This window comes from Schistocerca americana, chromosome 1 (genome assembly GCF_021461395.2).
Source record: "Schistocerca americana isolate TAMUIC-IGC-003095 chromosome 1, iqSchAmer2.1, whole genome shotgun sequence".
In the NCBI taxonomy this organism is placed as follows: Eukaryota; Metazoa; Arthropoda; class Insecta; order Orthoptera; family Acrididae; genus Schistocerca; species Schistocerca americana.
Window position 1 is genome coordinate 586,474,039 of NC_060119.1, and position 144,179 is coordinate 586,618,217.

Genomic DNA, 144,179 nt, shown 5'->3' on the forward strand with positions numbered 1-144,179 from the left:
GGGCTCTACCAAAGCGCCTCTCTTATTTGTTTCAAGAACTGCAACAAGGAAGAGCCTATGCAGCCGCACCATCTCTCGTTTACAACAGAAACTACCGGTACTCCAAATAAAAGAAAATACAGACTGTGAAATATACATTACATTACGATTTAATTAATACGAATGTATCATATCGAATATTTGTGACTTAATGACTCATGTACATTAATTAATAGATCGTGCAATGCGTGCACTGCATTCATAGAGAATTCTCCCCTAACTTACTGACATAATACAGCGCCACACAATGTTTGTTAGACTGCATATGTTGGCAGCGCTACGATTTGCACCCGCATGTCAGTAATTGTCAGTAAGAGTCGGAGGCAGCGGTCATGTTTTCGTGGCTGAATAATTGTGAGTGAAACGAGTGTCGTGACTGTGTCAACATTTTAATTTTCTGGTAGGTGCGAAAAACATTTTTATCTTTCAGTTCAGATTTTTTTCTAGTTACGTCTACTGATAGGTGAATTTCTTTATTTGTTATAGATCGAATATTGTGGTCGCGAAATAGAGCAGTGTCTAAGCAATAATTTGTCAAATTATTAAATCATGCCAGAAGAGAAGGAAATGATTAAAAAAAAGCTTTCTGGTTCAGAAAATCGGAAAAGAAAAGCTGAAAAAGAAAAAGTTCTTGAAGAAACTAAAAAGCACATGAATATTTATAAGTACCTTAAAGGAAATTCTAAGGCAAATACTTCAGATATTGAATCAAAAGTCCATGTATCACCAAATATTTCTTCAGACTGTGAACAATTATACACAAAAAATATACAATCACCTATTGAAGGTGATCAAATTGACCAGCGCAGTACATATTTGCATGAATCCTCTGATATTTCTCCAAGTCAAAATCAACACATGACATCTGTGGTCGATGAAAGTATCAACGTTCTTGCAATAAAAGAATACAATGTTTCTGATGTAGGTACGTGGCCAAAAGTACTTAATGCTAGAGATATAGATCGCATTATAATATGTGGACCCTCACAAGTATGTCTAAATAATTTTCCAAAAGATGAAAATGGGCGTCATTTCTCTTCAACTCATTACACAAGAAAACTATCAAACGAAGAAACTATCAGACGACGGTGGCTAGTTTATTCTGTATCAAACGACAGTGTCTTTTGCTTTTGTTGTCGACTGTTTGATTTAAAGTCAACTACTAATTTGACTACCACTGTGGGTTTCAGAAATTGGAAACATTTAAGTGAAGCTCTGAAACTGCATGAAAATAGTGCTAACCACAAAAAAGCATTTACTCAATGGACTGAAGCTGAAATCAGGTTTAAAGCTGGATTAACTATTGACAAGGAAGAACAAAAGCTAATTTCTAAAGAAAGTTTACGATGGAGCAATGTGCTTCAAAGATTGACGCACATTACTTTGTATTTGGCTGAAAATAATATGGCATTCAGAGGGTTATCAGATAAATTATTTACCCCAAATAATGGAAAATTCTTAGGTCTTGTACAGTTATTGGCAAAGTTTGATCCAATCATGGAAGAGCACGTCAGACTGGCATTGAATGGTGATTTGGCTGACCATTATTGCGGCAAAAATATACAAAATGAATTAATAGAACTCATGGCATCACACGTTATGTCTACAATCGTATCCCGCATAAAGGGTTCAAAGTATTATGCAATCATAGCTGACTGTACTCCAGATATAAGCCACAAAGAACAACTTTCGATAACTTTCCTAAGATGCGCCGACATAACAGAGGATGGCGTAAGTGTAAAAGAACATTTTATCTCATTTCTGCAAATAGATGATACAACCGGTGAAGGCCTCACAGAAAGCATTTTAAAAACATTGAGTGATCTTGACCTTAACATTAATGACTGAAGAGGACAGGGCTACAATAACGGCGCGAACATGAAGGGGAAAAATAAAGGCGTCCAGAACAGAATTAAGAAGTTAAATAAACTAGCTTTTTTTGTGCCATGTGGATGCCATAGTTATAATTTGGTATTGTGTGATGCGGCAAAATCATCAGTAAAATCCCTGACACTGTTCGGAATGTTACAAAAAATGTTTAATCTATTTGCTGGATCGGTAAATAGATGGAAAATTTTGACCGACCATTTGAAGATATACACCCTGAAAAATGTAAGTGACACACGCTGGGAAGCTCGAATTGATAGCGTCAAAGCGGTTCGTTATCAATTATGCGAAATGCATGACGCTTTGGTTTCGTTGGCCGATGCTACTGAACAAAGCGATGCTGCGGTGTCACACGAAGCGACAACACTAGGAGGACAATTAAAAGACTTCAGCTTCATTGTTTCTCTCGTGACATGGTATGATGTTCTGTTTCAAATTAACGTTGTGAGTAAAGCAAGTCACTCACCCACAATCAACTTTGTCGAGTTTATGGGAATCCTTGACAAATGTTGCTCTTATTTGGAAACATATAGACAAACAGGTTTCGATCAAGCTATTGTAACAGCAACTGAACTGGCTTTGGATCTTGATACGCAGCCATTATTTAAACCACAAATGCGATTAAGACGTATTAAACGCAGGCTGGGTGAAGAGACTGTTGATGATCAAATAACTGACCCAAAAAAGAAGTTTAAAGTAGAGTTTTTCAATGCACTGTTGGACACCGTGCACATATCCATGAAAGAAAGATTTGAACAGATGCAAGAGTTTTCTGCGACGTGGAGTTTCTTGTTTGACATTAAAAAAAATCAAAATAAAGAGGAACTAATACAATGCTGTTCTAAATTACAAGAAAAGTTAACTGTCACCATGAAGTCAGATATTGATGGAAATTTGCTGTGCGACGAAATTTTAGGCCTGCAACACTATCTCGAAGACAGCCAGGCAACGCCTATTGAAGCCTTAAACTTCATAAAAAAGCATAATCTTCTAGAGTTATATCCCAACATCTGGATAACGTTACGTATTTTGCTAACAATACCAGTGACTGTCCCAAGCGGCGAACGCAGTTTTTCCAAACTGAAGTTGATAAAAACGTACTTGCGGTCTACAATGTCTCAAACAAGACTAACCAGTTTGGCCTCACTGTCCATTGAAAATGAAGTTGCAGAAAACCTGGACTTTGCTAATCTGATCAGAGACTTTGCCGACAGAAAAGCGAGAAAAGTAAAATTTTAGTCGTTTATAATTGTTTTTCATTAGGCGTAATATGTTTTGTGTTCAGATGACTGACAGAAAATATAGGTTTATGGCTTACAGTTATATTAAATTCAATAAAAATATGGTACCCAATTCAAAATTAGTGTTTTTTCGTTATACATATTACCTCCTATATATAAAAATCAATTGTTGTGTGTTAGTCTCACCAAAACAAAGAAATGGCTTGACCAATTTGAATAATTTTTGTTTTGTTTTGTTCGCTTTAGTACAGGGGTGCTTCAGAAAAGAAAAGAAATATTTGGGATATACGAGCCTGTTTCAACCACATTTTACGCATCTTTTCTTTGTTTGGAACACGCAAAAACAATTTTCTGGAGTTGTAGATGTACAGTGCAGTACTACGCAATATTTTTAGACAATTTCCCAAAACGTGAATGCCCAAACAATATATCACTGCTATACTGACTGTTACGGCAGCGACAGCAGCATGGTGGACTGACGTCACAGGCTACACAAGACTCACATGGAGCGTCTTAGCGGGCTTTCAGATTATTTGGATTTCATTTCCATTAAAAAAAATAAAATACTCAAATTTACGATGGAAAAAACCATGTTATGATCATAAGATGACGCCATTAACCACTTAAGACGATTTCTAGAAAACAGTCAAATACCGTGTTGCAAAGCACTGCCAGGTTCGCTATTTATACAATAAAGGGCGCCAACTGGACGACTCGCCTGGGGCACCTGGATGGCTAAGGCCGGCCCTGAGTGTATCAAATACCGTATTTACTTGAATCTAAGCCGCACTCGAATCTAAGCCGCACCTGAAAAATGAGACTCGAAATCAAGGAAAAAATATTTTCCCGAATCTAAGCCGCACCTGAAATTTGAGACTCGAAATTCAAGGGGAGAGAAAAATTATAGCCGCATCTCCAAATCGAAACAAAGTTGGTCCATTGTAATATGAGACACAATTTAGGTCGAATGAATGACGATACAGCTACAGTAGTTTGGTTCGAGTCGTAAGTTAGCCGTTAAGCTTTACCAGGTAGCCATTGCTATGCGTCAGGCGCTCCGTCCGTATTTATACGGGTACCCTTCCTTTTCCACGTGCGTCTGGTTTGGATTGATAGCTTATTTTTCTTTGATCTGATAAGCGCAGTTTTCTTTGTTAAAGGTGTTTACGTCACTCTAAGCTGAAAATGCGTTACTGTACTGTGTCATGCATTGTTTGTCGCATTCTGATAGTGCGTGTTTACGGCCTGTCGCCGCTCGCGGCATGGCTTGCTTTTGTGCGCGCTACCGCCGCTTAAATAATAGACTGCGTATGATAGATGTTCTGAACGAGAGTTTAGCGAAAATTTTTCTCCGTTTGAAAATCTTTGCAGGCGCCTCTTTAGTACATTACATTCTACACAGAAATTAGAGTCATCTTAGATTTAAAAATCTAGTCAATTGCCGTGCTTCATTTCTGACTGTATCACTATTAAGCATAAGAATAATACGAATATAAACATGACATGATATGTATATTCTTCCGGGTTTGCTGTTGTCTCACTCTAGTTTCGTAGTTTATTAGGCAGACCGGATTTAAATGAGATAGCAGCAAACATGAAACAATACATGGCAAAATGTTTATTTGCGTATTATTCTTATGATGACGAGAATACTGCATGTGATTCACAATTTATAAAAGTTCCTATTATAGCAACCATCTCTTCTCACAGATAGGAAAAAATTCAGGACGAGTTGGCCATATTGACAAACATCCCAAACAGTCTTTCCAGTCGGATTTTCGTAGTACATTGCAATGCTGCTACGTTCGAAGATGAACCATGCGGAATTTGTATTTACTTCGTTGGATAATGTATGAAAATGCAGTGGCCGAAACTCGGGGCGGAGACAATAGCTCGTCTTCCACCTATTTTTTTTAATTTATTTACTGACGCAGAGGTTTTGGCGCCAGTATTCATCTTTGTGCCTACATAGCATGCCTGTGTAGCACTACATATATTCGACGGCAGAAGTAAGTTGTGGCGGCACCCACCAACTTTTTTCCGAATTTTCGCTGGCTTTGCACTCGATTCTAAGCCGCAGGTGGTTTTTTGGGTTACAAAAACCGGAAAAAAAGTGCGGCTTAGATTCGAGTAAATACGGTAGTGCAGTTTGACATAAGTTCATGGCTTGCAGAAAATAAATTGACACTAAATCACAATATGACTCAGTTTTTACAGTTCCTAACACACAATTCAACTGAAACTGATATTTGTATTATATAGGATGGGGATGTAATTAATGAATCTGAACAATCCAGATTCTTAGGTTTTCAGATATGTGGTAAGCTGTCATGGGAACCCCATGTACAGGATCTTGTTCAAAAACTGAATGCAGCCATACTTACCATTAGAACAGTATCTGCAATAATTGATAATCCAACATTAAAATTGGTCTCCTTTGCTTATTTTCATTCACTTGTGAAATACGGTAACTATATTCCGGGCCAAGTAGTGGTGTAAGTTCTAGTCGACCCCTGTTCAGGGGTCTGGGAATTCTGACACTGACCTTTCATTAGACATTTTCTTTGATGTTGTTTGTTGTTAACAACAGGAGCTTATTCTCAAGAATTAGCAGCGTTCACTCAGCTAATACTAAGCAGAAATCCAACCTGAATTTGGATTGCACTTCCTCAGCTCTTATGCAGAAAGGTGTGCAGTATTTTGCTATGTCCACTTTCAATGAGCTGCCATATGAAATAAAAAATCACAGCAAGTCATCCATGCATTTTCAAGTCTAAAGTGAACTGCCTTATGGCTCACCTCTTCTGTTCTGTTGGGGACTTTCTGGAAAAAGTTGAGCAAATTCCTCTATTACATTGTTGATTAGCTAGTATATATTTAGCAGCTTGTTGTTTGCATAGGATTCTTTAAAATTTTACTTTATCTGTTTTGATTTTTTCTGATGTTAACATTGCACTTTGCTTCCTCAAATGGCTACCATCATAGGTTTAAGTTATTAATCTGATGATGTAAATCTGCCACAAAGTGTAAAAAAATCCATTTGAAGAAATAAAGTGTTGCCTAGACAGACAATTTTGTGTATAAGTGCCATCATGGTAGCAGACCTGTGGAAAGATTTTGTCTTTCATGATAGTTTAGTGTTTGTAACAAATTTTTATGACACCACTGAGTTTTCACAGTGTAGGACATATAATGGTAAAAGAAAAGTCAAAAGCATGGAAAAACGTACCAGCTGAATTAGAAATAGAAAAAGATCTCCATTATTTTTCTTCAAAATTACAGAAAGAAGTGCTCACATTTACTGACTTATCCTTAGATGTTATTAACAAGTCATTATTTTTCGACTGAGATCTATTTAAAACGACAATCATTAACAAAGGAATGCACAATCATTGCTGAACACGTAAATCATATTTTTGGATTGCTCTTCTAACATTCTTAATGAGTGCTAATACTAATAACTTTGATGTGAAATGTGTCACTATAAATCACTGCAAACAAAAAATTCATTGTACAGACATACAACACTTTATATTAAAGACATTTAAAAAAGTAAAGGTAGAAAACCATTTGTCAAAAAGATCATTATAATTTAATAGTAATAACCTTAGAAAAGGCACAAGCTGATAAATAATTACAGCAGAAATTGTTTCATGTTAGCATGAACAGACAAGTCTAACCACTATGAGATCACAAGGACTGCTGCTGGCACAGACATTTTTATGTTTTTTTTTTTGCTTTTTACTATGACTTAATGCCAGTGTAAAAACATCACCAGTACTTCATTGAAAGCTTGGCAATGTGTGTGACATATCACTACTACAATATCATTTGCAACAACTATCCACTGGAAATTACTTTTCAGTAGTGATAACATTTGAGATCTGGACAAGCCTTGTTTCTTTTATCAGATCCTATATCACAAAGTGTTGCATTAGTTGTGAGTGGTGCTCAAATGATAAAACTGCAGGTACTAGTATTTTCAATTCGCCCCTCTTCACTCTGAACTCTTCAGTAAGCAGTTTCTCTGAAATCTTGCATTGAAGATTGGTGTTCATGAGAGCTTCACTTGATTCTGTAAAGATGAATGTGAGTTATTATTATAAAAGGCAGAAACAAACAATTTTGCAGGCATGAATAATTATAATAGCATATTATCTTACTTGGTGGCCTTGTGTTTTTCATCCTGAACAAACCAGTCTTGGTTTTCCACCAGTTCACTCTTCCAATACTCTGGAAAAGAGGAAAAGTGATTTTTTAAAATAAAGGCTAAATATGAGTGTTGGAACTGTTGTAGTTAGAAATATTTTTAAAATTTCACAACTTGTGTAGCCTAACATTGGTGTGAGACAGTTCTCAGTTCAAAGGAAGGTAAAGAGCATGCCATCTTCAATATGACAATGTCATTTACTACAGCACTGTGGTGTTCAAACAAATCTTCAAGTTGATGTTCACTCTAATATAAGCTATGATGAATAATTAATAAAATTTTGACAAGGACTACAGGTGTCTGTAAAACAACAAGTTTTCAGCTGAGAGAGAATATTATAATCTTAAATCAGACAACCCTGCAGGCAGAATAATTAGCCTCTTACTGCATTTTATGATATTGCTTCATTTGGTTTCAGTTATATTTGAGTTATGAACATTCATTGATTCATTTATGCAGAATGTAGAAGTTATTTTTCAAAACAATTTATACAAGCATCAGACACCATCCAATGAGAAATTTGTGGATAATGCTTTGTAAAACATTAATGTGGACTTTACTCACTAAACTCAGCTAATTATTATTGTTGTGTAGCCCACCAGTTATTAGAGGATCCCTCACTAAAGCAAACTAAGAAGGGTGAAATGTAAAAACTGAAAACATGATTTCAATTATGTAGTACCACTTTTACTTTTTATTGTCATTAGAAGTATTATTCCACCTCATGGTTCAAATGGCTCTGAGCACTATGGGACTTAACATCTGAGGTCATCAGTCCTCTAGAACTTAGAACTACTTAAACCTAACTAACCTAAGGACATCACACACATCCATGCCCGAGGCAGGATTCGAACCTGCGACCGTAGCGGTCGCGCAGTTCCAGACTGAAGCACCTAGAACCGCTTGGCCACACCGGCCGGCTTCCACCTCATGGCTTTTACCTTGTAGCAGTATTAGAAATGGAGATTTCGCTGGCACAGAGCATTTACAGTGCCTGTTTACAACTTACAATGGATAAATCAATGAACAACTAATATGACTGAAGAAGTGTCAACTTTTTTTCAAAGTAACAGCTTTCTTTCTGGTATCTTTCACTAGAGTAACGGGTACAAACAGGAATAGCAGGAAGCAATATAATGATGGTTCACTGTTAATACAGCATACAGATCGAAAAGAAGGAAACTTAAGGCTGAATGTCCAATCGATGTTAAGGTCATTAGACACAAGGCACAAACTCAGATTTGGGAAGCCATGTGCTTCCAAAGGAACTGTCTTGTTATTCACCTTAAACAAACTATGGAACTCACACAAAACCTAAATGAGGATGGCCAGAGGGGGATCTGGACAGCTGTCCTCCCAAATATAAGCCTACTGCTTTAAATATGTGCCACCTCATTTGATGGTGCAAATGAAGATTCTGTGATCTGTCTTTCATTAATGGATGCACTGACTCATCCCACACTACTGAAGTCTCTTCTCTTTGATACAATCTGCGAAACACGATCAATGAGTGAAACACAATAAAACAATGTTTGTAGCATATTATACAAGATAACTGTAATTAAAGTTCCATTTTCAAAGTGCTATTGAAAGAGAACTACTACTCAGAATGACATAAAATTTTAACAATACATAATTGATGCAGAGGGAAAGTCATGGGACAGTAAAATTACCAATAGATGGCACTGTAAGCATCTTAATGGAAATGTGTTTTTAACATAAATGGGGTGAACTACAAATAACCAATGGTTTCAGTTGCACGTATGCCATCCATACCGTTCAATATGCATGATTGCACAAATTCACCAGTCAACAGTTCTGGCATTGTTAGACAGGTAAGCCCATCCAACATGGCCAGATCATACAACATTGGATGGGAAAAATTTGTCTTTAATTGTCTTGAGGCCACGAACCACATACAAAATCAAAATGACATTAGTTTTTAATTGTCCTGGGGCAAAAATACACATAAAAAGCGAAACGACATTGGTTTATAGCTGTCGTAAGACTGGTGCAACACATGTTCAATATGCTGTCTACCATTTTCTGCCCAAAGTTGAAACCGAGAAACAGCATGTTCCACAACACATCGAAGTGTCTCAGGGGTCACATTCAGAATGTGTTGCACAATGCTTAACTTCAGTTCATCTACATTCATAATTGGGGCACTGAACACAATATCTTTCTGATAACCTTATGGCCCGAAGTCACACAAATTAAGATCAGGTGATCTGGGTGGCCAGGCTGTATGGAAATAACCACTGATAATTCTAGCATTTCTGAAATGCTTCTGCAGCAACTGAATCATTGGCTGCACAATGTACAGAGGAGCACCATCTACCATAAAAATAATCTTACCCACACGTCCACACTGCTGAATGGCTGGAATAATATTTGTGTGAAAAAGACTCGTAGCATTTACTAGTGACAGTGCAGGTAAAATGACTCGAGTCCTGTTCAATATGCATGATTGCACAAATTCACCAGTCAACAGTTCTGGCACTGTTAGACAGGTAAGCCCATCCAACATGGCCAGATCATACCACATTGGATGGGAAAAATTTGTCAACTCCTCCAAAAAATATGGCCCTATGAAAAACAATGCTGTCAACCTGCACCACACAATCACCTTTGCAGAATGAAGCAGGAAGCAACTCCAGATCAAGGGTGATTCTGCATGGATAGCAATGCAGGATGTTTCATAAGATTTTATTCACTGTGCTCACAGGCATGTCCAACATTCAGGCAGTTCCCCATGCTCTGCGGGTTTCTACATCTAAATCTATGTGGATACTCTGCATCAATAACATGCTATTCTAATTTGACATCATTCTGGGCAGTGCTCCTCTTTCTACAGCATTTTGAAACTAAAACTTTAACCACCGACACCCTAAACACACCAGAATCAGTATGAAAACAAAACTTTAAGTCATTAATGTGTGATGGCATAATACTTACAGCAACACTGATCTAAAAGCACATGCTATTTGTTCTGTAACAAAATTTTGTAGTACATGAAACACTTTGCCTATACAAATGTTATTTTACTTGATTAACATGTGCATGAGTTTCTCATTCACTACATCATTCACTAACACTTTGTGTTCCATATAACCTATCACAAAGAGACTTCTGGGAAGTGAAATGAGTCTCTCCTTCCCTCTTTCCTGATGAGGCAACAGTTTGTTGCGAAAGCTTGAATTTTGTGTGTATGTTTGTGTTTGTTTGTGTGTCTGTCGACCTGCCAGCACTTTCATTTGCTAAGTCACATCATCTTTGTTTTTAGATAATTATATAATTATATGAATATAATAGAGGGAAACATTCCACATGGGAAAAATATATCTAAAAACAAAGATGATGTGAATTAACAAACGAAAGTGCTGGCAGGTCGATAGACACACAAACAAACACAAACATACACACAAAATTCAAGCTTTCGCAACAAACGGTCGCTTCATCAGGAAAGAGGGAAGGAGAGATTCCAATCCCGGGAGCGGAAATACTTACCTTAGGGGGAAAAAAGGATAGGTATACACTCGCACACACACACATATCCATCCGCACATACACAGACACAAGCAGACATTTGTAAAGGCAAAGAGTTTCGGCCAATTACATATATTAATTATATAATTACTTCCACATCACTTAATATGTGCACTTAGAAGGAAAGAGCTACTTTGAAAGAAAGGCACTGTTTTTTCTCTTACATTACTTATATGCTGTTATATATATTAAGTCACCTTTCCTTTCTTTACCATGTGCCTGAAGTTATGTGATAACTTGTCTCCATATAGGTAAATCTGTTCAAATTCTGTGATTTCCAAATGATGTTCTATTACATGTAGCACACCTATAGATAACTCAGGACTTTTATACTTCCTCTACTGATCACAGAATCTTACCTTTACTATTTAATGCATTTTGATGGCAAATTCCAAATGTATGATTATTATCTATTGCGGTGTCCAAGTTGTTATGTTTGTTTCTCTAGTGATTAAGTGCTGCTACAGTTATTCAGGCTCTTTGTTTTTCATAACCATTTATCTGTATCCTTTTCAAAAAGATGCCCAGTGAGAATACTGGAAATCGAGTGACTGGGAAGATATTGCTTCTGGATGTGAGTCATATATGTAACAGGGTGTATACACTGACAAGGAAAAAAAAATTCCCGGATTTCCCTGTTAAAAATACATTTTCTCCCGGGTAAAAATACACTTTTTCTGTATAAAGTGACAGTACACTTTCCCTTGGAACTGTTAAAGTTATCAATCCATTGAATGACTATGGTTTTATATCAAATGCTTATTAGGCCTACTAGAAACAAAAAGCTTTATGTTACAAAATAGTTTCACATTTCATGCACAGACTTCAGCCTCTCAAGCATGAGTTTGAAAAGTAGTAGCACAAAATTTTTGTATAAATTGGAAGCATCATATTCTTCCAGAATTTGTGTGATGTCCCCGTTTCTTCTCCTTCCTCATTCTAACAAACACTCTTGTCATCACTGATTCTGTAACTATTCCTGCCAGTGTCAAAACTCATTCTCTGATTAACTTCACTAACCCTGCCACAATCATCGGTTCAGTTATCCCACGTCTATTCTCCGGTTAGACATTATTACGTGTTCGTACAATGCGTTTTCCGTACTACTCCAACTGAGCTTAAGCGGCTCTAGCTGGGGACAGTACAACTGGCCCTTACTAGTGTAGCAATATAACAGCCACACTTCTGTAGCCAGAAGTGGGAGAAGGTACTACTCATACGCGACTCAACTTTGCAACTGCTCGAACAAATCTAATGTAAACAGTTGTGACGTCATGCTCATAAGATGCAATTTGTTGTTATGAAGCAATGCATAGTCTTCCTAAAGCCTTTGATACATTTTGCTGTTGTCAGACACTTGCATGAGCACTGTGTTTTGTTGTTGTATGTGGCACATTTCCTTTGCAACTGAAGTTTTATTATCATTTTTTTTTTCTCGTTCATGTTTTAGTGCTACAGTATTTTTCTGCAGCAGCAGGATACAGTAATATCCTTTGTTAGAGTCTCGGGTCTTACCAGCCAAAATTACAAAAATTTAACTGAAAACTAAAACAATGAAAAATTCCAGGAATTCTAAAAAATTCTCAGGTTTTTCCCGATTTTCTCCTGGATAAAAAAATTCCTGGGTTTTTCCAGGATCTCCTGGTTGTCCCGTGTCGTATACAACCTGTGTAATCTTGGACCAGAAACTTTCAAATGTTTTTATGTACATTGTTTTATTTACTGGATAAAATATGGCAAAACAATATGTAGACCGTACATGCGTGATGCCACCTTGTGAGTGGCAATGCTTCCATAACACCCATATATGATCACCCAACCTAAAATGTAGCACAGAGGAATACCTTGACTCCCTTTAATCACTTTCCTATTATAAATACTATTTTTCTTTTCTGTTCCATACAAAATACATACACTATGCAGATATGAAATATTCAAACTCTTACCCACACTATTTTTCAAACCTTATAACATTATTATTCAGTGTAAAGCTTAAAAGTGGCTGACTAAAACAGTAGACATTTGTGCTACTTTGAGAATACTTAACCAACTGTTAATCAAAATAATTTTGCTGCTTGATTTGTACACTCCTGGAAATGGAAAAAAGAACACATTGACACCGGTGTGTCAGACCCACCATACTTGCTCCGGACACTGCGAGAGGGCTGTACAAGCAATGATCACACGCATGGCACAGCGGACACACCAGGAACCGCGGTGTTGGCCGTCGAATGGCGCTAGCTGCGCAGCATTTGTGCACCGCCGCCGTCAGTGTCAGCCAGTTTGCCGTGGCATACGGGGCTCCATCGCAGTCTTTAACACTGCTAGCATGCCGCGACAGCGTGGACGTGAACCGTATGTGCCGTTGATGGACTTTGAGCGAGGGCGTATAGTGGGCATGCGGGAGGCCAGGTGGACGTACCGCCGAATTGCTCAACACGTGGGGCGTGAGGTCTCCACAGTACATCGATGTTGTCGCCAGTGGTCGGCGGAAGGTGCACGTGCCCGTCGACGTGGGACCGGACCGCAGCGACGCACAGATGCACGCCAAACGTAGGATCCTACGCAGTGCATTAGGGGACCGCACCGCCACTTCCCAGCAAATTAGGGACACTGTTGCTCCTGGGGTATCGGTGAGGACCATTCGCAACCGTCTCCATGAAGCTGGGCTACGGTCCCGCACACCGTTCGGAAGTCTTCCGCTCACGCACCAACATCGTGCAGCCCGCCTCCAGTGGTGTCGCGACAGGCGTGAATGGAGGGACGAATGGAGACGTGTCGCCTTCAGCGATGAGAGTCGCTTCTGCCTTGGTGCCAATGATGGTCGTATGCGTGTTTGGCGCCGTGCAGGTGAGCGCCACAATCAGGACTGCATACGACCGAGGCACACAGGGCCAACACCCGGCATCATGGTGTGGGGAGCGATCTCCTACACTGGCCGTACACCACTGGTGATCGTCGAGGGGACACTGAATAGTGCACGGTACATCCAAACCGTCATCGAACCCATCGTTCTACCATTCCTAGACCGGCAAGGGAACTTGCTGTTCCAACAGGACAATGCACGTCCGCATGTATCCCGTGCCACCCAACGTGCTCTAGAAGGTGCAAGTCAACTACCCTGGCCAGCAAGATCTCCGGATCTGTCCCCCATTGAGCATGTATGGGACTGGATGAAGCGTCGTCTCTCGCGGTCTGCACGTCCAGCACGAACGCTGGTCCAACTGAGGCGCCAGGTGGAAATGGCATGGCAAGCCGTTCCACAGGACTACATCCAGCATCTCTACGATCGTCTCCATGGGAGAATAGCAGGCCTCATTGCTGCGAAAGGTGGATATACACTGTACTAGTGCCGACATTGTGCATGCTCTGTTGCCTGTGTCTATGTGCCTGTGGTTCTGTCAGTGTGATCATGTGATGTATCTGACCCCAGGAATGTGTCAATAAAGTTTCCCCTTCCTGGGACAATGAATTCATGGTGTTCTTATTTCAATTTCCAGGAGTGTATATGTATTCTCTGCCTGTCCCATCATTTATGTTACTATTGAAATTACTATAACTTTGATTCATAATGTGTAAAACCAATCTTATGTGGATCTTTAAATAGGTGTTGTGTACAATGCCACAGTAAGCGGCTGTCATACAGTCAGTCACCATTAGCCTCAGTCATACAAAATTCCATGTCAGTCTACAGCAAGATAAAGCACTGTGAAATTGCATGTATATAATCATTAGTATGTACAGAGTAACAGTGATGGGCAATCACTGGTGCAGAGTTTTATCTGGGTGTTTCATGAGTGTGGACCATACACTCCATTCACTTGTTGGTGTAATTTTGATATATCATAATCTTTCAGAGTTTAATGATCTGTACTACTACAATTGTGAAGTTTAGTGCATAAAAGCTGTTCATCATCAACAAGGAACATTGATAATAACTGCACATAAACTTTAAAATCTACTTTAGCGGTCTTGAAAAGGTATTTAAAAGATATTCATAGCACCAAGAAACCAGTAACTGGACACAGAGAAGAAAAGGACTAATGAGACACCCATCCAGTCAAGCTAGTAATCTTACACAGTCAATTAAGTGATGCCAGAAGTTCTGGATTCACACAACTGACAGAACACTTCATTAGGACTTGTCATATTGCTCTAAGAGTAACATAATCTTCACATTCGTGTGAAGACAATTATCTATGTTACTGTGCTCCAGGAGTAGCTGAGCAGTGGACTCTCTCCTTTGAGTGATCCAGATTTGTGATTTCAGTTTCCTCTTTTGTTTCACTTATGATGTATGTAGCTAGGAAAGTACCCAATGATTTTAACTGGACAAGGCATGTAATATCAATAACATCAAATATTTTGGAATAGTATTAGGAAGGAATCTTAAATTAAGATTTTTGACAATACAGTTTACTGAAAAGGGTTGCTGCTCAGATATTTTGGAATAATGCTGTGATGAATTAATTGCATGTATGCACAGTGCAAAACACATGCAGTCATACATGTAACAATGGAAGAAGTGTGAGCAAGAGCTCTTTTACAAGCTTGTTCAAATTAAAGAAAGAGATGAACTAAAATATGTATAAACATTGTATTCTGCAAGTTACTACACATATATCCTCTGACAGCAAGTTGTGAATCACCTATTTCTTCCTTGGTTAAGACTACTTTCCCCCTTACTTCTACTTATTAGTCTCACATGAAACTATCTAGGATTCTGCTAGCACTTTAGTATTACTCTTGGATGAGCCAGGATTTCTACACTTTGTGGATTCATTCTGACCAAATTTTCATATTAAACTTAATAACAAAAAATTCCCAGAAATTAACTTAATGTCTGTATTCAGGGACTGGAAATTCCTGTCAGCATCATCATAAGCATAAGTGTTCATTATGAACAAGCCACTGTTCTCACAAATACTTCTTCTTCTTCTTCTTCTTCTTCTTCTTCTATTTCTACAGTATTTACCAGCGTATTCAAACAAATAGCAGTAGCATATATATAACTTCTATATACATAACTTATTCTGAGACGGCACTAATGTCACCCAAAGTAGCAGTTTTTCAGCTAATTCTGTTATATTCATTTGTTGGCCAAGTAATCACAAGTAGAATATTGAATTTTAACAATAAAGTTTTGTTGATACAGCATGCAGAATTATTTTCTACCAAAAATGACGAATTTGGAAATTAGGATGGTGAAATATGTTAGATGTACAAAGATAGACTGTTGCTTGATGAGGACTGTGCAGATGAATACCAAATCATCACTGTGTGTGCTTATGCACTATCTGTCAACTGGCAGCAAATGGCTGGTGAAAGATCACCATTCCTCATTTTCTTTGTTGTTCACATATATATTCAGTACAGGCCTGCTCTTGAGAGCAGTACAAATTTAATAAAGTAAAATTTATACCTTTCAGTTCCTGCAAGGACCCATCAGTACCTCCATATTCATAAGGCAGGATAGTAGGGCTCACCTCTTCATACAGTGCATCCAAAGAGCCATAGTGGACATGGACCTGCAACATAATGAAAAAATAACTTCATTATTTTTATTGCATTTCCTGTACAACATTTCACTTTGCAAGCTCTTTTTTTCTGATGTCCATAACAAGAAAATAAGATGACAAAAATTATTCTATGATAAATATTAGTATGTCTATGTACACCTGGATTAGAGCAACAAAGTGATTGAGAGCTAGTTGTCAGCAAAATAGCTACCATAACAGACAACCACCCAGATAATAACCTTTGTCACACCATCTATTTTGTTCACTGCAGTCATACCTGTCAAGGACAATTATGACCACTGATATAATTGTTTTGATTAGTTTTTGCTATTTTTTTAAAAATTACATACAAAACGATCTCTGCAGCTAACAGTGATAGTGAGCAGCAGAGTGATAAGGCTTATGCACCTGCAGGGAAAACTCAGTTTTGCATGTTAATGAAAAACATGAAAACTCCTTCAGTGATGAAACAGAAACTGATGTTGAGGGTAGCAAACTAAAAGTTGAAATGCTAAACTCCAGTTTCAAATGTTCCCTTACAAAGGAAGTAGCAGAACAGAGAGAATGGCTATAGCTGTATCACTCTGGGTGATACACAGTAATACAATCTAGCTCCTATTTCCTAAGTATTACTCCAAAGAAGTGAATTGTACCTATATATTTTACTATGTAGATTATTGTTTACTAACTTATGCTTACATTTTTTTGTATAAATCTTAATGCATATCTGTGTGAGGCTTCTGCTGCCTGAAAGCTCATTTCATGTAACCCCATTTAAATCTTGTGTTAGTACACAATATACACTTTAGATCAGTGCTTCAGAGTTAGCGTATTTACTTCTTGCAGCAGCTTTTGTGTAAGCATATATATCCATTTTCGGTAGAGAAATTTGTTTCTGTTTTAAGAACTAGTGGATCTTATGCCATAGTAAGAATTTTACTGTTTCTTTATTCTCCTTGTTTATATTTTGCATATGTTCCAACCTCAGTAGTGCCACAATCGAGCAATTTTCCCTTTTTTGGGGGTCTGTTGGTGCTTCCACAGTTACTCCTCACTGCTTTGTCTGTATTTTTGAGAGCTTAATCAGATTTTTTTATGTAGTAAAGTTTTGAGTATAGCCTTTGCTTGTTGTGAACAGACACAAGTAGAATTGGATGCTGTCCATACTGAAGGCTGTGTTGGGCACAATTGACAGGTTTCTGGCTACTTTTAAGAATTTTTAACATCGTACAGCCCTGTCAGCAACTGTGATAATTAAACATATAACATGTCAGCCTCAGTTGCAAATCGAAACCAATCTGGTGTCTATTTGCATCTGAGGCTGACATGTTATATGTTTTCTGGCTACTGCTTGAAGTTGTGGTGGCATCAGATGCCAATGATAAGACTTGTGACACCCTTGGTGTCGCTGGAATTCCCTGGTGACTAGGTTGTTGCTGCATCTTCTGATACACAACATCTGACCAGTTTGTCTTCACTCAAGACTGAGTGGCACATGTCAATGAGCAGAAGGTGAAAGAGGAAACGGGCTGCAGAGGTGTTCAAGATGTCTTGGCAACAGGTTTGAGATGGCATGCCGTGTTGACAATATTTCTGAGCCAGCACGGGATGCCTCTTCTGCTGGGACACTGGCCATTTTTCCTGCCAAGTTTAGACAAGTGCAGAGGGCGAGTATGCTAGACATTGGGAGCTCCAATGTTTGGCAGGTAATGGAGCCCCTGAAGGGAATAGCATGCAGGGTGGGAAAGAATGCCAATGTGGCTTTGGTATGCTTACCGAGCTGCGCGTGAGAGGGGAGGGGAAGGGGGAGGGTGGGGGATTGTCCATGACAAGATGGTGGCTCTGCCAGTGGTTATTGAGTGCACAGGGTGCAAACACTTGGATATAATGACACATGTTGGCACAAATGATCCCTGTCATTTGGGTTCTGAGGCTGTCCTCAGTTCCTTTCAGCAGATGGCTAGTTTTGTGAAGATAGATAGTGTAGCATGAGGGTTGCAAGCTAAGCTGACTATTTGTAGCGTCATACCAAAGGTCAGTCATGGTCCTCTGGTTTGGAGCTGAGTGGAAGGTCTAAACCAGAGGCTCAGACAACTCTGCAATGGTATTGGATGCAAATTTCTTGACCCTCACTATCGGATGGAGTATTATTGGATTCCCCTTAACCTTTGTATGCATACTCTGGGTCCAACGGACTCAGAGAGAGTTTTAACCTTTATTGCTGTGTGAAAGACTTAAAACTGAGCCCCCACTCATCAGGTATGCTCTCTTATAATATTCAGTAACACATTGAAGGTACCATTAGGTATCTATGCCACTAAGTTTTCTTAACTTATATTTTCTTCTTTCTACCACACATGTACGTAACCTATGTCTGACAGAACCTGTGGTTTATGTTGCAGTGTCATTAAAGTAGACTGCATTGCAATCAATAATATTTTACAGTAATTCAGAGAAAACATTATTTGCACACATACACAATGTTGTGATTCTGGATAATATATTGCTATAACTTGCAAATCTGTTCAGCAGTCAGACTGCGTACTACTGTGTTGTGTAAGAGAGTGAAATAGGCAGAAGGTAGTCACAAATATGTGAAGCAGTACAGAAATGTTATAGCAGTTTGCTATATGGTAGCATTGTGTTTGACAGTCAGTAATCATTCAGAAGAAAGGTAAAGGTCATTTGTAACACTAAAAAATAACACGAAAAGTGGTTATATTCCTACAGTCCATGGAAGGAGAGAGTACTGAGGTTATTTGTTTGTATTATTCTTTTTCAGATAGAGGACAAGGAAAAGTTGAACAAAGCAAAACTGAGCATAAGGAGAGCAATGACAGAATGTTCAGTGACTCTGAAAGTAAAATTTTGTCAAATGATACGAGCAAAGACCTTAAAAGGTTTTGTTCTTATGTAAAATCAGTAATCAGTGCTAAATTGTCTATTGATTCACTCAAGTGACCATACTGGCACTGAAACAGAAGATAACAGAGGCCAAATTACTGAATTTGGCCTTCCAAAACTGTTTCACCTTTGAATATCATAACATGGACCCTTGTTTCAATCATCATATGAACATCGAAGAGGCAGATATTGAGGTAACTGACTGCACAACAGAAAAGCAGCTACAATCACTTAATAGTGCAGAGGCATCAGGACCAGATGAGATATCTATACTATTCTACAAATATTATGTGAAAGAGCTTGCTCCCCTTCTGTCAGCAATTTATAGTAGATCGCCGATGGAATGTAATGTATGTAAGAAATGGAACAAAGTGCTAGTCATTCCCGTTTTCAGGATGGGTCATAGAACAAATGATCATAATTATAGGTCTATATTGCTGACATCAATCTTTCGTAGAATTATGGAAAGTGTTTTATGCTCAAGATTTATGACATTTTAGGGAACAAAAGTCTCCTCTATGAAAATCAACATGGATTCTGTGAACAGCGACCTTGTGAAACTCAAATCCACCACACTGCAGACAATGGTGGACACTGTCCTGCAATGCCAAGTATCGGTCCAGATCTGTGACAGGATTCAAGACTTCCTTGCAGACAGAACTCAACATGTCATTCTCAACAGAAAAAATGGTTCAAATGGCTCTGAGCACTATGGGACTTAACTTCTAAGGTCATCAATCCCCTAGAACTTAGAACTACTTAAACCTAACTAACCTAAGGACATCACACACATCCTTGCCTGAGGCAGGATTCGAACCTGCGACTGTAGCGGTCGCACAGTTCCAGACTGTAGTGCCTAGAACCGCTCGGCCACCTCGGCCGGCCGTTCTCAACAGAAGAAAATTGACAGATGTACATGTAATTTCCGCAGTGTCAGAAGGTCTTTCAGACTGTATGCAGACGATACGGTTATTTATAAGAAATTAGCAATGGCAGAAGTTCATATCAATTTGCAGAATGACCTCTAGGGATTGATGATTGTGAAGGCTCTGGCAGTTGACCCTGAACATAAATAAAAGTAATACATTGTACATAGATAGGAAAAGAGAAATACAATGGTTTACAAGTACACCATTGATGACAAATTGCTAGTAACAGTATCTAGCATAAAAATCTAGGAGTTAACTACCCAGAGTGATCTTAAATGATATTACCACAAAAAACAAATAGTAGGAAAAGCAGATGCCACACAGATTCATAGGAAGAATCCTAAGGAAATGTAACTCATCTATAAAGCTTAGGAGGCATTTGGTCAAACAATTCTTGAGTATTGTTCATCAGTCTGGGATCCTCATCAGGTATAACTGACAGAAAAGATAGAGAAGATTCAACAAAGAGTGGCACATCACACCACAGGATCATTTAGTTGGTGTGGGAGTATTACACAGATTCTCAACAAACTACAGTTGCAGACATTAAAAGAGATGTGCTGTGCACCATGGAGAGGTTTGCTGTTGAAATTTTGAGAGAGTTCTTTCCAGCACAGCCACATAAGACATTACTTCCTCCCACTTACATCTCATGAAATGACCACAACAAGAAAGTTCAAGAAACTGGAGCTAATACTGAGGCTTCCTGGCTATCATTTTTCCCAAGTGCCCTTTGCAAGTAAAACAGGGAAGGAGGGATCAGTTAGCGACATTAGAAGTACCCTCCGATACGTACCATTTGGTGTGAAGTGTTTCTGAAAGCATCATTTGTGTCAAACTCAGCCTGCCCTTTTCTCACATAACATACTGCAATTGCTGGATGAAGAGCAACATGCAGATTCCATATTTTTAGATTTCCAAAAAGCATTTGACACAGTGCCCCACTTGCAGACTGTTAATGAAGGTACAAACATATTTAATAGGTTCCCAGATATGTGAGTGATTCGAAGGCTTCGTAAGTAGTAAACACCACAATATGCTGCGCTCAACTGTGAGTGTTCATCAGATACGAGGCTGCTGTCAGGAGTGCCCTAGGGAAGCGTGAGAGGACAACTTTTATTGTATATATTCCTAAATGATCTGGCAGAGAGGGGAGCAGCAATTCTCAACTGTTTCCTGGTGATGCTGTGATGTACAGGAAGATGTCATTGTTGAGTGACTGTAGGAGGATAAAAAATGAGTTAGACTATATTTCTATTTAGTGTGATGAATGGTAGCTAGTTCTAAATGTAGAAAAATGTAAGTTAATGCAGATGAGTAGGAAAAAAATCCCTAATGTTTGAATACAGCAGCACTAGAGTCCTGCTTGACACAGCCACATATTTTAAATGTGTGGGCGTAATGCTGCTAAGTTATATGAAATGGAACAAGCATGTTAGGATTGTGGTAGGGAAGGTGAATGGTTGACTTTGGTTTATGGGGAGACTTTTGGGAAAGTGTGAGCCATCGGTAAAGGAGACTACACATAGGACACTAGTGTGACCTAATCTTCAGTACTGCTAGTGTTTGGGATCTGTACAAGGTCAGATTAAAGGAAGATAGCAAAGCAATTAAGAGGCATGTTGCTAGAGTTCATACCGGTAGGTTTGAATAATACCCAAGTATTATGGAGTATTATGGATATGCTTCAGGAACTTGCATTTGAATCCCTAGAGGGAAGACGATGATCTTTTCGTGGAACACTGCTAAGAAAATTTAGTGAGCATTTGAAGCTGACTGCAGAATGATTCTAATGCTGCCAACATATATTGTATGTAAGGACCACAAAGATAAAGTATGAGAAATTTGGGATGTACATAGGCATATCTACAGGTCGTACTCCTCCCCCCTCCCCCCCCCCCCCCTCTCTCTCTCTCTCTCTCTCTCTCTCTCTCTCTCTCTCTCTCTCTCTCTCTCTCTCTCTGTGTGTGTGTGTGTGTGTGTGTGTGTGTGTGTGTGTGTGTGTGTGTGTGTGTGTGGTACAGGAAAGTAAATGACTAGTAGTGGTACATGGTAACCTCTGCCAAGCATCGTATGGTAGCTAGCAGAGTATGAACATAGATCCAGATGTAAAGGTAAAAAGAAAAACCCAGGAGTGAGTTAGTTACATGCTCTATAGATAATTTTAACAGTTCTTTTATCAAAATGACGTGGAACGATCCAATTTACAGGATATATATATAAAGTCATTGTCAACATTAATGAAGACCTTATTTCTGGTCTTACTCATGAACCTACACTATATATATATATATATATATATATATATATATATATATATATATATATAATAGAGGGAAACATTCCACGTAGGCAATATATATCTAAAAACAAAGATGATGTGACTTACCAAATGAAAGTGCTGGCAGGTCGACAGACACACAAACAAACACAAACATACACACAAAATTCAAGCTTTCGCAACAAACTGTTGCCTCATCAGGAAAGAGGGAAGGAGAGGGAGAGACGAAAGGAAGTGCCCACATCCTTTCGTCTCTCCCTCTCCTTCCCTCTTTCCTGATGAGGCAACAGTTTGTTGCGAAAGCTTGAATTTTGTGTGTCTGTCGACCTGCCAGCACTTTCATTTGGTAAGTCACATCATCTTTGTTTTTAGATATATATTGCCTACGTGGAATGTTTCCCTCTATTATAACCATATCATTAATTTGAACCCAACAATTACGTTTGTTATTGTCGCTGTTGCATCTCGAAATCTTTCCTGTCGTCTTATTTTCTCTTTCTGTTTTTACCAGTAGTCTCACTTTGTATTCACCTTCCCCTTTTTACCTAATACGCCTATATATACTCTATAATACGTAACCCACTTCCAAACCATAACAAAATTTATTTTGCGCTTTCAACAATACCGCTGCTATAAAATCCACCGTTTCTAGTTCAATAACAGCTGCTTTCACGTATTAAACAACCATTTCGGCTAGTTCTAATAACTTTTACTTTATTTCCACTTCCGTTTTTCGCACATCACTGATCATTTTTAGCCGCTCCCCACAGGTTTTAACGTCATTATTTACAATTGTTAGCCCCATTTTCGTAATCTTTCACCACAACACCACTCCTTTTAATGCATTTATACGTTTTTTCGAAATTTTCCCAAATTTCTCCGTCCTTTAACGTGTTTTAGCGGCAACACAACCACCTAACCTTCATGCACATCGCTGTCTACCAACCCAAGTTCACCACAGGATCAACTTAACCAACACTTTTTCGCCTTTTTTCATACCAGATCTCCAGTTACTTTCTAGTTCACCCTTATCTCTCCCCATATATTTTTATCTTTCATTTTCATTTCAACCACATGTTACACTTTCCACCTTCTAATACCATGTCACCCTCACAACACCCCCACCACGACCCCAGTAAGTTTTATTTACATTCCCTCCGCAAACATGCCTTCACCCTAGCCAGATTACGCTCGCATATTTTATTTTCTTAGGCTTGTCTGACATTTGGCATAACCCCCAAAGGCCTCACACTTAAAGTTCCCATCTCTGGCTGCAACCCTTCTTTCCATCAGTCCCTATACCAGTTCCAAACTGAACAATCCATTGCCCTCACCCACCCAATCCTTCACCTACACATCAACTCAGCCAATGAACACACCCGTCAACTCCTATCCTTAATAAAAGTCCTCAATCTTTCCTCTCCCACATCCACACCGGCTATTCAGAGCATCCTCCTACAGGCCAACCGCAAATTAGAGCAGCATGCCACCCTTCACCTCAAAAAACTATCCAATCTCCTGGTTTCCCACCTCCGGAAAGGCAACTCACTCACCCTTCACAACCTTTCCAGCAAACCTCAACCACCTCTCATTGCACACAAACCCAGTCTCTCCCACCTACTCAGTCTTCCACTTCCAGCTCCACTCCCTCCAAAACCTCAAAATTCCAAGCAACACAATCTGGCACCACAACACCCTAATTCAGTAGTTAACCTTTCCTCCAAACCTCTCTCCCAATCCGAAACCTCTGTCCTATCCAAAGGCCTCACCTTCAGCCCCACTCCCAGATTCAACCAAACAGCCCTCGTCAAAGATTTACTGTCCTACACCCGTACTCTCTGCTGGAAGTATCACTTTGCCACGAAGAAAAATGATCCTAATCCTACCCCTAACGATCCAACTCTCCAAGACACTATCCAAATTGAACCCTGCCTGGAACAGTTCCGTCCTCCGTCACAGCAGGACCCACCTCCTGTTCCTCAAAATCACCCTCTCCAAACCTTCCAGGAATTTCTGACTTCCAGCCTTGCCTCTCAATCCTTCTTAAAAAACCTTAATCCTACTCCAAACATCACCACTGCTGAAGCCCAGGCTATCCGTGATCTGAAGGCTGACCGGTCCATCATCATTCTTCCGGCAGACAAGGGTTCCACGACCGTGGTACTTGATCGTCGGGAGTATGTGGCTGAGGGACTGCGTCAGCTTTCAGACAACACCACATACAAAGTTTGCCAAGGTAATCCCATTCCTGATGTCCAGGCGGAGCTTCAAGGAATCCTCAGAACCTTAGGCCCCCTACAAAACCTTTCACCTGACTCCATCAACTTCCTGACCCCACTGACACCCCGCACCCCTACCTTCTACCTTCTTCCTAAAATTCACAAACCCAATCATCCTGGCCGCCCCATTGTAGCTGGTTACCAAGCCCCCACAGAATGTATCTCTGCCTACGTAGATCAACACCTTCAACCCATTACGTGCAGTCTCCCATCCTTCATCAAAGACACCAACCACTTTCTCGAACGCCTGGAATCCTTACCCAATCCGTTACCCCCAGAAACCATCCTTGTAACCATTGATGCCACTTCCTTATACACAAATATCACGCACGTCCAGGGCCTCGCTGCGATGGAGCACTTCCTTTCACGCCGATCACCTGCCATCCTACCTAAAACCTCTTTCCTCATTACCTTAGCCAGCTTCATCCTGGCCCACAACTTCTTCACTTTTGAAGGCCAGACATACCAACAATTAAAGGGAACAGCCATGGGTACCAGGATGGCCCCTTCGTACGCCAACCTATTCATGGGTCGCTTAGAGGAAGCCTTCTTGGTTACCCAGGCCTGCCAACCCAAAGTTTGGTACAGATTTATTGATGACATCTTCATGATCTGGACTCACAGTGAAGAAGAACTCCAGAATTTCCTCTCCAACCTCAACTCCTTTGGTTCCATCAGATTCACCTGGTCCTACTCCAAATCCCATGCCACTTTCCTTGATGTTGACCTCCACCTGTCCAATGGCCAGCTTCACACGTCCGTCCACATCAAACCCACCAACAAGCAGCAGTACCTCCATTACGACAGCTGCCATCCATTCCACATCAAACGGTCCCTTCCCTACAGCCTAGGTCTTCGTGGCAAACGAATCTGCTCCATCCGGAATCCCTGAAGCATTACACCAACAACCTGACAACAGCTTTCGCATCCCGCAACTACCCTCCCGACCTGGTACAGAAGCAAATAACCAGAGCCACTTCCTCATCCTCTCAAACCCAGAACCTCCCACAGAAGAACCCTAAAAGTGCCCCACTTGTGACAGGATACTTTCCGGGACTGGATCAGATTCTGAATGTGGCTCTCCAGCAGGGATATGACTTCCTCAAATCCTGCCCAGAAATGAGATCCATCCTTCATGAAATCCTCCCAACTCCACCAAGACTGTCTTTCTGCCATCCACCTAACCTTCATAACCTCTTAGTTCATCCCTATGAAATCCCCAAACCACCTTCCCTACCCTCTGGCTCCTACCCTTGTAACCGCCCCCGGTGTAAAACCTGTCCCATGCACCCTCCCACCACCACCTACTCCAGTCCTGTAACCCGGAAGGTGTACACGATCAAAGGCAGAGCCACGTGTGAAAGCACCCACGTGATCTACCAACTGACCTGCCTACACTGTGACGCATTCTATGTGGGAATGACCAGCAACAAACTGTCCATTCGCATGAATGGACACAGGCAGACAGTGTTTGTTGGTAATGAGGATCACCCTGTGGCTAAACATGCCTTGGTGCACGGCCAGCACATCTTGGCACAGTGTTACACCGTCCGGGTTATCTGGATACTTCCCACTAACACCAACCTATCCGAACTCCGGAGATGGGAACTTGCTCTTCAATATATCCTCTCTTCCCGTTATCCACCAGGCCTCAATCTCCGCTAATTTCAAGTTGCCGCCACTCATACCTCACCTGTCATTCAACAACATCTTTGCCTCTGCACTTCTGCCTCGACTGACATCTCTGCCCAAACTCTTTGTCTTTAAATATGTCTGCTTGTGTCTGTATATGTGTGGATGGATATGTGTGTGTGTGTGCGCGAGTGTATACCCGTCCTTTTTTCCCCCTAAGGTAAGTCTTTCCGCTCCCGGGATTGGAATGACTCCTTACCCTCTCCCTAAAACCCACATCCTTTCGTCTCTCCCTCTCCTTCCCTCTTTCCTGATGAGGCAACAGTTTGTTGCGAAAGCTTGAATTTTGTGTGTATGTTTGTGTTTGTTTGTGTGTCTGTCGACCTGCCAGCACTTTCATTTGGTAAGTCACATCAGCTTTGTTTTTTTATATATATATATATATATATATATATATATATATATATATATATATATATATAAAACAAAGATGATGTGACTTACCATACGAAAGCGCTGGCAGGTCGATAGACACACAAACACACACATACATACACACAAAATTCAAGCTTTCGCAACAAATGGTTGCTTCATCAGGAAAGAGGGAAGGAGAGATTCCAATCCCGGGAGTGGAAAGACTTACCTTAGGGGGAAAAAAGGACAGGTATACACTCGCACACACATGCATATCCATCCGCACATACACAGACACAGGTGTCTGTGTGTGTGCGGATGGATATGCGTGTGTGTGCGAGTGTATACCTGTCCTTTTTTCCCCCTAAGGTAAGTCTTTCCGCTCCCGGGATTGGAATGACTTCTTACCCTCTCCCTTAAAACCCACATCCTTTAATCTTTCCCTCTCCTTCCCTCTTTCCTGATGAAGCAACCGTTTGTTGCGAAAGCTTGAATTTTGTGTGTATGTTTGTGTGTCTATCGACCTGCCAGCGCTTTCGTATGGTAAGTCACATCATCTTTGTTTTTAAATATATTTTTCCCACGTGGAATGTTTCCCTCTATTATATATATATAACGGGAATGCGCTTCTCTTCCTTCCTTCCCTCTTTCCTGATGAAGCAACTGTGGGTTGCGAAAGCTCAAAATTTTGTGTGTGTGTGTTTGTGTGTTTTTTTATTGTGCCTATCTACCAGCACTTTCCCCGTTTGGTAATATATATATATATATATATATATATATATATATATATATATATATATATATATATATATATATATATATATATATACACGATTCAAACCAGCTGTGTGTAAAGTTCCATAAAACATGAGCTTTTCTAAGAGAGTATCATGATCTATACAATCAAACGCTTTGGAAAGATCATAAAAATACCAACTGCCAATATACCAGGTGTACCGGTATGATATGAGCATTTTTTTGTGAAAATGAAACACTGATTTTGAATTGAAAAGTAAAAACATTTTATTCAAACTGACCATTGTTTTCTATACATTTTGACCACTTTTCTGGCAATTTGTGGACGCCATGCCAATAGAAATGTTCGTCTTTTGAAGCAAACCAATCAGACACCCAATTTTCGACTTCTTCGTAAGAATCGAAGTCTTCCTCAGCCAATGCGTACCCATTGATGAAAACAAATGGTAGTCAGAAGGGGCCAAGTCTGGTGAATGCGGTGGGTGGGGTAGCAGCTCCCAGCCAAGTGTTTTGATTGTATCCTGGACCAGTTTTGCTTTGTGTGCAGGTGCATTGTTGTGTAAAAAAATTACTTTGCCAAGTCTTCTGGCCCATTCTGGTATTTTTCGATCAATGCATAGTTCAAATTGATCATTTGTTGCCTGTAGCGATTAGTATTCACAGTTTCACCAGATTTTTGAAGCTCATAATGCACCACATCTTTCTGATCCCACCAAACACAGAGCATTGTCTTTTTGCTGAATCGATCTGGTTTTGCAGTCGATGTTGATGGTTGTCCCGGATTAACCCATGATTTTTCCCACTTAGGATTCTTAAAATAAACCCATTTTTCATCACCAGTAACAATTCGATCCAAAATTTATTTTTTTTCATGTCTTTGAAGCAAAATTTGACAAATGGTTTTTCGGTTTTCCATCTGTCTTTCATTCAATTCATGTGGCACCCATTTTCCACACTTTTGGATCTTTCCCATAGCTTCCAAACGGTCAGAAATTGTTTGTTGTGCAACATTTAGCATTGCTGCCATTTGCTTCTGACTCAAAGTACCATCTTCATCCAATATTGCCTGGAATTCAGCGTCTTCGAACTTTTTTGGTGGTCTTCCACGTTCTTCATTTCTTACATCAAAATCATTATTTCTGAACTGTTAAACCATCTGTTGCATGTTGTTTCTGATAGAGCATGATCACCATATGCCTCGACAAGCATTCGATGCGACTCTGCACATTTTTTTCAAATGCAAGCAAAAAATTAATGCTTTCCGCAGATCATCACTTTCAAAAATTCAACATTGTTAATATGATGAAAACATATGATGTTGTTTGTTCCATGACTTGATGTATACTAAATATCCTTGACAGATGTAGAGATCAAACAAAACAAAAAAACTTAAGGTTTGTTCACAACAAATGTTCCCTATCTACACATTTGTATCTTAACGCTCATTTCATACCGGTACACCTGGTACTGTTATTTATGAATGTGTAAATAGCATTCTCAGTCGAACAACCCTTTTGAAATCTAGACTGTGATGTGCTAAGTTCATTGATTCCAGTTAAGTGACTTTTTCGAATATTGCCCCAGTTTAATACTCATACCACAGAAAAGCTGACTGAAATAAGTGTTTGTGTAACTGGTCTCAAGAAATGCAGCAAGTTATCATGGGTGGAGAGTCAGTGTCAGAAAAGAAGTAAATTGGGTCATGCCGCAGGGAAATGTGTTGGACCTTTGCTGTTCATGTTGTTTATTAATGACCTCTACCATATCCTACTACTAGTGCATGCAAGAGTGAGTGCATTGAGTGTAGTGTCGCGCACGAGTGTACTTAAGTCAACCACCAATAGTATCACTGCAGGCCGCCCACTAGAGGCCACCTGTAGGAAGCGTGCCCAGGGCGCCTATATACATGCAGAGCAGTGCTGTCTCATTTTCACTATGTTCTTTCAATTTGTGCCACTCACATCTGTTGTTTGCCTATTGCTTTTGTTGCCCCTTCTGTTTGATTCTTTTGTCTTGTTACTTGTGGAGTCACAAGAGGTTGCTTTCAGTTATAGTTCAGAGGTTTATGAATGAAGCCATATTTGTGTTTCTTGGCTCAGTGTCATCTCAGACTTTTTGCAGATGATGCAGTTATCTATATCTGAAAGACTCTGCATCAATATTAAGTCAGATTTTGGTAAGATTTCAAAGTGGTGCAAAGATTGGTAACTTGCTTTAAATGTTCAGAAGTGTAAAACTGTGCACTTGACAAAAGAAGAAAATATAGTATAATGTGACTATAATTTCAATGAGTTGCAGTTGGAATGTGTCAACTAACACTAATACCTGGGTGTAACAGTTTCTATGGATATGAAATGTGGTGATCACAGAGGCTCACTTGTAGGTGAAACAGTTGGGAGACTTCAGTTTATTGGTAGAATACTGGGGAATGCAATCAATCTGCAAAGGCGACTGCTTGCAAATCACTTGTGCATGCTATCCTAGAATATTGCTCCCTTAACAAAAAGCCATACCTAAAGATTGGAAAGTTTCACAGTCCACAACAGTACTCAAGAGAGGATGAGTTACAGATTTATAACACTGATGTCGATTGGCAGTGGTATTTTGGAACATTACTGCGTTTGAAGGTTATGTATTACTTTGAAGAAAACAATCTTTTGACACAGGCAGCAGGGATTCAGAAAATACTGTTCTTGTGAAACACAACTAACTCTTTATTCGCACAAAGTAATTAGCGCTATTGACACAGGATCTCAAATTGACTCCATACTTCCAAGATTTCCAGAAGGCCACTGACAACGTTCCGCGTGTGCCACTGGATTCATAATTTCCTGTCAGAAATGTCACAGTATGTAGAAATAGACGGAAAGTCACTAAGTGAAACAGAAGTGACATCTGGCATTCCCCAAAGAATGCTATAATGTCCTCTGTGGTTCCTAATCTATATAAACAAATTGGGAGACAATCTGAGCACCTTTCTTAGATTGTTTGCAGATGGCACTGTCATTTACTGTCTAGTCAAGTCATCAGATGATCAAAACTAACTGCAAAATGATTTAGACATTATACTTATATGGTGCGAAAAGTGGCAATCGACTCTAAATAAAGAACAATGAGAGATCATTTACATGAATACTACAGGATATCCATTAAATTATTTCAGTTACATGATAAATCACACAAATATAAAGGCTGTTGATGCAACTACATACCTAGCAATTACATTTACAAGCAACTTAAATTTTTATTGGTCACATAGATAATTTTGTGGGAACTGCAAAAGAAAGACTGTGTTTCATAGGCAGAACACTTAGAAGATGCAACAGGTCTATGTAAGAGACTGCCTATGCTATGCTTGTCCATCCTCCGCTAGAGTACTGGTGTGTAGTATGAGATCCTTACCAGATAGGATTGACAGAGTCTATCAAAAAACTCCAAAGAATGGCCACTTGTTTTGTATTATTGCGAGAGTGTGTCATGGATACGATAAGCGATTTCAGTAGAACTTATTACAACAAAGATGTTTTTCATTGTGCTGAGAGCTTACCACAAAATTTCAAACATCACCTTCCTCCTCTGAACGCGAAAATATTTTATTGTTGCCAGCCTACAAAGGGAGAAATAAGAGAAACCAGAGCTCACACACAGATTATTTTTCCCACAGGCTGTAAGTGAGTGAGTGGCAGAGAAATATCCTGTAGGTGGTTCAATGAATCATCTGCAAGACACTTAAATGTGCATTGCGGAGTAGTCATATAGATGTAGATGTGGGTGTAGACCTGAAACAAATAAGATAACAAGGGACATTAAATGTGTACAGAGAGGAACAGCACAATTGGTCGTAGGTTTGTTTGATCGATGGGAAAGTGTCACAGAAATGCCAAAGAAACTGAACTGGCAGACTCCTGAAGATAGATGTAAACTATCCCAAGAAAGCCTAGTAGAAACTTTAAAGAAGTCGCTTTAAATGCTGATTCTAGGAGTATACTATAACTTCTATGTATTGCTGCCGTAGGGATTGTGAGTACGAGATTAGAATAATTACACAGAAGCATTTCCACTATCATTCTTTCCACACACTGTACATGAGTGGAATGGGAAGAAATCCTGCTAATTGGGACAATGGAACATGCCCTCTGCTATGCGCTTCACACTGATTTGCAGAGTATCGATGTAGATGCAAATGAATTCAGTACTAAGCTGCACAGCAATCTCATCTTTCCATTTCTAAATCTCAATCATGTTGTTTTCTGATCTAGGTACAGAAATTAAAGCTAGTAGTATAAAGTATGCAGTAGCTATTTAATATAACAGTGGAAGCAGTAGATTTTTGAAGGTGTGGCAGTGTTCTTAATTTTACGATGTTAAACACAACTGAAGTATATAAATAGTAATGTGTTGTTGTTGTTGTTGTCTTTTGTCCATGGACTGATTTGATCCAGCTCTCCATGCTAATCTATGCTGCACAAGCCTTTTCGTCTCTACATAACTGCTGCAGCCTACATCCATTGGGAAGCTGCTTACTGTATTCAAGCATTTGTTTCCTTCTGTAATTTTCAACCCCCACAATTCATTGATGCCTCAGAATGCCCTATCAACTGACCCCTTCTTTTAGTCAAGTTGTCACAAATTTCTTTTTCTTCATTTTAAGTTAGTACCTCCTCATTAATATTCAAACTACTCATTTAATTATCAACATTCTTCTGTAGCAACCACATATTGAAAGCTAGAGGAGACAGTGGCCATATGTGTGTGTATTTTGCTTGTGTGAATGTGTGCATGTTTTCAGTTTGTGAAGAAGGACTTTTTTGTTCGATAGCTTAAATGTTTAGCAGTCTCTTCATTGTGCCTGTCTGCAAATGAATGCCTCCTCCATTTTGTGAGATTCAATATCTTGTGTGTTATTTAAGGATATAGACTGGGCTTTGTCTTTTTGCTTATTTGATTCTCTGTTGCCTTTATAGCATAACGAGCCACGACCACCCCACGTGCTATTGTTGCACTCCTACTAATAATTTTTTTTCTATTCATTTTCCATTTCGAATCTAGTCCTCTAAGTAATGTATAGGAAATACATGCTCTAATCTTTCAAAACGTATGTCAGGTGATACATCATGCAAATTCATTAATCAGACTACAATTATTCATATGCTGATTACAACAGCACATTCAGTTTACCTAGAATGTATGTTAATTGAAAGTTATTAATATCTGAAAATTTTACTACAGTACAGCATATTGAACACACACATATACAACCAGAGACCTAAGGCTCCAGACTTAACAGGAACATGTTTTAATTCTCCTAAAACTAATTACCTTAAAAGATAATTAGTATTGATCTTCAGACACACCAAATTTTCTATTGCAGATTTTGCCATTGTACTCATTAGATTCCTCCTTTTATGACTATACTTTTGTCATCCTAATTTTTCTGGGCCAAATGACATTTCAGTAAGTAATAAGCCTCAAATTAAAAAGTTGCATCATTTTTATAATTTTAAATATGGCAGCTGTGATCATAAATAGTTAATTTTCAGCATATACACACAAAAGAGTTCCGTAACCTTTTACATTTTATCAACTCACTACATATTTTGTGAACCAAGTTATTGTTGAGCCATACAGTTCATCCAAATTAGTAAATTCTAACCTAGCAATTTTATAAACAAATATGTAATTTCCAAAATCCAAAATTTTTCTTACGCCATGTTATTAATACCCACCCACCCAAAAATTTTCAGTGTGTGCTCCAAAATCACACAAGCAATGTCTATGTGGAAGTCCTGGGTGATCTCATACATGACTGACATCTCCCTCAGTATCTGCCACTTGTATTCATATGATCAACATCTTTTTTGTATCTTAACTTGTACTATCTTTTATTAACTTCTTTGAGTCAATAATTTATTCTGGTCACACATTTTTGCTAACATGATAATCATCTATGTATTAGTGTTGTATACCCGGAAATCTGGCGTATTCAATGACTGTAATTGAAAGCAAGCTTCAGTATTAAACTGTGAGAATTAATTATTTGAAAGTTTACTGTAGATAATTTGCTCATGTCATACTGATTAATGGGATGCTGAAAGTGCCTGCCTGTGAAAAATGTTTTATGTAAGGGCTGAAAATATTCATCATGTTGCTATTTGTGACCATTCACTAAAGCATGTGGTGTAAGTTATTGGAAATATTTCCCATACAGCCATTTTTACAGAAATGTAATGAATGTTCTTTGATGAGAGACTGATGCAGAATAGAATTAACTGGTAGGCAACCTTTCAAATTCACTATTTCATGGCTTGAAGCTACCCAGTCGTATTCTGTTGTGGTCCTTACCACTGTTTCCATCAATTGTCACCTAATGCTCCCTTTGAAACTCTCAGCAGCCTTTGACACAAGCTCCTTAATTCTATAATTTCTTCAGTTTGCCCTCCAGTTCATAACCAATAAATTATGGTCAGAATTCATATCTGTCTCTGGAAATATCCTTTAAAACCTTGTTTTGAACTCATCTTAACATTATGTAATCTATCCTAAACTTACTGGTATCACCAGGTCTCTTCTGTGTACACAACCTTGTTTCACACTTTTTAAACCTCATGTTAGCAATTATTAAACTAAGTGCAAAATACTACCAGGTGGTTTCTTCTTTCATTCCTCTTCCCTAGTTCAAGTTCTCCTGCCAAGTTTCCTACCCATCTTCTTCCTATTATTGTATTCCAGTCCCTCATCACAATTAAATTTTTATTCTCATTACTATTCAATGATTACTTTTATCTCATCCTGCAGTTCTTTAATCTCTATATCATCTGTGGAGCTATCATAGCACCTTACTTGCATTCCTGTTTTCTTACTCGTTATTATATCTACTACTGCAATTCTCCTATTTGATTTTGCATTTATAACCTTGTAGCATCTGACCACAGATTCTACGCTTCCTACCTCAGCACTTCACTTAATTCCCAGTTTATCTAATTTCGACTTACCAATTTTTCTTTTCTAGTTGTTTAACATAGTTACTGGATAAGGGATCTAACATTCCAACCTGAAGAATGACAGTTTTTTTCCTCTTGATGACAATAGCTTCCTGAGTAGATCTGAATGGGGGACTATTTTGTCTACACAATATTTTACCCGAGAGGGTGCTATCAACATGAAGCCATATAGTAGAGATTCACATTGTTGAGAAATATGATGACTGTAGTTTCCCCTTGTTTTCAATCATTCACAGTACCAACATAGTAAGGCTATGTTGGTTAAGGGTACAACACCAGACCAGTCAATCATCCACACCAATACCCCGACAGCTATTGAAAAGGCTGCTGCTGCCTTGCTTCAGGATCCACATGTTTGTCTGACCTCTCCACAAATACCCCTCAAATGTAGTTATATCTATGGTTTGGCTATCTGTACTGCAGAGTCACATAAGCTGCCCTAACTCGGGAAGGTCCATGGTTTGTGACAGGTATCACAGTGTAGTAACTAACAGTCATTTGTCAAAGCGTTTTTGTACCTATTTCACTTTCTTAATGTGTTCCTTTACACATTCAACATTCATGACGATAAATACTGGTACTCCTTTATGATGAGATCTATAGGAAGTGATGATTAAATTAACGCAGAAAAAAATATTGAAATATTATGGAGAGAATTTGACAGTAGTCATAATTTTGAATAAACAGGATGTTTTACCTTTAGACTGAATTACTCCTTAAAACAATATAGTGAGATCTGAAATTAAATTGACTGAAAAATTAAATTTCACAAAAAATAATAAAGATGCTTGATTAATGTTCCACACAGTAAAAATTAGTTGGTTTCCTTACAATACTGAAGAAATATGTTGAAACTTAATACACAAACTTTATGCACTATGACAATACAATATGTACACAATTTTCACTTTGATGGTGGCAGTAGTAAGAGTTTTTACTTTAAAATCTTACCCTGTTTCGAAGTTTTTCACGCATGAATCTACGGAACGTATTCAGAACAACATTTACATATACAGGAGCATTGATGAAGTCAAGTCGCCGGATTCGTACTGGATAGCAGTCCTGAAATAGTCAAGCAATCTGATTTAATAAGATATTCTTATGAAAAGACATACAAATATTAAAATTGTACATAAAAGATTTAAATTTTTTACAAACACTTAATTTCCAGGGCTTTTTAGTGAGCTAACATAAACTTTACTGTTAATAATTACTTTGTCTCAAATGAAAGTCTTCGTATTGCAGAATAGATGATATTTTGATGCCAAACAGCAAGATGAGCAAGTAGGTGGACAAACAGATAAGTAAATGAGGGAGTATAATGAAGCTGAAAAGAAATGGTGAAATTCATGGAGAGAAAATTTATTTAAAGATTATGATGGTCCACAAACATAACATATTGGTCCAAATATAAGCCACACCCTTAAGTTTGAGGGGATAGGGAGGAGGAAGACAGAAATTCAGTGGAGAAAAATTTATCACTTTACCTATTTGAAAAAACCTGTTAACAATATGATCACCCTGAAATCACATTTTGAAATGCTGTAATGTAGATAAATTGCACAGAAACACCAGCCTTCAAACTACAGTATTACTGATGTCACTTAACTTCACTGTTGGCATTCGTTTGGGGGAAACAACAAAATCAGACAGTGATTGAGAATGCATACATTATTCTTTAGCCAACAGGTCAGCTTTGTCTTATTTACTCTTAGTTCTAGTTTCACAGTTCTTGGTTTACTTTTGTTGTTAAGCTCCCTGCTGGCTAATCAAGTGAATAATCTTGTCAACTTGATCTCCATTTCTGTATGTTTTTGGCTGAAACGATGGAAGCTGCCTGTAAATAGCTGATCTCAAAATTAAAAGATAAAGAACTGGCCTCGAGCAATGTACAGGAAACTTTACTTCATGTTGTGATATTAAAGGAACCCAGATAGAAGGACAGCTTTTGCACCTAGAAGAGGACCTACACAAGCAGATTAGGGATGTGTAAAATTGAGCTGCAGGATGTGACAACATGACTATATACCAATAAGTGTTGAATATGACAGTTTGCCCGCTGCACCTAATTTCATTTTGTCTCTGAAGTTGAAAACACAAATATTGAAGTTCCTTCTGGAGAAGCCTAGATTTGGTATTTACCCAAAGAGCATTACTAGCAATTATACAAAGTTTGCTGTGAAGGTTAACTGCTTGGATGCCCAAGCAGTCAAAATGGCATCACATGGATCTCCACTTGAAGGCTATTGTGTATGTAAATCATTGGATTAAACATTGCAACAAGTGTTTCAATTCAAGTAAATTGATGACAGAATTCCATCAGAATTATGCTGACATCTGAGGAAGCTATGTTAGGTGAAACACTACACTAACACAACTATCACTTTCAGTGGAAACAGTGATGGTGACATGTAGAAAGGGTGTGTTAACTCTGTGCTTGCAGTAGCAGACAAGGTGCACACTATAGTGGGCCAGGCGAGTACCTCGGCAGTGACATGGTATCTAGTGACATCCACATTGGAAAGACTGCAGCTATATGGCATGAACAACAGGTTTACATCAACGAGCAGCTTCGAAGTCGGATATACCAGATGGATGCAATTCAGAAGCAACTGTTGGCGCTAACCAATAAGCAGACATGCACAAGGAGAGATAAAGAAGAGGGGCATCCAGCCAGCCAGCAGAATCAAACAGACAGCTAGATGGTGCAAGGAGGACAAAATCACCAGGAGTGTTGGTGCTGCAGGCATTTAGGTGATCAGGCTATGAGATGCAGACCTTCCTGCTCATTCCCAGTAGGTGCAGCATATTACACAGTTCCAAAAGAGCACCAAAGTGTAAATGAAGGCGTTGCCCCTCCTTCTGTAGATACCTGCAGTGACAATCACAAGTAGCCAAAATCCAGCACACCAGATGATTCCCCACCTGGGGAACTTAAGCTGACTAGTTGCTGGTCTTTTCATTTGACATCACAATGGGTGACTTACATGTTGATAATGATGAAATTATGAGGAGGATTGCATTACACCCACTCCCAAAACGGAGAAAATCTCCAACTCAGCTGGGAATCGAACCTAGACCCACTGCACAGCAGTCAGACATGCTGACCACTCAGCAAAGGGGGATGGACCATTGGACCAGTTTTATGCAATAAAGTGGCCATGTCCAGCAAGTGTATCTGCTCACATTTTGCACCATTCTCATGTGAAAGACAGGAAGGCTGATCAGCACTACCTTATTGATTTGGGCTTGGATGGAAGTGCGCTGCCGTTCATACAAAGTACGACCACAGCGGCAGATGCAACTCTCCACCATACAGCAGCTAACAACTCACCCATGACAATGTATGATGAATGTGAAGCAACAGTGAACCTAGGCTTCAGTAGAAGTTCAAATTAGGGTTCACACTCGCAGATGTCAGTGAATCGATATTTGGTGCAGACTTCATACAAGACCAAGAATTGGAAATAAAGCTAAGTATTGCACAAATTAAGGTGGAAAGTGGTGCTAATAATGTCATTGCCTCAAACCAATAGTTTGATTAGTCCACAAGCTAGAAAAAAGACTGTTGGTCAATTAAAGAAAGTATTGCATACTATGATGAATGAGATTAAGATGACATACGGCCAACCAATCTGTCACCAACCACAGCATCCAACTGTTTCTCAGCAGCGAAAGTGAATTTTAATGAGATGTTACAAGCGGGCATCATGCAAGGCTCTGACGGCCCATGGACATCAGTGTTACTCCTAGTTACAATGAAAAATGGCACCTGGAAGCCACTGTCTAAATCCACAAACGATACTTGATTGATATCCCATTACTAACCTAAGGGATTTCATGAACATTTGAGCTGGAGCTACAGTCTTCAGCATTGTTGACTGCACAAACACTTATAACCATATGCCAGTTGCAGAAGACAGCATTCCCAAGACAGCTGTGATAATGCCTTTTGTTCTCTTTGAATACATATGTGTGATACTTGGTTAAAAGAATGCAGCACAGTCACAGAAGAGGTTTGTACATGAAGTAGTATGGGTCTTACAGCTGTGCTTTGCCTACTTCAACAATATTAATATTTTTAAAGACAGCCAAACTACATGAGGAATACCTTAAGGCAGTGTTCAACAGGATACATTAATATTGGTCTGGTGACCAATGAGGTAAAATGAGTTCTGTGTCAAAAACAGATGACTTTTCTTGATCACACAGTCTCAGCACACTGTATTTGTCCTCTCAAAAAGAAGGCAGAGGACATAAAGAACATTCGAAGCCTATGGATTACCAACAGTTAAGAAGATTCCTGGTGATCATCAACTTTTATGAACATCACCTGCCCAGAGCAGCAGAGATGCAAGGCATCACTGACAGACACACTGGCTGCATACCCTGCCACTGACACCCATAATGCAGCATGCCTTTGAAAATAAAATGGGGTAGTTTGCAACAAGAAATCCTCTTATCCCACCTGGACCATAATGTACCATTAGCAACAGTTGTGGATGCCAGCCAACAGGCTATCAGGGCAGCTCTCCATCAATGTGTTGAGGTTTTCTCCCAGAAGCTGATGGAGGCACAAAATAATGAGAGTGCATACGATCAAAAGCTGCTGGCCCTTTATAAATCTGTACTACACTTTCACTCTTGTACTGAAGCTAGACTATTCACAATATACACAGACCATAAGCCAATCACTTTCACTTTTCACAAGATCAATGAAGGTTGCACACCTTGGCAGTTCCATCAGCTAAAATTCAATGAGTAATCCATAACAGACCTATGATGCATAAGAAGGGCAGAAGATATAGCAGCTGATTTTTTTTTTTCTCTCTTGAGTTGGTGCATTTTCTTTTGCAATAAATTATGATCAACTTAGGGCAGCACTAGTTACAGACAAACAGGTGCAACAATATTTGCAAGATGGTTCATCAACTTTTTTTTAGCTCAACAAGTGTGGTTGCTAGACGCAAAGGACCTTTTTTAGTGTGGCATGTTAACAATGCAAAGCTGACAAACATGTACATAAGCCAATGGGATAATTTTCTAAAGCAACAAGTTGTTTCTCTCACTTTCACATAAACCTTGTCCATTCTCTCCATCATTAAATATTTACAGCTGTAGACAGATATACTCATTGGGCACAGGGAACACAAACCAGTCATATATCAGCAGAAATGACAGCAAGGGCCTTCTTATAATGTTGATTTCCTGTTTTGGCTGTCTGCCTTGTGCCAGCATAGATTGGTGGAGACAATCTGAGGGACAATGTTCCTCGGAAGTGTCTAGATTGTGCAGGTTCAAGCACAGTCATGTGCCAGGAACCATCCTGCAAGCAGTGGGATTGTAGAACATTGAAAGCAGTGCTTCTGCGTCATAACAACAGCTGGTCAGCCATGCTATCACTGGTTTTTCCAGGGCTTCTCACAGCCTTTAAACCAGACATTGGAACATGTACAACAGAAACTGTTTATGGAGATACATTTCACCTGTTGTCTTGAGTTTTTTTTCCTTCAGTGAAACTGATGAAAATGGAACCAGAGCTACCTTATATGATGCAACAGATCAATCTCCAAGTAACTAAGCTGCACCTTTCATCAGTGCCCCATCATGAAGCACAGAGAATGTTCATCAACAAGGCCCTTAAAACATGCTCACACATGATTTTAGGAACAGATGTGGTACGCTCACTACTGAAACCACCACACTCTGGACCTTTCAAGAAACACAAAGTGCAGATAATGCACAATGACAAATCTATGACGGTATGTGGGTGCAGGTATATCTGGCATATTTGCTACCTCCAGACATAACTGCACAACAAGAAGAGAGCTTGGATACTACATCAGTGACTTTGATTAAATTGGATACAGATACTGATCAGGCAACAGCAGCATCACCCTCAACTCAGCAAATGAGCCAGCAAGAAGTGCCGAAGAAGTCAGTAATCTATACAATGGTAGGTCAAAGGGGATGATGTAAATACACACATATCCCAGGAGCCCTGCTCTACCACAGGGGGCTTGAGGGGCGTCTGGAAAGTGTCAAAGTCAGACAGGGATTGAGAACACATATATTATTTTTTCACAGACTAGCCATGTTTGCCTCATTATTTTTTGAAATATTGTATATTCGATGAATTGCAAACTGTTTTAGCATCAGCTGTATGGGTGTAGCTATACTACCTATATGTGACATCAAAGTTTGTGCCAGACTGGGACTTGAGCCCAGATTTCCTGCTTATTGCAAGCGGTCACCTTAACCACTTAGGCTATGCATGCATGCTTCCCGAGCCAACTCAAACTTCCATACATTATACTGTTAACTTCCTTTTCATAGTCTGATTAGTCTATGGCATAAGCAAATAGACAGCATGACATGTGGAAGTTTGTTAACTTGAGTTTGTGTGTGTCTCTGTATATTTATGGCTGAAATGATGGAAGCAGCCTGTAGGTTCATTACAGGCAGTATTTTTGTCACTCTCTTCCCAAAGTATGTTATCATCACTACTATCCACAAAATTAGACACAAAGCACATCATGAACCCTTCAATGACAGAATCTAGAGATATTGGGGCACCAAGGAGAGAGACTCCACTCATGATTTTTTAAAAAATTGGCTGAGTGCATGACTCCATTCTAAAGGCCAGTTAGAGCAATAAATGTTTTGTTGATGGTGACACCAAGCACTTGCAGTTTTGAAGTCATGCCTCTGGGCATATGGATTAGGTCTGTCTTCATTACAGTGCCTTTATTCTTTACTTCAGGTATGGTATGAACTTTAAAGCCATCCAACATTAGCATGGCTTTTTTACTGAGCAGCACACTAGGTCTTTGATTCCTAACAGTAACTGGTCAGTTCATCATTAATTCTGTAATCATCTAGCTTTTATTTTGGCAGTGGACAATTATTCCTTAGGCATTTTTCATGTGGGTGAAGTTTTGTACATAGGAATAACAAAGGGGGCATATTTTGTCCCTCTACAGGAACTGCTAACATCACAGTATTTCTTTGTTTTAAATTTCCAGTTGTTCTTAATGAGATACTTTTTACACTTTTATAGTTCACTGTCAAATTGCTTTTCATGTTCCAAAATATGGACATTGTGTACGCATTACTGATCTGGTCCAGAGTGTAAGACAGCCATGGCCACATTGGCTTACGTGCCTCACTACATTGACAAGTTTCTCGATAAAATCTTGTTGCAATCTATGTGCCAGTGAAGTACTTAGTCAAAGAGAGAAGTTACTTTATGCATAAACCTGGGGCATTAACCAGTACTCCCACAGAAATCTATCTGTGCTATGTTTAAGGTCTTCACAATTTCCAGTTCTTTAACTGGATTATTTGTTGAAAAATAAGTATCTCATCTTTCCTGTTATATTGTACAAAGAAAAGACCCCTAATTTCAAGTTAAGAACATTTCCTAGCTTTTGACCTTCTGCAGGGTTTACTTGATGAAACAACTGTTTGTGGTTTGTTCTCTACTGTGAACCAACAATGCACATTCGAGTCGTCTAATCCACACTTTGTGTTGAGTTTTTTTATTAAATGTACACTACTCTTCACATAACGGATAACATTGTGTTTGAAATTTATGTCATAACTGCATCAAATTCTGAGTTCATGATGATTTTTTATTGATGTTATTACTCAATGGTGAAGAAAAAATTTTACTCTTTAGTTAGAGGAAAACTGCACTGCCCTGTCGTGTAAAATAATGGAAGTGGGAGCTGGATGGCAGTCACTAGCTAAATGAAACTTCAAACATCAGGGATGACTACATTGTCATATTCTATACAACTACTGACCCCCAACAACTAACAATATTGTTGCTCCATTTCCAGCTAAGAAACAACCACTACAGCTGAAGTTTCTATTATGTAAAATAAATTGGTATTTGTAGGGTCCTAAAGATAAACTGAAACCTAATTTTTTGGTAGAAAATTTTAAGGAAAAAGCATGGTTTATAAATGCCAATATGGTGTATTGAATGCAAGGCTTTAAATGTACATGCCAAAGGGCAGATGTCAGCTGTTTTGTACCACCTAGATCAAACTGATTAGTAGAAATGGGGTGTTGCATTGTAGATGACTTAAAAAATAATCACAGCTGCATTTAGTGAGGGGCAGAAGCAGGAACAAGTTTAATACTAATTAAACTGCATGTCTCTGTTCTAAAATATAAAGTTAATACCAGTTGCTAATATATAGTCTGAGTCTTATGTGGTGCTGTGGAGTAAAAAACCATTGACTGCTGGGGCTGGCATGTTGTTCCACTCATGTAGATATGATAGCAGCATCTGGGTGCTCCCTGAGAGGACTGCAGTGACATATGGCACAGGGAGAAAAGAGTTGGGAACCCTAGCAGTTACAGCCTATGACAAGACAAAATGACACTAGTTGGTGCAAGAGGCCAGCACCATTTCTGAAACTGTTGCTATAGCCTCCCTGCAGCATCTGCTTAGTCTCCAAATACTCCCTCATGGTCATGTAAAGTGTGTACCTGTGATCTTGGTTAAAATTGTCACAGTTTATTCTAATTTCTGACATCTCCTTTATGATGGGAGTCCAAATATGATGACACATGAGTGGCCTGCTTTGGTAGGTTCCAGACTTTGCTATCATGCCTGCATAAGTGAACACTACGCTATAATAATACTCATAAGATAAAAACAGTGAGAGTTTAAGATATGAAGAATAAAATTAAAAGCCTCCTTTTCTTAATCATATCTTTTCATTCATTTTATAAGAGGAAACATTAAAACATTATGAATCACTTGGGGGAAAACATAGCAAAATCTAGAAGTTTCAGATGGAATAATCTGAAAAATTACATCCTAGTAGAAATACTTTAATCAATGCCCTGTCTCTTGCATCTTTTCTTATATTCATACCTCATTTGTGGACTTCAGTATCTACTTAACATTACAAAATGAAATTAGGACATAAGTCTTCCTTATTTAACAGGTGCAACTTGTGTCACAGCGATCTCATCTATACAAATACTGTATAGACTCATAAATAAATCATTCTTCAAGAGCATCTCTATGTCAGACATATTTCACAAAAACAATATTATGAGAAGGAAAGTTGCTACTCATCATATAGTGGAGATGCCGAGTCGCAGGTAGGCACAACAAAAAGACTCTCACAATTATGGCTTTCGGCCATTAAGACCTTCGCCAACAATAGACTCACACACGCACATGCACACACACTCACGCAAACGTAACTCACACTGCCAGTGTGGTTTCAGTTGCCTGAGCTGCAGTCGTGTGTGTGAGTTGTGTTTGCATGAGTGTGTGTGCGTCTGTTGTTGACAAAGGCCTTAATGTCCGAAAACTATAATTGTGAGAGTCTTTTTGTTGTGCCTATCTGGGACTCAGCATCTCCACTATATGGTGAGTAGCAACTTTCCTTCTCGTAATACTGTTACATTCCATCCAGAATTTTCCACTGTTTGATATTTCACAAGAATCAGTATATAATGAAACTAACAGAATTAATGTAGTTAAATTTGACATTCCAGTGTCCAATTATAGATTCTCATTTTATTTATTTTATGTAGACATGAATTCTGGAAAGGAAGCAAGGAAGATTAACGTTTAATACCTACCAATGATAAAGTTACTGGAGATAGCACAAGCTAGCACTGGAAAAGAATGGGGAAGCAAACTAGTCGTGACCGTTTCAAAGGAACCACCCTGGTAGGAATTTTAAGAGATTTGGGTAAATAAACAAAAACTTTAATCTGAATACATGAATCGGTGTGTGAGTCATCAACGCTCTGAGTGTGAGTCCAGTGGCTTACTTCATCCACTGTGTATTCTGAAGTCACCGTATTTTGTGAACATTGTAACACGTGCTGCACATGTTCCAGTATTTAGTGGCATTTTATAGCAACTAGTAACGTGTAATTTTTATTCAAGCTAACACACTTTGCATAAGAATCACGCACAGAACACAATTAAGTCTACAGTAAAAGCAACAAAGATTACTAACCTGCCATGCATGAACAGCATTTCGTATGATCTTTATAGTTAGTTGTCTGGCATGGCCAACACCAATTCCAGCTAGATCTATGATGGCAATAACACCATACACAGAAATGCTCTCATCCATCTCTAAAGCACGGTCAAGAACCATCATCCCTGTCTTGAACACATCATCCTGGCGATGCTTTGCTGGGTTGTGAACTGCAGCACGAATGATTACCACAGTGTTGTGATGCTCATTATGCTTTCTCAGTGGTAGGAAAACACTGCAAAAGATATTAGAATATAATTTTGTGACAGTTTATTAGAAATGTGAGTGGAAATGTAGTATACTACATTTTAAACATTATTTCTTAATTTAACAAAGGACTGCCACATCGATTACATCATTTCTGTCAATACATTCTCTGTATTCCTACTACCTGGTAGGTATTGAAAGTTCCTCTTTTTCAGTAGACCATACAATGTTTCTCTTTTCTATGGAGAGAGATATAAAGGTTTTGTCAAAAAAATTTTGAAAATAAATTCTTAGTTGCAAGTGTCACAAATGTTTATGTTTAGGCCGACATCCTATAGCTATTGTGGACTGCCATAACAGGAAGATAACTGAGATGCTCGATGAAACAACACACATGGTGGAAAGGTACTCCAATATACACTTAGTGTGTTTGCTAGAGGCTTACTCAGGATTTAAAGGTAGCTTTGTTGCTGATTCTTGAATTCTTCCAGGTGAAATTTAGTACTCATGGTAACATCAACATCAATTTCCAACTAGGTTCTAAGGTCATTCTTAATTCCTTTTAATGAGTAGCTAAAAAGCTGAAGATCAGGACAGTTCCATTTTTTAGATGCCTACATCACAAGCTAACTTGAGCAGAAGAAAGAAAAAGTATTTGCACGTGAATTGGGTGTAGTAGTAGGAGAGATGAAAAAATACACAGTTCTCATACATTAACAGATAAGAGAGAGTAACTGAGATGAATGAAGATTTTGTGGATTATTTTATCTAGCTGCAATCTCAAGAGTGAAAAAAGTATGTGTACAGGAAATCAGAGCTGCGTCATAAACAGACAAAATTTAAGAAGAAGACACTCAAGTGCAATCAGTCTTCAAAAATTTATCAGTATTTATCATGATTATAATTGCTTAGAATTCTAAGTTTCTACAGCATACAGGAAAAGAATTACTAGAAAATTAAAAACAAGTACAAGATGGTGAGAGGAATATTAACTTCTCATATAAAGCTGCTACTGGCCAAGCAAAAGGACTGACAATAATCCAGTATTAGAGAAATGTAGCTGAAGAAAGAAGGGAAAAATAAAGGCTACAGAAAGCACTGTTTTTCGGTACGTCTGTCACAAGAACCCTGTGTAGAGGGAGGATGATGATGATGATGTTTGGTTTGTAAGGTGCTCAATTGCCCGGTTATCAGCACCCGTACAAATTCCAAGCCTTTGCTCAGTGCAGTTTCACCACTGTCATGAATGAGGATGAAATGATGAGGAAAACACAAACACCCAGTCATCTTGAGGCAGGTGAAAATCCCTGACCCCACCGGGAATCGAACTCGAGAGCCTGTGCTTGGGAGTCAAGAACACGGCCACAAGACCACAATCTGTGGACTTTAATAAAGAGAACTTAAAAGGACTACACCAACTTCTTTAATAAAGGGGAACAAAAAGGAGTTCAGAATCTAAATGAGTACCGTGGTACATGGTGGTTGGTTGATAAGTCTAGTATATTCAAACAAATTTCGGGCTTGCAGCCAGTCGTCGTTCAATACTTCGCACGATATTTCAACTGGGCACCTGCCAGTCATCTTCAGGTGAGCCGTCGCAGACTGGCGATAACGCCCTCCACTCCGCAATATATAGCGTACTGTAACTAATCTGTGCATGCGTCGAAAACTTGATAGTTGAACCAACACTGCCCGCCGGCAACACCCTCGCTGGTGGAATAGCGGAACTCAGTCGCCCTCTACGTTGCTGTTTGCCACGGCCGTCGACGCACTCTGTTGTCTTCGATTTGAGCAAATCGTGGAGACGATGGGATTCCATGCACTGTCCAGCTGGTAGCCACTGTCACGGTTTAACAGATTTTCCGCCAGTCATATTTCTACGGATTCTGTAATAATGGAGTCCCAGAAAGACGTTGCTGTGGACAAAATCATTGTTTTCTCGTACTCCATTGAATGTCTAGTAGAAATACAATGTTCAGCAATAGCGGACTTGCTTGGCTGCAAAAGGCGGTTGTAACATTGATGTTCAGTGCAGCGTTCTTTCACGGTGCGTGTGGTTTGACCTATGTAAGCCATACCACATTGGCACGGTATCTTGTAAATTCCGGCCTTTCGTAGTAACAGATTGTCCTTAACTGATCCCACAAGGTCCACATTCTTCGATGGTGAGCGGAAAACCACTTTTACGTAAAATTTTCGGAGGATTCTTGCTATTTTAAATGAAGTGTTGCCAACGAAAGGAAGAAAAGCTAAAGATTGTTCTGGCATGTTCTCCTCTTTATTCACTTCCTGCTTCTTAGTTTTAACTGTTAGTGCCCTGTTAATCTGCCGGATGGAATACCCATTTTCACTGAATACTGTCCTCAGATGGGCGAGTTCTTGAGATAAGCTATCTAGATCTGAGACAGTATGAGCTCTATGAACAAGTGTTTTAAGCAAATTCATGGTTTGCAATGGGTGATGGCAACTCGATGCTTGCAGGTACAAATCAGTAAGAGTGGGTCTCCGGTAAACTGAATACCCTAGAGAACCATCGTTCTTCCTTCAAACCAGGACATCCAAGAAAGGCAAACAACCATCTTCCTCTATTTCCATGGTGAACAGGATGTTGCTATGAATGGAGTTGAGGTGATGTAGAAATTCCATTAATTTATCTTGTCCATGAGGCCACACTATGAAAGTGTCATCCACATACCACCAAAAAACTGTTGGCTTCAGGGCAGCTGATTCAACCGCTCTCTCTTCAAAATCCTCCATAAAAAGGGTGGCAACCAAAGGAGACAGGGGGCTACCCATGGCGACACCGTCAGTCTGTTCAAAATATTCTTGACTAAACATAAAATAAGTTGAGGAAAGTGCGTGCCTGAACAAAGCAGTGATATCAACAGGAAACATGTTACCAATCAGTGTCAAAGAATCTGCAAGAGGAACTTTTGTAAAAAGTGACACCACATCATAACTTACTAGAAGCTCTACACTGCTAAGACGAAGAGCCCCCAGTCTATTGATAAAATCAGCTGAGTTTCGTATGTGATGTGAGCACTTGCCTACAAAAGGTCTCAGTAAGGAAGCGAGATGTTTAGCTAAATCATATGTAGGAGCTCCAATGTTGCTCACTATTGGACGCAGAGGAAGACCCTCTTTATGAATCTTTGGAAGGCCATACAGTCTTGGAGGTACACAACCATATGGTTTTAACCTCTTGATGGTCTCTTTCGGTAAGGAGGAGGAATTTAATAGTGCTGAAGTTTTTCATTGCACACGTCCTGTAGGATCGTAATCAATCCTCCTATAGGTAGAGTCACTTAGCAGACCATACATCTTATCTTTATACACACCATGAGGTAACAAAACAGTTGCATTACCTTTGTCAGCTTTCAATACCACTACGTCAGGCGGGCAGTGTTGGTTCAACTATCAAGTTTTCGATGCATGTGCAGATTAGTTACAGTACGCTATATATTGCGGAGCGGAGGACGTTATTGCCAGTCTGCGACGGCTCACCTGAAGATGACTGGCAGGTGCCCAGTTGAAATGTCGTGCGAAGTATTGAACGACGACCGGCTGCAAGCCCGAAATTTGTTTGAACAGTCAGTTCGCCGGGAAAATTTTAAAATTCACACAAGCCTAGTATACTTCCACAAAAGAATGGAACATTTTTGTTGCAGCTCCACAGTGGGCATTCTTGATTATTCCAACGATCATAAAATAATTTCAACAATGTATAGCAAATAATTCATCATTGACAGCCATCTGAAGTGGTCAGTATACTGGCTGCAATTGAGAGCGGAGAAAACCAAATTTTAATGCTGTTGTTAAACATTTTCATTTGAAGGATTAGATTGCTACACAAATTAAACTGAGTCGGATGAAGGTCAAGTGGACTCTGCACCATCATTGAAGACCATTTACTTCTGCATTAATGAACTTATATGTGGTCAGACAAACACCAAAAATGAAGCATGCTCTGGCCATCCAACTGAGGTCACAACGATGAAAACCAGTGACACAATCCATGATATGGTAATGCAAAACCATTGAATAAAAATTTTTGAGATTGTTCAGACTGTAGGCATCTCAACTGAGCAACTGCATAATATCTCGCACAGAGAATTTGCTATGAAGAAGCTGTTTGCAAGGTAGGTGCCATGGTTTCTCACAATTGACCAAAAGTGTGTCTCACACAATATTTCAACACATTGTCTGGTGATCTTTAGTCACAACCCACAAGACATTTATCACTAATCTGTGACTCCTGATGAAACCTCAATGCATCATCTGACGCAAAATCAAAATGGCAGTCAAAACAATGGACAAAGGCTGGTGAAAAGCACCGAAGAAGGCACAGGCAATTTTGTAATTTGGTAAGCGCTATCAATGATGAAAGTGCATTAATTGGACTTTGAACTGGTTCCTCATCCAACATATTTGACAGTCTTAACTCCAAGTTAGTGCTTCCTATTCCACACCTTGAAAGTTTGGTTTACTGGGAAGAAATTTCATAGACTGAGGAAATGATAGTTACAGCTGATGAGTGTTTAACAGAGTTTGACAGCACCTACTTCTCCAATGGCATGAAAAAGCTGGAGGAATGCTAGAACAAGTATATATCTCTCAAAGAGACTATGTCGGGAAGTAAGGTGAGCTGTTAATGAAACGAACATTTTTCCTTGATTTTTTTACCAGGTAAGAAAAAAACCACTTAAATCAGGAGAAAGTTTAAAGATGCAAACATGCTGGTGGAAAATGATTACTCTAGAAACTAGTGCTGCGTACCAAAATTAAGAAATAAGCCTAACACCATACAGACTGCAAACGAGAAACCTATTTCAAACAAGAAAGTGGAAGTGTAATGATAGAATGCATAGATACCTAATCTGTAAAAGGAAACACAAAAGCAAATAACAGATATAGGTGAATCAGGTGATCTAGTTCAGTTGCCTTCTTTTGATAAAGAACAAGGATTTAAATACAGTGAGAAAACATTAAAAGTCAGTGGTGTATTTAAGAAACTCTACAGTATTCAGCATAAAATGTGAAATTTATGGTGGAAAGTGGTCAAGTCAGCTCTCAATTTGCAATAAATTATCGATCTACACAGCTATATGATAACACTTCTGTAAGATATGTGTTATCTGTGAAACATATTTTCACAGTACTGAAAGCTATAAAGATGTTATCTTCTCTGAAGGCACAACACATGGAAGATCTTCAATTTTTCTCTTGTATGCAGTACATACACCACTGAGTTGGAACAACACTTACTTTAGCCCATACCCAAGAATGGTAATATAAAACCATCATGTAATTAATGGATTATCAGGATATTACCCTGAGGATCAAAAGCCTTGGAGGACATTATCAAATGAATAGCTGATGGACTACCCTAATGCTTGTAACATACACGAGATATCTAAATCATGCTCCTGAAACAACAGCAACCACAATAGCACATGAACTACATTAACAAAATAATGAAACAAGCCATGGATAAACACAACGAGACTATTTTAATACATTCTGATTTCTGGTAGACATTTAATAGTGTCAGTTTCAATATCTTCCTTTGAAAATGTAGTATTTCAGGTTTAGTACTGTGGTTGAACAGTTACCAGAGAAACTGCTTGTTGATCAGAGAAAAGATCAGAGAAAAGATAATGGAAAAATATACTATCTGGAATTCCCAAGAGTTCACTACTTGGTCAGTTGCTTTCCTTCCTCATTTTATACTGACAATGTACAGTGGTGTTTGAGTGCTAACCCCAAGAATATCACTTCTGCCCATTTGCACCAAATACGTGGGTGCTCCGGGCTCAAGCACCCAAAAAATAATCTTATGCATAAACTGCATTGAAATTTCTACCCTCTAAAATATTATTTGTTCATTTCAAATGTGTTTGAGCACAGACAATCAAGCAACACACTCCCCCATTCCTTCCCTATCTTTGGCCAAGTCAAGGGCAGTTACAACAACAATGGAAGTATAAATTGTGTAGAGAATCCCTTTTTTTCAGCTTGCTTTGATGTTCCCTTACAAGTAATGCACTACAATATGCCCGCTCAATTCATCAACCATTGTTTTTCGCCCACTCCATTCACCATCTGTTGTTTTAAGATAACTTCTTGCCACTATGGAGCACTAGTAAAGAATAAGCTAGAACATAAAGACACCAATTGCGAGCAACTACCTAAATAGTTTCTTTTTTCTTCTTTTGTTCGTTTCAATAAGATACAGAGTTGTGTGGTTTATGACTGTAATGACGTTTTTTTAAATGTAACCTGGACTATTATAATTTAGTTTGTTCTCAGAGAGACAATGGCTTGGAAGAATGAAAGAGCTTAGTTTGTGGACTGAGAAGTTCTGATTTTTAGAAAAAAGGAGTCTTACAGTCTTAATAGTAAGTACAAAGAAGAGGTTATCCTGACCGGATGTGTGGACCGAAAGCTCTTTACTGGCCAAAACTTTTCACAATTTTCAAACATGATCAATTGACACATGTGGAAAGCTACAACACAATATTGAGTATTTCTTCTTTACATATTTCTGAATTCAAGCAATATGGATAAATTTGCCATACGTTTGTCATCTCCATCACATGTGTATATTAATAGCACTGAACATAGTGAAAAGAATGTTCAGGCAAAAGATAATAAATCCAAGGATCTGTCTTCTGATGTTCAGTAATTTATTAGCATCAAGTTTAAGAAATTCATCAGGCAAGTCACACGACTATGGATGGAAAAAGACAGTTCCTTGAATTTCTTACAGCAAAAAATTGGACGAAGTGTTCTGTAGTGTGTGCATGTATATGTGTGTGTGTGTGTGTGTGTGTGTGTGTGTGTGTGTGTGTGTCTGTGTCAAAATTCTCAATTCCAATATAGTGCTTCCATCGGCAACTGCTACTTCTGCAGATGGGATTCATATAATGCATTTGTTTGAAATGGATGTTCCTATTGGCAAAAGGCAATTAAATGTTTCATGGTTCATGAAAAATGTACACTTTGTCATTTTTCTGTGACTGCGTTGGCAACTATGAAACACGGAATCAATATGTCATTTCTTAACTCAAAACATACATTAGGATAAATGAAAAATGTATGCAAGTGATTTTAAAGTTAATAATGTCCCTCTAATTTTTAAGTCATCAAAGAATAACAGTTCAGGGTCAAACCAATAAAGTATCAAATATGCATCATTTTGAAAGAAAAACATTCTTGGTTGCAGGGGAAATAATACTTTTACTGACACATTTCACCCTTCTGGACATCACCATAAAATCTATAAGAAAAAGAAAATAGTATTCAGCAGGATACAGGCTTATCCTGCAGAGCTATATTGGAAGTCGAAGGATTTATTAGAGAACTTATTTTCATATACTGCAAAATTTGTATTCATCACAGCTATAGAGACTGTTGTGCATACATACAGGGCAAAGAATGGTATGATTCAGCTACTGAGAGCTATAATGTGGGGAAAACCACAAAAATTTATGCCCAGTTCAAACCTTACCTGAAACCCAGAGGGTTCATTTCCGAAAGCAGTGCTGGTTTGCAAACCATGTATCACATTCTGTACACTAAACAATAAATCATTTGTATCACACTTAAATTTCCACACAAAACACATACTGTTTGAACTGTCAGTTACCCAAGTAATCTGCAAATGTGCATCACTGCATTTCTTCAAACATAATATGAGAAACTGATACAATTATCTACTCCCTTAAAAACTTTGCTTTGTAAAAAGGAAAGCTAAATGTGAATTTGAGTAATTTAATTAATGTACATATAGCACTTTATGTAAATATCTGTTATTTAGGGCAAACAGTGATGCGCTTCTTTGCTGGTCAAGTAGCTGCTGCATGTAGTAATGTGGATTACACACTAAAGTTCACCACTACATGAACAAACTAAGAGTGTATACCAACAATATAGTAACCAGTAAAATGATTAAAATAAAATTGTAGGGATTGTAAAATAAAATATAGTGGAAACATACTCAATTGTTAAGCTGCTACAGTTATCTTGCGTGAAGTTCTTATAAAGTACAACACATAAAGAGAGACGTTACTCAGTATTATAAACAATGTTAAAAACAGTTATAAAAACTGGTTTTGCATGGTTCTTAAGTTACATGTATAGTGCTTACTACATGTACTTTAAACAGGATGCTATTCAAATAAATATTTTAAAAAGTGATAGCACAGAGTCTAAATACGTGTGGTTTCTGGTAATCAGTTAATTATTAATGACTAACTCTGTATGTGTGTGCTAGTGCTTTACTATTTCAATTTCTTCAAGGAGGCTTAGCTTTCTGCCTTTTGGAGGATGGTGCAGGATTTCAAGATATTCTCACATGTGTGGCTGGCATCCGATTTCTTTCAAATGTTCTGCACATGCAGAATGCCACTTGACTTCACTCTTCTCAGTAAGTTCATGGAATCTAATTTTAAACATTCTGCCTGCCTGCCTGCCCTAAGTGCACCTTCTGGCATTCACAGAATCCCAGTTTATACATGCCAGAGGCAGTGTATTAATCCCTGTATGGCTGGTCATTGTGTAAGTCATTGTGGATTGTGAATGCTATTCTAATGTCAGAATTTTTTAAGAGTTCTGCTAGTTGGTACAAGATGTTCCCCATGAAAAGAAGTACAATGAACTTTGGCTTTAGGACTCTAGATACACTACTACTCGATTACTTATTTCTGCCATTTTTTTGTTTAAATAGTTTACCTACCACTTCAGGGTTATATCTAATATTTTGAGCCACATTACTCAGGTTACGTAGCTCCTGACTCATAGTCACTGGGGTTGGATTTGAAACTCCAGTGGTATTGTATCTGACACTTGACGTAAACCTACCATAAGTGGTTCAGTGATCCACACCTCCTCTTTGCACCCCCCACCAACATAAATTAACTTTTTTTCAAATCTATGATTGACCACCTGTGTGACACACCTCCTATAGATTTTTGGAAAATGCCCCAGAAAGGTGCAACACGTCAATAAAAGTATTGCTTCCCCTGCAACCAAGACAGTTTTTTTTTTTTAATCCTTCATACAGTTGGTGTGCCAGATGTGCCATGGAGTGATAAGAATTGCAAATATTCATCAGCTGCTAATGCTGCTGCTCAGGGCAGAAGGTATTCCTGAGTTGAAATCACAGCTGCAGCAAACTCCATACAAGTAGGTTTCTCACAATATATTAAATGAAATTATCTCTTTATTATCTAGTGATGTACAGCAAAATATTGTGAAATTTGTTAAGATGGTGCAATATTTATCTCTCATTGTAAATGAGACTTTTAACATATGGGTGAATAAATAAATATTCTTATGCTCCAGATTTGTTCATAAAAATCTGAAAGTTGAAGGGCATCTATGAAGTAGCTTAAACAAGTTTAGTTTTGTAAAGGGATATGTGAGACAGAAAGTGAAAAGGGACCTCTCATTGGAGGAGTAAAATTTTCAATACTCTTACACATATTTTTTGAGTTGTAGATCAAACAGTGAAGACAGCCCAGGAATTGAACACTGATACACCGGTCTTCCCCAGAAAAAGGAAGATACCAAAATGCTGTGACAAAGGCAGTGCTCCTCATACGTATCGAACACCAAAGGAAATGTACAGAGAACTTTTTAAAAAAAACTGATTTAGCTGTGGATTTGCTAAATCAGAGATTTCAGACAAAGGTTTTAGAAACTATCTGACAATGTTAAACTTTTGCTATCGGTCAAATTGGTGCTGATCGAATTTTGCAATTCCATGGGAGATATTTTGATAGACAAGCAAACATTGTGTATCGACATGTTTCCAGATGCATGTGTAATAAAGAAAGAAGTTATCAGCTCGTCAGTCATTATAAATATTTTAAGTAGACAGGACAGAGGTCCCATGTGTGAAGTTTGTACAGATGTTTTTATTTATACCTGTTACTTCTTATACCTCCGAGCAGCTATTTTCAGCAGTTAGAAGACTGAAAACATTTTTTGCAGTCAACAATACATCCACAAAAAGATTGAGTGATTTGACAATTTTGCATGTTCATAAAGAAATGACTAAAAATATTGATATTATCAAAATTTCCAAAAATTCATAAGTGCAAATGACTTAAGAAGGAATATGTTTAACAGTGAAAGTTAATATATTGTTATTATTATTATTATCTGGTACATAAAGTCAGTCTTTTGTAATTTCTGTTCACAAAAAGCCTTGTACAGTTCTTTTCGAAACACAATAAACATTATTTGTTTCTATGAAGATTTCTTAATTTTATTTCGTATGACTATTGTACTTTCTTTTAGTAATGTGCTGATAATGTCGTTGCCTCTTACAATCATTGTGCAGGTGAGTTGTTTAAAGTATATAACACTTGATGACTACAGATCTAACTGGAATTTTATTGGTGAATAAAAGTTGACGGGCAGGCTAATAACTTAATACAGAAAGGCTCAAGTAATGTTACGATTACATATGATGAGAATATTCATTAGCATAGCTTATCCTTATAACCCAAACCCACTATTGCAACAGCATCAGAGGCCAGGATCTGTCACAGAGGCCTTTGTGTGAGCGGACATATGGTCAGTGTGTTGCTTCATTCCCAGGATTGCCCCTTTCCTCATTTCAGACTGAGCTGACCTTAGAAACATATATCCTGTGAGTCCATATTAGTACATTTGTAACTGGGTTTGAACCCATTTCTCTTGCATTTAAGTCATCCCAACTTATCCTTACAGTACCGGTGTATTTTACTTTATTACAGCAAAGCCCTTTATAACATAGGCAGTGTTCATTAAGGTTTAGAAATAGAATGTGATCATTTTAATAAATACTGAGAGTCCCCCATAAATATATACCGCATTCTGCCATTCATATGATCCCATAGAAATGTTGGAAAGTGGCTGCCTGTGTTTTTACCATTATCAAGCTTGACTTTGTCAGGGACAACAAACAATACCTGAGTTTCAAACTAAACCCTAAAAAGTCACAGATGATAATTTTTAGTCACAAAAAATTGATCAGAAGATATTTTCATGAAGTATTTTTCCCATTCTCCTTTATGGTCATTGCACAAGCAGAAAAGAAATATATTTTCTCCTTGATGGTTAGTTATCGTATATAAGCAGTAAAATACAATATCATAATTTTAGATGTGCAACTCTTACAATAGGCAAGAAATCTCTCTGCCACATGCAATTCAAAAACTTCGAAAGCTAATTCCATTAAAAAAATGGGGGGGAGGGGGGGAGGAAGAAGAAGAAGAACTAATCTAGTCATTAGTCATACTAAATCTATAGTATTGTCATGCAGTTCAGCATGGCACAAATAGTGAAAACTCCAAACACTATGAAGAATCCATAAATTCTTGGGTATGATGTATGGAAATATTTAGTTTTTTGATCAAGTCAGTTCTACTCATGCTCAGGTAGGTTATGGGATATTTTTCACAACTGTGTGTTCTTCACTAGTTTCTTAATCAATGATGTTGCCAATACATCTCGTGCCCTGTCAAAAACCCGCCTTGTTCATCATCATTATCGTTAGCATCAGCATCATAACTGCAATATGAGATCTTATAGATTCAGCATCTTGATTGTGTGTAACACAATCTTCCTGCATCATTATCTCTATTCAGAAATATGTTTGTGGCTGGTCCAAACACGTCTCATCTAAGAAGAGACTAAAGCTCTTTCTCATATTGTCAGCGTAGCTTCTGTAATGACACCCACTAACTCACACCCATTATTGGTGCGCCCACTTAACTTTTCCTGCTACCATGCCTTTTGGTTGGCATACAATTTCCTCAGTTTAACAACATTAAGTTACATTATTAGAAAGGTACTTAATATAATGTTCATAGGACTCATAATAGCCAAGTTCCCCATTGTTGTTATTGTCGTTTGCAACTTACGTAACATACACAATGCAATGTTGAATGGAAACACACTAAGAATATCTGTTTAGATGTACAGGGGATGTGAAGAGTATAATTGTGCTGGGTAAAATATCTAACAATATCTTTCCTTCACATCCTGAGCAGTAAGTCTCCCCTGACCTGTGGTTCTGAGTGACTTTTCCAAAATCTACCCCTTTTCTTAGACCTCTCCAGGTCCTTTTCCTTCACCCCTCTTCCTTCCCCTTCAACACTTCTGACTGAAGAATGAGCCACTGGCTCCAAAAGCTTCTCTTGCATTTTAGTCAGCCATGTTACTGAGTGAGCTGCGTCATCCCAACTTATCCTTACAGTACCTTACTTTTATGTATGTGTTATGCCACCACTTGGTGAGTAGAGCTTTTTATCCATCCAGTCAAATTATTTAGTCAATAATTGATTGTTTTCATTGTTATAACAAATAAACAGTAACTCCAAAAAAGTATTATCCTCACAATAGCAAAAATAGTTAGACAGATAAGTGTGACAACTGTCACATGTGGAGTTTATGTTATTATTATTCTGAAATGTCGATTTGGAGTATGTACAGAAGACTAGAAGTAAAACAGAGTTGTGCTCCATAATGCACAGGCTGACTACTGAGAAATGCAAAATTCTGACCTTATGTTGTATATTCGTGGAGTTGAGTACAGTCTTTAGAATGAAGTGGAAAAAGATGTTTGAACTTCTGAGAAGTTAAATTGCTGTGCAGAATATAAACAATGGTGTTATGAATGATAAAAACATCCAGTGGAATTGATGAGCTTGGCTGATAGTTCAGCATGTCAGGCATCAGTGAAGCAATCTGATGTTGCAACATATAATGTGTTTCCTTCAAGATAAAACTGAAAACAAAAAGTCCTCACTGCCATCTGATAAAAGGCCCAGTCATGAAACTAGTCATAGAGCGATAAATTATTCTTTCAAAAATAGTGTGGATGATTGCAGTTTTCTTCCTAACTAATATTTAATTAGATGACCTGGAGTGAGAGTACTAAACAAAATACCCTGAAAAATATGCAGAAACAAGCTTCGCAGCACAGTTCATAATAGAAAAAGGATTCATGAACTAAAAGACTGTTGAATCAGCTACTGTTGCTGTGGGTAGATGAAATGTGTGTAAATTAGAATGTACATTTTTGGCTATCTGGAAGAGCTAATGTCATATAAGTGGAATGAACAAAAATGTTGGAATAATTGACTGCAAGCCATAAAATAGTTATTGACAAATTTCTACACCATTGTGCACTCTTTAGGTATATGTGAGACATTATGTGAGTATGGCTTCTGTCCCTATCACCACCCATGGGTACGGCACCTTCAGGAAGGACACAATGTCAGCAGGCAGTTTGCAGGTAAGTACTCATAATTACTAATAAAGAATTAATTTTGTTCATTATAAATCTACATTTTATTTGTAAATGAATGAACAACAATTCCAAGATCCATATACATGTGGATGAAAAGTTTTAAAGACATAAGCAACTTGACTGTCCACATTTTCTATTTATTGCATTATTTTCTTTTATCAGTGCTCCTCTGATAATATGAGGTGTGGTATCAGTGATAACCAACTTATAAGTGCTGTTAATATAGACAACCACCTTAAAAGTGCATGGTATGTCCAGCTTCTTCACAATCAAAGTACTCCAAGTATATTCCTTCAGCAACAAAAGGAAGGTACTTGCATAAGCATAGAACCTTGTGCTTACGCCACAAACAGTAGTCCAGTACCAGGATGAAACCTATCCTGGACAACAAATTAATCAAAATAGTGTTGTTGTATGCCCCTCAGTATCACCCAGTCTTTCTTCGCTAGATTTTGATTTGTACATTTGGTCTGTAAAAGGCTGTGAAGTTGGTAATGATATTTCTGAAGACAAATGAAGTCATAAAAAAAACAAAACAAGAATGATATGTTAATTTGCTAACACATGTATTTCTTCACCACTATGAAGATGGTGAATCAGTTTCAATCATGCCTTTTGAATATAGCAGTGACTACATGTGTGCTGCTTTCTAGGATTTTAAGTCACTGTAGGAACTGTGTCGACCTTAAACCAACTCACATTCACTGCATTCAGTATTTACTGAGTTGAGTGAGAGTGGATTGTACTCAGCAGTTGTGCAGTTTGTAGTAATATAATGAATGAATGTAATGTTGCTATAATTTACTGTATTTCACCCTTACTGGTAAGTGGCAAAAGGGTTTTATGGTTGTAAGTGAAGCTTTGATAAAACATATCTAAGGAATGCTCTCTCACTGTCCTTGCACCAGCACTACAGAGCAGAAAATAGAGGATATTTGTAAAGTTAGCAAAGGTGATGAGCAACTAACTGTTGTTGAAGTATTCACCCTACAGTTTAAGATCAGTTGAGGAAATGCTCAGTAATTCAAATGTTGGTAGCTTTACAAGAAACTCTCAGAGTACTGAGATTGCAGAACGAGGAGCATAAAATAGAAGATGAAACTTCCAAATCACTTTTCACAACACGCAACAAAGAAAGTGATGCTTCTTGGCAAAAATCACCCCATGTGATGAGGCTTGTGTGCCACTGCCTTCCCCCCCCCCCTCCCCCACCCCCGACAAGTCAGCCAGTCCACCAAAATTTAAGTAAATCTAACTTGAAGGCATATCAGACGGAGGGGAAAAGGATGGAATGTGCAAGCTAAATTGCCAGTACATAGATTATTTGGTCCCTTGAACACCGAAACAAACTGTATGGTACTTTCATGCTGACGTTACATGATACAGTAACTGTTTTAAATGTGTAGCTGTCATGAGCTCATAAACACTGCTTCCCATTTATTATATGGTAAGGGTAAGGAACAATTGTAGCATCCGCAATTAACAAAGACAAAAGACAATATATTTCACCATATGCACTAAGCAAGATGTTTAAACTAAATTTCATCTGCAAACACAAATCACAGAATGGTGAATTACTCTGTATCATAAAACACTGTGTGTTGTGTGTTTCACTTTCTTTTACTCCAAAATTTAATTACAAAAAATTACTGAAACGGAAATGTTATGTTAGATAAAAATTGCATATCACACTAACCCCATATCCAGCATATCCTGTATTTGGCAAAGTGTGGGGCAGCGGTTATCAAACCATTCTGTACACCTGCCACGCATTCCATAGAAGTTCGTTATTTTTCGACGTGTCTTCTCATGGTCATATTTGCATCCTCGCAAGAACCTTACTATGTGCATCGCATCTGTAATCACAATAATTTATGGTAAAGAAAGCTATTTAAAATGACAATTTACAAAATGAATTGAAAGAAAAGGTATTATTAATTTCCTCTCATTTCATCACCATTTCTTATTGTCATGTTTGTAGCCTTGCAAAAATTTTGCTATTTGCTTCACTTGTGGGATCAGTTTTTTCATGGCTTTGCATCTGATATATTCTAAATTGTCTCTATTACCATAACATAGATACAATACTCTCCTGTTATTTTTATATGTACTTATATAGTCAATCTACTACTTCATTTTCTCTAAATTGATATGCCATAACCAAGCATGTGCAACTTCTGTATAAGGTTACACTGCACAAAAGTGAAAAATCAGTATGTATTGCAACAGTAGTTCAGAGTATAGATTTTAAATGTAGTACCAAGTACAGTAACAAGTAAAATGAACGTGTAAGTAGAGCTGAGGATAACACATCTGCAACCGAGACTCAGGAATTTTATTTAGGTATGAATTACACGATCGTGGAAGAAAATTGTGCAAAATCAATTAATAGTATTAATGAAGTAGCCCCACATCAGTTGTGAAGTATCCAAACATGGAATGCTTAAATATTTAAGCATTTGAAAATATGGTACCAGTATATATTTTTATGTGTACACAGGAAAATCACAGATAATCTGAGTGAGTAGACAAGTAAGTAGATAACTACTCTACTCGAATGTACTATTTCCTTACAAGATGATATTTCACATTAAAACATTTCGTTTCAAAATATTTTTATAAGTTATGCTTCTAGAACACGTAATCTTGTACCTTCTTCAAATTACTACAGAAGAAAAACACTCGAAATAACTGGGTGGAACACACTACAGAACTGCTGAAGTGTCTTAACAAATCTCTATTTGCAATGTGAATTGTGTCAGACAAAGGGAATATAAAAATGAAAAAGCTGGCATACTATGCTTACTTTCATTCCATAATGTCATATGGGATTACTTTTTGGGGTAATTCATCAAGCCACAAAAATGTGCAGTAAGAGTTATATGTGGCGTGAACTCAAGAACATCCTGCAGAAGCCTGTTTAGGCAACTAGGGATACTAACAACTGCTTCCCAATATATTTATTCCTTAATGAAATTTGTCATTAACATATATCACTTTTTCAAACCATCAGCTCAATTTATGGAATCGATACTAGAAATAAGAATAATCTTCACAAGGATTTAAAGTCACTGAGTCTTGTACAAAAAGGTGTGCATTATTCAGAAACACACATCTTCAATAACTTGCCAGCAGCCATTAAAAAGCTTAACAACCAATGAAATTCAGTCTAAGAGGAGCCTAAAGGATTTATTGATGGCCAACTCCTACTCCATTGATGAATTTCTCAGTAAAACCAACTGATTTGTTTGTGTACAATATAACTTCTGCACAATTTTAGTGCAGTAATGTGTTCATTGTAAATATTTGTACTTACACACACACACACACACACACACACACACACACACACACGTGTGTGTGTGTGTGAGTGTGTGTGTGTTTGTGTGTAAGTACAATCTAACTTCTGCACCATTTCAGTGCAGTAATGTGTTCATTGTAAATAAGTATTATAGTAGTTGTATTACACGTTTATTACCTTATAAATAAATAAAAAACTTTTTTATTTTAAATTCAGTGCCTTAGTATTTGTAAAATGACTCTTTCATATAGTGTTCATTAACAAATGACGATCATTCTACTTGGGACCTGTGTAATGGTACATTAGCTTATTTGTTTTAGTTGTAAATATTGTCATGTATTGTTATTTTCCTGGCATGTTATACATCCTGGAGGACATCCTCACCACGGATCAACTGGAATGAAAGTAAATCTAATCTAATCTAGCAAGTAATCACTACGTAAAAACGTAGTGTGTTGAGATCTGAAGTAACAGCAAACTACATCCTTGTAGTAGTAAGAATGTGGATGATGTGGAAATTGGAACACCATCGCACAGATCTATGAAGTCTCAAAATTTAATTTAGCATTCTGGTAATAGCTGCTACCTCGGGTGACAATACCGCGTGTATCTGGATCAACTTTGCGTCACTGTTCAAATGGCTCTGAGCACTATGGGACTTAACATCTGAGGTCAGCAGTCCCCTAGAAATTAGAACTACTTAAACCTAACTAACCTAAGGACGTCACACACATCCATGCCCGAGACAGGATTCGAACCTGCGACCGTAGCGGTTCCAAACTAAAGCGCCTAGAACCGCTCAGTCACTGCGGCCGGCTGCGCCACTGTCTGTAACGATTCAACAGTATTTCGTAGAGCGTTAAAAGTCTGACTTCCTATCTCGTGGTTTTGTAAAAGTAGTATTTTGAAACTAACTGCGTTCCCTGAGCTTTCATGACGCAACATCTCGAAAACATTGCCAAGAACGGGATGGAATCAGTACATTGTTATTATCCTGGTACAATGTTCCAGCAGTTACGTTTTCAGTTTTGTATGTGCGTAAAAGAGAATACGGTATTGTATTTTTACCACGATAGCGGTGCGCGAATATTACACGCGCACGTACCAGGATCACTAGTATTCACCTAACATGACTAACTCTCAACACAGTAATCTGCTGTCAAAGCTGGCGGTGTTCGGCGCGCAAGGCAGCCAACTTACCAGTGTGAGCGTTGAGGTGAGGCTGCGTGCGCAGCCAGGCGCGCACCTTGGCCACTTCTTCGGGCAGACGATCTTCTGCCTCATTGAGCACCTCTGCCGCGTGTCGGAGGGCATCACCGTCTAGTGTTGTAATGTAGCCGTCCTCCACAATCTCCATGACTGCCACCTGCTTCCGCTGCGGACACTACACTCTGGGGTGACTGCCTGTGGGCGGAGCCGAGATATTGCAGGTTTAGAGTGCAACAGATAAAGTTCCGCACTGCGGCAACACAAGTGTTTGCTGACAGCCTGCCCTAGACGATTATGATCCTCCTGCTGGAAATGCTGCTAAAGGGCGGCGATTCAAAGGAGTACACACAGTCAGACTCCTAACAGCATCTCTGTATATGCGATACTGTATCTCGTTTCTATCGGACGGAGGCTGATCGAGTTCATTGATAAGATATCTAAAAAAATCACAAAGAAAAGCAATTGTATTAATGTAGAAACGAAATTAAAATGAAAGCTAAGCGTATTTAGTCCCTCTGAGAGGCGATAGTGCAACTCACCCAGGTCTGTACCTCTGCCTCTACAGTGCCAGACTGCGCTCGCTTGTGCTCTGCGCTGTTATACTTTACTACACCGTCCTTCGTCGGCTCCGCTATTGTTCTTTCGTCCCGCCTTTCCCATGTGACCAGAAAACTGTATCCGTAATATTGCGAATGATAACGAACTGTCGGCATCGTCCAATTAGCAGTTCCGCGCTGGTACAGTCTGAGAGTCGCAGAAACGGAGCTTCGTGTGCGCGCATGCGCAATTGCTTAATGTAGTGGGAGTGGGAGACGGGACAGAGGGGGACCAATTAGACAACAGAACAGCGCTGCAGGGCCGGCAGACACCAGTGGAGGAGCGCAGCTGCTTGCTTACGGGTCAGTTTGTGTTGGTTGCACTGTGACAAGAGTTCCTTGGCATGGTTACTTACTATGTACGGTCACACGATATTCGTCAGTTCCCTGAGCGAAATATAAGATTTAGTAGCTGTGTGCAGTTACATAGCGTTCCGGAAAAAATCAGACACATATTGACAGATGATATACTAGGGGCCAATCTGAAGAAGAAATATCGTGTATTTATATTCTCTAGTCTCAGCGGTTCCCATGATTGTAGACTGTCAACAGTGGGAATGGAACAGGTGATAGTATTTGTCTACATATTGTTTTTTATTGTCAGTTTACCCTAACAGCTCACGTTCTAAAAGGCCTCAGTACTTTTAACGGTTCATGTAGACAAAGTTATCGAAGCTGCTTTTCACATCTGTCTGTGGTCCCTAACTAACATTTGCAAACAAGAATATGACGGAGAAAGGTCTACAGGTCTAGTCACGCAATGGCACAATTGCGATCAATTCAGAACTCAGATAAGATTTACTAAGGCAATCGCATTCCAGCCATTGTTGCCAAAGAAACATACTCGAAGCACTTGAAAGCGCACCGGAAATATATTCTGCAAGATCTGCATGTGCTATCCTCTCTTACGTTTGTTACATTTGTCACAAACCGTTGAGATTTAAGCAGTTTGCATACATGACGCCTTTCCTTCGAGAATATAACGTTTTATCACCCCATCCGCCCTTCATGCCCTTGCTTCACTACTGGAACAAAGACAAATGCTATTCTAGGCGCTTCAGTCTGGAGCCGCGGGACCGCTACGGTCGCAGGTTCGAATCCTGCCTCGGGCATGGATGTGTGTGATGTCCTTAGGTTAGTTAGGTTTAAGTAGTTCTAAGTTCTAGGGGACTGATGACCTCAGATGTTAAGTCCTATAGTGCTCAGAGCTATTTGAACCATCTTTTTTTTTTTTTTTTGACAAATGCTAAGTCACTAAAAGGGTGCAGTGTCACCTATCGTCAGTTAAATAGTCCTATTTGCACACTGAGGGTGCACCAAGCTCCATAACCGAGGTGCCAATGGCGTATTGTAACTATACAAGATTGTCGATTTTTCTTTATCTACTGACACGGTGAAACAACTATAGAAAGGAAATTTCCGGAAACGGAAGAAATGAAGTTTCGCACATATCTAATTCCTTGGAGTTTTCGTTATCATACAGTTGCAAAGTATTAACAACGCGAAATGCGTCAGTAGTTACACGGCACACCATTAGGAGCTCCGAGACAGACTAAATTCTACTCTCTCTCGAGTAACTGAGCTTGCTACTAGAATCACGCTACAAGGCATGACTCAGCGAGGCCGCACGGGATTAGCCGAGCGGTCTCGGGCGCTGCAGTCATGGACTGTGCAGCTGATCCCGACGGAGGTTCGAGTCCTAGGATAATTTAGGTTAAGTAGTGTGTAAGCTTAGGGACTGATGACCTTAGCAGTTAAGTCCCATTAGATTTCACAAACATTTGAACATTTTTGACTCAGCGAGGCGGAAAAGTTCGAGCTGTCACAGTTCACAGCTCAAATGCTTCCAGAATATATTTTTCTTGTCCAGCATCGGTGCAGGTCAGCATGGTTATTTACAGGTTTGGCACGGTTAATTTAAGGGGTGTTCGAATGCCCTTCCTTTCGCGCACCTCCCCCCCATCCCCCCCCCCCCCCCCCCAACCACTTGGAACAGTATATCTGTACCGCAGCTGTTTGCGTGAAGTGAAAGTAAGCGGAAGTTTTCTAAATGTTTGCGAATCTTGTAACTGAAGAGGGATTTGCGTTCCAGTCTGATGTTCACCGAGTGAGATGTGGGAAACCGCCTAAAAACCGCATCCAGAATGGCCGGCTCACTGACCCACGTCGGGGCAGGCGGCACCTCCGTTCCGGAAGCGGCGCTTTAACACGCACGGTTATCATGGCGGGTTGCTTTCGGAATACCATTGTCACCTGCTGTTATTTTGTAAAGTCTACATCAGTTTCAATTTTTCGAAATATTTGGATGATGTTCATTTATTGCTACGATCGATTTCGAAGTTCTGACGGCTCCATCATCAAGAACATGCTGTGATAAATTGTTGCGCAGCTGCAGAGTACATATTTACACAATCATGGAATTTAACTGGCAGCATCAACCAAAATACCAAGTCAAGCAATATACGTGCATACTTGAGTAGCTCCAACTTAACTGAAAACATTAAGCAAAATGCCAGTTTGAATACTCAAATCAGGCATTTTGATTAATGCTGCCAGATAAGGTGGAGCTACACGTGTTTATTGTGTTTATTACTGTTCATGATAGTATTGTATTTGTTGTTTTGGTTGATATTACCACTTAAGTTCCATGAATGTGCAGATACGTGAATTACTTTGCGAGTGATCAGCAGTTCGTCAGACATGTGGCTGATGTAACGATCAGAGCTTCGAAATCAATCGTGATAAATGAACATGATCAAACACAGCAGGTTGGAAATAATTTCAAAGAAAAGAGAATAAATAGGTATGCTACGCAAATACAGTATATCAGCTAACGTCCGCATCTCTTCACCAAAATGGAAGACGTTATGATCTGAAGTAAATTTTCTACTACGCGCCACTATTTTTATTGTTTTTAAGTTAAAAATGCCTATGGAGAAGCAAATTTGTGTGAACGCTATGAAAATCAATATTCCAACATCAGTGTTCATTGGTGCGGCAGGCCCACTTTCATTTGCCACTTTATCTGTTCCCAGATAAGCTTCCGGAGAAATTAACGAATTTCTAACTCATGGCCAAGGGAGAGATTCTTTACTAGTGAATGGTTTTGTTTATCGCCGGCGAAAGCTGTGTAATGCCTTTGCATGAGTGTCAGCTTATATCAGCCACTTGAGAATGAGATAAGTGATCTTCTGTTCACTGGTATGCGAGAAAGAGCATGTCGGAGCGTCATAAGACGTACGAGGAGAGATAACCTCCCACTGTAATTTTTATTACAGAATATAGTTTGGTTGCTACCAGGTCAACTATGCTTTAAACGGCAAGCGAATAAATATTAGGCGATATATGAAACACAAGTAATTCTTGACTACGAAAACTAGGGTGTGTGGCAGTACAAACTCGTATGACAATCTGCTGGCATTACTGATACACAAGGATTCACTCGATGGCAGTATCTACATCTATATAAATACTCTACAAAATACTGTGAAGCGCGTGGCAAAGGGTACATCGTATTGTACCAGTTATTAGGATTTCTCCCCGTTCCACTCGCGTGTGGAGCTGAGGAAGAATATTTAAATGCCTCTGTTCGTGCTATAAGTAATCCAATCTTGTCCTCAAGATTCCTATGGGAGCGATATGCAGGGTGTTGTTGTATATTCCTAGAGTCATCATTTGAAGCGGGTTCTTGATACATTGTATGTATGCTTTCTCGGACTAGTTTACATCTATCTTCTAACGTCTGCCACTTCAGTTTCTTTAGCATCTCTGTGACACTCTCCCACGGCTCAAACAAACGTGTTACCATTCGTCTGCGCTTCTCTGTATACGTTCAATATCCTCTGTTAGTCTTAGCTGGTACGGATCCCACACACTTGAACAATATCCTAGAATAGGTCGCCCAAGTGATTTGTAACCAACCTTTATAGACTGATTGCATTTTCCCTGGATTCTACCAATAAACCGAAATCTACTACCTGCTTTGCCCGCGACTGAGCCTATGTGATCATTCCATTTCATATCCCTACAAAGTGTTATACCTAGGTATTTGTTATGTGTTGGTATTTCCAGCTATGACTCATAGGACATTACGTTTTTTTTTCAAGTTTATGAAGTGCATGTCTTACATTCCCGAACTATTAAAGCAAGTTGCGAACTTTTACATCATTTTGATATCAAGATCTGACTGAATATCTGTGCAGCTTTTTTCAGACAGTACTTCATTATAGCTGTTTCTGCAGCTTGTTTCAGACAGTACTTCATTATAGATACCTGCATCATCTGCAGAAAGTCTGAAGTTACTACTAATACTGTCCACGAGATCATTAATATACACATATCAAAAAAAGTTTTGCATCACCTCGGTTTCGAGAGTTCCTGAATCTGTTCCGAAAATTGGAACAGAGATCAAAGTAAACATCATTTCCACCCTTTTTATTACTCATGGAAACCACACATTGCATGCTGTACCACCATACAGTGAGACCTTCAGAGGTGGTGGTCCAGATTGCTGTACACACCGGTATCTCTAATGCCCAGAAGCACATCCTCTTGCATTGATGAATGCCTGTATTCGTTGTGGTATACTATTCACAAGTTCATCAAGGCACTGTCGGTCCAGATTGTCCCACTCCTCAACGGCGATTCGGCGTAGATACCTCACAGTGATTGTTGGGTCACGTCGTCCATAAACAGCCTTTTACAATCTATCTCAGGCTTGTTCAATAGGGTTCATGTCTGGAGAACATGTTGGCCACTCTAGTTGAGCGATACCGTTATCCCGAAGGAAGTCATTCACAAGATGTGCACGATGGGGGCGCGAATTGTCTTCCATGAAGACGAATGCCTCGCCAATATGCTGGCGATATGGTTGCACTATCTGTCGGAGGATGGCATTCACGTATCGTACAGCCGTCACGGCGCCTTCCATGACCACCAGCGGCGTACGTCGGTCCCACATAATGCCACCCAAAAACAGCAGGAAACCTCCACCTTGTTGCACTCGCTGGACAGTGTGTCTAAGGTGTTCAGCCTGACCGGGTTGCCTCCAAACACGTCTCCAACTATTGTCTGGTTGAAAGCATATGCAAGACTCATCGGTGAAGAGAACGTGTTGCCAATCCTGAGCAGCCATTTAGCATGTTGTTGGGCCCATCTGTACCGCGCTGCGCCGGCCGTTATGACCGAGCGGTTCTAGGCGCTTCAGTCTAGAACAAGGTTCGAATCCTGCCTCGGGCATGGATGTGTGTGATGTCCTTAGGTTAGTTAGGTTTAAGTAGTTCTAAGTTCTAGGGGACTGATGACTCAGATGTTAAGTCCCATAATGCTCATAGCCATTTTTTGTACCGTGCTGCCTGGTTTCGTGATTGCAAAGATGGACCTCGCCATGGGCGTCTGGAGTGAAGTTGCGCATCATCCAGCCTATTGCGCACGGTTTGAGTCGTAACACGACGTCTTGTGGCTGCACGAAAAGTATTATTCAACATGGGGGCGTTGCCGTCAGGGTTCCTCCGAGCCATAACCCGTAGGTAGCAGTCATCCACTGCAGTAGCAGCGCTTAGGTGGCCTGAAAGAGGCATGTCATCGACAGTTTCTGTCTCTTTGTATCTCCTTCATGTCCGAACAACATCGCTTTGGTTCACTCCTGAGACGCCTGGACACTTTCGTTGTTGAGAGCCTTTCGTGGCACAAAGTAACAATGCGGACGCAATCGAACCACGGTTTTGACCGTCTAGGCATGGCTGAACTACAGACAACACGAGCCGTGTACCTCCTTCCTGGTGGAATGACTGGAACTGTTCGGCTGTCGGACACCCTCCGTCTAATAGGTGCTGCTCATGCATGTTTGTTTACATCTTTGGGCGGTTTTAGTGACATCTCTGAACAGTCAAGTGGCGCTCTGCATCGCGGTGTAGCTTGCTCGCCAGGTTTCGAGAGGGTGCGTTTCTGGATGAGGTATCGAATATATTGCTTCCCCCTACTTATACTTCCCGAGGAGATCACGAATGTAAAATTAGAGAGATTAGAGCGCGCACGGAGGCTTTCAGACAGTCGTTCTTCCCGCGAACCATACGCGACTGGAACAGGAAAGGGAGGTAATGACAGTGGCACGTAAAGTGCCCTCCGCCACACACCGTTGGGTGGCTTGCGGAGTATCGATGTAGATGTAGATAGATGTAGATTGTGTCTGTGATACAATATCCACAGTCACTGTCTGTCTTCAACACTCTATCCGACTGAGCCATCGAGGAGACAGAGGATAACGCGATTGTAGGGACTTATCTCTGCCAATATTCACTGAAGGCTTCAAGCATTCATCTCTATCTACAGCCCTATATTTTGTTTTACACCTATTATGCAGACATAAGTCCCTGCAGTCGCACTACATTCTGTGTCCTCGATGGCTCAGTCGGATAGAGCGTCTGCCATGTAAGCAGGAGATCCCAGGTTCGTGTCCCGGTCAGAGCAGACATTTTCAACCGTCCCCGTTGATACCTATCAACGCCTGTAAGGAGTTAAAAAGGTCTAGATTTCATTGTAATTTCATTCTTCGAGAACTCCAAGATCACAAATGGTGTCCGAAAGAACGGATGCCATATTCATATCTGCAACCGCGCGACCACTACGGTCGCAGGTTCGAGTCCTGCCTCGGGAATGGATGTGTGAGATGTCCTTAGGTTAGTTAGGTTTAAGTAGTTGTAAGTCTATGGGACTGATGACCTCAGATGTTAAGTCCCATAGTGCTCAGAGCCCTATTCATATATAGATGAGGCTTATTGGACAATGATTATCTTCAGTGCGGATGCACTCACTTTGCTCAAACTCTTATAGGATTCGGTAGATTGACTGCCGCGAGTAATGAGTATGGTGGGCAGGTTCACTACAAATGTAGTGTGTGGACAATAAGTTGGAAATGTGGTTCTCATGGGGAGCGTGCCAGAGATTAGCCCCTGCAGTCGCACTATCCTCTGTATCCTCGACGGCCCATCGAATAGAGCGTATTCCATGTAAGCAGGAGATCCTGGCCAGGGCACACATTTTCAACTTCCCCATTGATATTTATCAACGCTTGTAAGCAGCTAAAAAGGTCTACATTTCATTGTTATTTCATTCAAAGTCTCTGGTTCAGTCCTTCCACTCGACTCCGAACGAGGGCCTAATCAGTTCATGAAACAATGCTGCATATTGCGAGCTTCTTGAAACTCTGTGCACATGGCTGGGCTTCTCTACCTTCGCTTCCATTCGCTGAAATGATACAAGTATACAGACGACAGGTGTCGTTTGTTCGAACATGCACCACAATCTGCAGTTGGCTGCACCCTTTTCCTTCAATGGCTGAAGAAACAGCCTCTTAAAAATGTTAAGTGAGACCCCGAGTCATACACACTGAGTGCATCTGGTGTTAATTCGTGTCCCTTGCTGTCATTTCCGTAATGGTTAACATTATTCGGCGTACTTTTTTAACGCTGACGATTAATAGACCCTGGCATCTTGCATTTGCCTGCTCTTGACGCAGGACAAGGAAAATTTCCCGAAAGGTGAAGTGAGTCCCACTGGCTCTGTTTCACTTTCAGTGGAAGGCAACACCTCGATCTTGTTGGTTAGGGGGCTACGTATAACACCTTGAATCCTCCCCGATTCAAGTCTGCCCTGCACACAACGACTAGATTTACCATTGACACTCCACTCGCAGTCAAATGGACGAGTAGTGACAGATCGCGTACTTCCTCCAAAGAAAAGATTCACAACAGAAGAGGTACCTTTGGTAGTATCAGAACCAAAAATATCTGAACGACCTGAAATGCATTTCGCCTGATTGGCGTGCAGCCCACATAAGGTACCTGTCTTGCAGGTGCTCTAATCTCTTTGCAGTACAGTCGTTTGACTACACAAAATGGATACCAGAAGTGATCCCTAGAGAAGACTGTTCTTTAAGATAATCAGTCCAGATGTAAATCAACACCACAATATTGCAAATACGCGGAAACGCGTCATTAGAGATGAGACAGTCCTTAACGCTTGTAAACTCAAGTTGCTAATTACTTACAGTAAGTGACATTCCACATGCTTACGGCCTTGCCCCAGTGGTAACGCTGGTTGCCGTCAGACTATCGAAGTTAAGCACTATCGGCCCGGGCTAGCACTTGGATGGGTGATAATGCGGTCTGCCGAACACAGCCCTTGTGAGACAAACTGGGGAGCTGCTTGATTGAAAAGTATCTGCTCCGGCCTCGTAAACTGACATACAGCCGGGAGAACGGTGTACTGGCCGCTGTTGTTGTTGTTGTTGTTGTTGTGGTCTTCAGTCCTGAGACTGCTTTGATGCAGCTCTACATGCTACCCTATCCTGTGCAAACTTCTTCATCTCCCAGTACCTACTGCAACCTACATCCTTCTAAATCTGTTTAGTGTATTCATCTCTTGGTCTCCCTCTACGATTTTTACCCTCCACGCTGCCCTCCAATGCTAAATTTGCGATTCCTCGATGCCTCAGAACATGTGCTACCAACCGGTGTGCTGACTGCATGTCCCTTCATATCTGCGTACAGTGACGTCTGTGATCTGAGGATGACACGGCGGCCGGTTTGTACCATTGGGTCTTCATAGCCTGTTCGGGCGGAGTCTCGTTTTAAGGACATATCAAAATCACTAAAGTACTTATTAGGCTTTCAGTTATTTGATTCCGTCACATAAGTCCTTCCAGCAATTTTTAGACAAGATTAAATATTTTTACGAACAAGAGATTTTTAGACAATATCTGCACTCCTAAATTTCTATTACAATTCGAATTAATTTAGCCTTTTAAAAGGTTTTTCCACACCTATGAAACGTCGTTCTTGATAAGAGTGGTTGGATGTAAACTGGATATTAACTAACTAGTTATATACAAAACGATTAACAGCGGCAAGCGCTCTACGGAAACCTCAAAATTAACATTGGTTTGCCAGTAGCGTTTCTGCACTCATGATTGAGCAATTACTTGTGCTCATTTTCGAACTTTAAACGACATGACGAACTTTTCTGTTTTGTATCTGGATTGAAACAAAGCCCCTATAGCCATTGCAACTAACAACAGCTTTCGTGCCTGACCGACACTCGACCAAAGCAACGTTCGTCAATCGTGACTGGGCATAAAGGGTAGTGAAACGTCGATGTTTGCATCAGTATCAGTTAGCAAATCTGAATTTGAAAATTATTATGCTCTGCTTGCATCCCTGTCAACACTCTTATCTCCCTTTTAACCAACCACGAATAAAGTTTAATATAATTTCAAGTAATAGAGTTTGCATGTGTTTGAAACGAATCACCATGATGTAAAGTTTTGTGATGCGGATTCGAGCCCTGTGTGTAATCAGATTGTTAACTAACTAAACTCAAATGTTTGATACCATATTTTTTCACCAGAAGCGAGATATTTGAGTCTGAAAGCAGGAACTGTTTTTTTTTTTTTTTTTTTTTTTTTTTTGCCTGACCAGGAATCGAACACGGCACCTACCACCGATGGTTTCTATCCACAAATTGTTTGCTTACCAGTAGTGGGGAATATGCATGTTTGACTAGAAATAACAGAACCTGTTCACAACACTTGAAGAGACATTAAAAATGAAAATTATTTATCACTAGCAGTTCGGTGTGCATATGCTAGGGCATCTAATGAAACCATGAACATTTTTGTGCTGGGCCAGGATTCGGACTCACGTACGTGCCTTTCGTGGAGACCTGGAGGAGTTTGCAGTCTTGGGGAATATAAAGAAATTTATCGAACTATATTGTTCTACATAAGTCGGACAGCGGAAGGACGAGATCCGAAATTGAATCTGTGTCCAGTACCAAAATTTTTAGTGCTTCAAGTTCGAATAAAATAAGAGCCATACGACTTTTCATGGAGACCTACAGGTGTTTGCAGTCTTGGCGAATACAACGAAAAAATCGAACTACATCGTTCTATGTATGTAGGATACCACGAAGGAGGAGAACCGAATTCGAATCTGGGTCCAGCACTTAAATTTTCAACGTCTCAAGTCCAAATGAAATAACAGCCCTGTGACCTTAAATGACCATTGCCACATTAAATAAAACAAACTTTCTAGTGTAAGGAAGCTCAATGGCGACAGGGTTTCTGTTTTCTGCGACTTCCGATTCTGCTATGGCCCAACCTAAAGCGGCTCTATTCAAATTGGTAGCGAAGGAATGTGATGTTTGCATTGCGGATTCTCAACTGCGGTGCAATCTGACGTTCTTCACTTGGCACTGCTAGAGGTGAAGGAGATCCGTACGTTTCTGTTTAAAATACATGTCAGCAGTGGGAACTGAAGTCATACCTCGTAACTAAGAAACTAGGATCAATCCACCAGACCATCGAGACTCAGACACACTATGTTCATTATAGTGTCGTAACGTATAACGCGCTTACCTCACAGATTAGAGAGAGTAAAAAAAAATCAGTTCTCCATTAGCTGGTTAATTACCAGCAGGCTTTTGAAACGGAAATTATGCGAGTCTTATATCAACTTGATGTAAAGACGCTTTTAGTCAACACAGCCCCTATTCGAAGCCATTTTGAATTTTTCACTATTTCAAGAAATTACTTATGTCGAGAAATACCATTGTGTAATATGAAATTTTCAAATACTTCGATTATTACTGCTATTATCGCTATTAACTTCTTCATGACACTGCAGCTATATGCGTGCTTGAAGGAAGCAGCCGGCCGGAGTGGCCGTGCGGTTCTAAGCGCTACAGTCTGGAGCCGAGCGACCGCTACGGTCGCAGGTTCGAATCCTGCCTCGGGCATGGCTGTGTTTGATGTCCTTAGGTTAGTTAGGTTTAAGTAGTTCTAAGTTCTAGGGGATTGATGACCTCAGAAGTTAAGTCGCATAGTGCTCAGAGCCATTTGAACCATTTTTGAAGGAAGCATTTCATATTTCTTGATCATTTTTAGAGGCAGTTGCCCGAAAGCTGGTAAATACTTAGTCCGCAGCACAGCAAGGAGTTATTGGGGAATACTTTCCAAGTAATATCGAACATCTCCAACTATTCATAGGTTACATTAAAACTAAATGAACTAAAGAAAACGTTACTTCATAACAGAAATTACTTTACGTTACTTCATTTACTTGCGCTTAGCAACGACGCTTCTAACATGCTAAAACTGGACGTAATCGCCACTTTCAAAGCCAGAGGATATTGATGTGTTCTATTAAATGTCACAGTCATTCTTTGCAGGTGACATGGAAGAAAATATTGCTGAAGATCAACCATTTTCCGTTGCAATAACCTCGTTCTACGTGGTGCGGAATCACTCTGACTCTGTGGAACACCAGTTTCAGTAAACTGATGTAGCAAAGACGGTTTACCATTGCTTTTTCTCAGAGGAAAATACGCAGTTGACATATTAGACTGCAACAGTGATTTAGTGTGCAAGAAATGCATACGAATTCCAGAATTTAGTAGCGCTATTAGTGGCGCTATTTCGGGCTCCCCGCGCGCCCTAAATATGTATCCGCCACTGCAACGTTATACTGACGTCAACAGTGCTCATCCTGCCAACTTTATTGTTCGTTCCACTCTATTTTATAATCACTGCAATAAAAGGCACATGACGTGCAAAGTGAGAGGTTGCATTTCGTTCCTTCTTCCTTTCCGGGAGATTAGTCTCCCCGTCAGTAAGCGTTTGCGTTTCAGACCAGAGAAATGTGGCAAAATACGGCCAGTAATCACTTCACAAATCGCTATTCGGTGCTGTTGAGAAAATTTATTTTAATGTTGTCGCAGGCGAATGGTTTTAGTTTAATCTTAAAACATCCTAAGCAGCAACGTCCACAAATTAACCCCAAAATAAAAGCTTATTGTTCAGATAGGAATCGGTTTAAAAGGAGGAGGAAAGCATAGGTTAAGACACTAGCTCGAGTTATCAACGTCAGACTAGGAATGGAACACACGAAGGAAGAACTTGTGCCTATGTTCCCCAGTCAAAAGATAGCAATCATAGACAAAATATTGAGCGAAATAGGTGCAGAGTTAAATGCTAAGCATGTTTCATCTGCTCTGTTAACCGTCATTAGAGACAAAGTGTTTCCCTTGGCTTTCCAAATAACTAGCCTTGAAGCTAAACTGTCCTGCCTAAACGATGAAAACAAGCGATTAAGACTTGAACTACAGAGAGCATCGAATCCAGTCAAAGACTTACAAATACAAACTCTGCAAGAGAAGTCTGAGAAAATAGAGGACTAAAATAGGGAACTCAATGTAGCGAACCAAGACTTGCAACAACTTAGAGAATTAACTAATAAAGTCACACAACAAGCGCAAACACAAGCACAGACATATGCTGCCTCATTAACAATAGAGCCCAAAGCCAAAGACGCTCGAAGAATAGAACAGGTCACAACCCTATATATCAAATCGACAGCAAATCAAGACGCCACAGCCGTTCGACAGAGAATATACATATTAAGTCAAACAGAACCAACCAGACTGCAGTTATAGTAGAAACGGAGACACAGGAGGATTGTCGAAAAATGATAGAAAAGACTTAAGACCTGCACACCATTGTCTGTGAAGGACCGCGAAAGTGCAAGCCACTCGTGGCAGTATATCACGTGCCAGATACACTTACCGACGAGGAGTTTCTAGAAAGCCTACGAGCAGAATTTAGGCGGTGACACCACGAAAGGAGACGACAGAGAAGTCAAAAGAAAGTTTAAAACAGGGCCTAAAGGAAGGGGTATCAGTCACCAGATACTGGAGGTCAGCCCACACCTGCACAGAGTCCTCACACGAAGACATAGGGTCTACATAAACTTCGAATCACTCTCAGTGAAAGACTATACAGTAGTAAACCAGTGGTTTAAGTGATGTGACCTAGGACACACGACTAAAACCTGCAGAAAGGCCGACGTTACGCGTGCCAAGTGCGGCAACCAAGGTCGCAAGCGCACTGAGTGCACGTCCAAGTTTTGCGTCTGCATCCCCTGCAAGTACAGAGGCCGCGTCTGCATTGAAACAAAAGGAGGAGACTTTCAGACCTTCAAACAATTGCATGACCGGCTCCTGGACAGTATAGACTATGACAGCTAAGATCAGTACACACACAAGAACACGAACACCCATAGCCAATCACCCAAAATACATAAATACAGATCACCGTCAACTTTACAGAGAAGCTACCAAAGAGCAAATTCCTGGAGAAGACAAGTGAATCGTCTCCCGCAGAATTACGACGAATATCTGTATTAATAGACAGAATATATAGATGACATGACAATCGGTGGCTCCATCCACTACGAGGTGGCAAAGCAAATTAAAAGACAATTACACCACTGGATAAACTTCCAAATAACATTAACGCAGAGGATAGATGAGTTGGAAGTTGAGCTTACATATAATGTGCACAAGAAAATGTACAAACAAAACCGACATACTCATTCACAATTTCTCCCAACTAAAGTACATCACATCACGCATACGCCAGATGAACACAAACCAGAATCATCATCACATGGAAAACCCTACTACACACGTAAATGTGAACAGTACATCAAACCAGTCAAACTTGTCTCGGGAGGCACTCTTCACCCCGGGCAAAAGGAACAAGGAACAGACAGATACGTAGACCCTGAATCAATACACACCGAAACAATCAGGCCACAAACCAATACAAAACTCAGAACTACCGAACCCAGACTTATAAAAGTAGACAAATTATATGAGGACAAATCTGAGGCAGTCACATATGACATTTGCAACGATGTCAACGTGCGTCTAGAAACAACCTCCATTCCAAACATCAACAAAGAGAACATAACACATACAGTCAGTCCCACACAAATCACCACCATCGCCGACACCACACTAGCAAGCACCACCAACATCAGTGAAAAACGTGTGAAGGCAAAAATCATTGAAGAAGCGTATGAAAAAACGACATGTGACCGTGTGACATCCCAAAGAGATCTTAAAATATCTCCCAATCAGCGGCCAACACCAAGCCACAATCGGTCTAGTACCACCTCAGAAACCGCGACAGAAACCAGCACCAACAGCAAGCCAGCCACACCTAATTATGATAATTTAGAATTTAACTTACTTTTAAGTAGGCTAGAGAAAAACGAGATACTGCAGACAGAGCAGCTGATGCTACTTAGCTTGCGCCATCCAAAGGGAGATTCTCTCTGTTTTCCAGTAACTGAGAAAACAGACAGAATCATCCTAAGGACAGAAAATATATCTACATCATGCTCCAGGTCTGCCTGCGCAGGTCAGAATCAGTGGACTTGGACAAAATATATATAGATCATGTAAGAGCAAACGGACGGACATATTTCGATTACTCACAGACAGGCGGTAAATGTTTTGTACACATAAAACACCCAGAACACACAGACAAAAAATTAATAAATCACAACATAATACAAAAAACAGTACGACAGCCACCGCGGGAATCCCTAAAATAGCACAAGACTTGCAGGCAGACATCTTGTGCTTACAAGAATCTTATAACAGAAATGGGCAACTAACATCTCTACCAAAACATGCTACCACAATAACAGGCTGCAATAGTAATTTTAAATAGAACTTATAATTAAGGTAACACAGTTATGCAATCAACACTTAGTTTCCATAGAGATAACTAATGGGAAAATCACATGGGTTATTGCATCCGTGTACGCCCAATACAACCATCAAATACAGCCGTACGCAGACTACATCAGGGACCTAGTAATGTATGTCAGAGGCAAAAAATTAGTGATAAGTTATTAATTCCAGATCGACCCTCTGGAACTCAGACACAACAGATGACAGAGGACGCATAATCACCGACCTAATACAAGAAACACAATTACATGTAACGAATACGGAAGGACTTATACCAACATATGCCAACGGCCTTGCCGCAGTGGTAACACTGGTTCCCGCCAGATCACCGAAGCGAAGCGCTGTCGGGTTAGGCTAGCACTTGGATGGGTGACCATCCGGCCTGCCGAGCGTTGTTGCCCAGCGGGCTGCACTCAGCCCTTGTGAGGCAAGGTGAGGAGCTACTTGATTGACAAGTAGCGGTTTTGGTCTCGGAAACTGACATACGGCCGCGAGAGCGGTGTGCATGACCACATGCCCCTCCATATCCGCATCCAGTGACGCCTGTGGGCTGAGGACGTCACGGTGGTCAACCGTTACCTTTGGCCTGTGCGGGAGGAGAGTTTTATACCAACAAATACAGGGTTCGATGGTACGAGCAGTAAAATCGACTTTACACTAGCAAATAATGCAGCAATTGCATACGTAACAAACTGGACAGTATACGACAACATAAAAAGTAATGATCACATTGTCATAACATACACACTAACTCACACTCAGAACACAACGACCAAATCACACACCAGACACTTATTGTTGCACAAAGCAGACTGGAACAAATTAACGGAAATTATCCAACAACACGGTCTAGAGAACATCAATGGAGGTATCGATTATGGAGCACACAAGTTGACACAGGTAATACAACATGCACAAAACACATCAATACCGACAGTAAAGAACACAAAACGTTCACCAGTACCATGGACCAACGAACTCATGCGACTCAAACAAGATGCAAGACGCAAACGAAAATTATATTATAACCCCCCCCCCCCCCCCCCTGCTTCGCGAGGTTTGCGAAATTATAAGTTAACAATGACCATGAATTATGAATTTTGAGTCGTGTCGGGATAAGGCATCCGAATCCGAAGTAAATGATTATTCCGCGGGAAACAGGAGACGTTACAACTTGATCGTTATTGAAAGAGTAATTTCATTCAGTAACGATCGGTAAATGAAATAATGGAAATAATTTGGAAATAAATTTTGCCAGTGGAGATTTTGCCGAAAGAAATGAAGTTGGAAAAGTAATTAAAAAATCGGTCGCCAGCTCAACTGATGAGCGACAGTACTGCTAAGTACGTGAATCATTGTGTCAAAAATAAAGTTTACCTGTTTGTAGCGCAGCAGGTGGAACGGGAACTTTTACGTAAGTGCTGTGTCAGGCTCAGTAGTCATGTAAAATAATGTCATAACAAACTAACTACACTTAAGCATTAATGGTTAACTTTCAATAATTATTTTGTTCGTAATTTGTCAGCTAAGTGCAATGCTGACAACACAGATGATTATCTATCGAGATTTTGAATAATGGGATGTCATTCTGTCTTTAATATTACGTACTTAGCACAGTTTAATCTACTGATAATGAAATATATTGCCAATAATTGATTAACTATGTTTTGAATGATAATAATTCATTAATTGGGCGATTGCCAGGTGGAATAAGCTTTATAGTTTCATGAAATATCCTTGAACTAACTTCAGCTGAATATGCATTGAAATAAATCTTAATAATCAAATTTATTACTTCAGTCTATTATTAAGTTACTACGGTCGGCATAAGCTTACTAAGTGCAAAAATTAACTACGATAACCAATCGTTCAAAACAGTCTGAAATTTACTCATCATCGTCTATGCAAATAATTTGATAATTAACGTATTTTCTCTTGATAATGGCGTGACACACTCGGTTCAATAAGGTAAGGATCGTAAGGAACCTACTTGGTGTTATTATCGGGTGGAATGTACCTCCAACACATCGGTTATAAACTGCTTGTTATTAATTGTTCAACTTCAGAGAAAAGCGCAGTCACTGGCAAGCCGTTTACAATTTTATCCTAAGAAAATTACGTAGATCTTACTTACCTCGTTGTCGGTGGATCGACGAAAGTACACGGCGGCGACACAATGTGGCAGCGGGCTTTTACTATTGCGATTTGGGCCCACAGTGCGCTTCACATTTAAGCCCTCGTTTCTTCAGCACAATGCCCATTAATGCATAATAACTTGCCTGGTCACGCTTCCAGGTATGCCAACCATTACTTTCCCGTCGGACTTAGATCCAGACACTAGCCGTTAGATGTAACACAGCTAGGAATAGCAGCACTCGAATATACAGTCTTAGACATAAAAACTGAACGCCGGCCGGCCGCCGCAGACACTAAGTCCGAGTCGTTCACTTTAGGTGGCCAATAAAACTAACAGCCTCTAACAACTCTAAGTCCTGCCATCTGCACAATCTGGCAACACTGTAAGACGCGGAAGTGTTAGGAGGAAGTGTTGTCTACTTCCGAGATGTTGCCCAGTTGTGTGAGCCTGTGGTCTAGTGGTAATCATCATGCATTCTAAACTTACAGTCGCCTGTTCGCGTCCAACTGTATTTATTTTTGTTTACCACGTTTCGGCTCTCGTCTAAAGTTATGAGTCTGATTGAACATCGAAGGTAATTCGCTTCACATTTTACCCACCAGCAATAACAAGTACTTCCAGAAACAATTCCGCAGGACAGCTCGTGCCTGCGTCGCGATCATAACAGCTTGCGCTCGAGCGTTTCCTCGCGCTGCAGCGGCTACCGGCCACCGGCCAGACGCCACCAGCCGCCTGAAATCCGGCGCCGCCCATGTGAAAGCAGCGCGATGCTGTCAGTGAATGTATCAACTGTCATTTTCGAATTTGAAGATATAGTTATCATCTTGCAGTTAAGCATTGGATTTTGCATGCTTGAATATCATTAACTACGGTTAAGCATTGTAAAAGGAGTCGCAAGTGGAAATAGGTATAACATCTGCAACACAATATTTACTTTTCATATAACGGGGGAATGCAGAGGAGGCAGATAGAAAGATTTGAACTGTGTGTGGAGCGAGTGCTTTTGCGAAAAATACGCCAGATCGTTCTGGCATGAATGATTTTCCACATTAAGGAAGTCTCGACTACTCATATACGTGATGGATTACCATTTAACCATCATGCGACATTTGCATTCAACAGGCAAAGTCAGAAGTCTGGTATAGGAGTACTGCATGCTCTAATTCGAAACAACAAAAATCAATGGATTGACTATTATTGAACGCCATCAGGTCGCTCATTGAGCATTCCTATGCAGTACTGATAGTGGTGACGTGTTATGATGCCTTTATCGTTAACTTCCTAAGAAGAAATGAAAGTCTGAGCACCACCAAAGGAAGTAAACTCGAGCAAAGAGTAGTGTGAACATTATATTTTACATCTTATAGCTCCAAAAGTGTGTTACGGGCTACGAATTTTGTCCCAAGGAGTGTGTGCATCACAGCTGGAATTTGTTGACAACAGCTGAGACACCTTTCGGTCGCAGTGTAAGAAAATCGAGCAACAAAACTACATGACCTGTGCTTCTGGATGATAAAGCACTCTGTTGATTTGAGAAACAAAACTATCCAGGAGATTGATAGGAAAGTCGTCTCTCAGGCACTTGTATTGATAGGAAAGTCATCTCTCAAACACTTGTACCTCTCGTCATCTGTTAGTAAAATTTTACCTTTAACGCTCTTGATCGATCAACCGTCACGGCAATTTATTTCTAGATGAAAATTCTCTTAAAACTACACTGAATTAATGACATCGTTAGAACCAGTAGGTTTCTACGAGCATAGAATTTTAAATTTACTTTAGCATTGTCAGATTGTTTTAGATATCGTGAATGAAAATTCTGCTGCTGATTAATTTCTCCTTGATGACTACTGTTGCGTTCAGTAAACTAATGAAAACGCAATTAAGATATTCATTATACTAATACAAATTAAATTCAGCTTACTACAAAAACATCACGACGGCAGTCTATCTTAATAAAGCATTAAGTATCTTTAAGACGATTGAGCCTATTTTAACACGAATTAGTAGGATATTACCGACTTTTGACTTCGAAAGGTCTGTATTTACTTCATTTCCTGTTCATTTCCTGTATCATTCGCAAGTATTATGAAAATGTGGCGGTTTATAGATAAAATTATGTATTCACAACAACCAAAAATATGTCGGCAGAAAACAAAAGTGGCATTATGAATTTGGCTGTACCATAAGGTTTTCGCTCTGACACTAAGGGTTACTGATAGTAGCAAGACGAATTTTGCTCGAGCGTTGCCTTACGATTCCCTTATTTAATTTGTATCTGCCTGCTTGTAGCTCTGCTACAAAAAAATTAAAAATCTGGCTTTCAGCGAGTCTCGAAAGGCGAACGAAAGCAGCTGGCACCCGGTAGCCAAGCATGTTATCTGGGAACTGGTTGTTTTACTGAAGTGGGTAGACATCCTTTTGAGGTTGAATTGTTGGCAAATGTCAGTCAGACGTGTGCCGTTGGTCTAAGTGTTTCGGTGTGTTGAATTTGTACCAATGATTTTTATATAGGTTTTTTCTGTCCCAAATAGAGAGTTGAAGTCTCCCATTAGTATTTTCACGCCAGCTTGGTGAATTTTGCTCATAGATTTTTCTTGTGTGTTTCAGAATTTTTCGACATTTTCGTTGTTTTTCTTATTTTCGCTGTTGGTGGGGACATGTGCATTGATGAGTGTATATTTTTTATAGAGCATAGTCATAAGTCGATTGTTGATGGGTGTGGTTTCTTTGACAGCGTTGATGATAGATCTGTGTTCGAGAAATGCCATGTCGAAGATTGGTGCGCCTTTCGCTACCTTTTGTTGTTTTTGCTCTTGAAGGTGCAGTGGTTTCCGTACTGCACGGTTTCATTGTCAGTTAGTCGGGATTCTTAAAGAGCAAGGATGAGAATTTTTTGTCGGTCGATTTTTTATGTGAGATTATTTAGTTTTCGTGTTTGGATCAATGTATCGATGTTTAGTTTTCAAATGCATGTTTTCTGCTTGTAGGGAAATTTACCAGAGATCTTCGATATTCTCTGCCGTGCTAGCCTGGTCTCCTCAGAATCCGAAAATCCAACTACCGCCTGTCGACGGGCGGGCTGTATACCACCTGGGGTAAAGTTGACTTTGTTTACACAGTTCATGTTTGCTTTTGTTTCATTGGTTTGACCTGGGTGATACCAGGCCGGACAGGACCAGAGGGTGTTGAAGCCTTTGGAAGCAAATATTTTCAGCTGAGCTCATTGAGGTAACAGACGGTGACCAGAGTAGCGGTGATTTTCACTCAGACGTGTCAGGATTTTGGGTTCAACGGATTGAGCAGCCGTTCAAGATTGTGTTAGTATTTGGTTCACCCAAAGTATTTGATTTCCTCGGTACCACTCATATGGGGTAGGCTTTCCCCAATCCGCCACACGGGATCATTATTATTATTATCATTCGGTCATCAGCAAATCCGATATGGTGTATCTTCCCACCACTGAAATAGATGTGTATTGTTCGATTCAATATTTCCATCACATAAATATGGGTTATAATTACGTTACATTGCTGCTAGTAGACATAGTAGTATTTCTCACGTTTTCTTAGACATTTGCTACCTGTTACTTCATCAAAGGAATTCATGAGCGCAGCATTGTTGCCATACAGTGTAATTTCATTTTGATACCAGATCGTTGTAATTGTTTCAGCCAGTCAGTCTTAATGTGGATATCTGACTACGGCTCTCATCATATGATGGACTGGTTAAACCACATTCTTAATCGAACAGTTGAATCTAGATCACTTAACTATAACAGGGCCTGAATTCTTAAACACTATGGAAAATAATAATACAATGTGCTTATTACACATACGTTAATTAAATATAAATATATGAAGTAACGAGATAACAGTTTATTTACAGGAGCAGAGCCCCATCCATCATAGCAGAGCAGTGCAAGATTGGTTACAGGGCCAAGAGAGGATAAAGCTGTTGCCGTTTGTTCCACGATCACCGAACATCAACCAGATAGAGAATATGTGGGCAGAGGCAACAAGGTCATTGCCATGTGAACCTACAAATGCAAGCGACCTTTGGACGAATATAGAAAACGTGTAGTGGGAAGTAAACCATCACGCTACACTATCGACGACTTAATGAAATCAATGCCCCAACGCCTTCGAGGAATCTTACGTAATGATGGTGGGTGGGTTGGTTACTAAAAGTCTACTCGTCCACAAAATCCATGTGGACAATTATCTGATGATTGGTCAAGCTTTACTTTTTCGCAGCTCTTTAGCATACAAGTCCATTTACTTTCAGTCTCCTCCTTACAATTCTTGCAATGCAAAGTATTGAAAAATCTCATCCATTCGACGCCAACTGAGGAACTGATTGATGCTTGTGTTGTTCAACACACAGTAGTCGTCACTCTCACTTGAGCCAATGGCTGTTTGTGTGTGTGTGTGTGTGTGTGTGTGTGTGTGTTCACGCACAATCTGAATCAATACTATTAACATTAGAGAGACATCCAACAATAAATACTGCATCAAATATGACTGTAGAGTATTTTAATGCGATGGGAAGTTACAAAGTGAATTTTTGCCCAATTCACGTCGTGCATATCACGTTGAGTAAGTGAGATGTGTTAACTCCATAATATCGTTAGCAGAGACAGTGCGCTCTTGTTGTCGAGGCTCGCGACGAGTGCAGCGATTAGCAGTGCCCAATGCCGCCGCGATTTGTTTATGTTGGCATTACGTGGACACTGCAGCAGACGCTTCGCCATAAACAGAAAGATATCACCTTGGCTCTGACTGCAGTGAGCGGACATCACTGCCTGCGTGTTCTTATAGTAACCAAGGTGAGACTCTACTCACAGGTGCCATGGAGCAATTGCAACTGGTATCATGTCATTAGTCATCAGAATATTAACCAGTGATGAAATATCCACTCTATTTGAATCCCAAGAAAATAGGAACCTTCTCACAAAGGAATGTGAGGCGATATAAAAATTTATCCAGCATACAAAAATTAACTGCAGGGATTTCATGTACGCAGAAGTAGCACACAAGGAAATATTATGTCTTGGAAGCGTATATTTCATTTCCTGTTCTCATATCAACGCCCTTGTTTTAGTATGACGTGAGAAAATAAACACGAAAAACTCAAGTTCCTGAGAAGCATATGTAATTTCCTCTTCTCATATCATAGCTTTTGTTTTAGTATGAGGTAAAAAAGTAAACAGTTTAGGGTTCTGAAGCATAATATGACACCAGATCCTTATCGTAGGCGCTATCGGAAACGCAAAAAGCAGGGAGCTGTCCATTATTTTGTCCAACAGTCTGTTTCCTTTCATGCAGTACTGCCGCTCGGAGATTCTTATTTAAGGACTTGTGGGCATCAAGTTCTTCAGCAGAAGCTAATTACGGCATGGAAAAAATGCAACAAAGACGAGTTCCCCTAGAGCAGTGAGGATATTTGCACATGTCTGTATTCAGCAATGACTGCCAGCTACCACAACACTTCACGGAATCCATGCGGCAGGCAACACAACTGTGCGTGCACTTTAGGCTTCATTCAGTAAGACGCCAGGAGATAGACGGAAACGTCAAATTTACGTCACTTCTCCGAGTCGTATTCAATCCAGAATGAGGTGTTATTAAGGTACTTGAGCGTTCTAGCAATTACACTTTAATAATTCCCATATGAGTATTCCGATAGCCAAAAGAACCCGTTAGTGTGAAACCATCGGGAACTGCATTAATATCAAACTGCAAGAACTTAAGACAATACGTGGACTCTTCGTTGGGTGACCTATTTCTGTTATTTAGGCGTAATGCAAATGGAACTTCACATTCATTGGCTAAAACTTACAGACGCGCGAAATTTGGCACGGACTTCAATGCGAGATGCCTTTAATAGGTTCCACAACGAAACATTGTCTCGAAATTTGGTAGAAAATCCGAAGAAATTCTGGTCGTATGTAAAGTACACAAGCGGCAAGACGCAGTCAATACCTTCGTTGTGCAGTGCCGATGGTACTGTTACCGACGACTGTGCCGCTAAAGCGGAGTTATTGAACGCAGTTTTCTGAAATTCCTTCACCATATTCCAGAATAATATTCCAGAATTTGAAACACGTACAGCTGCTAGCATGAGTTTCTTAGAAGTAGATACCTTAGGGGTTGCGAAGCAACTCAAATCGCTTGATACGGGCAAGTCTTCAGGTCCAGATTGTATACCGATTAGGTTCCTTTCAGATTACGCTGATACAATAGCTCCCTACTTAGCACTCATATACAACCGCTCGCTCACAGATAGATCTGTACCTACAGATTGGAAAATTGCGCAGGTCGCACCAATGTTTAAGAAGGGCATTAGGAGTAATCCATCTAACTACAGACCTATATCATTGACGTCGGTTTGCAGTAGGGTTTTGGAGCATATACTGTATTCAAACATTATGAATCACCTCGAAGGGAACGATCTATTGATAGTTAATCAGCATGGTTTCAGAAAACATCGTTCTTGTGCAACGCAGCTAGCTCTTTATTCGCACGAAGTAATGGCCGCTATCGACAGTGGATCTCAAGTTGATTCCGTATTTCTAGATTTCCGGAAAGCTTTTGACACCGTTCCTCACAAGCGACTTCTAATCAAGCTGCGGGCCTATGGGGTATCGTCTCAGTTGTGCGACTGGATCCGTGATTTCCTGTCAGGAAGGTCGCAGTTCGTAGTAATAGACGGCAAATCATCGAGTAAAACTGAAGTGATATCAGGTGTTCCCGAGGGAAGCGTCCTGGGACCTCTGCTGTTCCTGATCTATATAAATGACCTGGGTGACAATCAGCAGTTCTCTTAGGTTGTTCGCAGATGATGCTGTAATTTACCGTCTAGTAAGGTCATCCGAAGACCGATATCAGTTGCAAAGCGATTTAGAAAAGATTGCTGTATGGGGTGGCAGGTGGCAGTTGACGCTAAATAACGAAAAGTGTGAGGTGATCCACATGAGTTCCAAAAGAAATCCGTTGGAATTCGATTACTCGATAAATAGCACAATTCTCAAGGCTGTCGATTAAACTAAGTACCTGGGTGTTAAAATTACGAACAACATCAGTTGGAAAGACCACATAGATAATATTGTTGGGAAGGCGAGCCAAAGGTTGCGTTTCATTGGCAGGACACTTAGAAGATGCAACAAGTCCACTAAAGAGACAGCTTACACTACACTCGTTCGTCCTCTGTTAGAATATTGCTTCGCGGTGTGGGATCCTTACCAGGTGGGATTGACGGAGGACATCGAAAGGGTGCAAAAAAGGGCAGCTCGTTTTGTATTATCACGTGGTAGGGGAGAGAGTGTGGCAGATATGATACGCGAATTGGGATGGAAGTCATTACAGCAAAGACGTTTTTCGTCGCGCCGAGATCTATTTACGAAATTTCAGTCACCAACTTTCTCTTCCGATTGCGAAAATATTTTGTTGAGCCCAACCTACATAGGTAGGAATGATCATCAATATAAAATAAGAGAAATCAGAGCTCGAACAGAAAGGTTTAGGTGTTCGTTTTTCCCGCGCGCTGTTCGGGAGTGGAATGGTAGAGAGATAGTATGATTGTGGTTCGACGGACCCTCTGCCAAGCACTTAAATGTGAATCGCAGAGTAGTCATGTAGATGTAGATGTAGATGTAGATGAAGCGCTTTCCGTAATTCTTGACAAACATCAGCAAGTTGTAATCACTTCGAGCTCCAACTGTGTGATGATAATGGTACAGGTTGTCAGTAGTTGTGATGGTGTCGTTGTCAAACTGCTTACAGTAACGTTAATAGTGGCGCACATAATTTAGCGCTGACTACCTACTTAAGTAAAGATAGTGTGGTGGCGTCGTCGCTTCTCTTTATTTGGCATCAGCTTGAGTAATCCGATTTAACGAACATAGTACTCCATTCGCGAGCTGCTAATAATACAGTATGACTACAGAGATCATCGTGCGGGAATTGCATTAATTCTGCAGTGAATTGCTGAACAAATATTACTGTCAGCTATGCAGCTGGAATGACTCATCACACAGGTACTCTATGTTGCACTTGGTTAACTGATCAGTTCGCTGCAATCCTGCTTCTACTGTTCGTAAATACTTGTATACTGACCATTCGTTATTTGCCTAAATATGCACTACATTCTGATCAATCTGATTCGCATGTATATGACATGGGTTACGGCTGTCACAAATCAATGACTAAGGGTTGGATGCCGGTGAAGTCCCGTTACGTTGATGGCAAGACAAATGTTCGCAAATCACCTCTATTGCCTCAAAAAACAATTGCATCTTAAATATCGAAGGACCGACGTCCACACTGTCACATCGCGTTGAAATACAACAACGACGGGAGATGAAAATTTGAGACCGACTGGGCTTCGAACCTGGACCTCCTGCTTACTAGAAAGACGTGCTGACAACTACATTATTATTATTATTTTTTTTAAGTTTGAGAATTTCAGCATCAGGTAGGCGGAGGCAAAGAGGGCAGGGGTCGAAGATCCGAGGCCTGGCCACAATGCCTCCCCCATGCCTGTTACTGAGTAGCTGCATTATTCTCATGTATACCATGCTTGTTCCCATATATTCCTTAAATTGTCGAACAAAATTGAAGTAGTAATTAAAGTAAAATAAATTACAGATTGCCGCCACCAATGGCGTGCGTTCCTTGTAGAACATAACTTATAACAGTGAAAAAGGTGACGGAAAAATACATAACAAACATTCGTTCAGAAATATATTTACAATTTAAGTTATTATGCACTGGATGCATATGAGGTCTGTAAGGAAGCCATGTATTTTTCAACAAATGAAAGAAATTTCGGAGCCGGAGGGGTTTTGCCAAATTTGAACAGTTCTGATTTTAGAGCCAACATGAAAGAAGATTCCAGGAATAAAAACAAGTGAATGAATAGTAGTCTGCTTCTAATCAATAAAACTGTCCACCTCTTTGTAGTCCACATAGAGCAATAGATAAAAAATTTTGAAACCATTCCTTATATTTGTTATTCTTCTTCAGCTTAAAATGTTCTTCTGCAATATAAAACATGTACTCTAAGTTCGAAGTTTTGTTTGTTAAGACGTAAAACACAAACTGTCCCAGAAGCCACAAATAACTGTTATTCTTTGCGGCCGGTAACATTTCCAGTCAGGTTGTAAAGCTTCAGTTATCGATATATGACTTTCTGCGGCTCTGTTGATAGTGCTTATTTCTACCTAGTCCATTTCCAAATTCTGAATCTATTTTCACATAAGATGTGCGCTGCAGTTCCTACAAGCCGACATTTGTCGCAGTACGGAGATGGTCTCAATTTGATTTTCCATAATCGTTCCGCTGTGGGTAGGGATTCGTTTACAATGTCGTACCACACGGCACTGACTCTAGTTGGTAGAATTTTATTGTTGATAGTTTTGCAGACGTTCATCCAGTTTTTAGTAGATTGAATTACCGGAATTGGGTTGTGAAGACGATGCCTGGTAATATAATCATAGACGGTTCTAGTGTAGGTTTGTGCTGGTGGAAGTTTTATACAGCTCCAATCGCCATAGTACTTTCAGACGTAATCTAGGCTGGCATCTATATGTGATACATTAACAGGAGCGTTCCTGTCCCCAGGATCTAACGACAGGAACAGAAGTTTCGTGATGTCTGTCTTAGTGGCATGTATTAGCTTAAAAGCCCGTCGTTAGTCCCAAGTCTTTCGTTTTGCCTCTGCAAAGCCGCCGTGTGGAAGGATACTTTGAAGATATTTTGTTTCCACACATATTAAGACGCTACAGCTAGTATTTTATGTGCGGTGACCTGAGGTATCGTTAAGACTGCAGCGACATGATACATTTTTCTGCAGTCGGTCTAACGATCGCATGTCGTGGTCCTTCAACATGGTTCCGATGACATTAAGTTTCCGCTCCCAATTGTTCATAGCCATGCGCTTGGGATTCGCCCTTAACCACAATCCGAGTTGGAGTCACTCTTCAGTTACATCTAACCAGTGCGCACCTATTGCACTATTGTAACAACCGAGAAGCTGTATTTTGGATTTAAACTTTTGTAAATTTGTGGTAAGATCTTATGGGACAAAGCTGCGTAGGTCATCGGTCCCTAAGCTTACACACTACTTAATCTAACTTACGCTATGGACGACTCACACACCCATGCCGTAGGAAGGACTCGAACCTCCGACGGTGGGCACTGTTGGGACACAGCAGCCAACTCCACTGTAGCACCTATGTACACACGCTCCTCGTCAGACGCGAATTCCCATCTTTGCTGCATACCACATGCATGGTACACCACCCTCCCCTCCCCCGTCCATTATTCCACTCGCTCGCGGGCACACTGTATTCCCGCGAGGGTTCGCACGATGACGTGTGTCTTGCACTGAAAACTTTCGATGACCCGTCGAGACCCTAATAATTATACAGGATGTTTCAGGAAGAATAGTAAATATTGTAGGAGGTGGCAGTATAGACAAAGTGCAGAAAAAATGCCATATAACATATGTCCAATTTTTATGGAGTATATATAGCTGGGTTCAACGCATTTTCGTCTCGTATGTTGGTCCTTACAGGACCCAGTTGTCTACACTTCCTTGAAAATGAGCTTCCAGCGTTATTGGAAGAGGTTCATTTGGCTACAAGAATGCGTATGTTCCTCCAGCATTACGGAGCTCCTGCACATTCTAGTCGTCAGATGACCATTATCCAAACCTAGCGTTTCCCTGAAGATGGATCAGTAGATATGGGCACTTTACTTGGCCTTCAAGGTCCCCAGACCTTATCTATTTGGATTTTCTCCTGCGAGGATGATTAAAGGCGAAGTCTACAAAGAAAAAGTAAACCCAAGAGCCGATTTGATCGTTCGGATTATGAATAATACAGCCCTCATAAATGAACACGAAGATGACCTCAGAAGAGCTACATATGGTGTTATCAAGAGAGGTCAAATTTGCATTGAAGTTGGTGGGGGAATTTTTGAAAATCAACTTTGAACGTCCTCATTTGCCTTTGCTTTGAGTTTGTTAGGGTTACGTACTAACAGCTGTATCTCTGTACTCAATAAAAAGTGGACGCATCTATATGGAATTTTTTACGCAATTCGTCTGTACTACCACCTGCTAAAATATGTACTATTCCTCCCGAAACACCCTGAATATGGATGTATGTGTGGTGTCTGTTGTTTCGGACATGTCCGAAAGAATAGAAATTACGAATCCGGGTTCGAACCTGGTCAGGTAGAAACTTTCATCTGACGCCGTTGTTCTATTTTAACGCCCATGACAGCCTGGACATCTGTCCTTCGATATTTAATTGGTTAACAAGGCTGTCTATTTCGATTCATAGTGTCTGTTCTTTCGGAAATGTCCGAAAGAACAGACACACACACACACACACACACACACACACACACACACACACACACATTTTTATCTTAAGTGCTATTCGGAAAATGTTTGGCAATTCAGTGATAGTGCCGGACTGGAGCTACATCAACCTACTCATTTCACTAGATATAGTTATAGTTGTAATTTTCTGCGCAATTCCTGTCATGGGCGTACCCAGGGAGGCGTGACACCCCCCCCCCTCCCCCCCCCCCCCCAGAAGATATTTGAACTCGTTCGCGCAGATCCGGGAGTAATTTTTTCGTCTTCGGCACGCTACTGTCGGCAAATCCTAGAAGATTATTACTGAATTAAAAAGTTGTAATTTTAACAAGTGCATTCTTATATTTAAAATATTTATTGAAAGCAGTTTTTCACTAGTTTACTGTTTTATTTAATAATAAGTGCTGTGTGTTGTCTCGAGTCCTTGTTTCCTGAGACTAGTATGACCTGCCCCCCCTAGATCCTGGGTACGCCCTTGATTCCTGTTTAATAAGCGACAGCGGCAGTGTCTCTCAGCGTTTACTTTGTTAGAAACCTGCTTCTTTCTGCCCTAGCCTATGCTAGAGCAATGAGTGATTGCTCAGGTTCTTGATACCTCACTGGACGTGCTACTGCAACTGTAGCCAAACATTCAAATCCCGCTGGAAAAGTATGTTTCAAGTCAGATGGTTTTTGTCCTCCCCTACTGTCACTGAAAACGATCACAACGAAATTAAGTATAGGAATCCTATGAAACCCTTGAGTTCATACTGCGGTGCTGTGCAGATGAAAAAAATAGCTTTCCACAATTATCAGATGACAGATGGAATTTGTCAGATTCCACTAATTATGACTGCATTATTAATTGTTGGTTCACAGGCGCTTTTCTGCCGCTTTTTGTAACTGTTTTTTGACTGTTAGAGCAGGAAGAATAGAAACATAAAATTTTCCCCATATGGAATGTTCGAATTCACCTTAAGTCTTCACGTTTCGAGAAAAGGCAGAATATCCGTCAGAAAAGCTGACAGCAATAAGCCAGGCTATGCCTGTCTTCTGGCGGATGTGCCAATGACAGTGATCTCAATAACAGTATTGTACAACAAGATACATTGCTAACTCAACCATTGGAGAAGCTTCAAAATCGTGAATCGCGTCTGGTGAATACGCTTTCGAGGTTTCGGTCCGATTAAGACAGTAAAACACAAATAATTGTCACAGTTATTAATTTATGACATTTAGTTTGCATTCAGTGCATCGATGTATTACAAGTAATTGCACTCTAGCCCCTAAATCTAGTTACAGAAATGCGAAGAAGACTCATTGAAATATAATGAGGAACTTGCGGCCCTTGCCACCCGCAACTTTGAGACGCAGCTATAGTCACTTCCGAGGTCACTCGCACAACACATCAGCTGGTATCCTTCCTGGCAGTATAACTGAAACTTGGCAACAGCGCAGAATATCTTTGGCAACTCTGTGTCATTTCAATTGAATACTTTGAGTAATTTTCTCTTGAGATGTGACATAAGGATATCAGTTAATGCTTTTGAGTCAACGAAAGTCGTTCCACACGGGAAATACAACTACTCTCGTCTCTTATGATGCGATTTGTCTGCCATAGCGCCTACTGAGCCAATAAGTACGCCAAAGACACCGCACGTGTTCGCTAGCTCTTAGGTAAAGTTCTTGCCTATCAGGTGCATGCTGCCGATGTTCGCCTTACGAGACTCGCTGAAAGCTAGATTTTTAATTGTTTTGTAGCAGAGCTACAAGCAGGCAGATACAAACCAAATAAGGGAATCGTAAGGCAACGCTCGAGCAAAATTCGTCTTGCTACTATCAGTAAACCTTAGTGTCAGAGCGAAAACCTTATGGTACAGCCAAATTCATAATGCCACTTTTGTTTTCTGCCGACATATTTTTGGTTGTTGTGAATACATAATTTTATCTATAAACCGCCACATTTTCATAATACTTGCGAATGATACAGGAAATGAACAGGAAATGAAGTAAATACAGACCTTTCGAAGTCAAATGTCGGTAATATCCTACTAATTCGTGTTAAAATAGGCTCAATCGTCTTACAGATACTTAATGCTTTATTAAGATAGACTGCCGTCGTGATGTTTTTGTAGTAAGCTGAATTTAATTTGTATTAGTATAATGAATATCTTAATAGTGTTTTCATTAGTTTACTGAACGCAACAGTAATCATCAAGGAGAAATTAATCAGCAGCAGAATTTTCATTCACGATATCTAAAACAATCTGACAATGCTAAAGTAGTTTACAAATTCTACGCCCATAGAAACCTACTGGATATAACGATGTCATCAAAGCAGTGTAGTTTTAAGAGTGTTTTCATCTAGAAATGAATTGCCTTGACGGTTGATCGATCAAGAGCGTTAAAGGTAAAATTTTACTAACAGATGACGAGAGGTACAAGTGTTTGAGAGATGACTTTCCTATCAATACAAGTGCCTGAGAGACGACTTTCCTATCAATCTCCTGGATAGTTTTGTTCTTTAAATCAACAGAGTGCGTTATCATGCAGGAGCACAGGTCATGTAGTTTTGTTGCTCGATTTTCTTACACTGCGACCGAAAGGTGTCTCAGCTGTTGTCAACAAATTCCAGCTGTGATGCACACACTTCTTGGGACAAAATTCGTAGCCCATAACACACTTTTGGAGCTATAAGATGTAAAATATAATGTTCACACTACTCTTTGCTCGAGTTTACTTCTTTTGGTGGGGCTCAGCCTTTCATTTCTTCTTAGGAAGTTAACGATAAAGGCATCATAACACGTCACCAGTAACAGTACTGCATAGGAATGCTCAATGAGCGACCTGATGAGGTTCAATAATAGCCAGTCCATTGATTTTTGTTGTTTCGAATTAGAGCATGCAGTACTCCTACAACAGACTTCTGAACTTTGCCTGTTGAATGCAAATGTCGCATGATGGTTAAATGGTAATCCATCACATATATCAGTAGTCGAGACTTTCTTAATGTGGAAAATCATTCATACCAGAACGATCTGGCGTATTTTTCGCAAAAGCACTCGTTCCACGTACAGTTCAAATCTTTCTATCTGCCTCCTCTGCATTCCCCCGTTATATGAAAAGTAAATATTGTGTTGCAGATGTTATGCCTATTTCGACTTGCGACTCCTTTTACGATGCTTAACCGTAGTTAATGATTTTCAAGCATGCAAAATCCAATGCTTAACTGCAAGATGATAACTATATCTTCAAATTCGAAAATGACAGTTGATACATTCACTGACAGCATCGCGCTGCTTTCACATGGGCGGCGCCGGATTTCAGGCGGCTGGTGGCGTCTGGCCGGTGGCCGGTAGCCGCTGCAGCGCGAGGAAATGCTCGAGCGCAAGCTGTTATGATGGCGACGCAGGCACGAGCTGTCCTGCGGAATTGTTTCTGGAAGTACTTGTTATTGCTGGTGGGTAGAATGTGAAGCGAATTACCTTCGATGTTCAATCAGACGAGAGCCGAAACGTGGTAAACAAAAATAAATACAGTTGGACGCGAACGGGCGACTGTAAGTTTAGAATGCATGATGATTACCACTAGACCACAGGCTCACACAGCTGGGCAACATCTCGGAAGTAGACCAAACTTCCTCCCAACACTTCCGCGTCTTACAGCGTTGCCAGATTGTGCAGATGGCCGAGTTGTCAGGCGCGGTCAGTTTTATTGACCACCTAAAGTGAACGCCTCTAACGTAATCTGTGTGGCGGTCGGCCGGCTGTCAGTTTTTATGTCTACGACTGCACGTCTTACTCCGAGCACGGCATCACTGCTACTAGTGCCCGCTGGCGCGCTTCCGCGCGCAGCGGCACTACAAAACAATCTCTCTGACTTCAACGTTAACTAAATATGCCCTGACTTTCCAGCGTTAAATATTACATAATTTAAACATAGTATTTACAATACATATTTACACTAGACAATACATTGTATACAAACAGTTTCATGTGTTAAGTAAGCGAAAAAATTCATAGCAAGGACTGCGTTGTAGCGTCACAATATCAAAGGGCGATAGCAGGTAGTGACAGACGAATAAGGCTTGAAGCCTATAGGCATGCACAAGACGTATATACACAGACCATATACTACTTGCGCATACAACGAAGAGAGCTATTTGTAACAACACAAACAGAGCAAAATATATGGGGGGCACCATACAAAATACTGACAGAGAGGATAAAAACCCCACTTGTTCTGGGAACGCTAAGGCGGGATGACGGCACGATGACGAGAGGATGGAGGAATACAGCGGAATTTCTGCTGTATAAACTGCTCCCTGACGACGTTATCGATATAGACTCACAATATCATGCAACACTAAGAGAAAAACTACACACACCATACAACACTGTAACTGTCACTTGTCCTTTTGCACAAGTAGAGGTTGTGCTAGCAATCTCAGAGCTCAAAAACAATATAGCACTTTGACCAGATGGTATCCACTCGGAAATACTGAAAAAACTAGCACCGCAGATCATTCCGTTTCTAACAACGTTACTGAACCATGCCTTACGGCTGGACAGGGTACCGACAGTATGGAAAACCTTCAAAGCAGCCATTATTAAGAAACCAGCGGACAAGGATCCCTCAAATCCAAAGACTTACAGGCCAATATGCTTAATAAACACCCTAGCAAAGTTTCAGGGGAAGCTACTGTGTAAGCGCCTGCAAACACACAGCTCTCAGGCGTATGAGCCAACACAAATTCGGCTTCAGAACTGATAGATCACTAGATGATGCCATCAACAAGGCCCTACAGATAGTTAATATTACAAAACAGAAATACACCATGGCAATAATGATTGACGTTGCCGGAGCATTCGATAATATCTGGTGCCCTGCACTTTTTCAAAGGTTAAAACATATGGAGGTACCGCAGTCACTGTACAACAGTTTCCTAGACTATTGTAAAGACAGACCGAGTAGTCGAATGGCAGACGGACAGCTGGAAAGTAATTAAAAGAATTACCAAAGGCTGTTCAAAAAAATGGTTCAAATGGCTCTGAGCACTATGGGACTCAACATCTTAGGTCATCAGTCCCCTAGAACTTAGAACTACTTAAACCTAACTAACCTAAGGACATCACACACACCCATGCCCGAGGCAGGATTCGAACCTGCGACCGTAGCAGTCCCGCGGTTCCGGACTGCAGCGCCAGAACCGCACGGCCACCGCGGCCGGCCCCAAAGGCTGTTTCAAGGGACGACCTGCAGCCCCATCTTCTGGGACATAACAAGAGAACCCCTCCTGCAACTTCTGGATGGGGATGACAGGTCAGATGGAATTATCGCCTACACAGATGACCTATTAGTTGTAGTCACTGCAAACAACAGAGTCCAGTTAGAAGAGAAAGCCAGTGGAATACTACAAACAATTACACAATGGTGTCTCAACAATAAACTCAGGATAGCCGAAAACAAAACAACATACACATTACTGAAAGGATCATTCCAAAGGAATTCTTCGGTTAAAACTGGGGACACAAACATCAAACGAGCACAGGTTACGCACTACCTTGGGGTACACATAGATGCAAAATTGAATTTCCACGAACACATAAGGTTAACAACAAACAAAGCAGAAAAATACCACACAAACTGGTGAGGCTAAATTCAAAACAGTACAGATTACCTCTACCAGTCACACGGACATACCAGTGTGCGCTCTTCAATCAGTACTCAGCTTCGCAGCTAGCACGTGGGCACATAGACTGAACGTGGTCACCAACAAAATATCGGTCAGACGAGGGCAGAGAAGTGTCCTCCTTCACAACCTCAGCGGATGCACTGTGTGAGGTGCTCGGAATATGCCCCATAGATATCACGATCAAATAAAGAGCTGCAAGGTAATCTTTAAAGATGGGGAGACTAGATAAGGTACACACAATAACTGGTGTGCCGATAGAGACGATACGTCACCTTAAAAGCAAAGTGAGTGGGATGTAACTGATAAGGGACGTAGACTGCACGATTTCCTCCCTGACATAAGGGACCGGTTGAGAATGAAACCTATCGATCCCAGCCGCGGTATCGTACATTTCTTAACCGGACACAGACCTTATCCCACGCACTTAAGCCGCGTGAGTTTGAGGTACACAACTACTTGCACATGCGGGGAAGAAGGTTCCCCAGAATACACTGTCTTCCTCTGCGGGCAATACACAAACAACAGACATACACTACATTTAGACTACACAGATACAGACATAGATATATACACAGCAATAAGAGACCAAGAACAATGGGCACAACTAAAGGTATTGACAAACAGTATTTCAAAAAGAACACATGAAGAGTACATGCGGACACGACATAGCAGACATGCTTATGAGCAACAAACAACAGTCTCCAGAGTGTGGACTGCGATACCCACAGTGACAGCGGAAACAGTGGCAATGAGGAGGAACAGGAGCAGGAAGCCGATATGTGACAGTAAACAAGCATAAGGTGCTGGCGATCTAGCTAAGAAATCACCAAATGCTGTACACGGATGGGCACCTAAAGTTAATAAATAGGATTAGTAATAAATAGGATAAGTAATTAAGCAATACTCTACTAATAACCATGTGTGTGTGTGTGTGTGTGTGTGTGTGTGTGTGTGTGTGTGTGTGTGCATTTTTTTCTGGGTGTGTGTGACTGGCGGTCAACGGCTCGAAGAAACCATTCCGAGTTATTCACCGTCAGTCACATTCGATGAAGGTACCAAGAAATATTTCCTCTATCCTGTCATCTTTTTACATTCTTCTTAAAAAACAGCAAAATTTTATTTATATTTCAACCTTAAATTATTGTTATTTTGGAAAGTATTATTCTTTGTACATGTTGTAGATAAAACGAAAGAAAAGAAAACTGTGAAAAGATGAAAAACGAAAATTGTAAGATGTACGACCTGTTTTAAAACATCAGGTAACAGGTCTATATTTTGGCAATAAATATATAACAATCGGTTTAAATACAAAATCTGCCCAGTCTCGGCCAGGCTGATCTTTGTATCTCATAACACTGCATTATAGTTTCTTCCATTTGACCGATGAAGTCTTCCATTTCTAAGGTATGCGACCATCCAGACTTTGCATCTAGTAATTCCATTGAAACGTTTTGATAGCTAAAAAAATTGTGTATAAGTTTCGAGTAATTATCATCTCATAACTCGGTGTCAAGTTATGATCTCCACAGTGACAAGAATACAACGTGTGATACCTCTTAGACAAACTATAATGCGGTTAATCGAGAACTGAATTTTTTGACTCTCTCTAATCTGAAAGGTAAGCGCGTTATACCTTACGACACGATCATGAACGTTGCGTGTGTGGGCTTCAATGGTCTGGACGATTGACCCTATAATGTGTTTCTTAGTTACGACGTATGAGTTCGAGTCTCGCTTCCGGCGTGTGCTTTAAACAGAACGGAACAGATGTCCGTCACCTCCAGCAATGCCAAGTGAAAAACGTAACGTTGCACCGCAGTTGAGAGTCCGCATTATGAACATCAAATTCCTTCGCTACCAATTGAAGTTGAGTCGCTTTAGGTTGGGCCATAGCAGAGGCCGAAGTTACAGAAAACAGAAACTTTGTCGCCAGTCAGCTTCCTTACACTAGAAACTTCGTTTTACTTAATGAGGCTATGGTCATTTAAGGTCACAGGGCTATTGCTTTATTTGAACTTGAGACGCTGAAAACTTAAGTGCTGGACCCAAATTTGAATTCGGATCTCCTCCTTCGTGGTATCCGACCCACACAGAACGATATAGTTCGATTATTTCGTGGTGTTCCCCAAGACTGCATACTCGTCTAGGTCTCCACGAAAGGCACATGTGAGTTCGAATCCTGGAATCCTAGTCCAGCACAAAAATATTCGTGGTTTCATTTCATGCCCTAGCATATGCACACCAAACTACTAGTGATAAATAATTTTCGTTTTTAATGTCTCTTCATGCGTTGGCAACAACAGCGATAGGTAACGTTATTTCTAGTCTAAGATGCTCACATTTAACAGCTGGTGAGCAAACAACTCGTGAAAAGATACCAACGGTGGTAGGTGCCGTGTTCTATTCCCGGTCAGGTAAAAAACTTTTTCGTGGTTGGTTGAACGGGAGATAAGGGTGTTGACTGGATTCCAAGCAAAGCACAAACATTTTCAAGTTCAGGTCTGCTAACTGATACTGGTGAAAACTTCAGCACACCCGGCCATTTAGTCCTTCTCTTCAATGAGAAACATTTCTGTAATTGAGTCTCGGTCAGGCACGAAAGCTTTTGTTAGTTACAAAGACTGTAGGTGCTTTTTTTAAATCCATAAAGAGAGCAAAAAAGTTCGTAATGTTCTTTAAAGTTCGAAAATGTGCACAAGTAATTGCTCAATCATGAGTACAAAGACGTTACTGGTGATGCAATCTTAATTTTGAGGTTTCCGTAGAGCGCTTGCCGCTGTTAATCGCATTGTATTTAACTGGTTAGTCCAACATCCAGTTTACATCCAACCACTCGCTTCAGCAACGACATTTCACAGGTGCGGGAAAACCTTTAAAAGAGCAAAAATACGTCGAATTGTAATACAACTTTGGGAGGCCAGATCTCTTGTTGATACAAATATTTCATCTTGCCTAAAGATTGCTGGAAGGCTTTGCGTGACGGTGTTAGTTAACTCAAATTCTAATGAGTGTGGTAGTTATTTTGAAATATCACTTACTGTAATAAAATTGAGTTTACAAGGGTTAAGGACTGTCTCATCTATAATGACGCTTTCCGCAGTTACAATATCGTGGTGTTGAACAATGTTTTCCTCCCTCCAGAGGTTCGAGTTCTCCCTCGGGCATGGGTGTGCGTGTTATTCTTAGCATAGGTTAGTTTAAGTAGTGTGTAAGTCTAGGAACCGATGGCCTAAGCAGTTTGGTCCCTTAGGAATTCAAAAACATTTGAACAATGTTCTGTATAGCTGGAGTCATGTATTTAGGTTCGTTCTGCGGATCTACGTCGCGCATTCTATGGCAGCGAATGAGCGTTTAGTAGAGTTCTCAGCGGTCTGCGAGCATTAAACGCAATTTTAACGACCTATTTAGTGAGTTTTTATTCCATTTTTTGCGGGTTGGCACGGCTGATGGTGGTGGAAAGCGACAAATTCTGCACAAGCAAGCGGGAGATATAATTTGCAGTTTACACGCTTTCTTCAAGCACAGAGCACGTGTATGCGCTTGCTGCTGTCGCTGTCTCGAGCCCTTATTGTTCGTGGATCGGACTATAGTGATCTCCTGTGGTACCCTTTCTGTATTGTCAAGCGACTGTACTGCAAAGAAATTAGAGGACCTGAAGACAGTTAGGCTACGTCATGTAGGCTGCAAGCATATCAGGCGAAACATAATTTTTCTGAAATTGTAATCATGTGATTGTTTGTACATCACATCTACTGGTTTCCGTCCTCTCCCCTCCCCCCTCCCAGAACTGTAGAATCCAACATGTCTAATTTCCTCGCACTGTACTAACGGATACGTTCGTCGTACGTCCCACCTTGATTTCCGTGGTTATTTCACGCAGTGTTGCTTGTCTGTCCGCACTGACAACTCTACGCAAACGTCGCTGCTCTTGGCCGTTTGTGAAGGCCGCAGGCCGGTGCACTGTCCGTGTTGAGAGGTAATGCCTGAAATTTTGGTATCTCGACACACTCTTGGCTCTCGAGTGCTCGAAATATTGAATTGCCTAACGATTTCCGAAATGGGATGTCCCATACATCTAGCTCCAATTACCATTTCGCGTTAAAAGTCTGTTAATTCCCGTCGTGTGGGCATAATCCTGTCGTAAACGCCGGCCGGAGTGGCCGAGCGGTTCTAGAAGCTTCAGTCTGGAAACGCGCGACCGCTACGGTCGCAGGTTCGAATCCTGCCGCGGGCATGGATGTGTGTGATGCCCTTAGGTTAGTTAGGTTTAAGTAGTTCTAAGTTCTAGGGGACTGATGCCGTCAGATGTTAAGTCCCATAGTGCTCACAGCCATTTGAACCATGTCATAAACCTTTTCACATGAATCATCTGAATACAGATCACACTCCGCCATGCTTTGCCTTTAATACCTTTTGTACGCGATAATAACGCCACCCGTAAGCGTGCGCGTCGCTGTCCCATGACGTTTGTCAGCTCAGCGTACGTTTGATCTCTGAGAAAGGAAACGTACTGAAAACTGTAATCAAATGGTGCAATGATTTATTTATGGAAACATCTATATAGTCAGAGTGGAAAGGTAAAAATCTTACATATCTGTTACAAACAACTGAGTCACGCTTAACTTCCACTGGCTTCTAATAGTTACCATATCATCAGTGGTATGTAATTTTATTCTATTAAATGTAAATTACTTCTAAAATCGATTAAAATATCGATGATACGAAAAATTATCATTTCATCAGTGTAACCATGCACTTCAAGAGTACACTAAACGGTAAGACTCTGTGAAGAGAGAAAAAGTTCTTGGATTTCAAGCTACGTAATTTTATGTGTAGTTAGCCAACTCAGGGGTGATCCACACAGGGGCCACTGTTTATTGTCGCATTTCCTTGTGCTGTCGATAAATTTGGCACCTCTTGGGTATGGTGGTTACGACTTTTTAGTCGTTTGGCAGTCGGAGAACTGCTGCCATCATAGTCTAGCTTGCAATATTGGCGACTCTCCAGTGAACAAATTTTCCCTCGGTTTCCTCTGATGACAGTAATGAGTACGTACTTACATTCGTGTTCTTTTTTTTGTGTTTCAGTCCTTTTTTCTTAGTTCCGCAGTAGTACTTAAAGCTGGCGCGAATGTAAGAAAAAATTTCTGTTGTACTATGTAACATATTTACTCCTGGTCATGTTTTGTTTTTGTGCGTTCTGTACCACATCTACAAATTTGGCAGTTCAGCTTTGCTACCTGCGTTGCAAAAACTCTTCTTGGTGGAGTAATTGTGTGTTTTTGTTTAGTATATTTTAAATCAGATGTTATTAGACGTTCTTACATACGTGGAACTTTTGTTTTGTGTTTTTTTCTCTCTTTCGAGTCATGCAAAATAATTTCTAATTTTTTTAACCTCTGTTGTCGTGAATGTTGACGAGGAATGATGCTAAGTTACTTCCTGGATAAAGTCTAGTAGACTCGGGAAATACGATGGAACACGCTAATAACGTGACGTCAACCCCTCTGGTGACGTGTTGGACAAGTTTCCCATGGAGCAGTCAGGCCCAAACACGTATGACAGGCATTCGGTACCGATAGATGATGCGGGATCGGAACAGGGAATTAACAGTGCTGATGAGTCTGATGATGGAGACGACCGTGGCCATTTAGGCGTATTAGTCAAGAGCTGAATTTCGGGAAGGGATATAGAAGGCAGACACACAGTACGACGCCAATGCAGCAGCGCTTGGTAATCACGGGTTGCTTCACCGATGACTGGCATGCGCTATAAACCAGAACCTGATTAAGTCATCGCTCTCCTAGTTCAGCGTAAGAAGCAGATGGATGAATTAGAAACAAAACGAAAGGAAGAGGTAGAAGAATTAGAAAGAAAACTAAAGCAAGAGGCAGAAGATTTAGAAAGAAAACGGAGGGAGGACGCAGAAGAGTTAGAAAGAAAACGAAAGCTGGCGGCAAAAGAATTCGAAAGAAAACGCAAGGAGGAGGCAGAATAATTGTAACGAAAAAGAGAGCATGAAGCGATCGCATTAAAGGAGCTAAAGGAGCAAATTAGCTCACGCATGGACGAGTTTGGGGAAAAATTTGTGATGTATGCAAACTCGGGACGGAGGCAAAGAAAGATGCTCGCCTTACCCGAATAGAGGCAGCAGGTGTGAAGACGATCGCTCTTGCTGCTGACATTCGAGCAACACGTGCGAGCTCTATGGCAAACAAAAGTTCAAAAGCCTTGGCACAGGGACATAAGGCAATGATCGCCAACACGGAGAATATTGCCAAAGTAAACGATCGACTAGCTCAAGTAGTGGAAACGTTTCAGGCAAAGAATTCGAGACTTTTCGCGGCGGAACAGTTACGCAGATGTGAACCATGAACGCCACGAGTGATGCCATCGGGTGGTTCACAGAGCAGTGCGACACAAGCCACGTCTTCTGCCGAGCGTTGTGCGCACTCACGCGATACCTCTCATCCAGTGGGCAGGAATACAGCGGACAAGTTCCCCGAGAATTGTGATAGATGCGACGGCCACAGACGGCACGAGGTGTCTCATCACCTGGGCCAAATCCCCGTGAAGGAATCTCACAGATTCTGTAGTGTCAGGATCGAATCTACGTTCGACCAGAAGCACTTTCTGTCCGTCCTAAAATTTCAAAATTTTAGGTGAAAATGGCGGCGGCTTAAATCCTAATATTTGGATTGGACAGTTCACCCGATCGTTACCATCTTCATGACCCCTCAGTGCGAAGCTGGAGTTTACCTGTGCGCATATTAAGGGAACGTCCGATGAAAAAATGCGAGATGTCGCGGCAAAATGCAGCACATTCGAAGAGTTCAAGGAAGCATTTCTCGCTACCTATTGGTCACGAGAAATGCAGGAAAGAGCAAACCAGGAGGTTATGATGTGGCCTGAACTCGAATCCTTGGGATACAAAGGACCGATAAAAATCCCCGAAGCGTTATTAAAGAAAAACCAGTTCTTGGACGCGCCCTGCAGCCCGTCCGAAATTATTCGTTTGTGTTTCTCGAAACTCCCCATGCAGTACCAACAGGCAATCGTCGGTAGGTGGGGACACAACACTGAAACTTTCAAATGTCTACTCAGCGAGCTGGAATTGATTTATGAGAGGCAGAATGTAAGGAATAAACAGAAGCAATGACAACAACAACCAGCAACTGCGTAAGGACAAGGATTGGCGCACTCAGCGCCACGGTTCGCAGGGAGGGACGGAGGTAAGAGAACATCAACCCGACCGCAGAAATTACGGGTACCAGAGTCGAGCAAGGGATAATGCGCGGCACTATGATCGTAACTGGCGGGAGGGGGAACAGAACCAGCAAGCTTCTGGAGGTTGGCGCGGTCGAGACAGGAATCAGCGGGTAGGAGAGGAGGTTGAGATTCGTCCACCCAATCCCTCTCACAACGCACGTAACCGTAGCCTTCCACGAAATTGACGCCAGGGGAGCGCAGAAGAGATTCGCAATCTCCGAGCGCGCAGATTCACTCACGAGAACGTCCTGAAATTGGAATCATTGAAGACGAAAAGATCGTTCGGCTTTCACCACGTTTGTCCGTGAAGCACTGCATAGAATAAGGTCTTCGTAATGTATCACACATTCGTTTGGTAGTAGAAGTTTTAGGTATTGTTTTTTTATATTTTATAAATGTAACTGTGTAAACATTAGATGTTACAAAGGGTTTATTTTTGGCTATATGGGTTGAGTGAAAACAAGGTTGTAATGTGCATTTGCGTCTGACTACTGTATTTTATCTTTGTCATTTTTCAGCGTCACACTCACCTTAAAGTTGTGTTTTTATGTTTGCTTTTTGTTCCGTGACTGCTTTTCTCATGGAGCACTGATCTAGAGTGTGAACGCCATAATTTTAAGTGGTACATATTGGTGTTTGGGCGAATGCATTCTCCTTCATGGGGCATGAGTGATACATGGGTGATTTCAGCCTTTGCGTTCTTGATGGGAGAATCCTCATCTGGCATGTGTGAAACCTGAGCCGGTCTTGTGTCTCTGAAGGCGTTGGGTGCTTACCACTCTTACGAGTGCTAACGACAGTGAGTGGGGCACGCACTCGTTGCGTTGCACCTACCTCCTGATCAGTTTCGAGTGCGTATGGGCACGCGCTTGAGCGTTGCGCCACTTTTTGGTGGTATTTTTTCGAGTGTGTTAGCCACACCTGAGTTGCGTATGCTGAATTCGGATTCATGAAATGCTAAGGAGGCCGCCGAGCCTGCCCTCGCCGCTGTGCGCTGGGTCATACTTCCATGCTTCCGTGTTGTGAGAGGTTTGAGTCACCTCCACGTTTAAATATGTGCTTGTGTGCAACCTCAACGTGCAGACAAGATAGTGGAGAATAGTGATTCGCATCCCAACAACAAAACCGAGACACGGGACTGGACTGCGTATTTCTCATGCATATCAATTAGTCTCATTTCTTGGTTCTTGGTACAACCGCACACTTCTGAACGTTTGCACGGCTTTCTATGTGGAGTTTCAGAGCCTGGTACGCATTTCGTCCTCGAGGTTACAGGAATACCTAATCACAATCATAGAAATCTGGAGAATCGGAGAAGAACTGCTGTCGAAACAACAGCATCTCGGCGAGACGGGGGAGACGGCATTTTGCAGGTCGGATAAGATGGACACATAGGTATTGAAATTTTATTTCTCTTCATGAAGGTCGTACTGCCGGTAGTCACTGTCTGTTTTGCGTTTCCCCTTTGTTTTGTTAATGTCGTCCGCTGTGCTTGTCTTTAAAATGTTACAGATCTCCCAGATGCCGCCACCAAATAGGAAGACTATGTTTTTAGATTTACTATTGCACGCTGGGCTTGATCATTTAGTTTTGCATGTTAGATTTGGTCTCCGTCTGTGTTTACCACTGTGTATGCCTGAACGGTTAGGATATAAAAGTTGTTGGAGTGTGAACTACAATTAGAGTCTAAAGCATACGAAGTTACACATAAAGTAATTAGTAAGGGGTACGCCCCTCTACTGTTAGATATTAAAGTAATTTTTGTAATTTTTCATGTCTATTGCTAAGTGCCATGGTTTTGTATTTTGTTTTATCTGTAGATACGGTAGTAATCTATGAATAAATATTTTAATCTTTTTTTGTGTTTTTAGTATCATCTAGATTGTAAATATTGTAGTATTTTGTGACTCGGAATCCGATGTGCTGCTGTGACTATGTACAAGAATTTGTAAAAGGTGTGGATGGTGTACCAACTGGGTTTCGGTGACGACTGTACAGGCAGGGTTCGTGGAGGTACGAGAAGGTCGGACGAGAACCCGGCCGCCACGGGATGAGGCTAATTGTAAGACCATTGAAGAGAAACGGATAATGTAAGTCGTCAGGCAGCCGGCACAGTAGATAACGCTGCAACAGACAGACGACCAGGGCTACCTCTGCGGGAGATGTGAACAAATGCTGGCACGCGCCATGGTCGCCTTCGCCGAGAGGGACGCGAGAGAAATGACTTTGGGGGACCCCGAGTGCGGACTGCTGTGTGCTGCGGCACACCTTCACTTTCTGTGGGACAAGCAGACGCCAGCCGGTGGTCCGGTCAGACTAGCTGCATGAGCTGGAAGGAGGAGAGCCTGGAGCGCACTGCTGTCAACATGGTTACCCGTGAACAACGCCCACGGAGGGGCGTCTCCATCGGCCGCAGGACGTCCTGGAATGCGTCGCACATGCTGCCAAACAGTTGGTTCACCTGTGGCCACGGTCTGCGTGACCACCCGCCCGGCACCTTGCAGCTGTACGAGACGTGCCACCTGGTCCTCCTGCAGGCGCGCCAGCTGGAGGGAGACAACAGGTGTAACACAGTGCGACGAACGATGGCTGTCATGTGTGTTGTGACTGAAAATTCGCAATTTTTCACAAACACAACTTTTATTTATGTAAATTTAGAAAGTTGATGACTGAACAACAAAAGAAAGGCAACAAAAACGATGCCAGTAAAACTCTCCTAATTGAAGCAAACAAAAGTTCACTTCTAAATTTCCACAAAGGTCCGTGGTAACACACACACTAGTAAAAGTCCAATTCAGAGACGAAGACGTAATCTTCAGCGGTCGAAGTCCGCGAGGCCGGCATCCGGAGTGAACTGAACTTCGGGGCTGGTTCTAGCCCCTAAATAGCTGTCTCCAGGCAATCAGGTTTTTGGCGTAGAGATACATCCTGGAGGCCGTGGCTCGAGCTCCCCCTGCAGGAAGTAATGCTCGGAATGTCTATTTCCATTATCTTGTATGTAAACAGCCGGTTTTTACCATGGTGCTTTTGGTACGCCTTGGATATAAACAACCCCGTCCTTTGTGGCTACCTTGGCTCCGGCATAACAATATGTGCAGTTGATTCTCGTGTGGGCGTGGCCTGTGTGACCACCTGCACGCCGCAGCAGCCAGCGGCATCTCCGAGGCATAACGTGTCTAGCATCTCGTGTCATGGCCACTAATACCCACACCCACCGACTCATCAAGACGACTGTGCCGTCAGCCTGTGTTATGTAGTGTTTTGTGTAAAACAATTCTGTCAACACCTACACGAGACAGGGTGAATCCAAGAACGCAACCATCCACAACTTAAATGTATTTCATCGTTGCTGTATGCACAAATGTTCAGTGTCACTTAGTTTCTCGTCATCATCTACACTCCTGGAAATGGAAAAAAGAACACATTGACACCGGTGTGTCAGACCCACCATACTTGCTCCGGACACTGCGAGAGGGCTGTACAAGCAATGATCACACGCACGGCACAGCGGACGCACCAGGAACCGCGGTGTTGGCCGACGAATGGCGCTAGCTGCGCAGCATTTGTGCACCGCCGCCGTCAGTGTCAGCCAGTTTGCCGTGGCATACGGAGCTCCATCGCAGTCTTTAACACTGGTAGCATGCCGCGACAGCGTGGACGTGAACCGTATGTGCAGTTGACGGACTTTGAGCGAGGGCGTATAGTGGGCATGCGGGAGGCCGGGTGGACGTACCGCCGAATTGCTCAACACGTGGGGCGTGAGGTCTCCACAGTACATCGATGTTGTCGCCAGTGGTCGGCGGAAGGTGCACGTGCCTGTCGACCTGGGACCGGACCGCAGCGACGCACGGATGCACGCCAAGAGCGTAGGATCCTACGCAGTGCCGTAGGGGACCGCACCGCCACTTCCCAGCAAATTAGGGACACTGTTGCTCCTGGGGTATCGGCGAGGACCATTCGCAACCGTCTCGATGAAGCTGGGCTACGGTCCCGCACACCGTTAGGCCGTCTTCCGCTCACGCCCCAACATCGTGCAGCCGGCCTCCAGTGGTGTCGCGACAGGCGTGAATGGAGTGACGAATGGAGACGTGTCGTCTTCAGCGATGAGAGTCGCTTCTGCCTTGGTGCCAATGATGGTCGTATGCGTGTTTGGCGCCGTGCAGGTGAGCGCCACAATCAGGACTGCATACGACCGAGGCACACAGGGCCAACACCCGGCATCATGGTGTGGGGAGCGATCTCCTACACTGGCCGTACACCGCTGGTGATCGTCGAGGGGACACTGAATAGTGCACGGTACATCCAAACCGTCATCGAACCCATCGTTCTACCATTCCTACACCGGCAAGGGAACTTGCTGTTCCAACAGGACAATGCACGTCCGCATGTATCCCGTGCCACCCAACGTGCTCTAGAAGGTGTAAGTCAACTACCCTGGCCAGCAAGATCTCCGGATCTGTCCCCCATTGAGCATGTTTGGGACTGGATGAAGCGTCGTCTCACGCGGTCTGCACGTCCAGCACGAACGCTGGTCCAACTGAGGCGCCAGGTGGAAATGACATGGCAAGCCGTTCCACAGGACTACATCCAGCATCTCTACGATCGTCTCCATGGGAGAATAGCAGCCTGCATTGCTACGAAAGGTGGATATACACTGTACTAGTGCCGACATTGTGCATGCTCTGTTGCCTGTGTCTATGTGCCTGTGGTTCTGTCAGTGTGATCATGTGATGTATCTGACCCCAGGAATGTGTCAATAAAGTTTCACCTTCCTGGGACAATGAATTCACGGTGTTCTTATTTCAATTTCCAGGAGTGTATTTCACTGATGAACATTGCACACTATAATTGTCTGTTTGGTTCCTTGCCATAGATTTAAGTATGTCTCATTTTTGTTTTGGTAACCACTGAACCACAACTGGCCATTGGCGGTCAGTCCCTGCTATAAACATTCCTATCTTTGTGTTTTCATTTAACGTTACTGTCAGATTTCATTTGTTTTCTCTCTTTTGTGTTCTCTGGATAATTTAATTTCGTATGTATCCTCACCAGTTTCTTTCACTTACTGTTGGCCTTGTAATACAACACATTTTTTATGTATAAATTGTGACAAACGTTTTGTAAATCCAGCTACACAAGTGTGTCTTCCATGTATTAACGAAAGGTGAATGCAAGTTGCGTAATAGTCATTTTTCATGAATGAATCAGTGCGAAAGGACCTTAGGTCGCATCACTATGGCTGACTCTTTTCTTTGTTCAGGGATACTCAATGTAAGTGGACACCTTTCACATAGGGAGAAATATCTTTTGAAAGGATTTCCCCTTTCCTACTTCTAGAGAATGTGTGTGTTTGCACTGAGCACAATTAAAGTCTGCACTGTTAACGAATCAAGTCTGGATGCTTGCCAGCCAATGAAGTCCATGCAGCTGACAGTGGCAACACCCAGTAGTGCCCAACTTTCTTGCAACTGGAGGAGAGGATGTGTGTGTGCGTGTGGGTATCCCTGTGAATGAATGAGCACCACTGGTATAAGAGTAAAATTGGCTGTGAGGTTGGCAATATTCGCCTCCATGACCGCCGCCCTTTCTTGCTTCACCACAACTAATGGCTGTTATGATGTTTTCATGGGGACATTTTCCTTGTGTTGTTTCACACTATCCCTTGTCTTAAGTGAGCCACAAACGGCAAAAAATGATCTGTTGTGAGTGGGGGTAACGAAAGATCGTGGTGCCTTCCTGGCAGTCCACTGCCGTGGTAATACCTGTCAAGGCACCTCCCCTTTCAAATTGTCTTTTGTGATTAGCACACAATTTCTTTCGCCTTTGGTGTATCGAAATTTTCCCTGATTGGAATTAATCTGATGGGCTATTAGGGTTAGTGTAAACCACTCATTGATCTCACAGAACTTGCATGACTTGAGTAGCAATAGTAGAATTAAACTTGGCTATAGAGACAGATTTTTGGACGCGGCGGTGACCAATTGCATTAGGGGCAGCTTTATAACTTTCCCCAAGCAGCAAGCCAGTTCGTAGATTCCTTTGGAGTCACCGAAACCGGCCATGGGCCTGGCGGGGCAGTGGTTTATGGGTCAGCCATTGTGGCGGCCGGCCTTGTTGCAATAGCGGCCAAGCACGAGTTTGGGAAGGCCGTGGCTGAATGCGAAATGACACTTCTTTAGAAACTGGCGGCGCCGGGCATCCTGGCGCCGGCCTAACTGCTTTATGAGCGAGTGGAGTCTGGTCTCCTTATTCCACGTGCGGGTCCATGTAAAGCGGCGTCGGGCTGGAGCCCGGCTAATGTGTTTATTACGAAGACAGCGTACCTTGAGAGACGGGACGACGAATTTCTCCGGATGTCGCGCTTCTTAGATGCCGCTGCACCCGCCAAAACGGCGCCCACTAAATCGTTTTATTGTTAGATACAGCTTGTTTTCACTAGGAAGCTTCCCCATCTTGTGACATACGCCAGGGATTTGGCTGCAGGACCTCCAGACATTGTGTTCTGTTTTTTCAGAGAACAGAATGTGTACTGCAAGTGATTAGTTGAGGAAGATCGGGTCTCCTTGCTACAAAACATGATTGGCACGGTAACCACTGCTGCGCCATGATAGGTTCATTCGATAACATCGGGGGGAATGGCTGTTTTTCAGAAGGTTTTGAGTAAAAGGGAGAGGTGGACTAGCTTCTCGTCTGTCGAGGAGTACAGTCGCTAGAGCTCTTCCGTTTGTACGGAGAGAGCAGTTAGCTGTAAAGATGTCTGGACACCCGGGTGAAACTTTATATTTTTGCGAACGTGAGACAATCACCGGCGGACGTGGGGTCTTCTCCCGCAGTACGACGCTTCAGCAACGCCCAGACGCAGACGACAGCGTCTCGTCTTTACCGGCTATATTGGTAACATTGTGCAGCTACGGCAAATTCAGAACCCTATGAATCGTTTTCACGACCATCTTTCCTCATAGCAGTCTTGTACTCGCAGTAGACCATTGTATACTTAATTGTATCTCGACCCGAGAGGCCAATTAGTGGAGCGATACAGCAGAGCGTGCTTGCCTAGACTGGCATCCTTCCACTCACAGTAGCCAGTCTCCTCTACACGTAAAGTCTATTGCCAACCAACCTGAGTTCATGTTAATGAAATGTTACACAGTTGGCGGACAGCTACCAATCGTTGACGACATGGACATCCACGAATATCTTCTTTTCTTCCATCTTCCCTTACGTTATTACTAGCCTATCTTATTAGAGGGCCAATTAAAAGTTTTACAACAGTGTCGTCAGACATCGATAGTCTGTAATAAATAGGAGCACCTATCCCCATGCAAAACCAGTCGTGCCCTGAGGAAGGCCGTTGCGATTCGGCCGAAACGTCGGTTTTAGTTTATTATTGTTGTTAGTTTTTAGCAATGAGGCGGCATAATACCAAGAAGAAGTTCGATCACTATGACACCGGCCGCGGAAGCCTACGTTCTTATATCAGCTGAAGTTTCTGTTTATATGTTTGTTCTCTCTTGATCTTGATATTATTTAATAAATCTCTTTGTGATACCGTAGGTCCTTCTTATTAATTTTTCAACGACACCCATTCTCATTTCCTACAATGCTATTTATTTTTTTGTGGATTTGAAGTAACCAGATTAATTTTATGTGTAGTTAGCCAACACAGGGGTGATCCACACAGGGGACAATGCTTAATGTCACATTTCCTTGCGCTATCGATAAATGTGCACCTCTTGGGTGTGGTGGTTACGACTTTTTAGCCTTTTGGCAGACAGAGCTTGCAAGTTTAGTTTAGTTTAGTCCTCCAGCTTGGACGAAGCGAGCTCTACTTCGAACCAAAGTGTTGCCATTAATCTTTCTGAGCGCACATTGCGTCCAAAGGTGCTGGATTGCCTCGGCCAGCCTTGCCCCTCAGACTTAGGCCAGGGAATGTGAGCGTCCACGCCTACACAGCCAAGCTGGAGTAGTTGGAACTTCAAGTGAAATAAAATGAATCCTATACTGTAATTGCAACATAGTTCCTATCAAGTGAGATTGCATATCATGTATCTCAGTTTCATTTCAGGTCCAGAAATAAATCCAGTATGAACTCGGTATGTCTGTCTGGCGCCACATCTGAGATGTGGAGGAGGTCCGGTCTGCGACAGTTATTGAGCGATCATGGTACTGTCGTCTTCAAATTATGTCTCGCGTCAGTACCAAGGAAATATGGTGCTTAGGTTCGGATCCCATCCTCTGGTCATATGGGAAGCTGGCGAAGTGGTGAGGGCTGCTGACCTCACACACGTGGCGCAAGCAGAACTCATAATTTGCAGCATCGTTCCCAGAATTGGTCTAGGTTCTTTGCTTTGGAAATGAATGGAGAGTCTCAACCAAAGGCTCCGTCGAGTCTGTGACGGTCCTGCCTCCAAATCTCTGGACCTGGGTCGGGGGGTGGAGGATTGTAGGACTCATCTTGATAGGTGAGGAGTGCTCGAAGCAAAAGGAGTACTTGTGGACTTCACATGGTTTTTTTTTAGGCTAGGCAGTAGTCTGACGTCCTCTGATAAACATTGGTCAGTGACAATTTTCGAATCACTAAAAGAAAGTCTACGCTCAGTAGCACTAAAATACCCAGCGATATTAATTGGAGGCGACTTGAAACTACCGACTATAGACTGGGACATCTATGGATTTATTGTAGATGATACAGACGGCCAGTCACATGAAGCACTTTTGAACACGATTTCCGAAAGGGCTCTTGAACAGCTATTCCTACAACCCACCCACAACAGAAATATTTTAGAGTATATAACTTCAAACAGGCCTGACCTTAGCGATGGTATCAGTGTGGAGAAAACGATTCGTGATCATGATGTCATCATAACGACGATGGTTACTAGTTAATAAATCCACCAATAACGCTAGGAAAGTATTTTTGCAAGACACAAATTGGTAATCGTAAAATCTGATTATGTTTCATTCTTAGAAAAAAGCAAGTGTGTGTAGCCGTGAAATTTTCGGTAGGAGCTATAAAGCTTAAGCCCACAGTTTACTTATTCAAGGCAAATAGATAAGTAACATAAACATGGTTTACATAGCTAAGTTTTAATCTGTGAAAAAATACTTTCACTAAAAATTTGTATTGTTTGAAGTGCTTCAGCCACCAAAATAACCACAAGAACGATATTTTTTCCTTGGTTCTCTCTCATTTGTTTGTCCCTGAAATCATGCTGGCGAGATTTATTCTCTGCAACTTTCTTTTTCAATAAGTATTGTAAACATTTATGTATATGGCTTTCAATGTTCGTTGGAGGAAGCCAAGGACAATAACAATATCATTATCATAAATACATCTCAGTTGGAAGATGAGCTCAGAATTCGGCTGTTAATTGTTTTGTATTTTTAGCGCTACCGTACGCTTAGATGTTCAAGTCGATTTCATCTAATGATTTCTACAGCTACCGGAACATAACTTGTGGTATCTCTTAGACAAACTATAACGCAGTGCTATCAGACGAAAAGACCGATCAAGACGAGACTGAGCAGACTTTGTTTTTAAACCATTTCGTACCTAGACAATAAGCTTTCCTTATTCGGTAAATCTGGACGTTGCAGCTTAAGATGTTTCAAGATTAAATCAAATTCCGACAACTTTGAAAGAAATCTACTTAACAATATTAAATAGTGGATTTGAAGCGATTACCGGCCGCATTTTGTGGCATGCTGGTTAGAAGGGAAAAAGTTTACTTACGAGGAAACTAATATCCCAGAAGGAAAGAGGTCACGTGACTTTCATTTCAGTAATTATAAAATCGAGTGGAACGAACCCTGGAGTTGGCTCTACGAGCACACTGTTGGTGTTAGCATGACGTTGCAGTACCTGGGGCCTGAAATGACGCAGAGCAAGTTTAGGTAGGGGTATACAGAACCGGAAGCCACGACACTATTAATTTCTGCAATTCGTATACATTGTTTGTTCACGAAATTACTGTTGCAGTACAGTTACAGAGTCCAATAAGTCAACTGTGCATTTTCCGGTGAGAAAGAGCAATGGTAAACGGTCTTCACTACATCAGTTTACTGAAACTGCTGTTCCACAGAGTTAGAATTTCTGGTTGGCAACTAAGTGTACGCCGTCTGAGTAGGATGTGGGATTTGCAACGTCGAAATGTTTATGTGCATTGTTGAAATGGATACTACGGTTAGAGTAAGTGGACCACATAGAACGAGTTTATTGCAACTGAAAACATTTGATATTCTGCAGTATTTTCCTCCTTGTTCTACTTGAAATAGATGACGTCGACCAAGTCAACTGAAAAGAATGATCGTGATATTAAACAGAAGACATTGACATCCTCTGGCTTTGAAAGTGGAGTTTATCATCAGTTGTATCACTTTGAAAGCGTCGTTGCTAAGCGCAAGTAAATGCAGTAATCCAATGTAATTTCTATTATGAAGTAACGTTTTCGTCAATTAATTTAGTTTTAATATAACCTACGAGTAATTGGAGACGTCCGTTATTAACCTGAAAAATTTTGCCTAGACATGGAAAAAACTAAATAACAGCTTGTTCCGTTACTGTTGCCGCAGAACGCTGCTACCATTTCTTCGTACCAAATATTTGCTTTGGGTTGGGGAACTGATTCTAAAAATGACCGAGAAATATTTGGTAATTTGTACTGTACAATGGCATTTCTAGATGTAAAAATATCTTGAAATAGTGAAAATTTCAAAATGGCTTCGAATTGAGACTGTTATGGCTAAAAGCGCCTTTACATCCCGCTGACACAAGATTCGCATAATTTCCGTGTCAGAAGCCTGCAGAAAATTAACCACTTAATGGAGAACTGAATTTATTTTCACCATGTCTAATTTGTAAGGTAACTGCATCATACGTTAAGACACAATCATGAATGTAGAATATGGGAGCTTCAGTGGGCTGATGGAGTGGTCGTAGTTTCTTAACTGTGAGGTATGTGTTCGATTCACACTTCTGGCGTGTAATTTAAACGCACTCGAACAGATCTCCGGCCCCTCTAATAATGCCAAGTGAAGAACGTCACGCTGCACCACAGTTCAGTGTCCGCATTATAAACGTCATATCCCTCCACACCCCCCCCCCCCCTTTCCCTCACCATCTTGAACCACGTACCTTGCCACTGACGGGAAGGCATGCGTGCCCCAGCGATACAGATAGCCGTACCGTAGGTGCAGCCACAATAGAGAGTTGTCTGTTGAGAGGCGAGACCAACTTGTGGTTCCTGAAGAGGGACAGTAGCCTTTTCAACAGCTGCAGGGGAAACAGTCTGGATAATTGACTGATCCGGCCTTGTAAGATCAACCAAAATGACCTTGCTGTGATGGTACAGCGAACTGCTGAAAACAAGGTGAAACTACAGCCGTAATTTTTCCCGGGGGCAATCATCCTTACTGTATGGTTAAACATGATGATGGCGTCCTCTTGGGTAAAATATTCCGGAGGTAAAGTAGTCCCCCATTCGGATCTCCGGGCAGGGACTATTCAGTAGGACGTCGTTATCAGGAGAAACAACACTGGCGTTCTACGGATCGGAGCATGGAATGCCAGATCCCTTAACCGGACAGTTAGGTTAGAAAATTTAAAAAGGAAAATGGATAAGTTAAAGTTAAATATAATGTGAGTTAGTGAAGTTCAGTGACAGGAGCAACAATACTTCTGGTCAGATGAATACAGGGTTATAAACACAAAATCAAATATGGGCAACGCAAGAGTAAGTTTACTAATGAATAAAAAAATAGGAATGCGGATAAGCTACTACGAGCAGCACAGTGAACGCATTATTGTAAGCAAGATAGACACGAAGGCCACGCTACCAAGGTAGTGCAGGTTTATATGCCAACTACACTCATGCTCATAAATTAAGGATAATGCTGATACATGGTGAAACAACGCTCTGGTGGGCGATTTGCGGGTTTAAATCACCTCGGGGTATGACCATGCGGTGCATTTGACCTGCGGTCGTCGCACGGTGGCGCTGGCAGCAGTCCACATACACAGAGGTGTGTTGGTGCATGTCAGGGTACGGTGCAGCAAGTAAGTGTGCAGTCGTTTTCAGACGTGCTAATGGTGACTGTGTGTTGAAAATGGGTCAAAGAACTCTTATTGATGGAGTTATGAGGGGTAGAATACTAGGGCGACTGGAGGCTGGTCCAACACAGCAGGTCATAGTATGGGCCCTCCGTGTGTTACAAAGCGTGATCTCAAGATTATGGCAACGATTCCAGAAGACAGGAAACGTGTCCAGGCGCTACAGTACGGGACGCCCACAGTGTACAACACCACAAGAAGACCGATATCTTACCATCAGTGCCCACAGACGGCCATGGAGTACTGTAATAGCCTTGCTCGGGAATTTACCGCAGCCACTGGAACAGTTCTCTCCAGACACATAGTCTACAGACGACTGAACAGACATGGTGTATTCGCTCAGACCCTGCAAGGTGCATTCCACTGATCCCTGGTCACAGGAGAGTCCGTAAAGCCTGCTGTCAAGAACACAGTACATGGTCATTGGAACAGTGGTCCCAGGTTATGTTCACTGACGACTCTAGGTATAGTCTGAACAGTGATTCTCACCGGGTTTTCATCTGACGTAAACCAGGAACCAGATACCAACCCCTTAATGTCCTTGAAAGGGACCTGTATGGAGGTCGTGGTTTGTTGGTGTGGGGTGGGATTATGATTGGTACACGTACACCCCTGGATGTCTTTGACAGAGGAACTGTAACAAGTCAGGTGTATCGGGACGTCATTTTGCACCAGGATTTCCGCCTTTGCAGGGGTGCAGTGGGTCCCACCTTCCTCCTGATGGAAGATAACGCACGGTCCCACCGAGCTGCCATCGTGGAGGAGTACCTTGAAACAGAAGATATCAGGCGAATGGCCTGCCTGTTCTCCAGACCTAAACCCCACCGAGTACGTCTGGGATGCTCTCGGTCGGCGTATCGCTGCACGTCTGCAAACCGCTACGACACTTCAGGAGCTCCGACAAGGACTGGTGCAAGAATGGGAGGCTATATCCCAGCTGCTGCTCGACCTCCTGATCCAGAGTATGCCAACCAGTTGTGCGGCCTGTGCGTGGTGATCATATCCAATATTGATGTCGGGGTACACGCGCAGGAGACAGTGGCGTTTTGTAACACATTTGTCTCGGGGCGGTTTTCTCACCTTATCACCAATACTGTGGACTTACAGATCTGTGTCGTGTGTGTTCCTTATGTGCCTATGCTATTAGCGCCAGTTTTGTGTAGTGCCACGTTGTGTGGCACCACATTCTGCAATTATCCTTAATTTGTGAGCATGAGTGTAGTTCGGCAGATGATGTCATAAAAGAAATTATTCAGATAGTTAAGGAAACGAAAGTTAATAGTCATGGGGACTGGAATTCGATAGTAAGAAAAGGAAGTAGGTGAATATGCACTGGGGATAAGGAAAGAAAGTGGAAGCCGCCTGGTAGAATTTTGGGCAGAGCACGACTTAATCATAGCTGACCCTTGGTTAAGAACAATGAAAGAAGGTTATACATGTGAAAGAGGCATTGAGGCACTGGCAGTTTTTAGACAGATAATATAAATAATGCATTGGTAAGACAGATAGTTAGGAACCAGGCCTTAAACGCTAAGACATTTCCAGGGGCAGATGTGGGCTCTGACCACAATTTATTGGTTGTCAACTGTAGATTAAAACTGAAGAAACTGCAAAAAGGTAGGAATTTAAGAAGATGGGGCCTGGATAAACTGAAAGAACCAGAGGTTGTAGAGAGTTTGAGAGAGAACAATAGGGAACGATTGACAAGAACAGGGGAAAGAAATACAATAGAAGAAGAATGGGTACCTTTGAGAGATGAATTAGTGAAGGCAGCAAAGGATCAAGTATGTAAAAAGACGGGGGCTAGTAGAAATCCTTGGGCAACAGAAGAGATATTGAATTTAATTGATGAAAGGAGAAAATACAAAAGTGCAGTAAATGAAGTAGATGAAAAGGAATACAAACTTCTCAAAAATGAGGTAGGAATCCAAAATGGCTAAACAGGGTTGGCCAGAGGACAAACGTAAGGATTTAGAGGCATATATCACTAGGGGTAAGATAGATACTGCCTATAGGAAAATTAAAGAGACGTTTGGAGAAAAGAGAACCATCTGTATGCATATCAAGAGCTCAGATGGAAAACTAATTCTAAGCAAAGAAGGGATAGGAGAAAGATGGAAGGAGTATACAGAGTGTTTGAATAAGAGCAATACTATGGAAATGGAAGAGGACGTCGATGAAGATGAAATGGGAGGTATGATAGTGCGTGAAGTATTTGACAGAGTACTGGAACACCTGAATAGAAAATAGGCTCCGGGAGTAGACAACATTCCATTAGAACTACTGATAGCCTAGGTGATCCAGCCATGACGAAAGTTTTCCATTTGGTGAGCAAGACGTTTGAGACTGGCGAAATATCCTCATTCTTCAAGAAGAATACATTAATTCCAATTAAAAAAAGCGGGCTATGACAGATGTTAAAATGTCGGAACAACGGTGGCAATCCTAACCCTACGACTTATCTTAGAAGATAGGTTAAAGAAAGGCAAACCTACGTTTCTAGCGTTTGTAGACTTAGAGAAAGGTTTTGACAGTGTTGACTGGAGTACTCTCTTTCAAATTCTGAAGGTGGCATGAGCAAAATACAGGGAGCGAAAGGCTATTTACAACTTGTACAGAAACCAAACGGCAGTTGTAAGAGTCGAGGGACAGAAGGGAAGCATTAATTGAGAAAAGAGTGAGACAGGACTGTAGCCTATCGTCGATGTTATTCAATCTGTACACTAAGCAAGCAGTAAAGGAAACAAAAGAAAAATTTGGAGCAGGAATTAAAATTCATAGAGAAGAAATAAAAAATTTGAGGTTTGCCGACGACATTATAATTCTGTCAGAGACAGCAAAGGACCTGGAAGGGCCGTTGAACGGAATGGACTGTGTTTTGATGACTCAAATGGCTCTGAGCACTATGGTACGTAACACCTCAGGTCATCAGTCCACTAGAACTTAGAACTACTTAAACCTAACTAACCTAAGGACATCACACACATCCATGCCCGAGGCAGGATTCGAACCTGCGACCGTAGCGGTCGCGCGGTTCCAGACTGAAGCGCCTAGACCAGCTCGGCCACCAGCGGCCGGCTCAGTGTTTTGAAAGCAGGATATAAGGTGAACATCAACAAAAGCAAAACGAGGATAATGGAATGTAGTCGAATGAAATCAGGTGATGCTGAGGGAATTAGATTAGGAAATGAGACATTTATGAGCTTTGTTATCTGGGAAGCAAAGTAACTGATGATTGTCGAAGTAGAGAGGATATAAAATGTAGACTGGCAATGGCAAGGAAAGCATTTCTGAAGAAGAAAAAATTGTTAACATCGAGTATAGATTTAAATGTCAGGAAGTCGTTTCTGAAAGTATTTGTATGGAGTGTAGCCATGTATGGAAGTGAAACGTGGACGATAAATAGCTTAGACAAGAAGAGAATAGAAGCTTTTGTAATGTGGTGCTGCAGAAGAATGCTGAAGGTTAAAAGGGTTGATCACGTAACTAATGAGGAGGTACTGAATAGACTTAGAGAAAAGAAGAATTTGTGGCACAACTTGGCTAGAAGAAGGGACCGGTTGGTAGGACATGTTCTAAGGCATCAAGGGATCCCCAGTTTAGTACCCGAGGGAAGCGTGGAGGGAAAAAGTCATGGAGGGAGACCAAGAGATGAATACTCTAAGCAGATTCAGAAGGATGTAGGTTGCAGTAGGTACTGGGAGATGAAGAAGCTTGCACAGGATAGAGTAGCATGGAGAGCTGCATCAAACCAGTCTCTGGACTGAAGAACGCAACAACAATAATTTCCTTTAGCTGCCAACTGAGACACAGCCGGGTTAGGTTGGGGCGTAGCAGAGGCGGAAGTCGCAGCAGACAGAAACTCTGTCGCCAGTGAGCTTCCTTACGCTAGAAACTTTATTTTATTTAATGAGCCAATGGTCATTTAAGGTCAGATGGCACTTATTTTTCTTGAACTTGAGACGTTGAAAATTTTGGTTTTGGACTAAGATTCGAATTTGGATCTCCTCCTCCGTGACATGCGACCCACAGGGAACCATATAGTTCGATCATTTCATTGTTTTCCCCAAGACTGCAAATCCTCTAGGTCTCTACAAAAGGCACATATGTAGGTTCGAATCCTGGTCTAGCACAAAAATTTTCATGGTTTCTTTCATGCTCTAAATTATGCACACCGAACTACTAATGATAAATAATTTTCATTTTTAATATATCTTCATGTGTTGTCAACAACAGCGACACTGCGCCGTTATTTCTAGTCAAACATGCACACGCCTCACTAATGGTGAGCAAACAATTCGTGGTTAAAAACAAATGTGGCAGGTGCCGAGTTCGATTCCCGATCAGGTAAAAAATCTGTATCTTCTTTTCGAATTCAAACATCTCACTTCAGATGGAAAAATTCTATATCTAACATTTGATTTTGCTTAGTTAACAATCTGATTACGCGCTGGGCTTGAGTCCGCATCACAAAACTTTACATCATGGCACTTCGTTTTAAATACAAGCAAACTTATTATATTAAATGTTTTTCGTGATTTGTTAAAAGGGAGATAAGGGTGTTGACAGGATTCCAAGCAGAGTATGAAAATGTTCAAGTTCAGATTTGCCATCATACTGGTGAAAAGTTCGGCACATCAGGACCATTTATGCTTTGTCTTCAATGACAAATGTTGCTGTAATCGAGTCCTTGTCAGGCACGAAAAGTTGGGTAGTTACAAAGGCTTTAGGCGCTTTGTTTAAATCCATAAACAGAACAAAAAAGTTCTTCATGTCCTTTAAAATTAGAGAATGTGCACAAATAATTGGTGAATCATGAGTACAGAGATGTTCCTGGTGATAGAAAGTTAATTTTGAGGTTTACTTAGAGAGCTTGCTGCCGTTAATCGCATTGTTTTAAGTGTTAGTTCAAAATCCTGTTTATGACCATCCACTCTTATCAGGAACGACGTTTCACAGGTGTGGGGTAATGTTTTAAAGAGCAAAAATACTTCGAATTGTCACAGAACTTTAAGAGTCTAGGTATTGTCTCAAAATCTCTTGTTTGTAAAAAATATTTAATTTTGCCTAAATATTGCTGGAAGGACTTACGTGACGGGGTTAGTTAACTCAGATTCTATTGAGTGTGGTAGTAATTTTGAAATGCCACTTGAAATCACGCCGGCCGCTAGTGGCCGTGCGGTTCTAGGCGCTTCAGTCTGGAGCCGCGTGACCACTATGGTCGCAGGTTCGAATCCTGCCTCGGGCATGGATATGTGTGATGTCCTTAGGTTAGATAGGTTTAAGTAGTTCTAAGTTCTAGGGGACTGATGACCTCAGATGTTAAGTCCCATAGTGCTCAGAGCCATTTGAACTTGAAATCACATTCGGAAACGGATGAAATAAATAAAATAAAAATTTAGACAGGTCTGTCGACATTTCTTGTAGTCTATCGTTGTAGCTTTTCATCTAGAACATTTGAAAAAAAGCACAACATTTTTGCACTTCGAGATTAACAAGCCATCCGCTTACTCGTTGATAAAACAAATAAAGATGAATACTGACTGATGCAATTATGTCACTCATTCTCAGGAAGAAATATGGTTTTTGTTGAGCTTATCACGTGATTTGTAGAGTTGTGAGGAACTTCTGATTTGACAACCTAAGAACGTTTACAAATAAGAAATTAAGAATATTATTCTGCACGTGACTGCTGACTGCAGGTGTGCGTATCAATAACACCCAGTTCAGCTGTTCACATGTTTCTTTATTTTGTTTATTTATACCGCTACACGATTATATTGGGATACTCATATCTGAAACTCAAATAGCTCAGTAATAATATAGTTAGTCAAGAACGCCTTTAAAGCGACAAAGTCGTCATTATCAACACCTCGCTGAGTTTGAATGAGGTCGTGTAATAGGGCTACGAGAACCTGGATGTTCCTTATGCGATACTGCAGGAAGTTTTGGCAGGAATGTAGCTAAATGATTGCTGGCAGCGGTGGTCACAGGAATGTACGGTTGCAAGAAAATCGGGCTCCGGACGTCAACGCGCCGCTACCGAAAGGGAAAGTCATCGAGTTCGGTGATGGCCCTGGCACATCGTACTGCATCTGCAGCAGCAATTTGAGCAGAGATTGGCTCCACAGGGAAACAACGAACTGTTACAAATCGGTTACTTCACGGATAGCTCCGAGCCAGATGCCCTGTAGCGTGTATTCCACTGACCCCAAACCACCGCTATTTACGACGTCGGAAGTGTCACGCGAGAGCTCATTTGAGGGCAGGGTGAAGGTCTGACGTGTTTACTGACGAAACGTGGATGTGCTTGGGTGCCAGTGATAGCCATGAGTTGGGTAGAAACAGGCCGGTTGAAAGCCTGCAACCAACCTGTCCGTGTGCTAGACACGCTGGACCTACACCTACAGTTATGGTTTGTCCTGCGATTTCGAATGACAGTAGGAGGAATCCCGTGGTTATTCCACGCACCCTCACTGCAAATTTGTACGTCAGTCTGGTGATTCGAGCCGTTGTGCTGTCATTCATGAAGAGCATTCCAGGGGATCTTTCCAACAGGATAACGCGCGCCCACATACCGCTTTTGTAACCGAATATGCTTTACGGAGTGTCAATATGTTGCTTTGGCCTGCTTGATCAACAGATCTATCTCCAATGGAACACATATGGGACGTCATCGGCCTGCAACTCCAGTGTCTTCAAAGACGAAGTGTAACAGGTGTGGAATTCCATTCCACATACTGAGATTTGACACCTGTACAACTCAGTGCATCCACTTTTGCGTGCTTGCATTCAACATCATGGCGGTTACAACGGTTATTTAATGTACCAGTATTTCAAATTTGCAATACATATGCGCTTACATTAACCTGTGATGTAGAAATGTTAATCGCTTAAATATGTTACATGAACAAATGTATCCACGAATTTTCATTACTCTACATTAATTATTTTATGCGGTGTTTTTACATCAGTGTATATGCAATATAAAATCAAAGCTTAAGATCGACACAGATACTGGGGCAGAGGTGCCTATTTGCAGCACAGTATAATTCCCTAACGTACAAGACATTGCATATAAATATAGATACTTATTGGCTAGTTTTATGATTGACAGGATACGCTGCCGCTTAGAAGTTGCCCGCACATTTTGGGAAGAAAGTCATCTCTGTGTAATTGAACATAACAAATGGTATAAACCTGGTCCGCATTTACACCTATTGGCCTCTCTTAATGTGAATCGTGCCTGCTGAGTCGCGTCTAGAGTTGAACTCCAAATTTCAAACATTTCAACCCGTTTATACTCCTGCTCCCTTCGTTGAAATTTTAAAAAATCTGGTGGATGGAATCCGTCCTCCTCATTTTGTACCCTCTGACGTGTCGACTCACCTGTGGTTTTTGGATCTGCTGCTTGTGTTTATCACCGAGTAATTTACATTTGCACACTCTTCCCCATTCGACTTTTCGTACTGGTTTCTTCCTTGAGCAAAATTTTCCTCCCTTTCCTCAGGTTTCCTGTTTGTTAGGTCCTTAACTGGTACCATCTTCATTGAATCGTGTGGCAGCTGATTCAGTATCAACTCGAAATCTTTAACAAGCAGACCCCGGGTGTAATGCTGCTTATTACAGCAAATGCACACTATTCTTGTTGATGAGATGTTTCGTGGATAGTATTTTGCGATATAGAGGTGTTGATTGCTATTTAAAATCTCATCAAATTAACCCAATGCGTTCTGAATTTAGCTCCTGACAGTTGCGGAGCTTTGATGATACGTATACGCTCTCTGTTTCGCTCTGCAGTCGATCTGTACGCTCTCATGACTTTCACTTCGAAATCGGCGAACTTCCTGCAGTCCCTAATTGTTGGCAGAACTCATGTCACGCCCGTGTCGTTGCAATGAATTCTAGTTTGGGTTGAACTGGCCAAGAATTTGGCAAACTGTCTCTAAACTACGGATCTATGTCTTTACGTGCATTGTCAGATCCACCGTGTAGGTGATAAATGTGCTTAAATAAACTGGCAATTGATATAGAATTCAGACTAACACCCGTCTCTCTTACAATAGGAGATCATATCACCTTCATTAAATTTCGGTCATGTACACAAATACTACTACCTCAACTGATATTGCGGCCTCATATCGTCTGGCCATCCTCAAAGTGAGTCGTAAGAGTGACGACAAGGTGTCAAGTGCGGCCTTACATGCTCCACCGCTGCGGTACTGCCGATGCGGGTCACAGATGCTGGTCGGTGTCAAAGTCATACAACGTACACATGCTCTACCTGTGGTGATAGCGTTCAGCCATTCGATTCGCTTATCGATGTATATTCGGTGGCGGTAACACACTGACGATTTCTCTGCAATTTATTTACACCAAGAGCCAAGTTCCATGCCTTATCCAAATTAAAACCATTATTCCTATTCGTTAAATTATCAATTAGTCTAATGTCTATGGCTTCCTTGAAAACAGAATCCCAAAAAGAAAAGGTGAATGTTAAATTGCTCACGGGTCTACCTCAGGTGACTTGTCCAGAAGAGAGTTGGTTTACAGCTTTCAGAATCCAATGGCTTATCCTTGAAGTCTTCCATAAATAAATTAGCTGCCAGAGGGAATAGGACGATTCCATAGCAACTCCACCAATCTGCTAATAAAATTTACCAATTGAAAGTAAAATGACAGGATGCTCAAATAAGGCCGTGAAGGATGATTTATTGCTTCGTAAGTGGGTATGTATCAGACTTCTTGCAGAACTTGTGATAAGTCATTTATAGGTCAGACAACACGCATCGTTCTTGAGAGCTGCGTGGAACTACAACCAGACAAGTCTGCTGTGGTAGAAAATTGTATAGATACGGTTCATTCGATGAACTACAGTGATGTGAAGATTTTAAAACTCACCTTTTCCTTTTGGAATTCTGTTTTCAAGGAAGCCATATAAATTGGATTAACCGATAACTTAATGAATAGAGATAATAGTTTTTATTTGGATAAGGCATGGAATTTGGCTCTTAGTGTAAATAAACTGCAGAGAAGTCGTCAGCGTGTTCCCGCCGCCGAATATACGTCGATAAACAAATCAGATGACTAACGCTTTCACCACAGGTGGCGCTGTACTTCTCTGCCGCCGACCAGCATCTGTGACTCGCATGCACAGTACCGCCCCATCGCGGTGGAGTATAGAAATCCGCGCTTGGCACCTAGTCGTCAACCTTGCGACTCACTCTGCGGCCGACGCGCGGGCCGAAATATCAGTTGAGGTAGTAGTATTTGCGCGGCTGCATGTCCGTAATTTAATGGAAAGAAGTTAAAAATGTATGGCGTATCACCTGTTTCCTCAATGTGTGCCGATCGATTTTCTTCTATGTCTGACGCTATCGGATATTTTAAGTACCTTTTTTTTTTTTTTTTTTTGTTCCATCTACATCTCATCGAACTCCTCACCTTGAGAGAAGTGAATTGTCTGTGTTACCTCTGACATGGTCCGATACTTCAATGCCAGAACCTTCTGATAAAAGGGAGGTGCTTATTTCCTCTGATTTATCATTAGGTGTGTGCAAGTAAGGCTCCTAGTCAACTTTCTCAAGCGTATATATGTTGTTCTCAGCCGTTTCGGTTAGGTCCTGTAGTCTCTCATTGATTAACTGTAACTTAAAATCAAAGTTCTTCAGCAACGCTTCCATATCAAACTTTAATTCTTTCCCATCTCTCACCTCTGCTTTCTTATTTCATTCCTTCGCTTTTTTCTTTCTTTCTTTTTATTCTCTATCACTTTCTTTTTTATCGGCATTTGTTCTTTCTAGCCACTGAGTAGCCCAAAGTGAGGTGTCGCCGACGATTCTAAAAAGTTGCGCTGTTCTGCATCATGGTTTGTAAGCTGAACTAGCATCACTTTGCTATTGATTACATCTACAGCAGAAAATTTGAACAAGATAGACAGACCCTAAACAAATAATAAAAATATTCACACAAAAAATTTCACACGAAACACAAATATACTAATTATTCCCCCAAAATACGCACATAAATAAAAAAAACAAGCGAAATATAACACAATATACTCAACGCTAGAAGTGACTGCACTGCAGCTGTCGTAAATGTGCAAGCAAACCAAAGAAAAGGAATTGGTCGCTACAACTTCTGTACCCTAAGATACGACTCAGTATGATATTCTGACTATAGTACGCAGTGGAAATCAGAGAAGGTATCCTGGAAATAAAAGCCTACGACTGCTAACCACTCTTCACCTCTAACATTCTGCGTGGTTTCTGCATTTTGTTTCGTCATTTCTACATTCTGAATTTTAATTTGGTTCGCAATTTCTTTATTTTGTCTTGTCATGGTTTCCGTCATTAATTGTAATAATTCTGCCAGATTGGTGGGCCCTATTGCGTTTTCTTCCGACGTCCTACGCTCTGTGTTTTCGCCGAAGTGTTGGTTTGCAACCGATTGCATTGAACTGTGCGGTGACACTTTTCTGCTCGAATTCCTTGTGCTCTGTGGTGGGTTCTACGTATTCAAGACGCAAGTTAGAATCCTCATCGACTGTCTCTCTACTTTCCTGCTCCTCTGTCGTATGCTGAATTACGTTTTCTATGCCTTGACGTACATTATCCTCGTTATGGTGCGTTATATGTCCTATTTCTCGCGATACTGCATCGTCTGTTGTACTGTCCTCTATTCTCTGTCTGTCTTCATGTTGGGTCTCTACCTCAATTCGGTCAAGGGCTCGATCTGCCATTGCTAATCTTTCCGAATCCCTTAATTTCTGTTTTAAAAGCAATTCACGCGCCCTACTTCGCGTCAACATGCGCTCATACGATCTCACGCGTTTCATAAACTTTTTCTTCACACGACTTGACAAACCATTCACTTACTTGTTGGGTCAGAACCAACTTGTCAACGATGTATCCGCCACCTGCGCGCTTGCATTGAGGAGAAAACTTAATTCTAACAATTTTTAAAATTCATAACTTAATTATGCTATTGTCTCTGCCAGACTCACTTTCTATTGAATACTTTTACTATCTATCGCTGCAGCTACTGTTTTAGACTATGTATAACTTAGAAAAAAATTTTTTACTACGAAAATTTTTCAACAGGATATTTTTCTGACCTAGTTAGGCATGTGGTCGACCTTCAATCATGGTATTTTACCATCCTGGCAGGGTCGCCATTTTCTAACATTCTGCGTGGTGTCTGTTTGTTCTATATCGTGTCTCCCTACCACTTTCACGCAACGACGCTCTGAACGTGTTTTTTAAGGAATTGACTAGTTTGAACCTGGGACCTGTTGCTGGTAAGGAGACGCCAGACCATACATGACATGTAGAATTCAGAAGAGTTCAGTGAGACTAGCGATGATATAACCAAATACTTAATGATTTCAGCATCAGCTCCACTGCACTCCCTGTAAAAGAACCTTAATACTAACTAAATTTAGTGGAAGGGGTTCAAGGCTTTCCTATTTTTAGTTAGCTGGTAAAATAACGTCGAAAAAGCGGTTAAGTTTACCACTGGAAATTTTATTCTCCTCACAAAACATTGTTTATAAATTGCACTATTGATAAAAGGAAATGTTTTAATACAGGATGGTAAAAACAAACTGCGTTAAAAAAAAAAAAACGAACGAATATTCCCTGAATGGGTTTCCAAGTTCGACAATGGATTGAAGGATGACCTATGGCATATCACATCTATAATCTAGGTTTAAATTAAGTTTCACAAAAGAGAAAACTATCAAAATGGTCTACAGTGGCCCTCAATTATCTTTAATTACTTATCTAACTTGTCGTAAATTACAGAGGCTGATGTGGCTTCTCAATAGCTATATAAAAGAAAAATCATTGCGTTTCAGATTTTTACGTCAAGTGGCAAATGTGAACACCGTGAGCTTTAATTGACGATTGACACTAGTATTACGCAAAAAGGGGGTGTAACAGATGAGACTTCTGCAGTTCTGAGTGAAGCTTTATGCACTGTTATGCGCCATCGCTTGCGTTCATTACCTTGTCGGTGTTCGTCAGGGGGTGGCGGACAGCACAGCTCCGTTCACCTCGCCGTCTCCAAAGAAACTCCCTCCGAACTTCTCCTTACTACTATTTACCGAAGTTGGTTTAAAAAAACTATCTGGCTGTGTTTTCATCTGACCAATCAGGATCTCAATGTTAACCTTAAGCTCCGCCTACAAAAATTCTGCCCATCTAACGAGAAACGTTATACTTTTCGTGGTGGGGCAATGTTTTTAAAGTTTGCAACGTAACAGAGACGCGAAAAAGTCTCACGCTAAAACTTGCAGCTGGTGTGGTCCTTTTAGCGTTATCGTAAGATCTATACTGCTCTTCTGGAGGGCTCTATCTGTTAACATGGGCTGGGGGGTGGTCCTAACGTAACAGAGACGCGAAAAAGTCTCACGCTAAAACTTGCGGGTGGTGTAGCCCCTTTTGTGTTATCGTAAGATCTATACTGTTCTTCTGGAGGGCCCTAGCTTTTAACATGGGCTGGAGGGTGGTCCTAACGTAACAGAGACGCGAAAAAGTCTCACGCTAAAACTTGCAGGTGGTGTGGTCCTAGCGGTTAGCTGGCGACGTGGGTGTCCGTCCGTCCCTTATCGTAGGGCCTTCCAGCTTAACACGGTTCTGCTCTCAGTTTCTGTTCTCGTTTCTCCCCTCGGAACTGCGTCTGTCTCACGGTGGGAAGGTATGACATGCATTTAGGCATTCTTGTGTTAGTCTGTGGTGTTCCATTTGCTCACTCGTTACTCGTATTACTTTGGTTAATTTAATGTCACGATTTATTCGGAGCTATGTGACATACTACTGGATTTGCTTATCCTGTCAGGGTTTTCATGGAAGGTGTTGGATTTGCCTGACACCTTACACACCAGAATGAACATCTTTGCATGTTATGCTGGTCAGCGCGACAGACTGTCAATCCTAAGGGCCCGGGTTCGATTCCCGGCTGGGTCGGAGATTTTCTCTGCTCAGGGACTGGGTGTTGTGTTGTCCTAATCATCATCATTTCATCCCCATCGACGCGCAAGTCGCCGAAGTGGCGTCAAATCGAAAGACTTGCACCAGGCGAGCGGTCTACCCGACGGGAAGCCCTCGTCACACGACATTATTATTATTAACGTTCCATTAATAATACGAAAATACGAGCACTGCGCTCAACACCACCATACTGAAACAATAATGTAGTGTATTCCTCATTATATGTGTAAAATAATGGTCGCCTCGTCATCAGAGAAGTTGCAGGAAGTGGGATTCACAAATGGAAGTCCAGATCATGATTTGCTACATTTTATTCCTGTTTAAAAACCACGTGTAATATTAGTCTAGTAATAGGCCCTTTCGGAAAACGATAACATGGAAAATTGCCATGAAAAACCGCATTTTGAAACCCACAAGAGAAATAACCAAATTAACTCTGCATCCAAGAGGCACATACGACCAGATAATGACGAGCAAGCTGTTCAGAGTATGGACCCTGAGATATGAAACTAACAGTTCATGTTACAACAAAAAGCGACACTGAATATTTCAGACGCCACTGGCAGTATGCAACGAAAGCCAGGAAGTGAACCATAGTTGGCACGGGACAACTACCAAGGAATGACAGGAATTCAGAGTTCTCCTTTCCCACCCGAAATTCCGTCGGACAAGCGTAAATGTACCTTGAAGCGTGAGAATACGGGGAAACGCAGCTAAATTTTCCTTGAAATAGCGTTCAAATGTCCCTAAACAAATTCTAGGTTGGTATCGTGTTTGGACGATCTTCGACTATTGGAGGGCATACGACATACACTTTCTAGAAAGGGAAGCAATGCACGGGCTAGCCCGAACAAAAATACCGTTGAGATAAAGCTACATTTCTCACGTTTCATCGGAATGGAATGGCACGATTTTTGTTGACACGTATCCTGAAGAGGAACTGGAGTAGTATGACAGTGTATGTTCCAGCACATTTTATCTAATTTACGATCTTGACCCCTGACCCCCAACTCTCTCTCTGGACTCTCTCTGTCGCTCCCTCCCTCTCTCACCCCTCCTCCGTCCCCCTGCCCTAGTGTTTTGGGGGTCCAGTAGCACTTGAGTATCGACGCATTTTGACCAATGGGCTCCTGAGCGGAGGGACTCTGCGCAGAGTAGCGTTTCGTACGATCAGACGTCTGAGTAACATGAGTGTCTGTCATTTGCCAGTAACATCAGCAGCAGCAGTAGCCACATAAATTCAAAATATTCCAAAAAAGGCATTTTGAGCAGCAACAGGCAGCCAGTAAGTAGTTGGTAAGTATATTAGTGATAATGCTTCTATTAAAATTGTTTATAATTATTTCTCATTGATATTATTGCTATTACAATCGATTATTTCAGCAGTATTGCTTTCAGCAGCAGCAGCAGCAGTAGCCACATGAATCAGCAATATTGCATAAAAAGTAATTTTGAGCAGCAGCTTGCAGCAGCAAGCAGCCAGTAAGTATTTGTCAAATTTATTGGTGATATTGTTGCTATACAAATGTTTGTAATTGTTTATCATTGATATTGTTGAAATTATCATTTTTTATTTCAGCAGTGCTACTTCCAGCAGCAGCACGATGTCAGAGCATAGATCATCGACAATGTACGTATATGTATGAAGATGGTAACTGTTCTTTTGGACATGTCCGAAAGAACAGATACCATCTTCATATATATATATATATATAGTTAAGGCTCACCGGCCATTTGACCATCTTCTTCTATCCGGATGCACAAAACAGTGCCAGAACTCTTACGGGAATCAGCAAAAAGCCGCGAGTAATGAGTATAATGCGCAGGGGCACTATGAATGTAGTGTGGGACAATAAGTTGGGAACGTGGGTGTCACGAGAGGCGTGCCAGAGATACGTCTCTGCAGTCGCACTATCCTCTCTGTCCTCGGTGGCTCAGATGGATAGAGCGTCTGCCATATAAGCAGGAGCTTCCGAGTTCGATTCCCAGTCGGGGCACACATTTTCAGCTGTCCCCATTGGCTTATATCAACGCCTGCATGCAGCTAGGGGTATTCACTTCATTGTAATCGACAATATAGCCAAGCTAGTAACGCGTTGCACTGTTTGAAGTTTACTTTCGTGCCAGTATGCGGTGGCGTGAGCAGGTAGTTGAAAATACCCCGTGTGTCAGTCATGATGTCGAAGCAGTCGTGTGGGCAGGTAGTAGAAAACAGTTAATCATAATGACCTTACCTATTGTGAGCAGTGGCGTCAATAAACACAGTGGCGTAGATCGAAAGAAATTATATAATTAATTACCAATTCGAGAGCAAAATTACTGTTATTATTATTATTGTTATTAATATTCGGTGCTCTCCACTGCAGACCGTCTGTTCGAGAATACTATGGGAGCAGAAGCCGTGGATTACTAGCGGTAACAACTATGTAGCAGCTAGCTAAAAGGGACGTTATTTCACTGTGTTGCTTCCAGTACAGCACTGTGACGGTGGAGCAGACGCAAAATAGCCGAGCCACCATATGTCCGGGACTGCTCTGCAAGCATGTAGTGGTTGGAAAAAAATAATTAATATTTCCCTACCTTTTTTGATGCACCAGTGACGTGGGCAGTTAGTTGTAAAAAAAATGAATTAGCTAATATTTCCGTACCTGATGAGAGCAGCAACTACAGTACACATAGCGATGTAAGTCGGAAAAAAAGTTAAAAGTGTGCGGTATTAATAGTACAATACGAGTGCATTATTATTATTATTATTTGGTTTTCATCACTGCAGCTGGGTGTCATTTTTGTGTGAGGGTGGAGACTGTTCGACAATACTGTGGCAACAGCCACAGATTACTAGCAGTAACAGCTGTTACACTCTAGCTAAAAGGATGCTCTGGAGCGGTAGAGAAACAGCGAGAGGACCAAACTGTGTCTATAACAAATTACATCACTTGAGTTCTATTATGTCATTCGAGGCACCCGGTAGATGTGTATGTATTCACAACGATTTTACGTATTTATCCATACCAAATTCTATGAGCACTACTACTATAGTTGTGTGTGGCTGTCTGTTCCTCAATACTTCGATAGCAGTAGCCACGAATTACTAGCAGTAATAATTATTCTAAAAAAGGCCACTTTGGAGGACGACTGCATAGGGGGGAGAGAGAATCAGGTTGTGTCTATCGCTAATTGCGTCATTCGAAGCACTGCACAGACGTGTAAGCACTCCCACAATTTTTTAGGCAATTATCCTTCGTAAAATTCTATAAGCATTACCGATTTCTAATCAAAGACAGTGTATGAGTAATAACACGCTATGATCTCTCTTGGAAAGCCATCCCTGAAGTACTAGAGTGTGTGACATCAAGTAAAGTTTTTTAGCGTGTTCCCGATTTCCAACCAAAGATGCTGGAGAGCTTTTTTTTCCATCAGTCTTCTGACTGGTTTGATGCGGGCCGCCACGAAATCCTCTCCTGTGCTAACCTCTTCAGCTCAGCGCAGCACTTGCAGCCTACGTCCTCAGTTAAGCCGCACGGGGTAGCCACGCGGTCCAGGGCGTCTTGTCACGGTCCACGCGGCGTCCCCCGTCGGAGGTTGGAGTCCTCCCTCGGGCATGGGGGTGTGTTGTCCATAGCGTAAGTTAGTTTAAGATAGATTAAGTAGTGCCTAAGCTTAGGGACCGATGACCTCAGCAGTTTGGTCCCATAAGACCTTATCACAAATTTCCAAAAATATTTCCTCAATTATTTGCTGTATGTATTCCAATCTCTGTCTTCCTAAACAGTTCTCGCCCTCTACGGCTCCCTATAGTACCATGGAAGTCATTCCTTCATGTCTTAACAGGTGTCCTATCATCCTGTCCCTTCTCCTTATCAGTGTTTTCCACACATTTCTTTACTTTCCGATTCTGCGCAGAACCTCCTCATTCCTTACTTTATCAGTCCACCTGATTTTCAACATTCGTCTGTAGCACCACCTCTCAAATGCTTCGATTCTCTTCTGTTCTGGTTTTCCCACAGTCCATGCTTCACTATCATACAATGCTGTACTCCAGACATACATTCTCAGAAATTTTTTCCTCAATTTAAGGCCGACATTCGATATTAGTAGATCTCTCTTGGCCAGGAAAGCCCTTTTTTGCCATTACTAGTCTGCTTTTGATGTCCTCCTTGCTCAGTCCGTCATTGGTTATTTTACTGCCTAGGTAGCAGAATTCCTTAACTTCATCTACTTCGTGACCATCAAACCTGATGTTAAGTTCTTCGCTGTTCTCATTTCTACTGCTTCTCAGGAATTCCTTGACTTCATCTACTTCGTGACCATCAAACCTGATGTTAAGTTACTCGCTGTTATCATTTCTACTGCTTCTCATTATATTCGTCTTTCTTTGATTTACTCTCAATCCATACTCTGTACTCATTAGACTGTTCATTTTGTTCAGCAGTTCATGTAATTCTTCTTCACTTTCACACAGGACAGCAATGTCATCAGTGAATCGTATCATTGATATCCTTTCACCTCGAATTTTAATTCCACTCCCGAACCTTTCCTTTATTTCCGTCATTGCTTCCTCGATGTACAGATTCAACAGTAGGGGCGAATGGCTACATCCTTGTTTTATACTCTTTTTAATACGAGCACTTTGTTCTTAGTCGACCAGTCTTATTATTCCCTCTTGGTTGTTACACTTACTGTATATGACCCGTCTCTCCCTATACCTTACCCCTACTCTCTTCAGAATTTCGAACATCTTGCACCATTTTGCATTGTCGAACGCCTTTTCCAGGTCGACAAATCCTATGAACGTGTCGTGATTTTTCTTTAGTCTTGCTTCCATTATTAAGCTCAACGTCAGAAATGCCTCTCTCGTGCCTTTACCTTGCCTAAAGTCAAACTGATCGTCATATAGCACATACTCAATTTTCTTTTCCATTCTTCTGTATATTATTCTTGTAAGCAACTTGGATGCATGATCTGTTAAGCTGATTGTGCGATAATTCTCGCACTTGTCAGCTCTTGCCGTCTTCGGAATTGTGTGGATGATGCTTTTCCGAAAGTCAGATGGTATGTCGCCAGACTCATACATTCTAGACACCAACGTGAATAGTCTCTTTGTTGCCACTTCTCCAAATGATTTTAGAAATTCTAATGGAATGTTATCTGTCCGTTCTGCCTTATTTGATCTTAAGTCCTCCAAAGCTCTTTTAAATTCTGATTCTAATACTGGATCACCTATATCTTCCAAACAGACACCTATTTCTTCTTCTGTCACATCAGACAAATCTTCCCCATCATAGAGGCGTTCAATGTATTCTTTCCACCTATCCTCTCTCTCTCCTCTGTATTTAACAGTGGATTTCCGTTGCGCTCTTAATGTTATCACACCTGCTTTTAATGTCCACGAAGGTTGTTTTGACTTTCCTGTATGCTAAGTCTGTCCTTCCGACAATCATTTCTTTTTCGATGTCTTCAGATTTTTCCTGCAGCCATTTCGTCTTAGCTTCCGTGCACTTCCTATTTATTTCATTCCTCAGCGACTTGTATTTCTTCATTCCTGAGTTTTCCGGGGCATTTTTGTAATTCCTCCTTTCATCGATCAATTGAAGTATATCTTCTGTTACCCATGGTTTCTTCGCAGTCATCTTCTGTACCTATATTTTCCTTCCCAACTTCTGTGATGGCTCTTTTTAGAGACGTCCATTCCTATTCAACTGTACTGTCTACTGAGCTATTCGTTATTGCTGAATCTATAGCCTTAGAGTACTTCAACCGTATCTCGTCATTCCGTAGTACTTCTGTATCCCACTTCTTTGCGTATTGATTCTTCCTGAGTAATGTCTTAAACTTCAGCCTGCTCTTCATCACTACTACATTGCAATCTGAGACTATATCTGCTCCTGCATACGCCTTACAAACCATTGTCTGATTTCGGAATCTCTGTCTGTCCATGATGTAATGTAACGGAAATCTTCTCGTATCACCCGGCTTTTTCCTAGTACACCTCCTCCTCCTGTGATTCTTGAACAGAGTATTCGCTATTACTAGCTGAAACTTGTTACAGAACTCAATTAGTCTTTATTTACTTATTTATTTATTTACACGTCTACATCTACATCTACATTTATACTCCGCAAGCCACCCAACGGTGTGTGGCGGAGGGCACTTTACGTGCCACTGTCATTACCTCCCTTTTCTGTTCCAGTCGCGTATGGTTCGCGGGAAGAACGACTGTCTGAAAGCCTCCGTGCGCGCTCGAATCTCTCTAATTTTACATTCGTGATCTCCTCGGGAGGTATAAGTAGGGGGAATCAATATATTCGATACCTCATCCAGAAACGCACCCTCTAGAAACCTGGCGAGCAAGCTACACCGCGATGCAGAGCGCCTCTCTTGCAGAGTCTGCCACTTGAGTTTGCTAAACATCTCCGTAACGCTGTCACGGTTACCAAATAACCCTGTGACGAAACGCGCCGCTCTTCTTTGGATCTTCTCTATCTCCTCCGTCAACCCGATCTGGTAGGGATCCCACACTGATGAGCAATACTCAATTATAAGTCGAACGAGTGTTTTGTAAGCCACCTCCTTTGTTGAAGGACTACATTTTCTAAGGACTCTCCCAATGAATCTCAACCTGGTACCGGCCTTACCAACAATTAATTTTATATTATCATTCCACTTCAAATCGTTCCGCACGCATACTCCCAGATATTTTACAGAAGTAACTGCTACGTGTTTGTTCCGCTATCATATAACCATACAATAAAGGATCCTTCTTTCTACGTATTCGCAATACATTACATTTGTCTATGTTAAGAGTCAGTTGCCACTCCCTGCACCAAGTGCCTATCCGCTGCAGATCTTCCTGCACTTCTCTACAATTTTCTAATGCTGCAACTTCTCTGTATACTACAGCATCATCCGCGAAAAGCCGCATGGAACTTTCGTCACTATCTACTAGGTGAAAAGCAATGGTCCCAGTACACTCCCTTGTGGCACGCCAGAGGTTACTTTAACGTCTGTAGACGTCTCTCCATTAATAACAACATGCTGTGTTCTGTTTGCTAAAAACTCTTCAATCCAGCCACACAGCTGGTCTGATTCCGTAGGCTCTTACTTTGTTTATCAGGCGACAGTGCGGAACTGTATCGAACGCCTTCCGGAAGTCAAGGAAAATAGCATCTACCTGGGAGCGTGTATCTAATATTTTCTGGGTCTCATGAACAAATAAAGCGAGTTGGGTCTCACACGATCGCTGTTTCCGGAATCCATGTTGATTCCTACAGAGTAGATTCTGGGTTTCCAAAAACGACATGATACTCGAGCAAAAAACATGTTCTAGAATTCTACAACAGATCGACGTCAGAGATATAGGTCTATAGTTTTGCGCATATGCTCGACGACCCTTCTTCAAGACTGGGACTACCTGTGTTCTTTTCCAATCATTTGGAACCTTCCATTCCTCTAGAGACTTGCGGTACACGGCTGTTAGAAGGGGGGCAAGTTCTTTCGTGTACTCTGTGTAGAATCGAACTGGTATCCCGTCAGGTCCAGTGGACTTTCCTCTGTTGAGTGATTCCAGTTGCTTTTCTATTCCTTGGACACTTATTTCGATGTCAGCCATTTTTTCGTTTGTGCGAGGATTTAGAGAAGGAACTGCAGTGCGGTCTTCCTCTGTAAAACAGCTTTGGAAAAAGGTGTTTAGTATTTCAGCTTTACGCGTGTCATCCTGTTTCAATGCCATCATCATACCGGAGTGTCTGGATATGCTGTTTCGAGCCACTTACTGATTTAACGTAAGACCAGAACTTCCTAGGATTTTCTGTCAAGTCGGTACATAGAATTTTACTTTCGAATTCACTGAACGCTTCACGCTTAGCCCTCCTTACGCTACGTTCTCGCTTCCCACGCCCGGGTTCCCGGGTTCGATTCCCGGCGGGGTCAGGAATTTTCTCTGCCTCGTGATGACTGGGTGTTGTGTGATGTCCTTAGGTTGGTTAGATTTAAGTAGTTCTAAGTTCTAGGGGACTGATTCTAGGGGACTGATGACCATAGATGTTAAGTCCCATAGTGCTCAGAGCCATTTGAACCTTACGCTAACTTTGACATCGTTTAGCTTTTGTTTGTCTGAGAGGTTTTGGCTGCGTTTAAACTTGGAGTGAAGCTCTCTTTGCTTTCGCAGTAGTTTCCTAACTTTGTTGTTGAACCACGGTGGGTTTTTCCCGTCCCTCACAGTTTTACTCGGCACGTACCTGTCTAAAACGCATTTTACGATTGCCTTGAACTTTTTCCATAAACACTCAACATTGTCAGTGTCGGAACAGAAATTTTCGTTTTGATCTGTTAGGTAGTCTGAAATCTGCCTTCTATTACTCTTGCTAAACAGATAAACCTTGCTCCCTTTTTTTATATTCCTATTAATTTCCATATTCAGGAATGCTGCAACGGCCTTATGATCACTGATTCCCTGTTCTGCACTTACAGAGTCGAAAAGTTTGTTATCAGTAGGTCCAAGATGTTATCTCCACGATTCGGTTCTCTGTTTAATTGCTCGAGGTAATTTTCGGATAGTGCACTCAGTATAATGTCTCTCGATACTCTGTCCCTACCACCCGTCCTAAACATCTGAGTGTCCCAGTCTATATCTGGTATAAGACTATAACATGCTGAGAAAATTTATGTGAAATGTATTCCAAATTTTCTCTCAGTTGTTCTGCCACTAATGCTGCTGAGTCGGGAGGTCGGTAAAAGGAGCCAATTATTAACCTAGCTCGGTTGTTGAGTGTAACCTCCACCCATAACAATTCACAGGAACTATCCACCTCTACTTCACTACAGGATAAACTACTACTAACAGCGACAAACACTCCACCACCGGTTGCATGCAATCTATCCTTTCTAAACACCGTCTGTGCCTTTGTAAAAATTTCAGCAGCATTTATCTCTGGCTACAGCCACCTTTCAGGTTCCTTAGGACCAAATTGAGGACCAAATGTTCGGCCGCAGTGGCCGAGCGGTTCTAGGTGCTTCAGTCTGGAACCGTGCGACCACTACGGTCGCAGGTTCGTATCCTGCCTCGGGCATCGATGTGTGTGATGTCCTTAGGTCAGTTAGGTTTAAGTAGTTTTAAGTTCTAGGGGACTTATGACCGCAGACGGTAAGTCCCATAGTACTCAGAGCCATTTGAACCATTTGAGGAGCAAATCTCCAAGGTCATGAACGTTTCAGTACACGAAATTACAACATAAAAGTAATAACTGATGAAAATAAAATATGTATGAACCCGAAAAAAGTCAATCCATAAGTTTAAGCAAAGCAACCAACAATACAACAAGAATCAGCTTAAGTTTTCAAGGAACTCCTCGACAGAATAGGAGTGACCCATGAGGAATCTATTCAGTTTGGATTTGAAAGCGCGTGGATTACTGCTACGATTTTTGAATTCGAGTGGTAGCTCATTGAAAATGGATGCAGCAGTATACTGCACACATTTCCACACAAGAGTTAAGAATGCCCAATCCAAATGCAGGTTTGATATCTGTCGAGTATTAACTGAGTGAAAGCTGCTTATTCTTGGGAATAAGCTAATATTGGTAACAAGAAATGACAGTAAGGAATATATATATTGAGAGGCCAATGTCAAACTACCTAGATTTGTGAACAGGAGTCGACAAGAGTTTCGTGAATTTACACCACTTATTGCCCGAACCGCTGTTTCTGAGCCAAAAATATCCTTCAAGAATGAGAAGAGTTACCCCAAAATATAATAGCATACGAAATAAGCGAATGAAAATAAGCAAAGTAGACTAATTTTCGTGTCGAAGGGTCACTCACTTCAGATACCGTTCGAATAGTAAAAATGGCAGCATTAAGTCTATGAACAAGATTCTGAACGAGGGCTTTCCACGCCAGTTTACTATCTATCTACACACTTAGAAATTTGGACTGTTTAGTTTCACTAATCATATGCCCAATCTGTGAAATTAAAACGTCAGCTTTTGTTGAATTGTGTGTTAGAAATTGTATAAAGTGAGTCTTACTGTGATTTAGCGTTAGTTTATTTTCTACAAGCCATGAACTTATGTCATAAACTGCACTATTTGAAACCGAGCCAATGTTGCACACAACATCCTTTACTACCAAGCTAGTGTCATCGGGCATGCCATTTGTATAAATAAGGAACAGGAGTGGCCCCAACGCTTATCCCTGGGGCATCCCCCCACTTGACCGTACCTCACTTAGATCCCACATTCTCTTTTCTCTGTGAGGTACTGGATGGGTTAAACAAAAGGTTTCGAACGCTAGGCATATTTTTTTATTTAAATAAGGCGTTTGATTGTGTTAATCACAAAATATTGCTCCGGTAGTTGGACCATTACTGACTACGGAGAGTAGCTCACAACTGGTTCTCCTCTTACTTTAGCAATAGGCAGCAAAATATCGTTATTCACAGAGTTGAGGGGTGGCTATGATGTGGGGTCAGAGTGAGGTACGGTCAATTGGGTGGTGCTCCAGGGATAAGCGTTGGAGCCACCCCTTTCCTTACTTATATAAATGAAATGCCACCTAGCATTCGACAGTGTAAAATGGTGCAAGATGTTCGAAGTTCCGAGAAAAATAGGGGTAAGCTATAGGGAGAGACGGGTAATGTACAATATGTACAAAAGCCAGGAGGGAATTATATGGGTGAACAAAAAAAAAAAAACGAAGTGCTCGGATTCAGTGTGTACATCGAAGAAGCAATTACAGAAATAAAATGAAGTTCAAGAGGGGAATTAAAATTCAAGACTACAGGATATCAGTGATAAGATTCGCTGATGACATTGCTAACCTGAGTGAATATAAAGAAGAGTCACAGGATCTGTTAAGTGGAATGAGCCATCCAATGAGAACAGAATATGAACTAAGAGTAAAGCGCAGCAAGATGAAAACAATGAGAGATACCGTACTAGAAATTAGAACGGCAAGAAACTTAAAATCAGAACTGGGACTGACGAAGTGGACGAAGATAGGGAATTGTGCTACCTAGGTCGAAAAATAATCCATTATAGACGGAGCAAGGAGGAGATAGAAAGTGGGTCAGCACTGGCAAAAAAGGCATTTTTGGCCAGGAGAAGCCTACTTTTCTCAAACGTAGGCCTTAATCTTAAGAAGAAATTTCTGAGAATGTACGTTTGGAACACATCATTGTAAGATAGTGAAACATGAATTGTGGTAAATCCGGAACAGAAGAGAATCGAAGAATTTGAGATGTGGCGCTATGGAAAATGTTGAAAATCGGATGGACTAATAAGGTAAGAAATGAGGAGGTTCTTCGTAAAATCGGCGACGGAAGAAATATGTGGGAAACACTGACCAGATGGGAACACATTGCCAAATATGCATCGCCGTCTGTGGCGATTACACACCCTATTAGGATGATTTCAATGTAATTTTTGTCCTTCAATAAAAGTGTCATTTTTGTTCTTCCGAGTATTTCTTTAAGTTACTTTCTGCCTATAATACAGCCATTCTTTCAATGTACGGTCCAAGTTTCATCGAGGTACGTTATTTTCGTCCATCAGGTTTGCACTACAGTGTATTCTGCATGTTTATCGCAGGGTTTGTTATCGGTGGGATGTTGCTCTCACAATCGACATTTATGTCACGTAGCGCAGAGTATCTCCTGGTATCGACAGATAAACACACTTGACATTGACGGTATCGTTATTGTTATGGGGATCACGCTATACAACGGAATTTTTTCTCTGTTGAGGATCATCAATAAAAACATTTCAGGAAGAAAAAAACAAATGTCTAATACACTTCGCAAAGCTATCACTTTACAAGGAATGATTATTTCCAAAATAGATTAATACGAAATGGAACAAGCAGTTAAATTTTCAGATTATTAGTTGCTGTGTTTTCAACCACACAGTCACAGGATCAAGACGATATATCAGTGTAAATATGTAGAGGATAATGTGGTGACACTGTTTGTAAGGAGTGTGGTTTAGGTGTGGGGGAGTGTTCCCTGGTGGAGGAGACGTGTGGGTGCAGAAGGCGTAGGCAGCCAGTGATGACAAATTTACTTCTAAGAAGGGGAGGTCACGACGTTGGTATCACATATCTACTTCAAACCTCGTACACCTTAAAATCGCAAGAGAAGTTTTACGCGTCTGTTATGTACCTGATCTATCTTTGCGTAGAAGCTGGAAGCTGAAAGTTCGTGGTGGCAGACTGGTTAGCGTTCGAACGTCGTAAGACAAACATGTATGAGGCGATAATTCAGATCCTGCTCAAACTTAATTTTCATTCTAGAGTTTTTTCATCATTGGTCATATTATTTAATTTATAAGGCATGTGAAAGGTAATATAATTAAAAACATATGTATTTGTATGAAATTTTAGTAAGTATCATGTTATTTGACTATTTACTATTTTTAATGAAATTTAGTTATTAGAAACAATCTTTTTTGAAATATCGAGATGTAAATGAAAAAACACTTCTGCCTCTTAACTTACTTGCATATGCATTAAAGGATGACAGAGAGTGGATGGAGTGACCAGTTGAGATGGAGTTGTAGCGAGGAAGAATTTAATGGGAGACTGATGATGCATTCTACGTCCGCAGCTCGTGGTCGTGCGGTAGCGTTCTCGGTTCCCGCGCCCGGGTTCCCGTGTTCGATTCCCGGCGGAGTCAGGGATTTTCTCTGCCTCGTGATGACTGGGTGTTGTGTGACGTCCTTAGGTTAGTTAGGTTTAAGTAGTTCTAAGTCCTAGGGGACTGATGACCATAGATGTTAAGTCCCATAGTGTTCAGAGCCATTTGAACCATTTTTGATGCATTATAGAGAGAGAGGGACATGTTGCTGCAGGTCATTTGATCATTTTTTTCCGTTGTTCTGTCGGGATGCATCAATGGTGTGATATAACCTGCGCTTGACTCGCATACAACTGCGTGTTTTGTGTGTGACATAGAGCAGTGTCTACTTCTGATCGTTAACAGCAAACCTCTCCGTTATCAGAGGGCTTCCATCCTATTTCGACACATTCTTCTAGACGAACGAAGATTTATGCGGCGTACTCAACTACCCTGCCGCATCTTGGGCATAAAATTGAGTCTTCGGTTTCATAACTACGGTGATTCTAAGTTAACGACAGGTGTTTGTGAGGTATTACAACCCTTGTGTATACATCTGCTTGACAGATGTCCTGATTACGGAGTTAGTGGCGGAATGACATGTAATTCCACATGTCAAACACCGCTGCTATGCGTTTGTCCCTTTCTTTGTAGGAGGCATTCTCCGTTACTAACGATCATTTTATATAGGACTGATGCGAGCATAGTATAATTTCCGAACCGTGATCGGATGTGAATAGGAGGGGGGGGGGGGGGGTCAAGAATTGCTTACCTGGAAGTCAATCAAACGTTGGTACTAGACAACAAAAGCCCACTGAGGAAAATGAAAAAGAAAAAATGAGACTGTATGGGAATGTGTATCAGTAGGTTTCAAAGCAGGTCAGTAATATGTCTGCTCTTTGTATACAGTTCTAGTTCGTGAAATTATGATAAAGATGAATACAATACAAAACTTGTATAACAAATAACAACTTGCTATGCAACATTGCATAACATTATATAACACAATATAAGAGCTAATATACTCGTATAGTCCTAGTACATCACATGATACAAAAATTTTAGTCATTCCTTCATATGTTTTCAGGTCTTTTGCAGAATCGTAACATTTAGTGAGAGAGCTCATAAACAATGTCACAAGCTAAAGGGAAAATTCAAAATGGGTAAATTCTTAGTGCTTGATGGCCAGTTTTCAGTGCTTCCGCATCAAGCACAGCATTACAACTGAGGCGTGTCGTTGGATACAGTACTATACTTAGACGTTGATATTGAAGAATTGGATGCTTTGTCGTCCGTGTGTACGCAGGAGGAGTGTGTGAGGCACAGAATATCTCTCTCAAAAGCCTATGGTCAATAGTATAGGGTACTCCGTTTTACAGACAAACAGTGGGGCGAAGTACAATTATGGAAATAATGAAGTAGATTAGGTTTGATACCAAGTCCGCTAGATCTGAACGCCTCATAACTGACGAATTTGCTCTTGTCTCAGATATTTGGAACCCTTTCATAGACAAATATGCGTTATGCTATAAAGCATAGCTTTATCTTACAATTACTCAACAACTTTTGCCGTCTAAAACAAGCTGCCCATTCACGTTATATATTGCACAAGCTAGACAAATTTGGTATAAAATTCTGGTTAAGTGTGTGTGTTTTCAGTAAATACATACTGAATGGATTCCCATACATCGGTGATGACTCCCTTCGAGCAGATGACCAATGCATAGGTGAAAATGTGGTTCTTAGGCGTTGGAAACATACCTAGGCAAAAGAGTGAATGCCACTACTGATAGCTCCTTTGCAAACCGACAGCGGGCAGCATCCACAACTTTGAACCATAATCGAAGCCAGATGCCTCCTACAGCAGAGACCAGAAAACAGCAAATCCACTCGACTATTGCGTGCATAGAGGATGATGGCGCAACACTAACAGTTTATGAAGGGAAAACAAAAAAGAATATTTTGCTTTTGAGTCCACCTCATTCTCATGTATTTGTGTCTGAAAGTCAGCAGAAAACTCCTGGAACAGGGCAATTTTACAACGAAACAAAATTTGTGGTCGACGTAATCGTTCAAATTGGAAGGAATGTACTCCACCAAAGCCAGCACAAGACGTTG

The 144,179-nt window shown here is 41.0% G+C and overlaps 1 protein-coding gene across 1 annotated transcript; it reads right to left on the minus strand.

Annotated features, from left to right (window-relative positions):
- Positions 1 to 6,884: 6,884 nt before the first annotated feature.
- On the minus strand, positions 6,885 to 63,418 carry LOC124606690 (retinol-binding protein pinta). Its single transcript, XM_047138717.1, has 8 exons — positions 63,229 to 63,418; positions 62,681 to 63,126; positions 59,876 to 60,035; positions 44,643 to 44,901; positions 35,593 to 35,703; positions 16,349 to 16,454; positions 7,331 to 7,400; positions 6,885 to 7,242 (listed from the first exon to the last, which is right to left on the minus strand). Exons 2-8 carry the CDS (start codon positions 62,835 to 62,837, stop codon positions 7,233 to 7,235), a joined length of 873 nt encoding a protein of 290 aa, XP_046994673.1. The 5' UTR covers positions 62,838 to 63,126; positions 63,229 to 63,418; the 3' UTR covers positions 6,885 to 7,232.
- Positions 63,419 to 144,179: the final 80,761 nt, after the last annotated feature.

Excerpts from the sequence above, each read along its gene's own strand:
- LOC124606690 (XM_047138717.1), bottom strand. The coding sequence starts at position 62,837 with ATGGAGATTGTGGAGGACGGCTACATTACAACACTAGACGGTGATGCC. Across the intron at positions 60,036-62,680 it reads TCACCTCAACGCTCACACTG|ATGCGATGCACATAGTAAGG; the intron begins GTAAGTTGGCTG and ends TTGTGATTACAG. Across the intron at positions 16,455-35,592 it reads GTGAAAAACTTCGAAACAGG|GTCCATGTCCACTATGGCTC; the intron begins GTAAGATTTTAA and ends ATTATGTTGCAG.